Consider the following 144,179-nt stretch of genomic DNA (forward strand, 5'->3'; position numbering starts at 1 on the left):
GGGCGCGGTGACTCACGCCTGTAATCCCAGCACTTTAGGAGGCCGAGGCGGGCGGATCACAAGGCCAGGAGATAGAGACCATCCTGGCTAACATGGTGAAACCCTGTCTCTAGTAAAAACCCAAAAAATTAACCGGGCGTGGTGGCGGGCGCCTGTAGTCCCGGCTACTCGGGAGGCTGAGGCGGGAGAATGGCCTGAACCCGGGAGACGGAGCTTGCAGTGAGCCGAGATCGCGCCACTGCACTCCAGCCTGGGCTAAAGAGCGAGACTCTGTCTCAAATAAATAAATAAATAAATTATTTTACTTTCCCAAATACTGGATTTAACTACTGGTTAGAGGAGAACGGGCTGGGAAAATTGTCCTGAAACCATCTCCCTCTCCTGTTTCTTGTTGGTCTTACTGAAAAGCAGCATCAGTTTTACAGCGAGCACATGTTACTTTTATAATCCCCAAAAAGAGGGTATTTAAGAAGTGTAAGTCAATACCAGGCCAAAAGGAGCAAAATCAGCCTTACGGGCAGGTCTTACCTTTTCTCCCTGGTCTTACCTTTTCTCCCTTCCTAGCTCACAATCCTCTTCTCACAGCGTGCTAGGAAATGTGGTGTTTGAGAAGCCCCTCCCAGGTCAGTGAGAAGAATCAAAAAGCAGAGCAGCTGAGTCTCTGAGTCTTGTTCGATGAAATTCTTGGAGCAGTCAGGAGGGCTGGAGAGAGGAAAAGGGCATAGACACCTTCTATGCTTCCTCCCTTCCTCCAGGAGGACACACGGCAGAAAAGCCTGTGGAAACGTGGTCTCATGGGAGGTTGGTACTGAGAAGCATATCAGCCGGGTGAGAACTGTCCACCAGCACTGCAGAGCCAGGCAGAGGAGTCTGGGTTTTGTTTTCTTATTAGCCCCGGGCACTCCGTTTCCAGTGCTTCTCTCTTGCAGGCCTCAGTGACATTTTTTCTTTTTTTGAGACAGGGTCTCACTCTTTCACCCAGGCTGGAGTACAGTGGCATGACCATGGCTCACTGCAGCCCCCACCTTCCAGGCTCGAGCTATCTTCCTGCCTCAGCTTCCCAAGTAGCTGGGACCACAGGCGTGTGCCACTATGTCTGGCTAATTTTTTAAAAAAAATTTTGTAGAGATGGGGGTTTTACTATGTTGCCCAGGCTGGTCTTGAACTCTTGGGCTCAAGTGATCCTCCCACCTTAGTTTCCAAAGTGCTGGGATTATAGACATGAGCCACCATACCTGGCCTCCGTGATTTTTAACTGTAGCCTCATTGTTATTTCTCCCTCCCTTTCTCTCTTTCTCTCTCTCTGTCACACACACACGCCCCAATGTTTTCAAAGTGTTGGCTACACGTAAGTCTATTTAGTGACCAAAAACTTAATTAACTACAGAATAAAACCATAATTTTCAATAGGTATTGTTGAAGCATAGAAGTAACAAAAATAAAAATAAAATAAAATAGGTGAAAGTTAAAAAATAAAATGACTACTAGAGAATTTGGGAAGAGAGGTATCTTTTTTAATAGATATATAAATTATAGTTATTTAATTTAGAAAACAATAACTTTAGTGTTTCTAGAAAGTAGATGGCATTTCTAAAAAATAGTTACATACACTTGATAAAGAACAGATATTCCTTCTGCATTTAGAACTTTATGAGTTATTGTTACAATTAGTAAGGCTAAATTCTAACACAAAGGACTATAATAAAACATTCTTTTAATGTTAAAATAATTCTCCCAAAACCTATATTAAGCTTTACAAATTTCAGGCAAGTCATTCCATCTGAAACTCTGTCCAAGATACACATGGCTGTGAGTAATGTGTTTCTGTGAAAGTCTTTTGGATGAAAATAATGAACTTGGGGTTTTAGAATATTTGATTTACTGCCTTTGGGTTCCTCTCCTGCCTGTTTCTCTTGCTAAACATTCAGACTGAGACTTTACTGTGACTAATCTTACTCCATTCTTGGACATTCTGCCTCTGTAGTGGGGAGGGAGACCCTCCTGGATTATGGTGAATATTTAGCTTTGAATCAAATGAATGTTTAAATCTCAAAGACTTGCAATAATGTTGAATTTGGCTGGATACCCTATGGTTATAATATTTTAAGCCTTTAAAAATATACAGATTCTCAAATAGCGACAAGCTTTTTTCCTAATTTTTTTTTCCTGCCTAGCAACTTTGTTATTATCCTCACTGTCTACTTCAAACAAACTGTATGCAGTTTACAATTCTTGTAGCATATGGTTGCTGCCTACAAGCACTTTGTGTGCCTTGGCAAACAGCCACATGCAACATTGAAGAATGGTTTCCTGGATGAGTACTAGAGAATTTTGTTTCTATCCATTTTTCTACTTGAGTTCAACTTTTAAAATAGAGTTGGGTTAGACATTGTTTCTTTCTTCCCTTCTCCCTCCTTCCTTTCTTCCTTCCCTTTCCTCTCTCTCTTTCTTCTTTCCTGTTTCATTGTTGCAGCTATCCTTTACGCTAGGTAATTTATGTTGTCAATATCATTAGAAGTTCTTATCTAAAAATACAAAAAACTAGCCGGGCGAGGTGGCGGGCGCCTGTAGTCCCAGCTACTCCGGAGGCTGAGGCAGGAGAATGGCGGGAACCCGGGAGGCGGAGCTTGCAGTGAGCTGAGATCCGGCCACTGCACTCCAGCCCGGGCTACAGAGCAAGACTCCGTCTCAAAAAAAAAAAAAAAAAAAAAAAGAAGTTCTTATCAAGCAATGTTAATATAATACTCATGTTGACAATCCCAAGTGTTTCTAGCTTTTGCCTTCTCCTGAATCCTCACCTATATTTCAAATCATTTTGATTAAAATCCATTGGTTTTTTGTTTTGTACCTCTGGTCTAAAGAGAAATCCTCATGGCAGAAAACGTGTTGGTTTGTAAGCCTCATCACTGATATTGAGACCCAGTGTAGATTTCTGTTTTGGAAAAACAATAGGTTTATTCAGCATTAATTGAGATGAGGGCTGGGTGTAATTTTCTACTGCAAAGGAGAAATTGGGAAGGAAGGATCAGAAGCAGCTTTTAGAATATAGGCTGGGTCTGACAGCAAGAGATGAATATTCTGTCTTGAGACACTGGTAGTGCAAGAGGCAGGGGATCAAAGCACAGCCCCTTCTTAGTGTGAGGTCCCTTCACCCCTCAATCCCTAGCTCCCTTTCCCACTTCCAACCCTTTCCTTACAGGAGGCCTGGATTGGGACGCCCTGGCACATGAGGGGGCAGCAAAGCAATGAACTGAGAAGTATAGGAGAAGCAGCCGCCAAGAGGTGAGCTTGTGTTTCTCTTTTCTGTTTTGGGCCCCTAGTGGCCATCTTTGTGTCCATACTGTCTGCACAGATTGCAATCTAACTGCTTTTCTGTCATTTGATCAACTGGTTGAATTCATTTATCTACCATTGGGTTACTTATTTTTGCCCAACATAATGATAGCCTAAATACTTATGGTCCAAACTCACTTCAGATTTATAGAACATTAGTCTACCATAGTCCCAAGTGCAAGTAAGAGATCATTTTTTGATTAGCATCTAAATATTCTGCACTGAGAAAAATGCTCTAAGGGGTGAAAGAAATGTATGTGTAATAATGCATTTATATATACATATATAAAATATATACCTGTATATATGTATATAAACACACATATTCACACATCTATATATATGTGTACATATACATGCACATACATATGTATATATTATGTATATGTATAGTTTAAATGCAACCTGGACATCCATAAATTACTATGGAACTTATTAAACTATATATCCAAATAAGCAGAACATCACATTTTCAATATTTATATATTGCAGTAGAAGTCTTTAAACATAAAATCTTACTGGTGATTAACAAATTTAATTAAGTATTATCTTAACAGAAAAGTAATATAAATTTGCTGTCTGATGTTTTGTTGCCCTTTGGGAAAATTATACTGTCAACCAGTGTTAAATAGAAAACCTTCAAATCAGTTACAAACTGGTAACAAATAGCAAAGCCTGAATGAATGTGTTCTGCATAACATTAAAAAATGACTTGATCCTACTTCTCTTTCATTTGACATCTCTAGCCCTTAATGCCTTTTTCGGAAGACAATCTGTTATGCTGAAGGTGCAAGGAGTCAGGACGAAGCCTCTGAAGGCATGGCGAGGCTTAGTCGACACCTTCCAGATTGGTGTCAGCCAGGTTGGGCGGCTGAGGCCCAGCTGAGGCCCCTACTGGCAGCTCCTCTGCTGCTGCTGGTGGGGGCTGCCTACTGGGCTCACATGCAGGCACCATGGCTGCAATGTGCTCTTCAGCCGTGCATGCTGGAGTAGGCACATCTGCCTCCATCTCCTGTAGGGAGGCCTTGGTGGGAGCCTGTGGGGCCTGACTGGAAGCTTCTGCCTCTGGCTTCCAGGACTGCTGATCAGCCTGTGCTCCAACAGGGAGACCCTCGCATTGGGTTTGTGCTTCCAACCCGGCAGGCGAATTACTAGCCTTGGAAGGAGGTTCAGCCTCACTGCCTCTTTCGGCTTCAGCCCGAGGAGTTAGGGGAGGCAGGGGACTCTCTGAATCCCGTGAAGGGATCAGAGGGGGTTGCTCTGGCTCTTTGAGAGCGGCATCACTGCTCTCCTGAGAACTGCTGATTTTGGGTTGGGTTTCTTTGGACTGATGCGGGGTTGACTGTGAATGATGAATTATCATGAAGGCTGTGGCCAGATTTTTCACAGCGGTTTGGACACTATTAACCTCCTCTGCGTCAATCTCTTGATCCACAGAGACGTTTGACTCTGGCTCTTCATCAGAGGTATGCTGACTTTGGTCATCCTTTTCAGATACTTTTGTGTCTCTGATTTTTTTGTAGAGTTCATTTCTCTCTTCTTGTAAAGCACGGCAGAGGTTCTCTAGCCTCCCAATTTTCATCACGAAGCATTCATATTCTTTAGCTCTCAGTGCTTTCTGTGATGTGAAAACACACGCACATATATGCACAGATGAAATGACATGATAAGCAAAATGTCCAGGATGCTCTCTGGAAACAAGCAAAACTATTTGTCCCAGAATTTGTCTACTAGGCTCTGGGACCTGGCCACAGAGTAGGGGCTGAACAGATGCTTGGTCATGGACATCACTTCCTTTTTTTTTGGCATTGTGTACTAGACTGGTAGATTTTTAATCACCATAGCCTGTTCACTGGGAAAGAAAGATAGTCAGGCTTCCTTCTGCTTTGGTCCATAGCCTCTCAAATCTTAGAGTAGATGAATTTTCTGCTTCTGAGACTTAGAAGGTAGAAGCAAGACTTGTGGCAAGATAAATGAGATGGATTGGGACTTGGGTCTCAGCAATGCCTTCCTTATCTATTCTATGAATAAACTGCTATGTGCTAACCCCAGCAGCCATTTGATTTATGTTGATGAGTAATAAGTATATCTCTTTGGAATTGGTTACAATTTGGGAAGAATTGTTAGAACAGTAATTATAACCATAAAAATTCACCACATACTAATTCATGATGCTGGCTGCTCAAATGGTTCAATTTTTTCTTTGAGAAATGTCTGTGTATTTGTGCATGAAAATGTTCCTAATTATCTCACTCCTTTACCCCATCTCTTAGCTACTCTTTGCCTTTGAGACCCTTTTTTCCCACTTGTTATACATGGAGAGACCTTCACCTGTAAACCCTACTTCTCAGGTCAGGGGCCATGTATCTCTCTGCCTTTGGACTCTCAAAATCTACTTGGAGCCTGGCATGAGATCAGTACTTAAATTTCTATTGAAGGAATTAAAAAGAGATATCTCCATATCTGTTTATATTAGAAAATAGCACATGCACTGGACGCTTGGGCTGGTGTCTTCTTGCAGTATATTCAAATCAACTGATTAATTTATTCAGCACTTGTTATGTGTCAGACACTGGGAAAATTCAAAGTAAAGTAAGACACTCATCCTGCCTTTAAGGAATTCACAGCCCTCAAAGGGGACAGCTGCCCTGGGTACAGCTATTGAATCAACAGGTAAGGATGTGACTTAGGGTCACAAAGCTCTTTATGAGTCTGGACCTGATTCTAAATGAACTTTGCTCTTTTTATATTTATTACAATTTAAAATGTCACATCCCTCCACCGAAAATTCAGCTCCTTTTCAAACATAACCATTTGTACTATTATCAGGTTATAATTGTATAATAAGTATGAATATATTGACTAGACAGATGGGATTAAAGCTAAGGGAGAAACTTCCTCACCTCTTCAATCATGTCCAACAGAGCTTTGTTACAATTCTCAAATCGGGCTTTCCATGTGGCTGTGTCCTTTTCCAGCTTCTTCATTTTCTTAGTTGTCTACAGAAATTAGAGTGTGTGAGTGTTAATCTTGAAGAGTTAATATATCAAGGAAGCTATTAGCTCCATATGTGAGACCAGGAGAAGTCCTTTTGTTACCAGCTGCTGAAGCAAACAAATGTTCAGTGTCAAGAATGAAGATTGCAGCAGAGCCATGATTTATTTCTGAGCCAGCTAGGGCAGTGGTGAGCAAACTTATTTGCACCTGAGCCACTTCAGGAAACGGGAAATGACTTAGGGGCACATGGTTTTGTCACTGCTTTTTCTTTCACTTAAAAGAAGAATATCTTTATGGAGTCCCATGAACAAGCCTGTAATTTAGGATGTTTACGGTATTGAACAGAAGACTATCACAGTGGGAAAGCTGGCATGGCCTTTTTAGCCATTAAAATGTTGATAATATCTGGGCACATCTGAGAAGTAGCTGCACAAAAGCAGCCTCTGTATTTTCTGGGTCTTTACATTTATAGAGTGAGGTAGAGTTCACAAAAATCCTTGAAACAGTCCCACAAGGAAGGTTCTATTTTCAGCCCCGATTTTATAAATGTGGAAACCAAAGTTCAGAGAGGTAGAGAATAAATTAAAAAAAAAAAAAAATTTAGGTGAGTTAACAGAAGAGTGGGGCTGCCATTTTTTATTTCATTTAATGAAGCATACGGAATGTCTGGTGGTCACCAGGCCCTGGGCTGGGTGCGAGGAAGTGAGAAGTGAATACAATGCAGCCTGTCTTTTTTGAACCTGAGGCTACTCACGTTCTTGTTTGCAGGATCTCTTCTTTGCTTGGATGAAGTGGAGAACAAGGCATGTATTCAGGTGCAGCTTTCCTGGATGAAACACAGCTGGGCACTCGTGGCATGGTGCCAAGCTGCCTGAGGCTAGGTACCCATGGAGGCCAGAGGCTGGTCCCAAGACTGTCAGCCCCTGGCTCTGTAGAGAAGCTAGGTTTTAAATTTTGATCATATTTTAATTTAGTAGTTTGTAAACTTCTTTTTTTGTTGTTTTCTTGTTTTTTTGTTTTGTTTTGTTGTTGCTTGTTTTTCACTCTGTCGCCAGGCTGGAGTGCAGTGGCGTGATCTCGGCTCACTGCAAACTCGGCCTCCCAAGTTCAAGTGATTCTCCTGCCTCCGCCTCCTGAGTAGCTGGGATTACAGGCACCTGCCACCACACCTGGCTAATTTTTTGTATTTTCAGTAGAAACAGGGTTTCACCATGTTGGCCAGGCAGTCTCGAACTCCTGACCTCAAGTGATCCACCAGCCTTGGCCTCCCAAAATGCCGGGATTGCAGGCGTGAGCCACTGCGCCCAGCCAGTTATTTGTAAACTTTAAGGTCGTCGATCTTTTTAAGAATGTGGTGAAAGCTGTGGGACCACACTTCACAAAAATGTGCATATGTGCATCTTTTTTTGCTAATTTCTAGGGAGTTCTCAGGTCAACTACTAACCCCAGATTAAGAACTCCTGATTTAATATTTATTCCACTCTTAAAAGTACATAATTTTGAAGTAAAAACATCTTTTCCTGTTCTAATTTATACCAGTCTTAAAATGCTAGAATTAAAAAAAAAATTTAAGAAAATAGATAGTTCTATTCTGCAATGGGAGAACTGTAACATTTAACAAGTGTCAATCTTCTTCAGGTTGCTCATTGAATTGTAAAATATATCATAGTATTTTAAAAATATATTTTAAGAGGATGTTTTCTACACTTCAAAACCATTAATGCCAATCCCTGTTCAGAAACACAGTTCTGATGCTGATTTTGTATTGGGAAGACACTGAACAAGCTTTAAACATTACATTAAATAATAATACTGGCACCTTATATTTGAAAAATAATTGTAAAAAGTTTAAATCCCTTCCAAAATACATTAATTTAAGTTCACAATCTTGTGAGTTAGACAGGGGAAAGTAGTATCTGCATAGATTAAAAAAAAAAAAAAAATTAGAGGCCAGGAGTGGTGGCTCATGCCTGTAATCCCAGCACTTTGAGAGGCCGCGGTGGGTGGATCACATGAGGTGAAGTGTTCGAGACCAACCTGACCAACATGGTGAAACCCCGTCTTTACTAAAAATATAAAATTAACCAGACATGGTGGTGCATGCCTGTAATCCCAGCTACTTGGGAGGCTGAGGCAGGAGAATCGCTTGAACCCGGGAGGCAGAGGTTGCAGTGAGCCGAGATCGCGCCATTGCACTCTAGCCTGGGCAACAAAAACAAAATTCCATCTCAAAAAAAAAAAAAAAAAAAAAAAAATCAGATTCGGGAAGTTAAGTGAATTGTCCAACACCACTGGAGAATTGAATTCAGGCTTTCATCTTCTCATTCAAGGCTCTATCAGTTATATCATATTATATAAGTTTTCTTCTAAGAAGGTTCTTGTAAGATGGCATTTCCTATTCTAACATTCTTTTGTATATTTGTATAAAGGTTTTGTTTTGTTTTGTTTTGTTTTGAGACAGAGTCTTGCTCTGTTGCCTAGGCTGGAGTGCAGTGGCACGATCTCGCTCACTGCAACCTCTGCCTCCTGGGTTCAAGCGATTCTCCTGCCTCACCCTCCTGAGTAGCTGGGACTACAGGCACGTGCCACCATGCCCGGCTAATTTTTGTGTTTTTAGTAGAGACGGGGTTCACCATCTTGGCCAGGCTGGTCTCAAACTCCTGACCTTGTGATCCACCCGCCTTGGCCTCCCAAAGTGCTGGAATTACAGGCATGAGCCACTGCGCCTGGCCAAATGTTTTTTTTTTTTTTTTTCCTTAATTCTTAGAAGGTTATATTTTGACTTTAGTATATACAACAAAATGTTAAATTGCTAGCTCTGTTTTTTGTTTTTTGTTTTTTGTTTTTTTTAGTTATCCATGGGTTAGAAAAAGAACTATTCTTTCTCAGAGTGAAAATGTAACCTAGAATTTTTGTACTCCTGCTAAGATTAATACACTAGATACTTACCAATTAAAAACTACAACCCAAACCTCATTCCTACTTATAAACATTTCATTACTTTGTGAAATGCACCAAAATATCCTAGTGAGAGAAAAAGGAAACCAAAGGAAATTTGCCTGTCAAAATAGAAAATGTCAATATTTTGTTGGTGATAAGCAATACTCACTTTGTCCATTTCCTGTTTGAAAGTGGCAAACACCTCATTGCTTTTTGTTAGCGTGCTCTGGAATTCTTCAAACCTTCCTGAGTAGAGAGTGAGCTGTCAACAGAGGAAAGAGTGGATCTTTCAGAATACTTCCAGAAGAAAACAACAGGTCATTGTTCATTATTTAAAGGAATTCTCAATATAGGATTAGTAATATGTTTAGTTATTTTATTTACTACAAGGTTAACCTAGGTCAGTGAGCATGATTGAAATGCTTCTTTAAAATAAAAATGAAAACATAGCCCAGGCGCGGTGGCTCACGCCTGTGATGCCAACACTTTGGGAGGCCAAGGCAGATGGATCACCTGAGGTCAAGAGTTTGAGACCAGTCTGGCCAACACGGTGAAACCCCATCTCTACTAAAAATACAAAAATTAGCCGGGCGTGGTGGTGGGCACCTGTAATCCCAGCTACTTGGGATGCTGAGGCAGGAGAATCGCTTGAACCTGGGAGGTGGAGGTTGCAGTGAGCTGAGATCGTGCCGTTGCACTCCAGCCTGGGCAACAACTCCATCTCCAAAAAAAAAAAAAAAAAAAGAAAAATGAAAAAAGAAAAAAGAAAATATGATATCATTATATTAAAACTTTTATTAACATATGTTGAGTACTATGTGCATGGACTGTATGTACAAAAGTATTTAACACGTGCATCTGCATGAGGGACCTGCACTTCTAATGGGAAGCCCATCTCAAAGACAACTTGACTATGGGACAATGGCTGCAAAGTCAAGTCAGTTAAGGACAGTGGGTGATCGAAGAAGGTGAACATGGCAGGTGACCATGTGAGTCACATGTTTATGGAGAAGGTGAACCTGGAACTTGGTCTTGAAGGAAGGGAAAAATTAGACAAATGAAAAGATGTGATAAAGGAAATGTGGGCTGGACACGGACAAGGGCCATTACCATGATGCAGGTTGTATACCACTCTAGGCAGTTGCCATTTCTGTTTCAGACATCAGAGTTTTGTATGTTTCTGAATATGGCATTCCAGCCAATAGCAGTTAAATGTCCCTTTTTATCAAAATCAGTGTATTGTATCAGTTTTCCACAGATGGAAGTGATGAGTCTTGAAAAATAGATGCCTTTTTCTAATTTGCAGAGAAGCATTGTATGGGTTAGCATTTGCCAAGTGTGTGGCTCGCCATAGAGACATGGCGAGGAGCATTTGTATTGCCAAGTCCTTAATTCTAGTGCTTGCATTCAAGGTGGAAATGGGGCAACACAGGGAAGCAAAGTGTGTAAATACTTGATCGTTAATGACAGTGATAACATAATAAAATCTTGCCTTTGAAAATAATATTAGGGTAGCATGTTTTGAATGAGAGAGGATTTAGTATGGATGATTCAGATTGGTCAAGACTCAATTTTCAAATGAATTTTTGGTACTCTTGAGTGTCCAGAATAGTCCCAAGTCCTCAAATGGGTATAACATTTTCATACAACACATTTTTTTGTATGAAGAAGCAGACTTGCAGCATCCATCAACAAACAAGGGCCCTGGCTGCACTGGACAGACCAGGAAGGCTGGGTTATCAGCTGGAAGGAAGGCATCGACCAGTGTTATCAGTGTGAGTGTCTTTTTTAAAGCACAGAAAGCAGCCTGAATGAAAGCTGGCAGATTGGAGAGTTTCCAGTCTTGGGAGGTGTGTGTGAGAGGCAGTATGTATGAGTCAAACAATCCCTCGAGCCCAGAAAATTGCTTATCTAGAATGGGTTTTCCCCAATAATTTGGAGTAGCAGAGATTTTACTGTAGTAGACAACAATGATAACATAAATTATTTCTGTAGAATATAGATTATCCAAAGAAAAGCCAAATGACAGCTGATCATCATTTTGAAATCTCTCATTAGTACTGTGAGTATGTGACAGAACCAAAATTTGTTTCTCATGATTCCTCGACACACAGATTAAAGAAGACAGAGTAAAGGGGCATCAAGGAATCCATGGCCAAGAAGGGGCTCTAGGGTTTTACACACACAGACTCTCTCTCTCTCTCTCACACACATGCATGGTGCATAAGACAATATTTACTGCGGCTTTTTTTTTTTTCTTTCTTTCTCTTAAGAGACAGTCTGATTCTGTCACCCAGGCTGGAGTGCAATTGTGTGATCCTAGCTCACTGCAGCCTCAACCTCCTGGGCTTAAGGGACCCTCCTGCATCAGCCTCCAGAGTAGCTACAACTACAGGCACAAGCCACCATGCCTGGCTTTTTTTTTTTTCTTTTTTTTAAACCTAGGCTGGTCTCAAACTCCTGGCCTCAAGCAATCCTCCTGCCTCAACTTCCCAAAGTGTTTGGATTACAGGTATGAGCCACTGTACCCAGCCAATCATGTGCAATGCACTATGACATATTCTGTTCAATTGTGTTTTCATTTTTTTTTTTTTTTTTTTCAAAATACTGGCTGGAATCCACTGTGGGCCAGAATTAATTTCAGGGACCACATATGGGTCAAACCTCTCAGTCGGAGACACTGTGCCCTAGGGTTAGCTCTTGGGGACTGGCTACCTACCCTGCACATCATCCATTGGCCTAGGGTGGGAACAACTACCCCCAGCAGATCCTGGTCACCTTCTGTCACAACATCTTTTCATTTGTATTCTCAGTCCGGCCTCTTTTGTTAACTTTTTTCCTTAATTTCTCCCCATTCTTTTTCCAACTTATCAGTAACTCTAGCAGAATTACGTAGACGGCAGACACTGTGGTCTCCTGAGCTGATCCTCCCGATCCCTCTTGCAGCCCTGTAGTTACAGGCTGTAGACAGACGGGGCAGGAGTGAGCACATGTCTGGTCCATCTCACAGATGCAGCCTTGTTGGAATCAGCAAGAACCACCACTCCCAGGACTTCAGCCTCAACATGAGCTAACAGACATTAAAAACTCTCAGGTTTGATTGTCTTCACTTGACTGGGTAAGGCTGTCCTCGTGTCTTACTTTTCCATGTGTACCTGTTAAATTTTTCCATCATGTCTCAAAGTGAAGGCTTTATAAAAGAAAAAGGCAGAATGTTCTTCGTGGTGTATTAATTGGGCAGATTTTGTTTCCGTTTCTTATGTTTTCTTGTTGCTGGCTCATTAGCGTGGAGAAGACAGACACACCCAGAGTTCTGAGAAGTAGTGTCTTGATTCATCACCAGCTCTTCTGTGCTTTTTCTACTTATGGTTTTAGTTTTTGTTTTCTTTCTATTAAGTAAATTAATTGTAGTAAAATACACATAACACAAAAGTTACCATCCTAACCATTTTTAAGTGTATAGTTCAGAATTGCTAAGTATGTTTCCAACATGGTGTAACCAATCTCCAGAACCTTTAACATCTTGCAAAATGGAAACTTTATACACATTAAACAACAATTCCCCATTTCTTCCTTCCAGTGACCAGTCTAATATTTTGCTTTTCTTCCTATTTGACCTCTCCGTCTGGTGGCAAAAACTATGGATTTCTCAGATAACTCTAACACTCTCCTACTTACTAAACATTTGTACTTCTTGTTTACTAAATGGATATTTGTTTGGGAGCGTCTTCCCTCTCACTATCGTGCTGACATGATGCATGTTTGGTTTCATGTGTCATGTTCCCAGTATCACTTTGGTATTTCGGAGAGCCAGGGAAGGACATCCAGAGGTCATGCACAGATTTCTCCTGCCAGAGGCACAAATAGAAACAAACTCTTCTATGATTAGAACAACAACAAAAATTGCCTCAATATTTCACTTTTAAATGGGCGAACTGACAAACACAGTCTTTTTACTGGGCACTAAATTTTAATTACAGACATTCATAGAGTATGGGAAACAGCTGTGTCCAGGAATCATCTTGGTGAACCTGTGAGATTTGGTTTGGGAGTAAGTCCCATGACAAGAACAGGTGCAACAGTGCTCTCCTCTCACCCTGTAGAGGTATGGGGAGGATTTCAGACTTTAAAGACTCTGATTACATGCTTTTAACAATTTACCCACTGATCTTTCCCCTTGGGTAGTATTTTGTGTCCACGTCAGAATTGCTGACTTCCCACATCTGCTACTGTCTTCATCCTTATTGATCCAATGAACAGTCTATTTGTAGTGACAATTGTATCCCATTGATCGTCTCTGACATTTATTCTGTTGCCTTGGCTTGTATAATTGAAAGCCAGACATCGCTTCCCTAAGTGAGAAGCCTGTCCTCAATTGGCCAGCAGATGTCTTGTGACTGAAAAGTGACTTCTCTAGGAAAATAACACAATCTGTCCTTGATAATTCTCTTGCCCAGACCTTAGAAATGGGGCCTTCGCCTTGGCCTCCTGCTACTCCCACCCCTTTAAAGACAGCGTAAAACCAAAGGAAGTGTTGGAGTGTTACGCAGAAGAATCTGTGATAGAGTTTGTTTTCAAAGTTTAAAAGTTTTAAAAATATAATGTTGATACTTTTTAATGAGGAGCTTGTTTAAACATGATTACATGTAGGGATTCAGGACCTCTATTTTCTTCTTGAGGCTTAAGTAATTACTGGAATTTCAAAGGTAACTTGGAGACAAAAAGGAAAGACAAAGGAGGGTTCTTGCAATTAGTGAGGCTGCCTGCCTGCACTGTGGAACACTGCGGGCAATGGAGAAGAAGGCGGAGTCAACTTAGCTTAGGGCCACACTTCTTCAGCTCTGGAAGTTCTCTATGGTCATGAACTACAGCAGAATAGCATCTTGAGATCATCTTTTCCAGTGTTTCTTCAACTTTTTTGCAACTTAAGACTCCTGTTGGGCCGGGCGCGGTGGCTCACGAGGTCCTGTAATCCCAGCACTTTGGGAGGCCAAGGCGGGTGGATCACGAGGTCAGGAGATCAAGATCATCCTGGCTAACACGGTGAAACCCTGTCTCTACTAAAAACACAAAAAATTAGCAGGACGTGGAGGCAGGCACCTGTAGTCCCAGCTACTCAGGAGGCTGAGGTAGGAGAATGGCGTGAACCCAGCAGGCGGAGCTTGCAGTGAGCACTCCAGCCTGGGCCACAGAGAGAGACTCCATCTCAAAAAAAAGTCTCCTGTTGTCTCATATTTCCTTATACGAATCCTTACCTATGAAATAATACTACTAGTTCATACACTAATTAATAGTCAAGCAGAGATTTTTCTCTCTCTTATTGATGATTATATCGCCAAACCTAGAACCATGCCTAGCACTTAGTAGATGCTCAGTAAATATTGGTTGAATTAATTATGCTTATTTTGGGCCAGACACTGAGCAAAATGCTTTGCATGCATGACTTGAAAACCAACTACATATATTATATATGCATTAACTGATTTGCCTTTTAAAAACTTAAACATAGGCATAATTTCCATCCACAGTTGCTGAGCAAGAGGTGAAGTAATATCAGAAACAACTACATTTTAGATAGGAGCTGCTACCTTATGTGCTGATGTTCGAGAAACGCTGAAAAGTCATAGGCCTCTCAGGGGTTGCAGGACCCCAGACTGGGGTCATTGATTCATTATAGCACTTTCATTTTGCAGACAAGGAAATTCAGTTCCTTAGAGGTTTAGGTGAGTTGCACAGGGTCACACAGCTTCTCAAAGAGCTAGCGCTCGGACCTGGTGCCTGGACTCGGGGATGAATGAGGAACAACAGCAAATCTAGAACCCCTGGTTGATGGTTTTTTAAGTTTGAGGGGGTATAGGTGGGAAATTAGATCAAAACCTTTGTATTTGTATTGTACAGGTCATTAAAGGCCTTGATTCTGATGCCAGCTGAGTGAATCACTCTGTCGCCCGCAGTTTAACAATATAATCTACTCTGCTCAAGTTGATTGTCTTCATTTTGCATGGAGGAGTAGAGATTGCATGTAGCAAATGATGTGAACAGTGCACAGCTTCAAGTATTATTTATTGTTCCCCTCAAGGCTCTGTGTGGTGAATGAGGCACAGATAGAATTAGAGGCCTTGGCTTGATTCCTTGAGGTCACACCCCCTTTCCTTCTGCTAGACAGCCAGCAGTCAGCCACCCACCCTACACCATGATGCGATGAGTTCTGTGACTGCCTTAAGGATGATCTTGAGTTTGTAACTCCGGGCCCTTTGATTCAGACACATTATGTTTCTAACCTCTATGCACCTAGTGTATTAAAACAATTCTTCTTTATTATCAGAGAATAGTTCATACTGGAGAAAATAATTTAGTATTGCTTTGCTATAAACACATTGCAGATATATGCTTTAAGAAGGCCAGATATGAAAATGTTCCCTGTATTTTGTCTATGTAGTGGTATAATCTGTGATTTTAAATTTCTTATTTGCTTTTTTCTTTTACAATAAACACAATTTGTGTGTGTGTGTGTGTGTGTGTGTGTGTGTTTACAATGAACAAGTACTCAGCTGTCAGCACATAAACATTTACAAATCTTAAATTAGTGATGCCCAGCTTGGAAGGCTTCTGATTTCCTTGACTTCAGTGAATTTCTCCCTGTGACCTCACAGTTCCTTTAACACTTGGGTGTTTCCCAGGGCAGCGGAAGTCCTTCTGTGGCCCGTGGCAGGACGGTACTCCTGGAACCCACAGGGACCATTATTTAGGATGGGCAGAGCCCCAAGGTAGGGGGAAGATGGGTAGGTCTGGCTTTCTTCCAGAGTCACCTGGGGCATAAATGTCCACAATGGTCCCCCTTTCTTTTTAGAATCTGAAATAGGACCCCCCAGAGTCTAACAGAAGCACATAAAAGTTGCCACGCAGCCAACTCAAAATGGTTCCTGACTTGCCTGCCACTTCTATCCATTCACCACTGACAAGGCCAACCTCTGATGGCACAGAAACTTGAGTGGTGACTATTTTTCTCATTTCTTTTCTTTTTTTTTTTTTTAATTGAGATGGAGTCTTGCTCTGTCACCCAGGCTGGAGTGCAGTGGTGTGATCTCGGCTCACTACAGCCTGTGGCTCCTGAGTTCCAGTGATACTCCTGCCTCAGCCTACTGGGTAGCTGGGATTACAGGCACATGCTACCACACCCGACTAAGGTTTGTATCTTTTTAATAGAGACAGGGTTTCACCATGTTGGCCAGGCTGGTCTTGAACTCCTGACCTCAGGTGATCTGCCCACCTGGGCCTCCCAAAGTGCTGGGATTACACACAAGCCACCGCGCCTGGGCCTCATTTTCTTTTTATGATAAATAATATCAAAACATGAGGACATTTTAAGAATCGCCAGTCATAGATGGTGCATCTAAGTAGTTTACATTTTCTTCTTACCTTAACAGGGCAATGAGAGGGAAAACACAGCAGAAATAAGAAGCGCTAGATGGGAACCTGGACACTGGCTGACACTGTTGACCATTGTACTGTCATCCATTGTCTGTCAACAAACCTTTGACTGGATGTTGCTGGTGCAGAACATTTCTTTTTCATAGATATAATATTGTGCTTTTATTTTTACTTAAAAATACGAATAAATGTGAAGTTATTCTTCATTTCCAACTCCCATCCCCCCATCCCCTGCCACATAGGAGGACCTCTGCTGCCCACCTTTGGCCCCAGCCTTTTTATCTGGGGACCGTGAGGACAGCGCCCCCATGCCTCATCCCCTTGGCCTCACCTGAGCCTGTAGGACTGTCTCCTGCTCCTTCAGCACTTTCGCCTGAAGCTTCCACTCTGCCGCCTGGTTCAGCAACTATGAGAAGAGAAAGTGTGTGGAAAGATGGTCAGATTGACCTTTTAGATTACTATTTGGCTGTAATTTGTCTATAAAACTTAATAACCTGCTCATTAACCTCCTTAAGTAATTTTTTGGAACTCTGAAAAGAATCTAAGAAAGCTAAAAAAAAACCAGGCCCAGCATAGTGGCTCATGCCTGTTACCCCAGCACTTTGGGAGGCTGAGCTGGGAGGATTGCTGGAGGCCAGGAGTTTGAGACCAGCCTGGGCTACATAGGGAGACCTTGTCACTAAAAAAAAAAAAAAAAAAAAAAAAAAAATTTAGTCAGGGGTGATGATGCATGCCCGCAGTCCCAGCAACTCAAGAGGCTGAGGTAGGAGGATCACTTGAGCCCAGGAATCCCAGGTTGCAATGAGTTATGATGGGGCTGCTGCACTCTAGCCTGGGCAACAGAGTGAGACTCCACTTCTAAAAAAAGAAAGAAAGAAAAAGAAAAAGAAAGCTAAGAAAATAATTGGCCTAAAAAAGTTGGATTCTCAACTATAAACTAGTGGTTTTAATGAAAAAAAAAAAAAAGCCTCCAGCTTAAGTATGAATCACAAAAAATTCAACTTCCCACCACATTCTGGAACCCTCTCTAGCAATCCTGGCTGACAATCATTCAGCCTCTGCTTGAACCTCTCCAGAACTTCCTCACTGGGTGCACTTTTGTCAGCAACTGTTTCTTTTCTTTCTTTTTCTTTTTCTCTCTTTTTTTTTTTTTTTTTTTTTTTTGAGACGGAGTTTCTCTTTTGTCGCCCAGGCTGGAATGCAGTGGTGTGATCTCAGCTCCCTGCACCCTCCACCTCCTGGGTTCAAGCGATTCTCCTGCCTCAGCCTTCTCAGTAGCTGGAATTACAGACACCTGCCACCACACCCAGCTAATTTTTATAGTTTTAGTAGAGAAGGGGTTTTGCCATGTTGGCCAGGCTGGTCTCCAACTCCTGACCTCGTGATCTGCCTGCCTTGGCCTCCCAAAGTGCTGGGATCACAGGTATGAGCCACCGTGCCTGGCCAACAACTGTTTCTTGATAGTAAACCCGGAATCATTCTCCTAGACCACTGTTCTCCACCATAGCACATGTGATACAATAAAAAATATGTATGTCCTTGGTCTTTGTCCCTGATTCCTGACACAGAGCTTCTAACATGCATCAGAATCTCCTATGGAACATATTAAAATGCAGATGCCTCTCAGATAATATGATTTAGGAAGTACAGGGTGTGACTGAAATCTGTGCTTAAAGAAAATACCCAAAATGGTCTGGATATCAGTGGTCTGTGGATTACATTTTGAGAAATACGGGTTAGAAGTTTGACTTATTGGTCTGAATCCTGGCCCCTGAGAGCTGATGGGTTAAACTGAAAAGGTGATTTGGGCATACAATGACACACTCATATATAAGCTTGTAATTTTTAACTTAAGATGAATGTCCATTTCTCAATTTTGAGGAGGGGCTGTGGTCTTTGTTTTGGGTATGGATCTTCTGATTAGAGTTCAGAGGGTTTTTTGTTTTGTTTTTATTATTATTTTTAAAAATCACATACATAGCGTGCCATATAAGATTTCTAGGTTGTTAGGCTTGTGTGTGTGTTTAGCAATAGTGCTAGAACCTAAAAATACTTGTGAAGCAGCTTGACTGGATAATTCTCTAGAGTTTTCCACTTCCCCCCAGTCTTTTATAGCTACTCATAGCTAGTTTGACAGTTTTTTGCCACTTGTTTGCATTTAGTCTTTCAAAGCACTAAGCATAATTTGCACAAACAGTTTTTTGTTTTCATACTTATATTTCATCAGTTTATGTAACATCCTGTTGATTTACACAAAAGCAAGTGCAATTGGAAAGAAAAGGTTTGTGCAAAGAGCTGATTCTTGGTAAGCTCCACTTTACTAAACTGGGGCAAATATTTGTAGCCCTTCCAGAGAGTGGCTTGGTAGACCTGCGAGTCAGCATGCTGTGGGCATCAGTTAGTGTGTTTCACAAAGACAACAGTGAACATCAGAGATCAATTTGGCTAGTCTGTCTGGTGGTCATCAATTAAGAAGTTTCTCTTATATTTGAAGATAGGCTGATTTAAATTTCCTACTTTTAGTTTATCCCTATTGTAAAAAAATGTCCACGAGGTCTATGCATTGCTTATGTAATCAGAACCAAAAAAACCAACAATACAATCATGATTTTTAAAAACTGGAGAGCATCTTTTTCCTCATCTAAGTTTGTCTTTTTCCTATGGCCCAACCTCTCCATTTGTAAAATGGGTTGTAATTGTTCCTCTATGCTTCACAGTGTGCAGTGAAGATTGATTCTTAATGGAAGTGCAACTGACTGGTCCTATGAGAGGACTAGGGCAGCTGTGGAATAGAAGCCCTACAGTGTCCCCTCTGGCCATCTAAGGGGAGTGTTGGCACTGTGCCTGCTTATTGTGAGCTGGTTATGCAGCCTTGTTGTGACTGGTGACCCCTGACCTTGAGGGAGGCTGGTGGCTGCCTATTCTGCCTGGATGACTTGATACCTCATCACTTCCAAAGGGAGGTGCCCGAGCTACAACCCAGGTAGGCGGCTAGCTTTGAAGAACTGAGGGGAGCTCCCTCTCTTTGACTCAAATCTGTTTTGCTGAACCAGGGCGGGGTGCTAGTTTCTTGCTAAGGCTGGATCGTCTCAAACCTGCTCTCCAATATCTCTCATGTGCATCTTTGTCTAGTTCTTTCTCGGTCGTGTCTCGTGTGTTATATAACAAAGTACTGCTATCCTGTGGGAAGCATATTTTACCCAAGAGGGTAATTACAGCAATGGTGGAATTTCTATTCTCTTGGATTGTGAATAATAATTGAATGTTTTATTTCTTGCTTTCAGAGCTAGGTTGTAGATGGATTTCATAAATTAATCTTTTTCTTAAGAGAACATGGACTTCTGATTTGAAATTATTCAATGTCCACCAGATTATATTGCCCAAAATTTGTCTTTTTGTTGCCATGTTTGAAAAGTTATTTTAAAATTACTATTCTAACCAATTGAATTGATTCTGGTCTGATTTTGGGTAAATGAAAAGCTCAAGATCAAAATGTGAAATGGCCAAATTTGAATAATTGGTCCATGGACTATGTTTTACCTCTCTCTCACCCCAGCAACAGATACATGCCTCAACTCATACCTCTGAAACACACATCTGAGTATGATGCATTGTCACAGAGAGTGTGGGCTTTGGGAACAGACGCACAGAAGATCAAAACACATCTTGCTCAATCAGCAGCGTGTGACCTTTACAAGTTGCGTATCTTCTTGGAGCCTCAATTCTCTCATCCGTAGAATGGCCCTATAGCTTTTTAGGGGGTGCTTGGAGTTAATGAGATATCAATAAACACTGCCACTCAGTTTCCTGAGGCCAAAACTTAGGAGTCATCCTTGACTCTCTCCTTTTCTCTTTGTCACCAGCTTCAGGTCTGCAGCACTGCCTGTTGATTTCACAATGAAAACAACTTTCATCCATCTCCAACCCTCTTCTCTGCTGCCATATCCCTAAACCAGGTCATTGTCACATTTCATCTGATTGCTATAGTAGTCCCCTAATTGTCTTCTTGCTCTTTTGTCCCTCTGCAGTCTATTTTCCGTCCAGGAGCCAAATTAATCTTAGCAGATGCAGAGTAGATCATGCCATCACTTCCTTTGCAGAAGTACCCAGTACTTTCCCATTGTATTTAGAATGAAATCCAAATGACTTTTTAAGCCCTACAAAGCTACCCAGTTTGGCCCCTGCTTACCTCTCCAGCTTCATTTTGAACTTTTCCCCCATGCTCTTGCTTCCCTGACCTTTCCCTGTTTCTGGAGCACACCAAACTGGCTCCAGCATTAGGGCGTTTGTTGCTGCTGCAGATGCTGGAGACGATGCTCCAAGTGGCAGCTCCTCATCGGGCAGGGCTTAGCTCAATCAAGCATTCTTCCCTCCAGGAGGCCTTCCTGGTCACTCAATCTAAAGTACGTCCCCTTCTTGGGCCCCTTCTCAGTTTCTCTTTATTTCCTTAGTAGCAGTGATTATTGTCTGTAATGACCCTTCCTTGTTTGCTTGTCTATTGCCTGTCTTTTTCCAGTTAAACTCTGATCTCCATAGTGGGAGATGGCCCTTTTCTGTCTTGTTCACGGCTATGTCCCAGCACCTAACACAGTGCTTAGCAGATAACAGGCACTTGAAAAATATGTGTGGAATGGATGAATGACGATTTTATGTAGAAAGTAGTGTAGATACAGTGCCTCAGACTGGGCTGGCTAATTTAGTTCTCCATAGAAGTTGGGGCTCTTTCTCCATCAGTCTAGTGCTCTTTGACCATTATAAAAACAACTTGCAGCCGGGCGCGGTGGCTCACGCCTGTAATCCCAGCACTTTGGGAGGCCGATGGGGGTGGATCACCTGAGGTCAGGAGTTCGAGACCAGCCTGGCCAACAGGGTGAAACCATGTCTCTGCTAAAAATACAGAAAAAGTAGCCGGGCATGGTAGTGGGCGCCTGTAATCCCAGCTACTTGGGAGGCTGAGGCAGGAGAATCGCCGGAACCTGGGAGGCAGAGGTTGCAGTGGGCCGAGATCGCACCACTGCATTCTAGCCTGAACGACAGAGACTCTGTCTCAAATAAATAAATAAATACAAAATAACTTGCTCAGAGTGTCTCTGACACTGAGTTGGAGCAGATATGCAGAATGACTAAAATGATAAGTACATATTCCTTTTCTCGTTTGTGTCGCTCCTCTGCTTCCTTCATCATTTCTTGGGCCTGCTCAAGCTTTGCATCCACCAGCTTCTGCTGCAGTTCTCTGTGTTTAAATATTTTGTCCAGATGCTAAGAAAAATAAAGTATACATAGAAAGTTTGGTTTATTATTGGTGCTTAAAAATGCAAAATAAAATAATTCACATTAATATACATTCTCCAGGTTTTAAGATGTAAAAGAAGAGAGGGATAAATGCATTGGCATCACTTACAGCTTTATGCTAAAGCTGTAAATTGGTGAACCACGCCCACCCCCAACTTTGCACCACACACACAAAGGTAGCTACAAAAGGTAGAGGCACCAGAGTTCAGCAGTGTCAACACCAAAAGATGCATACAATATTTTTCTACATTTGGTAACTATTAGATATGATGCTATTTATTATGTTAGACAGCGCAGACAATCATCTATCAGTATACAATATACAGGGGCTGCAGTTGTACTATTTGGTATTTTGGCTCTTTCTGTGAATATAAAACCACTTTTAATCACAACATTAGTGCAATCTATCATGATGAATTCTCTGCATTCTTGCCTCTGGCGTTGTGAGAAAGTCTTGGGGTGCCAGCATGTGGTCTGAGGTCTGGGAGTGAGGCCTGAGCCCCCCTGAATTCTACTCTTTTGCTCTGGTGGGGATGACAAGGCCAAGGGTCATAGAGAAATTGATTTGCAAATGTGCAGAGCTCGCCACACCTTTTGACCTCTGGACTAGTTTGGTGAAGAGAAACTTCCAACTCTACCTCAGTATGGATAACTTCCTGGTCACTAGGAGGTCCCATCAGAAACAGGACATGGAATTCTACCCTTGGGCTTTACTTAGGACCAGTCCCAGGAATATACAACTAGTACAGCAGCCCATTCCCATCTGAGATGTCTCTGAAGAGTATGGATATTTTGCTTTCACTCCTTCCTTTCTTCTTTAGTCTGAACCTCCACTCTGGAGCAGGATTGATCCTCGTGACAAGATAAAATGGTAGCATGGCATTTTGGCTTACTGTGAGGAGTTTCTTGATTTACCTAACCACTGCGACCATATGCTGTTGGCTCAGTTTTGTGCTTGATAAAATCTTAGCATGTTGCCAACAGAGCCGCTTTGACTACGTTATGTTACATTTTAAAGCAGAGATTTAAAATTTGGGTGGGATAGGGAACAGAATATGATGTATCAAAATCCTGAGAGGGTATCTGGAATCTTAAAAACATATTAAATATTAAAATATAATTTGGTGATAACAAAAGACGTTGATCATCCCTCTAATATAACCTATTCAAAGTAAAAGGCTTTTGGCTCTTGTGACTGTGGGTAAGTGGTTTAATCTCTTAGCTTCTGCTTCCCATCTATAATATATTATTAACTAGCGCATAAGATTGTTGAGACAATTAAATGCCATATGGTATGTAAAGTTCAGCACTTAGCACATTGCCTGATACAAACTAAGCACTGAATAAATGACATCATTATTATCACAATGATTACATTATTAATACTATTATTGGCCTAGTAGGGTACAGACTCTTTTTTTTTTTTTTTTGAGATGGAATCTCACACTGTCTCCTGGGCTGAAGTGCAGTGGCGTGATCTCAGCTCACTGCAACCTCCACCTCCCAGGTTCAAGCGATTCTCCTGCCTCAGCCTCTTGAGTAGCTGGGATTACAGGCACCCACCACCATGCCCAGCTAATTTTTTTGTATTTTCAGTAGAGACAGGGTTTCACTATGTTGGCCAGGCTGGTCAACTCCTGACCTCTTGATCCGCCTGCCTCGGGCTCCCAAAGTGTTGGGATTACTAGTCATGAGCCACCATGCCCGGCCAGAATACAGACTCTTAATTTAGATGACATGGCAATTCTTAAGGAGTGCGTGAGTTATTTCTGGCTATACAGAGAGGATTTTTAAAAGGCTGAGAAATATTATTTTCAAGGAAAACTGTGCCCACAGCCTATCACTTTCTATTTATTGCCTTTACTTTGCAATGATGCCAGTTTTGAAGAAATCCCATATGACTTTCAGTCAGGTATTTTGTAAGACCATCTGTCTTCATTTTGGCTAGTCAAGGAAATCCAATCCTAAATATGAATCTGTTGAGAGGGCTGGCTGTAACTGTCTTATTAACCAAGTTCCCACCTTGACCACCCAGATCCGGATCTATGTACTGTTCTAAGTTGTTTGATGTGGTTCTCACCTCCTCTCTGAGCTCATACTGATCAATGATGCTTTTCAGCTTTTCTGCAAGCTCTGTGTTCTCCTGACAGAGCTTCATATTTCGCTCACTCTGCTGCTCAATCTGGCCCTGGATGTCCGTGAGGGTACTCTGGAAATGGCTTGTGATTTCCTTCCTTTTCTCTTCTTCCTCACGTGCCCGCTGAAGCGCCTCTTCCTGTGAATAAAAAGCAAAACATTTTGTTTAAATGCACCCCGGGTTTATAGAACTCAGGATTAGGTCACCCAAAGGAGATGAGTGTGCAGAGTAGGTGGGATGTTTTTTTTTTCAGTTCTCTAGAGCTAAAGCTGCTCAGCCCCAAAATAAATGGATGAGTAAAGGTTTCAGCTGTGAGTACACAGTTACTCAGAACAGGTGCTATGAAGGCCTTGAATTTGTAGTCAGTGATGAATAGACTTGTTTTAAAGATGACGGGTCTCTTGCTGAGTGAATGAACTGCAGCGATTTCTAACAAACACACAGTCACACAGTTTTGATCTCTTGGCTGTAGCCTGAAAAAAAGGCCCCTTGAGTTGACTGATTGATGAGACAGATCATGTGTTTCTCTGGTTTGGTAAAGGCAGAACAATAGATCTTACATTTCCCTATAAAAACCATGGCATATTAACCACATAATTGTATTACCAAGTTTTGTAAATATAAGTGATCACAATAAAAATTTTCTCTTTGTGAGAAAAAACTTTCATCAAAGAGCTTTAAAAAAGGAAACTAAGATAGCATAGCTCAATTACAGCCATTCAAGAATATAAAAGGGAATCTTTCCAAATATGCTGGATATTATTTTGTTTTTGAAAGAACAATCATTAAATGTGTCACATAGGGTAATTAAAATGTTCAATGTAAATTTTGAATCTGAAAGCAATATTAAGTTTCAAATCTTCTTTAACTCTAAAGTGAAACATCTAATTTTCCTTCTTCCGCTTTGTTAACATTGAAGAATTGCAAATTAACTTTTATATCATTTCTGTTCTCTTTTCTCCTAAATCAAAACTCTCCATTCATTGCTAGCCACTGACAATGAGCTCCAATTTCCTCCATATCTATATTGAGAAGTGCTTTGTGATTGTTATTCTTTTCGAATAAAAGGGTTTAATCTTGCTACATCCTACCAAAGATAGAGACATTTACGTGGCTGACAAATGATACAGACATTTTAGGATTCTTTTCAGTTCTGATTGTTAATGTGAAAGCTTGCTTCGTTGTTGGCAAGTAAAATTATACTGCATTTGATTGCCTACCAAGTTCAAATTATGTAACAGGATTTTTTAAAAGAAATAATAATTTTTAACAGAAGTAATTGTACAGATCTTTATCATAACAAAATAATGTGATCAAAATAAAAACTGATGCTGAAAATATATGCTCTGAAAATATTTTATCATTAGGTTTCTTCTTTCCTCTACAATAATAACACAATTCCTAACTCTAATGTGACTCCTGATATCAAAATCATAATTTATTCATGTTACAAACCTTTATTAAGCAACAACTTCTTAGGGGTATTGAAGATATCTGTACTTCCTAAACTGAAGAAATAAACTATCTGAGATATTATTTCCCTAAACTTTGTATACTAACACTTACTATATGTGTTTCGCTAAAAATAATTATAGCTACCAGTTAACAGCAATTAAATATATGTATGATTGTGATTGTTTCCACATTGGTCCTGATTAGCTTAAAAGTCAGCAAGTTTGGAATCAGAACTACACACCATGATTTGAATGCCATTTGTATTTATAAATATTCCATGAATGAATAAATGAACCACCCCATGCGAGTCTGAAGTTTTTTTTTTGTTTTGTTTTGTTTTTTTTTATTGGGAACTGGTTATAGAAAGAAGGTACAGATGTTAGGATGGCACTAAATAAATGTCAAACAAAGAATCATAACCCCCAATCCTGGCCCAAAAGATGTCAATCCTGGTCCAAAAGATGTCATCTTGCATATATATATACACACACACACACACATATATATATGTGTGTGTGTGTGTGTATGTGTGTGTGTGTGTGTAAATATTTTCTTTTTCTTTTTCTTTTTTTTTTTGAGGTGAAGTCTCACTCTGTCACCCAGGCTGGAGTACAGTGGCACGATCTTGGCTCACTGCAACCTCCACCACCCGAGTTCAAGTGATTCTCCTGCCTCAGTCTCCTGAGTAGCTGGGATTACAGGTATGCATCACCAAGCCCAGCTAGTTTTTTTATTTTTAGTAGAGATGGGGTTTCACCATGTTGGTCAGGCTGGTCTCAAACTCCTGACCTCAGATGATCTGCCCACCTTGGCTTCCCAAAGTGCTGGGATTACGGGCGTTGAGCCACTGCACCCAACCTATGTTGTTTTTCAATGAGACAAAAAGAAATCTACCAAAATCTTAAAACATTTGAGTCCATTGTTAAAGGATTTTCAATCATTTGGACAGCATCTGAGATAAAATTATCTTTTCTTTATCAAATACATTATTCAAAGTCAAAATAATGTCAATAAAATTGAGGGATGAAGTCTGAGATCACAAAGGAAAAAACCTTGCAAGCATCATTGTGCATTTTACAACTGGTGCTGTGCCTGGCACATAATCCATAGGTATTCAGTAAATGTTTATTTAATGAATCAATGAATTATTAATATATGTACAGACATATGAGTAGCTTGGACTAGATCATTTCTACAGTCCTATCCACATTAAAATTCTGTGATATTCTGATAGCAAATGCTTCTCATTTCTTTAGGAAAATTATGCTCCCTGAGACACTCACCCCTCTCTTACTAGGCAGTTCTTTTTCAGTATAGTTTGAGGCTCAGATTTATCACTTCAAATATATGTATCATTTTGTTGAAACAAACCCATGTCTCAGACTTTCATCAATCCTTTCTTAAGTTATCCTAAATTGTGAGGTTCTGTGTGTGTGTGTGTTTGACTCATTGAAGGAGCGGTTTTAATAATGAAAAGTAAAAGCTAAAATTTGTGATGGTAGAAATACCTAGTTATACATTGTCTTTCTATATCTTCTGAAGCTCCCAGCACATGGATTTTAGATTTAGGTATACTTAAGCTGTTTCACTAGTATGGCCAAGGAAGCTCATATCAAGTTGACCCTTCTGCAAATAACAACTATAAACTCTGGATGAAATGCAAGAAACAATGATGACACCAGAGAGTAAACAAAATCAGACAGACTCTGGAGGGAAGTTGGCACTTGTACATGAGTTTCCTATTTTTTTACAGCTTTTAGCTTGAGAGAAATCTGCAGTTGGCAGGAGTATGAGGTGGGCAAAATTCTCATATAAAACATACCATCTTCCATATTGGAAGAATAAGAATACAGAGTTCTGGACAACTAGAGTCCCTCAACAGTGAGGGGGAGATCACCCCAAAAAAGAGAGAGTCAGAGAAATAGAGCCCAGATCCTGTGAATAAACTTTACACAAATCTGACTGGCCTTGAGCCACATGTGTACAAAGCCGTCTAGCTAAGTAAAAAAGAACTGAACTGAGATTTCAGCTGCTGCTCAAGAGACAAAGTTTATGGTTTGAATCTAACCAAATTAATTGTCTGCTTAAAAAAATAAAAAGTATTCAGCGTATAGTAGAATCCAGATTCTCCACAACATAATAATCACAACATCCAGGATCCAATAGACAATGGCTTGACATATGAAGAATCAAGAAAATGTGATCTATTCTCAAAAGAAAAGACAAGTAGAGGAGGCCTGTTCTACAATGCTGCAAATGTGGAATTAGCAGACAAGTATTTAAAAACAGGTATTATAACTATGGTCAGTGATGTAAAGGAAAATATTATCTCAATGAATGAAAAGGTAGAAAATCTCAGGTGAGAGATTATGTATAAAAAAAGAACCAAATGGAAATTCTGAAATTAAAAATTGCAAAATCTGAAATGTAAACATCACTGGATGGATTTAGAGCAGAACAAAAATAAGAAAGAAAAGAATCACTGAATGTGAAGATAGCCCAATCAAAATAAGGTAATCTAAAAATAAAAGAGAAAAAGTATTGGTGAAGAATGTGAAGATTGACTCGAAGGCCTGTAGGACAATATCAAAAGGTCTAATACACATAGAGTTAGAATCTTAGAAGGAAAGAAGATGGAGAGAAAATGGAGCAGAAAAACTATTCGGAGAAATAATGGCTGAAAAAAATTAAAATTTGGTAAAAGACATATAATTACAGATACAAAAAAGCTTAGCAAATACCAAGTAGGGATACATACGAAAAAAACCACTCCTGGCCATAAAGCAGTAAAAGTTCTGAAAGTCAAAGATCAATACAAAGGCCTTGAAAAGGGCAGAGAAAAAGGACATAACACATGTGGAGGAACAATAATTTAAATGATTGTTGATTTTCATGAAAAATTTCAAAAGCCAGTATAGTGGAACATTTATATAAGGCTAAAAGGAAAAAAAACCCACGAATAGGTTCTCTCAATGCAGAATTCTATATCCAATGAATTTAGCCTTCAATTTAAAAAAATAAAGATGTTTTAAAGATAAAAGACAACTAAGAGAATTGATTACCAGATTTGTACTGTAAGAAATACTAAAAGAAGTACTTCAGGCTGAGGGACATGACATCAGACAGAAATGTGAAGCTACAGAATGAATAAAAAGTATCAGGAATGATAAACATCTGGGTAGATAAAAGGGATAGTTTTGTCTTTAAGAAGAAATACATATTATCGTTTAAAGTAAAAATTATAACAATGTCTCATCGGCTTTACAAAAGTATGTAAATATAATACATATAATGATGATAGCTTAAAGGCTGAGGGAGTAAATTAATCTATTTAGTTGCAGTGTTTCTATGTGTTATGTGAAGTAATACAACATTAACTCCAGGACGACTATGAACAATTAAGAATGTATATTGTAATCACAGAGTAACTACTAAAGATAATGCATAGTGTTATAATTTTAAAATACAAGAGATAAATTAAAATGTAATTTTAAAATATTCAAATAATCCAAAGGAAGGCAGGAAAAGAACAAGAGAAACAAAGTAGAGGTGACAAATAATAAACAAATAATAAAATGGCACACACATATCAAACCACATCAATACGTACATTATAGGTTAATGGACTAGTCCTGCAATTAAAAGGCAGATACTGTAGGAATGAAAAGAAGTAAGATCCAGCTATATGCTATCTTGAAAGGATGCACTTTAAATATAAAGACCCAGGCTGAAAGTGAATGGATGAAAAGAGATACACCAGGCAAACAATAAGAGTAAGAAAACTAGAGTGGCTAAATTGATATCAGATAATGTAGACACCAAGACAAAGATTATTACTGGCCTGGCGTGGTGGCTCACACCTGTAATCCCAACACTTTGGGAGGCCGAGGTCAGTGGATCATGAGGTCAGGAGTTCAAGGCCAGCCTGGCCAAGATGGTGAAACCCCATCTCTACTAAAAATACAAAAATTAGCTGGGCATGGTGGCAGGTGCCTGTAATTCCAGCTACTTGAGAGGCTAATGCAGAGAATTGCTTGAACCAGGGAGTTGGAGCTTGCAGTGAGCCGAGATTGTGCCACTGCATTCCAGCCTGGGCGACAGAGCAAGACTCCGTCTCACCAAAAAAAAAAAAAAAAAAAAAAAAAATTAGTAATGGACATTTCATAACGGTAAAATCACCAATAGGACATAATAATCATAAATGTATATACACCTAATATTAATGCTTCAAAGTACATAAAGCAGAAATTGGCCTAATTAAAATAAGCAGACAATTCCACAATTATATGAGGTTTTAAACTCTCATTTCTTAGCAACTGATAGATAAAAAAATTCAAAAAAACCAAAAATGATTTAAAGCTAATTGTTACTTATGGAACACTACACCCACCATCTGAAAAACATTCTTTCAAAGTACATATGCTATCAAGATACAGCATGTATGATAGGCTATAAAAATTAAATAACACTTCTAAATAATCCCTGGGTCAAAGAAAAAATTAGAAAATTTGAAAATATTTTGAATTTGAATTCTGATTTTGACATTTAAAATATACTTAACCTTGGACAACTGATCGGGATTGCTGAGTGTCAGTTTCTTCTTCAATAAAGTGGAGATATTAACCTTCACTGGGTTATCGTGAAGATGAAATAATGTATGTAAAGCACTTAGATAACTTCTGGCATAATAATGATACTTAATGTCGTTGTTCATAATGAGAAGCCATGACTGAGGGTATATGGGCACACTTACAGGGTCTCCTGCTACTTTGATCATTCTGTCTTTGTTTTTTTTTTTGGTGGAGAAGGGTCTCTAACCAGCTGGATGGTATTAATAAGATCTCTCTCTCTCTTTTTTTTTTTTTTTCTGAGACATCGCTCTGTCATGCAGTTTGGAGTGTAGTGGCACAATCATAGCATACTGCAGGCTCTAACTTCTGGGCTCAAATGATCCTCCTGCTTCAGCCTCCCAGGTAGCTGGCACTGCAGGAATGTGCCACATTCAGCTGATTTTCTTGATTTTTGGTAGAGACAATGTCTCACTATCATAAATGTTGCCCAGGCTGGTCTCAAATTCCCAAGCTCAAGTGATCCTCCCACCTTGGCCTTCCAAAATGCTAGGATTATGGATGTGACCCGCTGTGACCAGCTGATCATTCTGTCTTTCAATACTACCCAAGAAGACCATGCTGTATCATTCTACTCTTTATATTTCTTTGTTGATAAATGATCCCGCCCTATCTGATTTAATTTTTATGTCCTTACTGTGTAACATTACTGAGAGACAGTGGATTTACGTAGACACACAAGAGATTTATGCATCCTTTGAATCCAAATCTTGAGTTGAGGACAATGCTTCCATCCTCAGGCCCCCATTCAGCCTGGGTGTCTGTCTTCAGTACCACTGTTGACAAGACGCCAGTAGCCCATCTCCTAAAACTTGCAATTTGAGACTTCGACTTCATCACGCTGGTTCTCCATTTCCCAGATATCAAAAAGCAATTTGGAAAATGAGGAACCATGATTATCTTCTATTTTTTTCCCCTAACTCAATTGTACAAATTCAGCAATGATTTTCATGTACTCTGTTTCTTGAAGTATCTCTTTTTAAATGCTTATAATAATAACTACCTCACGGGAAACTTGGTGTCTAATTAATTATTGTTTGTCAAAAGCTTTAGGATCTTCAGCTGGAAAGGGGATTGGGGAAGCACACAGTGTCATCTTGGAGAGCTCTGCATCTTGCTATATTGAATGGCGCTAGTGTCTCTGTGTAATCAAATTGACCACACTGCTAGGGCTTACGCTGTAATTAAAGAAACCCGCGCAGACCCAATGAAGTGATCAGTCTATTATTTTTAGATTGAATAATTAAGCCTGAAGAGCTTCAGTGCTTTTTCCAATAGCTTCCTTTTTTTCAGATGACTATCGACATTTTGGTTCTCAATCTCATTTCATTGTGTCAATTCGGTGTGTGTCCATTTATCTCATGTCATGCAGAATTCATTATAATACCAAAAATGCTGAATCTTTACAAATGTATTTTTTAAAAAGAACTAAGGCCTACCTTAGAAACAAACTCAACATAATAAAAAAGTAAGGGGAATGGTATGTATTTTATTAAGGACATGCACTGTGTCAGGTACTATGTGGGTACCTTACATATTCAACTTCATCTAATCTTTTCCCAGCCACACAGTGAAGCTGGTCTAATCTCCATTTTATGGATGAAGAAAGTAGCTCAAGGAGGTAAAATTATTTAAGGATACCAGCAAGAAAGGGGCAGAGGCAGTATTTGAACCTGAGCCTCTCTGATTCTAAAATTCACACTCTTTCCACGAGTAGCAGAGGCCTGTCTCTGTGCCCATTCAAGAAAGTATGTTATTCTGAGCCATTGGGACATACCTTGAGAGTCTTGTTGTGTCTCTGCAGCTCCCGGCACAGACTCTCCAATTTGCTTCGAGCGAGGATAGCTCTGCTGTGTTCACCTTGTAACTGGTCCTTTTCTTTTTGAATTTGTACCTGTTTCTTTTGGAGGAGCTTTAACTTCTTTTGCTCAGTACGATGTTCATCCAGCTGTACACATGGAGATACAAACATGAAAGAAAATGGCAGGGATCTCCTTGGAGTCGACAGAAAAAAAGCAAACCTAAAGATTACTCTATGGTTGTTTGGAAACATTCTTTGCTATTATCTCTTCCTCTGGAAGTAAATGAAATTCATAAGTGTCACCTTTGTAGTACTTGAAGGTATAGCTTTCAGAGCACAGCATTGATAGGTTTTTCATTATTATTAGTCTCTTTTTACTTTGATCTATTTTTGGATGGTCTAGAAATATTTTTCCTGAGTCTATCTAACCAATATTGAATAGCCAGACAAAATCGAAAGGCATGCCTTGGAATCTGTAAACTGCCAGAGTTCATGACGACGCCTTGCATTGAGGCAGTGATCAACAGTCTGTCTGCCTGGGTTGCATTTAGTTCGCGTAGTTCTTCCTTGAAACAAGCTTCTAGCACTATTTTTAAAAATAGGAAAGAGAAATGCAGCCTTCTGGTAAACAGAAGATGAAGTCCTCTTCTTTATAATTTTGGGCTCTGAGTGTGGATTGTTTGTGTGTGGGAAAGGAGAAGAGAAAGTATCCTTCCACTACCTAAGTATTGACGGGTTTTCACCAAACCATCAGAAATAGCTACTGCATGATTCAACAGCATGAATAGCAAATATCTGTAACATGCCTTGCTGCTCCCCACCCACACCCGCCCTGTGCTTATAACAAATAGATCATTCTGCTGGTTTCTGCTGAGTCCAGGTGAACTCTTCTCGTGTTCCTCCAGCAGCCACGAATGCCGTGGAACATGAAATCAACTTACTACTGTCCTTTCCATCTTGGATGCTGAAGTTCTAGGATAAGATTGTCAGTAAAATGCAGGAAGCCCCGTTAAATTTAAATTTCAAATAAACAAGAAATAATTTTTAGCATAGGTTTTAATATATTCCAAATATTGCATGAGACATATTTTTGCCAAAAAGTTATTTGTTTATCTGAAATGTAAACTTAACTGAGTGTAATGTATGTTTATTTGTTACATCTGGCAACATTATTATGGAGTTCTAGACCTGGTGTGGGGAGCATAGGGATAAACCTCAGAAGCCTCCAGAGAGAGATCAGTGGACTCTAGGAGTGTCGATCTCAGACTGACCATCGCTGGGGCCACATTCAAGCAGCAGCCGTTTGTCCAGAGCCATTTCCTCCACTGGCCTTAGCTCCTGTAGTGCCCAGATGGTGATGAAGTCAGGTAAGTACTAGTCCTAATAACGACTTTGTTGATGAACAGAAAGGAAAAGCCCTGGTTCTTCTGGACCTCAGGTGTTCTGGTGCCTCACAGAGCCTAATGCAAATGGATACAGATGCCACATGAGCTCTGACACGTGCCTCAGTTTTCCCATTTTAAAAAAGCCATTGGGGCCAGGCGTGGTGGCTCATGCCTGTAATCCCAGCACTTTGGGATGCGAGGCAGGCAGATCATGAGGTCAGGAGATCAAGATCATCCTGGCCAACATGGTGAAACCCCATCTCTACTAAAAATACAAAAATTAGCCAGGCGTGGCGGCACACACCTGTAATCCCAGCCACTTGGGAGGCTGAGGCAGGAGAATTGCTTGAACCAGGGAGATGGAGGTTGTAGTAAGTCGAGATTGCGCCACTGCACTCCAGCCTGGGTGACAGAGCAAGACTCCATCTCAAAAAATAATAATAATAAATAACAAATAAAAAGCAGTTATTCTTTCTGAGCGAGATGAACACCTGTCACACTTTCTTCAGTTCACATTTTATTTCTTTCCTCTCTCCCTCCTGCCACCCTAAAATAAGCATTTTAAACCCTTGCCAGATAAAACTAAGGCTATGTATATATGATATTCTATCTTCAAACTTACGTGCAATTTCTAGCTACTAGTGGAAATTAGCATTGTAAAAACAAGACCCATATTACTAAAAATATTGATTGAAATAGATATGCTCCTTGGAAAATAAATAATCTGTTATTTCTCATGCTAAGCTTGCTCATAGATGTGATCCTTTCATTTTGCACCATAGTTATAAGATAGGCATGAAATTTCTTGCACATATATTTTGATTTTAAATGACTATTGTCCTTTCTTGAAATTTATATATTGTAGATTGGGCATGGTGGCTCATGCCTGTAATCCCAGCACTTTGGGAGGCTGAGGTGGGAGGATCACCTGAAGTCAGGAGGTCGAAACCAGCCTGGCCAACACGGTTAAACCTCGTCTCTGCTAAAAATACAAAGATTAGCCGGGCCTAGGGGCGGGCGCCTGTAATCCCAGCTAGTCGGGAGGCTGAGGCAGGAGAATCGCTTGAGCCTGGGAGGCGGAGGTTGCAGTGAGTTGAGATCGTGCCACTGCACTCCAGCCTGGGTGACAAGAGCAATACTCCATCTCAAAAAAAAAAAAAAAAACGAAATTTATATATTGTTATTATTCTTGCCATTCTGGTTTAGACTTTACTTTCTGAAGACGAAACCTATATCAGGGCTTCTGAACCCCAACACAAGTAACATATTGGGCCAGATAATTTTTTGTTGTTGGGGCTATCCTATGCCTTGTAAGTTGTTCAACACCATCCCTGGCCCCTACCTGCTATATGCCAGTAGCACTGCCCAATTGCAACACCCCAAAATATCTCCCGACAGACATACCTATTGTTGCCTGGTGGACAAAACTGTCCTTGTTTAGGGAACTCTGCACTGTGTGGCTTTATCTGAGTGTCAGGAGGAAGACGCCCTATAGGTGTTTCATAAGTTGAAAGAGAAATGATTTGTGCTTGCTCATTATCCATTTAATGTTTTATTTTTATTTTTAATTTTAATTTTTTTAGAGACAGAGTCTTGCTTAGTCACCCAGGCTGGAGTGGAGTGGCGCAATCACCGATAGTTCACTGAAGCCTCGAACACCTGGCTTCAGTCATCCTCCTGCCTCAGCCTCCTGAGTAGCTGGTACAACAGATGTGTGCCACCATGCCTAGCTAGTTTTTTTTGTAGAGACAGGTTCTCGCCATATTGTCCAGGCTGGTCTTGAGCTCCTGAGTTCAGGCAGTCTGCCTGCCTTGGCCTCCCAAAGTGCTGGGATTACAGGCACGGGCCACTGTGCTCAGTCTATTTTGTTTCTAATATTAATCAAGATAATACACCAGAACTTTCCTTTATATTTTAAAAAGTTTAAATTATTAACAAAGTAATTCAGCCAATATTCAAGTGATTTTTGGCATCAAAGACAATGAAAATACACATTCCCTGCCCTCTAGGTTCTTACTGCACAGCTTCAGTCAAATGCAGGCTTTGTGATTTTACTTAGGCATAGTTCTTCTGTACAATTGTAATAGGCATATAGAATGTCTGTCTGTAATTTCTCTTGTTTTATTTCTCTTTTATACTAAGTTAAAAAGTAAAATTATTGCTAAGTACTAAATTAAAATCCTATTACTGATGTTGTTTTAACTACATAAGAAATGAGGAAATTAAATGCAAAAAATATTTCTCCCAGGCCATTTCCCCATTTAGTCATGAAGTGTCCTTACTTATTAATGAGCTTATCTTTATTTATTAATGAATACAATGTCAGGTAATATTACAGGATTTAGACTCTGCAAGGATGAGTGAGCTAGAGTGGCAGTTTGATTCACAGCTTTGAATTTGATGATTTATTCCATGTGAACACTTATATTTCAGTCGTTTTCTATATTAATATCCAAATCAGTGAGCAAGGAAATAGGCTTTAGTCTCCACGTAAAAAATTGAAATTCCTCATAATTTTTCTTTTCTGAAAAGGAAATGTAATAGGTTTTTTGGGTCAATTTTCTCCTATTCATATTTTCTAGGATGACCTCTTGGGTTTGAAAGTTTATTACAAGAGATGATACAAATGCCAAAGTATAGCAAGTAAGGGTTGAATTGAATATGGTCTCTGGAAAAACAATCTCTTGTTTATTGGGGGTGACTGCTTTGCTAGGAGGATGAGTAGGTACAGGGAGTTCCCTGAGACCAGGATGAACAACACTGGCTCATGGAGAAAATATCGGTAAGTCTGGAAAAGTGATGCTTCCCTAATGTACTGCCGTGGGACTGCAGCACCATACATCACTTCCTGTATTAGTCTAGAATGCTGCCCAGTCCCCTCAAGTATAGAACATGGCACTGGAAATGAAACATGAATGGCCTTGGTATGCGTTGGTAAATTGAAGGGGCAAAGGAAAAACGACTCAGAAAATACTAAAAAGAGCAAGGATGGATAGGTGAGAATCACATGGAAATGTGAGAGTGGGGGCCAGATTTGGAGAGAAAATATTATTTTTGACACCTAACTTATGGTATTGAAATTCTTCATAGCCAGTGCAATACAAGTTGCAAGAAAATTGATACACTGATACTTGCTTTGTGAGTTTCTACTGCTCTTTTGGGAAGCAATATGGCCATAAAGTTTAAAAACCAGAAAGCACTCATCTTGTTTAATTTCGTAATCCTATTTCTGGAAATTTTTCTTAAAATCATAAAAAAGAAGAAAAACAAAGCTAATACATGATGATGTTCATTGCAGAAATATTTGGTAAAGCAAAATAGTGAGAGGAATTTAAATATCTTCAAATTATTGAATCAGTAGATACAGCCACTTAACGGAATATGATACAACCTTTATAAAAAATATTTATGAAGACTATATATTATATGGAAAAATGCCTGTCATGTACAAAACCAGACATCAACTTATATGTACCTTATGCCTGTAATTATAATTAAAAGCATCTCTGCATATACAGCAGAACAGGAAAAGAATACGCATAAAACAAAGTTTGTATTTTACATGAGGGATTAGAGGTATTTTTATTTTGTGTATTCACCACTATATATATTCATAATGTAGTTTGTATGTCTAAAAAAAATCTAAAAATATTGTTGGCAGAGTTAAGTAATCAGCCAGTCACTTAGAGTTTCAGAATTTTTCTGGATCTATTGCATAATAATTCAGCATAACAGGATGCATCAGGTAGAAGGACAGAAAGATTACAGGACTAGATTCAGAGTGAAAAACAAAGAAAACAAGTCACTCACTGAAGTGTACTCCATCTACAGGGATGAAAAGTTTGTGGGCCTGAAGCTTATTCAGTTTTGGAGGCCCTCTTAAAAAAAAATTAAAGAGAATTAGGCCCCAGGCCTCAAAGGGGTCCATGTAAGTGAGACGTCCTGAAGTTTAAGCTTCCTTAGCTGCAATGGTAAATCTACTATTGGGGGCAGTTCAACCTACTGTCTGGAGGAATTTTTTGCTATATGGAGTCTTAAGTTTCATTCTCCTGTCACTGTTTCTTCAAAAGAAATAACTGAAAGAACTTATATTTTGCCCCAAACTACTTTTTATTTGCAACTACATGATTTCATGCAATTCTTCTAAACAACAAGGACACAAAATAGACTTCTTTGTGTATAAATAACCTACATATGCCCCATATAGTACATGTTGAAAGTTGCTAGAACAGCTCTTCCACTCCTATAATGTTCTGGTATCCAACAGTGTTGGTGCGCAATATATAAATGCCAAGTCCAAGATTAAAAACTCAGGCAACTGACTTTTAAAAAGTTCCCCAAACTATGTCAATATATCTAAAATGCATATATATACATTTTAAGAAAGATTATTCTCAATAAGTTCTATAAAAATAAGTTCAATTGTTTGGTCCATCTAACTTCACTACTATTAGTATGAGCTTTCAGTCTACAGTAGGATTTATTTTACCTTTTTCTCAATGTGACACCAACACAATCAAAAGGAGCTAGTGAGGTGCTAACATGTGAGAATCAGCCCAGTGATTCTGGTCACAATACATTTCAGGGAGAGGAACCCATGTCGCTGGGATTGGGTGATACGGTTTATTTTCCCTCCCTGATTTGGATAACCAAATGGAACAGATAGAGATTCTGATGGGAATTCCTTCAAAAGAATTTTTGTAGAAGCAGAAATAAAGGAGAAGGTTACTGCCGAGCTTTATTAGAGAGGATGCCACATCTGAACTGTGGGTCTCATAGTCTGCAGGGTTAGCACACAGACCTCAGATGTTGGTCTTTACAATTCATTCTCAGATTGGCAGGTGTTTGTTTTTCCTTGAAACTAGAGGCACTGGGCTCACTAAGTCCTCCCCTTTTCTCCAACCAGCCAATTTTAGAGTTACTAGTGAGGAGACAGTCCACTTTGAGGATTCTCTGATGGTTGAGAGTAGCTTCCTTTGCTCCTAGGGGCCCCAATTTATTGAGAAGGCGGCTGCCTAGGAGCACTTAGAACAGGGTACAAAACAATTCACATGAAATGCTTTGCTATTGTAGGCAAGAGGGAGAAGAATGAGGATCAAAGATAATAAATACAGAAATGGACCAGACTAGAATGTGCCATGAACTGAAGGATGGCATGACTCAACCCCTTGCTGTCTTCCCTTTGTAGCTCTCAAAAATCCTAGGTAGGAGAACTGAGTGAAAGTTTGAAAATATGTTATCTATCTATCTGTCTATATTTATTTATGTATGTATTTATATTTAGAGACAGGGTCTTGCTGTCACTCAGGCTGGAGTGCAGTGGCACAATCATAGCTCATTGCAATCTCAAACTCCTGAGTTCAAGTAATCCTCCTGCCACACCCTCCTGAGAAGCTAGGACTACAGGTGCTCATCACCATGCCCAGCTAATTTAAAACACTGTAGAGATGGGGGCTCACTATGTTATCGAGGTTGGTCTTGAACTCCTGGCCTGGGGCAATCCTCCCACCTCGGCCTCCCAAAGTGTTGGATTACAGGTGTGAGCCACTGCACCTGGCCTGTTTATCTTTATATTGAGTATATTTCTATTTTATTACAAAACTGAAAAGAACTTTAAAATATCTACAAGTTTCAATCACATATACTTCAGTCTTCTAGCCCCAAAATTACACACATATTGGAGGTGGTGGTGGACACTCCAATTCTAGCCTCTTTCTTCCTCTTGCTGTTATTTCTCAAATTTTCTTTCCTTTTTTTTTTCCTTAAGAAATTCTTCTTTTATGAATTCTAGCTCAGGCTTGTTCAAAGGTACCAGCCATGGTCTTTATTTAATGAGGTGCCTGAAAAACTAAGTCTCCTTTTCTCAGCTCCAACTGGAGCCTGAATCTTTCTGAGAAAAGACGCTAATCAAAGATCTTACCAATTCAGCATACTTCTTGAATAAAAAATCGAACTTTTCTTCAGGTGTTTGCAACTTGTTCAGATTTTGCATTAGCAGGTTGGCTTCTTTGCCTTAAAAAAAAAAAAAAGACATGAAAAAAATAAGTGTTGAATTTACAGTCAGGTGATAAGGGCTGGAGTCTCACATTGACCACTTGCTAATTATTCCCCACTTTGGCCAAGCCATTCATCTTATCAGATGTAATTTTCTTTCCTATAGAAAGGATGACACCTACTTACAGAGTGAATGTTAGTTGGGAAGTTTATGAATGTGTGGCACAGTGTGAGGTTCATGGCAGACTCTCAATAAATGTTTGCTATAACAGAATCCCCCAGTTTTCATCACAAGAATCCATTCTTATTACTCCTCCCTGTATTCTTCAGAATCAAAAGATTTTATGCATCAAAAATACTGACTTTCTGAAAGACTACGTCACCCATTTTCCCATTTGAATTAACAAAAAGGAAGCAAAACAGCCAATCAAAATTTCTGACTAGTATGAAACAGCAACACGGAGTTGCTAGGATTCCAGCCAAAAGCAGAGAAGCTCGATGAAGTAGCCTGCCCATTTTTCCCCTGTGTTTTTCGTTCTTTTGGTAACTCTTTTCCCTCTTTTAGAGGGAACCAAGTTTCTCTTTTTTGTACATAAACCCATTCCTTGGGATTGGAGTGGGAATACCTCTGATCCTGTTTCCTACCAAACAGAATAAAATCATTATAGAAGGAAAACCAAGTGAAGACATGGAGGGCCTTTTCACAAGCCTTTTTGTGTCTCTGTGATAATGGACGCAGCCTTCTCTGGCCTTCCTTTCCTTTACCTAGGCCTTAATATCCGTTGGCAGTTTCATTTTGTTTCCAGTTGGAGCTTATGCTATATTAAAAAAAATTAACCCTGTTAAATAACAATGAACAGGTGGGGCATTTTTCCCATCCCTACCTATCTATGAAAACCACTCTGTTTAATCAGAGTAGAGTGGTCAAGCCACACAACAAAGTCCACACTTCCTGATATAAATCTGCTTAAGAAAATTAACAACTTGGTTGGGCGAGGTGGCTAACACCTGTAATCCCAGCACTTTGGGAGGCCGAGGCAGGCGTATCACGAGGTCAGGAGTTCGAGATCAGCCTGACCAACATGATGAAACCCCGTCTCTACTAAAAATACAAAACTTAGCCGGGCGTGGTGACGCGCACCTGTAATCCCAGCTACTCAGGAGGCTGAGGCAGGAGAATCATTTGAACCAGGGAGGCGGAAGTTGCAGTGAGCTGAGATCGTGCCACTGCACTCCAGCCTGGGTGACAGAGTGAGACTTCGTCTCAAAAAAAAAAAAAGAAAAGAAAATTAACAACTTTGACCTTTCCCCCAAGAACAGACATTTCCCCTTGGCTAGAGTACTTGCTTTCATCTTGGAGAGACATATATGTCGTGAAATTAGGGTTGCCAGATGAAATATAGGACATGGGGCACGCTTGTACTAAAAAATGAGTGGTGTTTACCTGAAATTCTAATTTTTCTGGACATCCTGTATTTTCCTTTGCTAAATCTGGCAACCTTACATGGAATCAAGGAATTTGATGTCTAGAAGGAATTTCAAAGAGCATCCAGGCTAATGGGTTAATTTCTTGGATTTTAGTATTTAAGGCCCAGAAAAGTCCAAAGTTACATGATTAGTGCTGGCAGAGCGAAGGCTTGAATCCAAGGCTTGTCTACTTGTTCTAAGTCACTCCACTCTCATGTGGAATTCTGATGCTAGAGAAACCTAGAGAAATAGGAAACCTTTTTTTTTTTTTTTTTTTTTGAAAAAATGACCTCATTTCCAACAGTTAGTTTGGTCTATCTTTGCCTAGTGAGTCAGTTCAGATTAGCCTAAGACAGGGGAAGGTGGGTGTGAGTAGGGTCCCTCCCAGCTCTCCAACTATGGCCTGTGGCATCTGCAGCTGATAATCACTGCTGCCTCGCCCCTGCCAGGCATGTGCTTTGGTTATCCCTCTACTGACAGGGATGGCTTTGTATTGGTCAGGCCATTCCTTCACCCTTGTCTTCAGTCCAGGGAAGGTGCCCACATAAAGACTACAATCCCAAGTTAGAGTGTCATCTATTAAAGTCAAGAGACTGTACCCTTGATCATTCTTGGCCCAGGATGCAACGCAGCATTTGGCCCATGGCAAGTGCTCAGTAAATGATGATAATAATAGAATAAAACAAAGCTGTCCAGGCGCGGTGGCTCACGCCTGTAATCCCAGCACTTTGGAAGGCTGACGTGGGCAGATCGTGAGGTCAGGAGATCGAGACTATCCTGGCCAACATGGTGAAACCCCATCTCTACTAAAATACAAAAAATTAGCTAGGCCCAGTGGTGGTGTGCGCCTGTAGTCCCAGCTACTAGGGAGCCTGAGGCAGGGGAATCACTTGAACCCAGGAAGCAGAAATTGCAGTGAGCCGAGATTGCACTGCACTCCATTGCAAACAAACAAACAAAACAAAACAAAAACAAAGCCAACTAGCTCAAACTCATATCATGGGAGTCAAATAAACAATGTCATGAAAACAACTTTTTGTGACCAACTAGAGGAAAAACAGGTCTTACTCTCACCTGTGATGTTTTACGTTTCCTGGGATACGGCTCAGTGTGTGTACTGAGATATAAAACCATTACATGTCTTGTTTGGGAGAGAGAGAAATGAGTGAGTCCAAAGGTTCTCGCTTTCTTCCCACATTAAGTATCTTCTCCCCTTTGGTTTTATTTTCTGTAACTGTGAGAAGAGGTTTCTTTTGTTTTTGTTTGTTTTGTTTTTTAACCTTCACACACTCACTGAGGTCTCTTTCTGCTCTAGTCTTTTTGCTAGAAGGTTAACATCCAGGTACATCAATATGCCTTCAAAAATTATTCCTCCCACCAACAAAAAATCCAGGAAACAGAATTTCTGTTTGTAAGTCTCACAGGAAAAGCACTAAAACTGGAAATTAAAAAAAAAAAAAATCCGGCCGGGCGCGGTGGCTCAAGCCTGTAATCCCAGGACTTTGGGAGGCCGAGACGGGCGGATCACGAGGCCAGGAGATCGAGACCATCCTGGCTAACACGGTGAAACCCTGTCTCTACTAAAAAATACAAAAAAAAACTAGCTGGGCGCGGTGGCGGGCACCTGTAGTCCCACCTACTCGGGAGGCTGAGGCAGGAGAATGGCGTGAACCCGGGAGGCGGAGCTTGTAGTGAACCGAGATCGTGTCACTGCGCTCCAGCCTGGGCGACAGAGCCAGACTCCGTCTCAAAAAAATTAAAAAAAAAAAAAATACATAAATCCAGGAAACTGGAGATGGGCATGTGCAGAATTCATAAATTTATGACATTACTGACCTCAGTTTTTAAACTTCCATTGGTGTTGTTGGACTAGGGTGCTATGTGGAGTAATCATGGAGGAGGGGAGTAGACAGAGACTTGCTCATCATCTACAAAAGGCTATCATTACATCTCCATGGAAATAGGGTCATTTGGTGACAGTGTCAAACACAAGAGGAAAAACTGACTTTATTCGGGGACGCTTTATCAGGAAGGAATCACCTGCCTTCTCCCTAATGTGTCCTTCCAAAGCAAGCTGCATTTCTTCCTCATGAAAGCTAGGAAGGCATGTGGGCATGCAGCCACCGCGCTGCGAAATACTCAGCGTGGTAGGAAGTCTACATGAAAGTGGAACCACCTGTGCAGTAGACACCACGCTGTCGCATATGGCTGTGGTCACTGGCACAATTTTATTGGAAGATGGAGAAATTATTTTTAATCAAAGAAACAAAAAACTGGCTGGGCGCGGTGGCTCATGCCTGTAATCCCAGCACTTTGGGAGGCTGAGGCGGGCAGATAACGAGTTAGGAGATCGAGACCATCCTCGCCAACATGGTGAAACCCCGTCTCTACTAAAAATACAAAAATTAGCTGGGTGTGGTGGCGCGTGCCTATAATCCCAGCTACTCTGGAGGCTGAGGCAGGAAAATCGCTTGAATCAGGGAGGCAGAGGTTGCAGTGAGCCGAGATTGCGCCACAGCAGACCAGCCTGGCACAGAGCGAGACTCTGTCTCAAAGAAAGAAAGAAAGAAAGAAAAGAAACAAAAGAAAGGAAGAAAAAGAAAGAAGGAAGGAAAGAAAGAAAGAGAAAGAGAGAGAGAGAAAAAAAAGAAAAAGAAAGAAAGAAAGAAAGAGAAAGAAAGAAAGAAAGACAAACCTGAAATTAAAGGCAACTAAGCCAGCTGAAGAAATGTGGACCAGGATTTTTCTGAAACTTTTAGCATAGTAATGATTGTTTATACTAAGTTTGGTGACAACTTATGCAGATTTAAAGTGTTCAAAACTATGCCTTTCCTCGCCGGGCACAGTGGCTCATACCTGTAATGCCAGCACTTTGGGAGGTCAAGGCGGGCAGATCACCAGAGATCAGGAGAACCAGCCTGGCCAATATCTAGTAAAACCCCGTCTCTACTAAAAAATACAAAAATTAGCTGGACCTGGTGGTGCACGCCTGTAGTCCCAGCTACTTGGGAAACTGAGGCAAGAGACTCGCTTGAACCCGAGAGGCAGAGGTTGCAGTGAGCTGAGATCGGCCACTCTACTTCAGGCTGGGGGACAGAGCGAGACTCTCTCTCTCAAAAACAAAAGTATGCTTTTTCTCTTCCAAAAATTTTTTTTTTAGAACTTTGGGGTTAAATTTGATTATGAATAGGTACTTGTGTACCTCTCTAACCACCTTCCTGATTTCCATGTATTGTGGCAGAAACTTAAAGCCAAAAAAGACTGTGAATGTCCCTCTTTCAAATGTTAGACCTAGATTCATATTTCACTGTTAGTTTTGTTATTCTTCTAATATGATATGATTTCTAAAAATAAGCATGAGATAAATAATTCCTGAGCATCTATAGATATCTTTTAAGGGAAGTAAAATTCATGTATGCAGAGGATAGGAAGGAAAGTATTATTAAATTCATACTGGACTAAGGATGGAAGACCTGGTTCCAGAACCGACTCTGCCATCAACTAGTTGAGTGATTTTTTTTTTTTTTTTTTTTTTTTTTTGTAGACTCTCAAACTCTCTGGCTTTAATTTCCCTGTCTATAAAATTAGTGGGTTGACTAAATGGATTCTGAGTTCAACCTTTAAGATTTGGTCATTTCACAACTAAAATAGCTTTCACCATTTTTAGCTTGATTTAGATAACAACAAAAGTAAAAGCAACATTGTTTGGATGGCATATTTGTTATCTTAGACTATTACAATCCACTTTTTAAATTTACACAGGTTCTCTTACTCCTCACTGTCACCATTCATTGTCAGGGTTTTCGTTCGCTTGTTTCATTTGGTTTTAAGGCTTCTAGCAGTTTCGAAAATACCACCTAGCCTGTGTTTTCTTATCAGATTTTGTTCCATTTGGCTGAGATTTTCTATCTCTTCTCTTTCAGTGGCCTTGTCAAATTTGTAGGGGAACTTTGGCCTCTCACTCAGTAGGAGAGCGGATCTGATCTGAAGTTCTTAATAGGTCAACTGATGATGTGCATACACTATTACCAATAACTAAAATAAAAATATTAGAAAAAAAACAGTAAAATATTCATCCATCCAATACCTACCTTGATCAGAAGAGAGTATTAATAATTTTTCTCAAGACTTTTCTCTCCCCTTCCATCTGCTTCTGTAAACTCTCCTCCCTGTCAAGGTCTGGTCTAGGTTCTAGCTTCTCTATGAATCTACTTGTCAAGTTTTGTCTCTGCTTATTCCTCTTTCCCTTGAATTTCTCTGGTCTTCTTACCATCTCCTTCAGAAAATTTAGTCTCCTTGAGAAAACACCATCTCCTTCAGAAAATATCAAAGCAGCAGGTTATTACTCTCTCAGAGAAACTAGAAATCAAGTTAAAACAGATGAAACAGACTGTCTGGGAGAGTGACCAGATAGTTCAAAGGAAGACTAGGGGCCGGGCACAGTGGCTCACGTCTGTAATCCTAGCACTTTGGGAGGGTGAGGTGGGCAGACCACTTGAGGTCAGGAGTTCGAGACCAGCCTGGCTAACATAGTGAAACCCCGTCTCTACTAAAAATATAAAAATTAGCCATGCATGGTGGCACATGGCTGTAATCCCAGCTACATGGGAGACTGAGGCAGGAGAATCGCTTGAACCTGGGAGGTGGAGGTTGCAGTGAGCTGAGATCGCACCACTGTACTCTAGCTTGGGCAACAGAGTGAGACTTTGTCTCAAAAAATAAAGGAAGACTATGTAAATGGATGTCTGAAGACATTTCAGAATACTGATGTCCAGTCAGGAGCCTCTCAGAAGGTACCACTGAAGCTCACTTGTAACTAGAAAGACAAAATTCATTAACTGAGCTGTAATACATGCTCCTTAGCCAATATGATGCTTGCTTCTGTACCACTTTGGTCCTACGATCACACAAGGTCCATCCCTTGCTTTATGACTAATCTCGCAATCACATCAACTAGATAAGTAACATTTTTTGGCGGACTCTGAAACTCCCTAGGCTTCAATTTCCCTGTCTATAAAATTAGTAGGTTGACTAGATGGATTCTGAGCTCAGAATAGCCCTATGAATGAACTTTGTTTTTCTCCTAGCCCACATAATGTTGTCAAAGAAGTGATAAATGGGAGATACCTCTGAGCCTGGAGGATACGAGTAGGAGAACGAAGCAGATACTTTAGATGTGAACACGGCATGGTGCTACATAATGGGAAATCTGTTTTCATTTCTTTCATTTCAGATGCCAAGGGGAAAGTGACTTAACCCCCAGAGAGATTTTTAAATATTCCCCAACTGCTCTGGTAAGTACTGCGTTTATTGTAGAATATGCAGCCTGAAAAGGAAAAATAAGTCCTGGGTGCTTGGGTTGTAGAGACATTTCCCAAATATTCAAGGTGTTATGGAAAAAAAAAAAAGGTTCTTGGCCAAGCGCAGTGGTTCATGCCTGTAATCCCAGCACTTTGGGAGGCTGAGGCAGGCGAATCACTTGAGGTCGGGAGTTTGAGACCAGCCTGACCAACATGGAGAAATCCCATCTCTACTAAAAATACAAAACTAGCCGGGCGTGGTGGCACATGCCTGTAATCCCAGCTACTTGGGAGGCTGAGGCAGGAGAATCGCTTGAACCTGGAGGGCAGAGGCTGCGGTGAGCCGAGATCACACCATTACACTCCAGCCTGGGCAACAAGAGTGAAACTCCATCTCAAAAAAAAAAAAAAAAAAAAAAAAAAAAAAAAAGTCTCTCACTGATCCAATAAGTCAGTAAGTTTTGGAAATGATGGAAACTATACCCATCACTAGTTTAGATTTTCATTGTGTATACAGTAAAGGTCAGAGAATTCTGGCAGTAAAGAAACTGTTTAACTTTATGAAATCTCAAGCATCTCAAAGTAGACACACTTTGGAAAATGTAGTAGAGAGTCAAAACATTTTAGCATCTCAAATGTGCCAATAAAGCAAATAGCATCTGATAAAGACGTCTTTGATCAAGTACATAAGCAAAAACTAAGAATATATCTTCAGATATGGGTTGAATGACTTATTATCTAAGAGGTCCAAATAGGTTATAAAAGGAGACCACAGCCAGACATTTATATTTGCTCCAAAAGAGTGAAGAAAACACTTTCTGAAGAATCAGAACCATTGCTTCCACAATCTGTTTGTGTCAAAATTACCCAGGGTGAACATTTCCCATGCTCTCCTAAAAATTTTCCTGTTCCTGGTCTTGCATTTATACTATATGACAATTAGCTTATGTGTCTTCTTTTTCCTCTCTACCTAGTGATCCTTGACTAAAGGCCATGACTTATTTATTTTTGTGCACCTAGCACAGTGCCTCATAAACACTAGGCATTAATAAATACTCATTGTACTCTAGAAACTAGAATGTGCACAGTCCTTGTAGGAGATGGAGTATAGCATGTTCAAAGAACTGAGAGACAAGATCAGGCTTCACTCCAGGCATACAAACTCCAAATATCTGTGTGTGGGGGCTCAGGAGCAGCATTTTTCACAAATTTTGCAATTGATTCTAATAAAGTTGGAAAACCATTAGTCTAGACAATAGCACAGTACCATTTAACTGAAAAGTAGCTAAGAAGGCTGCCAAAGCTACTTGCAAACAACTGAAAGTTTAAAATGGTGGTTGCAAGTTGAGGTTAGCCTAAAAATGTTGTTTTCATGCATGATGTAGCTAGCTGTTAAATAGTACAGTGTTTACAATAATATGCTAATGATGATGAGTGGGAAGGCACAAAAAGGTCATGAGCCCACACACACTCAATTAGAGTGGATACACCTAGATACTCTAATCCACAAGCATTGATTTTGGTCAAACACAGTCAGTTGGAATTTGGTAATTTGTAAATAGCGGCAGAATTAGAGAGTTGGATTTTTTAAAAACATCATCCTGATTATTTGGTAATTGTAAGATTAATGCAGATTATGAAATAACTCATGGAAGAGAGTAGAAATCCAAATTGGTTATTTTAGCTTTATCCCTATTTTCTTCATATCTTTCCCCTCAACAACACACACGCACACACCAATTCCTATGTAAAAGTTTTAGGGCGATTGAAAAATAACTTTTCTGGTTAGGAACACTTGGAAGTTGCTTACCTCTGGGATAAGGTTTTGTATATTGTCTTATGGAAACTTGAATAATGACTAGCTTTGCAAAGGGACGCATTTGAGATGTTTGGTCAGAGAAGAAAAAATTGCTCTGTAACACAGAGCAATTTTATTATGTTTTTCCATGTTCCAAAACACTAGAGTGATTCCAACCCTGCACTTTGGAACTTGAAGATACTTTAAAGTTATCATCTGGGTTCTTTTAATTTTATACTAGTTGGGTCAAGTATGCTATCTCAATGTGTCATTTAGCCCTTCTTGAAAGCACTGTAGCAATGGGTTTTAGCATCATAGTGATATCTGTAGGAAAACAGCCCATTGCATGGCAAGAGTGATGCCATCTTAAAGCAAACCTGCCATGATGACCTATGTTTGACTCCTCCATACCAAGGTGTTCTGCAGCAGGGATCTCCAACCCTGTCTACCAGTCCATGGCCTGTTAGGAACTGGACTGCACAGCAGGAGATGAGTGGCAGGCAACAGAGCAAAGCTTCATCTGTATTTACAGCTGCTCCCCATCACTCACATTACCACCTGAGCTCCACCTCCTGTCAGATCAGTGGTGGCATTAGATTCTCATAGGAGCATGAACCCTATTGTGAACTGCGCATGCGAGGGATGTAGGTTGCACACTCCCTGTGAGAATCTAATGCCTGATGATCTGTCACTGTCTCCCATCACCCCTAGATGGGACTGTCTAGTTGCAGGAAAACAAGCTCAGGGCTCCTACTGATTCTACATTATGGTGAGTTGTATAATGATTTCATTATATATTACAATGTAATAATAATAGAAATAAAGTGCACAATAAATGTAATGCGCTTGAATCGTCCTGAAACTGTCCCTCCCCAGTCCATGGAAAAATTGTCTTCCCTGGTGCCATAAAGGTTGACCGCTGTTCTGCAGCAAGGTCTTTAAACAATGCCTGTAACATAGATAATCCCTCAGAAAGATGCTTATCTAATGTTCCCAGTGGTCATGACTTTTGGCAAGAAAGTCTGAGATGTGACCAGCTGCACGTGACTTTACCTAAAAGCTTGCTATGTAAAGGACACTTTCTGCAGAGTGGGTGCAGGGATCCACTGTCTCACTGCTGCCCAAGATAGCACTACTGTTTGTAAGCCCCTATTAAATATTTCTTTCTGGGAAAGTAGATTTGTCAGCTTCTGCTTTTGGCCTTCAGCTCCCTTGGTCTTTGTGAGTAGGTTTGTATATACCTGCTCACTGCAGAAAAATATTCTACTCCAGTTTGGGATATTTTTGGGTTTACAGATAATCTGGTTACTGGAGGTTGAACCCAGTTCTGACACCAACACTTATGATCTTTCACTCTACCACACAGTCTTCCGGAAACAAATAAGATGTGGTCTCTGCCCTTGATAGATTCTCCAACTAGCATGGGAGATGGGTTATAAACAAATGACTTGCTGCAGAAAATTTAATGGAAAACTAAGGAAGGTGATGCTGACTCTACCTGGGCGTATCAGGGAAGGTATCACACAGGAGCGGGTATTTGTAGTGAGTGTTTCCACCAGGAAAGATAAGCAGAGGAACTTTCCTATGTACAGTAACATGCTTTCACTCATAGTTTAAAAAATTAACATTCTCACCCTTTTTTCACAGCCATCGTTGGTGTTACCAATCTCCCATGCTCTCCTAAAAAATTTTCCTGTTCCTGTTTTTGCACTTCTCCTGTATAATTAATTTATGTGTCTTCTGTTTTCTCTATACTTAGAGCTCCTTGACCAAAGGGCCATGACTTATTTACCTTTGTGCACCTAGCACAGTGCCTTACAAAGACTAGGTGTTAATAAACAGTCATTGGACACTTGAGGATAGGTAAAGATTTCTAGGTAAAGAAACTAGGATGTGCACAGGCCTTGTGGGAGATGGAGCATAGCATGTTCAAAGGCCTGAAAGACAAGATCAGAATGACTACCTATTAGGCAGTAGTGGTGGTGGTAGTAATAGAGGCAGAGTGTTCAGGAAGGTGATGTTGTAGGGTAGAGTAATCTGAGATAAAACTGGGACTGGTTGGAGTTAGATCATTAGGATCTTAGAGAACATGTTAAAGATTTTGGTCTTCATCCTAAGAGCAGTAGGAAGCCATGGAACAGAGGGTCAATAGGTAACAGACTGAAAAGTTCACCTGAGCTGTATTGAGGGGAAAGGGCTGGGGACAAATACAGCAAGGGAAAATGTAGAAGGCTATCACAGTAATTCAAATATTAGATGTGGCTTTTAGTGAAGGTTGGAGGAAGTGCCCCTTTTTCAGGAATACTATACAGAAAAGTCATATATTTGAACATAACTACTTGCCTAATCCTTTTAGGATTTTCTTTTCCAATTTTTGCTCTTTATTGCTGACAGGCTCTTTGACAGTGGGTGGCTCTCCAGAAGCAACAGGTTCTCTTCCAGCCTCTTCAGTTGTTTCCTCACAGTCCCCATCCTCGTTGTCAGGTGATTCTGCATTCTCAGGCTGCTCACTAGCCCTGGCAGAGCCCTCTTTCCCTGCTGTGCTGGCAGCAGACCCGTAAGTGTTAATGATGTCTTCCAGCTGTCGATTCAGCTCTTCAGAGATATCGGGGTGCACATCTGCCTCTTTCTCCAGTGGCTGGACTGGAGTTGAAGAATCCTGACCATCTTCCTTCTCCAGGCCATTGTGACGGGGTAATGATGAACTGTCCCCTGGAGGTGTTGACTGTTGTTCCGCTGAGAGCTGTTCAGCGTGATTAGCCTCCATCTTGGGACTGGTATCTAGTGGTAAGCACATTAGGCTTTACATAGCTAACCTAGATGCTACATATCAATGCTTCATTTCAATGGTAAGGATATCCCCCAAGTGAATGCCAACTAATTATGGTCTCTAACATACAGTGAATGTCCTTTCACAAACCATTGATGTTACAATTATTAAAGTAGGAACACTGAAAAGTTGTTTTTCCAAATCAAGTCACACTACTGCCATATTTTTGGTTTTGCTCTTCACTTTTCAACAGTATTCCTTATTACTCACATTAAGAAAGTAATTCATGCTATTGTTTCTTTGTGGCCTTATTTGTCATTTTGCTTACACTAGTCAGTCTGTGTTATCATTTTCCTGTATAGTTCTATATAGATTAACAATCACTGGAGGTACATGACTGTGTGTATTTAAAATGTTTAAATCTAAAATGGCATTAGTTTTCTTTCAAAGTTAAAATATTTAATAGAAGAGTCATCAAATTTATTTAAATGACTCATAACAATAACATCTCTAAGCTCTATTTGATCCATAAATCAGTATTTTGCTTAGTATGAATATTTTGATGTAAATGCATTATTACACTGGATACAGGAGACATTTCTCACTTTTCTGGCATTTTCTTTTTCAGATAAGCAACACGAATGCTTTTTTTGAGGCTCAAACTGGCATCATTTTTCGATTAAGACAGGGAATGAGGAAAGGTATAAATAAATAAACCAAGTAGTATAGAAACACAGGCCGGGTGCGGTGGCTCATATCTGTTATCCCAGCACTTTAGGAGGCCAAGGCGGGTGAATCACTTGAGGCCAAGAGACCAGCCTGGCCAACATGGTGAAACCCCGTCTCTACTAAAAATACAAAAATTAGCCGGATATGGTGGCGGGCACCCATAGTCCCAGCTACTTGGGAGGCTGAGGTATCAGAATTGCTTGAACCGGGAGGTGGAGGTTGTAGTGAGCCAAGATTGCGCCACTAAACTCCAGCCTGAGCGACAGAGCAAGACTTTGTCTCAAAAACAAAACAAAAGCATGATGCTGCTTATAACAACAATTCCTTAAGTTTCTATAATACTCTTTTATTCCAATATATAAACCAACACTTTAAAAGAGAAAAACAGATTACAACTTTCTCTTCTAAGTCAGGAAGCTCTAGAAGAACAATAATTTTTAAGAAGTAGCAATGTTTCATAAACAAGGAGGAGACCAACTCGAGAAATAATTCAGCAATAATAAGGGCCCTTGGGAAAGGGTGAGAGATGGAACTGAGTCAGAGATTCCAGTGTTTCTGACTATTACCACTTCTAGGGTTGCAATAGATTTGGTTTAGGCCTTTAAGTTATGGTGCATTTTATTTTAAAATAATATTTCACAGTGATGCTACTAAATAGCAGCATAAAAATAAGGCAAGATCCTCATAATTCGCAGGTTTTGCTGTTGTGGTAACATGAAAGTGAAAACAAAAGCATACTGTTCTACAACTGCACAGCTTCCTTTTCCTGTTCTTAGGGCAGTAGATGTCAATCAAGTGCTTGGACACCAACAAGAACAGAAAATTCAACACACAGACATTGCCACTGACTTGTGATGCTCACTAAACACTCATAACTTAAAGGAAGTACTTTTTTTCTTTCACTGATTTGAATTCACCAACTTAATTATCAAATAATGTAGCAAACAATTTCATTATCTTCATCACTGGGATTTCTTTATCCTGACCTCTACTTGTTGATTGCACTCATCTATATATAACTTAGGCCTCCCCTAAACACGGAGAAAGACACATGGCACCTGCTGTCCAGCCAAAAGTTATTTTAAGCTATTCTAAAATGAGTCATGCCATTTAGCACTTCATCCTTAAAAATCAAGAGAATCATTTTTCAATCAAATTGAAAACAGTAAACATTTACTGGCTTAAATCCATACGTAGGTTTTAAAGTTGGGGAGACTATCTTAGGATGAAATAAAATCTCAAGTAAAATGAACTTCAAAATAATTAATTTAAAATAAGCTGTCCATAGGAGTTTTACTTTGGTTAGTCTAAATGCAAGTGGCTGTTTGTATTCGATTTGTTCTTTATCACATGCCACAATCATTGATTTTTTAAATTATTAATTCCATGGCTATTCTTTAAACTCCTGTTCCACATTTACTTTAAAACAGAACAGTCATTATAAAGCCTAGGACAACTCAATTCCTAAAAGTAGTCTCAAGACAAGTTAACAAGAGGGAAAAAAACAAAGTCAAAGAACTTCGTTACTTTTCAATCATCCATTTTATATTATGTGGCAAAGAAATTATTTCTAACTTTTATCTTATATAAACTTTATTGCCTTATTTTCCCCTCCCCAGGGAGAGAACTTTTCACTTGTGTTGGCTATTCCAGATGACTATCACAGACACATCCCTCCCTAAGCAACATATTTATTTATAAATACAATGAAAAGTTCTCCAAGAGTTCACTGGCAATCTCAAAGTTGCAAGTTTCAAACACCACAAACCGCACCCTACATCTTCTCACGGGGCTTGGGGGAGGGTTTATCATACTTACCAGAAGGCAAGAAGCTAAGCAAGAAGAGAGAGGAGAGGAAAGAGGCAGGAAAAAGCAAGTCAGAGCTGCAGCAACAGCAGGAGAGGGCGGGCTGGCTGTGTTCTTACAAGGGAGAGAGAAACCCAATACACACACACACATATACACACACGCGCACACACACACACACGCCACAGGCACTGCTGGAGGCAGCAGTCTGGAGGAGGTGGGGGTAGGGAAAGGAACATCTTATGACACAGCGAGGGGAAAATACATCCAAGCTTCCCTAGCTGTCGCCACGGGAAATATCTTAGCAGAGAGAAGCAGCTGGAAGATCTCATCGGACTCTCCATGTTTTGTTTGTCCTTTCGGAAATTTAAACTCTGACTATATCATCCCCTTTGCAAATGCAGTCTTTCACCATTGTTATCCTTTTGGGTAGAGATCAGTTTTTCTTACTTCTTGGTTTATCTCCAGTGTGGTGGATGATTCATCTTCTTTTTCTTCTTCTTCTTCTGCTAGCTTAATTGGTGTCAGGTTTGTTATAGGAATCATGGAAAAAGAAAAACAATGGCATAAGAACAGGGAGGTGGTGGAACTATTTTAATTCTGATGTCATTGGTTTGTTTGCAGAGTTTGAAATAAACATGTAGATGGTGATTTTGGAGCTGAACTGAGTATAATCTTCATGCACATGGTAATTGGTGTGACCTTGGAGCACAGTCTTTCCCAGGTAACTGTTCCCACCTCAGACAAACCCTCAGGGAAGCAGTCTGCTTTTTCTTCCTTAGTTGGTGGCTTTCCCACACTTTGTAAATCCTCAACATGCTCCTTGATCCTCCTCAGAAAAATAAACTCCTTCTGATTCAACATAAAATGCCTCTCTATTAATTTACGTCCATTCCCTTTTTATTTTTCTTTCTGGAACTTGTGTTCCTATACTTCCAAAGCAGATTCCTCCATCAGTTTCTGCTCTGGGGACAGGCTGGGCATAGTGGCATCCCTTGTGGTAGGCAGAATGATGCCACCCAAAACATCTCCACGTCCTACTCCTTGGAACCTGTGAATATGTTACTTTACATGACAAGAGACTTTGCAGATGTGATTAAGAATCCTGAGGTAGGGAGATTATCTTGAACTATCTTGAACTATCTGGGTGGGCTAAATGTGATCATAAGGGTATTTATTTATTTATTTTTTGAGATGGAGTCTCGCTCTGCCACTCAGGCTGGAGTGCAGTGGTGCAATCTCAGCTCACTGCAACCTCCACCTCCTGGGTTCAAGTGATTCTCCTGCCTCAGCCTCCTGAGTAGCTGGGATTACAGGTGCCCGCCACCACACCCAGCTAATTTTTTGTATTTTTAGTAGAGATGGGGGTTTCGCTGTGTTGGCTAGGCTGGTCTCGAACTCCTGACCTCATGATCCGCCCGCCTCGGCCTCCCAAACTGCTGGGATTACGAGCGTGAGCCATTGCACTCAGTCTCATAAGGGTCTTTATAAATGAGGGAGGAAGGCAGTAGGATTGGAGGCAGTAAAGGAGAGTTGATGACCTCAGCATAGGTCAGGAAGCTTCTAGAAGCTGGGAAAGGCAAGGAAACAGATTCTACTCTAGAGCCTCCAGAGGGATGCAATCCTGTGACATTGATTTTAGCCCAAAGAAATTCATTCTGGATTTCTGACTTCCAGAAATACAAAATAGCAAACTTATGTTGTTTTTAAGCTGCTAAATTTGTGATAAGATGTTATGGCAACAAAAGGAAATGAAAATATCCCAACCCCAATTTTGTCCTACTTATTCTCTGAGTTTAGGGGAGGCATAAGTTATATATAGATGAGTGCACCCAACAAGTAGAAGTCAGGATAAAGAAATTCCAGTGTTGAAGACAATTAAGCTGTTCACTATATTATTTGATAATTAAGTTGGTGAATTAAAATTGATGAAAGAGTAAAGTACTTTCTTCTAAATTAATGAATACTTGGTGAGTGTAACAAACTGGGTGGCACTCCATCCTGGATTGCAGCAAACTGACCTTATCAGATCTCTTAGTAAATATAAACAAGTCAGTGTTTTTCAAATTTAAATAATGTATAGATTCACTTAACAGAATAACTTAAATAATGTGGAAATTATTTGAAGGATTATATTATTTGAACCTACATGTACTAAAATGAAAATGGGATAAACTCCTTATGCTTACAGTAGTTATATGAATTTTAAAATGTATATCTTTTCAAGCCTACAAAATCAATAAATGTGACTCAAATTAATAACTACTTTTATGTGACAGATATTGTTTTGCTGAACTTAAATTGCTACTTGCAACATGAATATTATATTGACTGCTGGGTTTTTTGAGTTTCTGGTACTCTTTTACCATGTGGTTTGGGAATTTCCTCAACACTTGATTCATTCAAATTATTACATAGTTTTTATTCATATGGCCTGCTATGATTTCACGGGGCTCATTTGATACTGCTGCATCATTTATTGCTTGCTATGGTCTGAATGTTTGTGTCCCTCCAAAATTCACATGTTGAAATCATAAACCCCAAGTGATGGTATGAGGAGGTAGGGCCTTTGGGAAGTGATTAGATTATGAGGGTAGAGCTTTTATGAATGTGATTAGTGTTCTTATAAAAGAGGTCTGAGAAACCCCTTACCCCTCTGCCATGTGAGGCTTCAGTGAGAAGATGACCTTGTACGAGGAAGTCACCAGACACTGAATTCACCTGCACCTTGATCTTAGACTTTCCAGCCTACAGAACTATGAGAAATAAATTTCCATTGTTGGCCTGGCACGGTGGCTCACGGCTGTAATCCCAGCAGGTTGGGAGGCCAAGGCAGGTGGATCACTTGAGGTCAGGAGTTCAAGACCAGCCTGGCCATCATGGTGAAACCCCACCTCTACTAAAAACACAAAAATTAGCTGGGTGTGGTGGCGCATGCTTGTAATCCCAGCTACTCAGGAGGCCGGGGCAGGAGAATCATTTGAACCCAGGAGACAGAGGTTGCAATGAGCCGAGATTGTGCCACTACACTCCAGCCTGGGCTTTTGAGACAAGTCAAGAGCAAGACTTGTCTCAAAAAAAAAAAAAAAAAAAAAAAAAAAATTCCATTGTTTATTAGTCACTCAGTTTATGGTATTTTGTTTTAGCAGCCTGAATGGATGAAAGCCCTATTCTTTCTCATTCTCCTGCAATTATTAAAGTAGTGCTAATTGGCCTTAACTTGAATAGATACACACATGATAGTGGAGGTATCAAAATGACACTTACACAGTAGCTACCCAGATCCAAAACAGGCATATGCATTTTCAATTATAACTGAAATGAATACAAGCACGCAAAACTGTGACACCCAAGAATTTATCTGTGGCCTGATAGGGGCCCAAAAAACTGGGATAGGTTAATAAAGACAGCAAATTAATAGAGCTCAATGTTTTATCATAAAATCAACTTTAAGAGAACACAAAGTACACATCTAAGGCTTTGAATTTTTGTAAAGAATACATTTATTTTTTGAAAATACATTTAAATGTTCATGCAAATATCACAGGAAAATAATTTGAAAATTCAAATGATGCTTAAAAGCTCATCCTAAGAAACAAAAACTCCTTGTTCCTCCACCTTCCTCCAACCTTGTGATGCTTTCTAGAGGTAATAACATAAAACTGTTGTAGTTTTTTTTTTCAGGATTTACTTTATCATTTGTAAATAAAATGCCTTGATTGCTATCTGTCAACTCACCAATTTTTGACATTATTTTTGTCTTCTCATAATGGTAGATGAAGATTTTCATTATTTACACTCCCTTTTTTCTCCTCTCTTCATTTTCCCCATAAAATTACATTTCAATGTTTAATTCATATCCTATATTGTCTTTATTGAAATAATGTTTACTGTTAAACTAGGTAAAGCATTGTGATTATAGTTCTATTCATATGCAACTTTCTGTTTTTCCTGGAGTTGATAATTTCCTTTTCTTTTCATTTGCCTAGAATTGAGAATACTCTGTCTTCCCAAACAACATAAGAGACCTATAAATCTCTCTATACAATATTTCCAAAGGTCAAATGTGTCAAATAATTTATATATTCTAGTATTTTTTGGAGATATTATCCCCACATACAAACACCCTTAGAACCTTGACCCCCTTCCTCCAGCCTGGGCTGGTAGTTTCTAGGCCTGCTACACAGCTGTGGTCCTGGCACTTCCCCTGCTGTCATTCTGGGAATTCCCTTTACCTCTCTCCTGTTTCCTGGCTCCCATTCTTCCTCTTTCTTAGTTTAATTCCTCATTTAGGAAAACATATCCTCTAGTGGCTTCCTGAGAAAGCATTTATGGGAGACTGTGTGTGTGCCTGAAAAATATTTTTGATACCCTTATACTTACTTGATTGATAGTTTGGCTAGATGTAACCTTTTAGGTTGAAAATAATTTTTATTAAAAATCTTAAGACATTATTTTCCCATCTTTTAGTTTTTAATATTTTTCTTAAAAATGCAAGGTCATTCTTATTCCTAATCCTTTTGATATGATCCATTTTTTTCCTCTCTGGAACCCTTTGGCATCTTTATCATGATGTTCTGAAGTTTCACAATGATTAAATTTGATGTAGATCTTTTTTTCATTTATTATTTTGGATGCTCACTGGGTTTTAAAGTCCGGAGACTCAAATGTTTAACCTCTTTTCTTTTTTGTCATTGTTGCTCACCCTTGTCCTCTGAGCCTCATATCTCTCAGTTCAGAGTCTGGTTAAGCTTCTTCAGAGAACAATCCTCAGGTATCCTGAAAGGGACTTGATTTTGAAGGGTGGCATTTAGGACCCTTTGTTCTAACTGTTCCTTCTCCAAACTGAAAACAAACAAGCCAGGTGGGATAGTGTACAGCTGGTAGTCCCAGCTACTCGGTCTTTGGAAGACCGGGGTGGGCGAGAGGATCATTTGAATGCAGGAATTCAAATCCAGCCTGAGCAACATAGTGAGACCCCATCTCTGAAAACAAACAAACCCAACAGCCATCCAGCCATCCTACTATTTACAGTCTCCTGCTTTACTGCCAATTTCAGTAGTATCTCCACTTGCAGAGCATTAACCTCAAATTCCTTAGTCTTTTCAGTCTACCAGGCAAATTAGCTTGCCTCTCACTGCTAGCCTGTCCCACTTACATCCAACCCCATCCCTGTGAAGCACATTCCCTGTTGAATCATTTATCACTAGGTATTGTGTTCTAGTCCTCATCCGTTGCGGTTTGGGGTTTATGGATTCAATTCTTCTGGCTTCCCTAACATTAGAGCTTCCCTTTTTCTGCTTTTTGTTCCTCTTCTTCTTTACTGGTGAATTTTATGGAAGAAAGAAGTCAGAATTGTCATTACCACAAAGATGTGTTTAAGCATTGTAGCAGTTCAGCAATGAAATGACCTATCCCTCAAAATAAAAAGCATCAGCATTGGAAATATCCAGTAGAGACTTGGTTGTTCTTTCTTTCAGGAATACTAAAGAAGAGATGTCTGGAAAGGGGGCAGGGGTAAACTAAATGACTCACTTAAGATCTTTTTCAAGTATACAAGTTTATAAAATCTGTACTATTCTACCATGGGCTGAAAGGAAGCAGAAATCATTAAATAATTAAGATTATGAGCCTTAAAATCAAGTAGCTTCCATGTGAATTCCAGTTGTATTTTAATTTCTTTAGTTTCAATTTCCTATTCCGTAGAATGGGGACTACCTATTGTATATGATTGTTATGAAATTAACACAGTAAATGTGGTTTAATATAAACACATAATCTTTGTTAATTAATTCCAATAATTATGTGTTTAAATAAAGCCTGTGAATGGGAATTAATATTTTCCACACTAATAACATTTTCGAATTGTTGCCGCCTAGGACCAAGTTGAAGGAATCTATTGTATCATCTCTTGGTTGTGGTATTTATATTCTTGACCTACACTAGATCTGGCTTGGGGTGGTAGGGGCACATCATTCTATACTGCTTCTACTCAGCAGACATCACCTTTCGAAAATGGAGGAAAATGTGGGCTTGTAATCAAACAGAGATTATTTTGTATTAATCCAAACACAAAACCACACAAGAAGTTACAATATTCAATTCCCATGGTGACAACTCTTTATACTAAAAGTGAAATATGATTCCCACCCTGTGAAAAGAATTTAGTTTTATCACTTTTCAGCAAAATTAGGCAAGCAAATATTATTTCTAGTAAAGAGTAGATGGACTTGCATAAATAAAATAGTGTGAAATTTGTATAAATATTGAGTGCTACACTTGTACTTGCAAAGAGCCCCACTTCTTAAGTAGCTTTATTACGCTTACATTTTTATATTAACAATTTCATCATGAAAGTCTTCTTATAAATAATGCAGACAGATTCTAGGATAGGCTCCTTTATACCAATTCTCTGTTGAATTCAAATTAATAAGACATTGCTGCATGCATTCCACAGGGGATATTTGGCTCATGTAAGTATTTTCTTCAAGGAAGATCAGAATAAGGTGTGTTATGCTGCGGGAATATTGGACCTCCTGATCTTTGAAGAGCTCCTCCTTATCCCATTGCTGGATGTAGTAGAGATTCAGAAGCATAGAACCACACGTTGACTTGTTCATCCAGAGTGTCCACTGAGGGTAAAGTTGGATTTTAGTGGCTACTATGGGCTGCAGCAATGACATTCCCCTAAAGCAGACTCCACTATTCCAACCCCTGCATGCCAGCTACAGGACGTGAAGGTCAAGTGATTGGTCCTGATTAAAATATGTGACATAGTTTGGATATTTGTCCCCTCAAAGTCTCCTGTAGAAATTTGATCCCCAGTGTTGGAGGCGGGGCCTAGTTGGAGGCATTTGGGTCATGGAGGCGGATCTCTCATGAATGGCTGGGTGCCATTCTCTTGGAATCGAGTTCTTGCTCAATCAGTTTCCACAAGAACTGATTGCTAAAAAGCACCTGGTAGCTTCCTCCACTTTCTCTCCTTCTTCCTCCCTCTTGCCATGTGATGCCTGCTCCCCTTCACCTTCCATCATGAGTGGAAACGTCCTGCAACCCTCCCCAGAAGGAGATGCTGGCACCATGCTTCTTGTACAGCCTGCAATACTGTGAACCAAATAAATATCTTGTTTTTAAATAAATAACCCAGCCTTAGGTGTCCCTTTATTGCAACACAAACAGACTATCTGTGTTGCCATTGGCTTGTTCCCATTGACTTGCCCCAGGCTGCTCCTGGGGAGGGATTTCCTTGTTGCTGCACATGGGCAGGAAAGCCCAGCTGGCATGTGAACAGTCAACCACCCTGGGAGCAAAAGTTGCTGAACTCAGAGGGCTCATGTCACCTTTTTTGTGGCATCCTGCTTCCTTTGACACGTGTTCCCTATAAGAAACTTGGGAAACATATCCCACCTGAAAGAACTCTGGCCACAAGATACCCAAATGTACCTCACTAATGACGAGAAGGCGGCAATGATGCAGATTAACTGAAATGTCAAATGGTGATAGTCTCAACTTTGAAGTCCTCAGGCCACCCATGGTTTTGAACTGCGACCCCCTAGATAGGGATGTTTCTTTCCTCCCTTCCTTCTTCTCATTCCTCCTTGTCCTGGGGTTTGCCAGCTATCATGGGGTCTGCAGAATCTTGGTGACTGAAGGGACCTCACAGATCATTTCCCCACCTCCCTCAGACTCGGAGGTCCTGTCTAGAGCCACCCTGATCTGTCCTTAGGTAGATGACATTTGATGAAAAAAAAAAAAATTGGCTCTTTTAAATAAGAGTACCACTTGCCAACAGTTAAGTCTCCAAAGATGATAGATCCATGATGTTTTACCATACAAGCACTGTGACTCCTTTCAGAGGTTTGATAAAAGCATCCCTTTCAAATAGCCTTTTTGAGGTTTTCTAACTAACTAACTATAAGGTCCATTTTTCTCTTCTCTGTCTAGTATGATAAGTTCTTTTGATTCCCCTCCCTAAGGGTCAGAAGTTCTTCTCTCCCTTATGTGAGTGTCACGAAGCCCCTCCTCCCCTGCTGATCACAAAGCAATTCTCAGGGTGTGTCTAAGGTTGAATTTGTGTTGAAAGGAAAGCCTGTCATTTTGATGTGTTAGAAAACAGGTGTGTGGTGGTCACCTAGTTCTAAGCTGGTGGACACTCCTCTCTTTCCTTCTTGCAATGCGGTTCTTATCAAAGAGCATGGACTAATTTTTAAATTCTATGTGTGGTCTTTTTCTCTGTAATAATTTGGTGTGGCTTTGATAGGATCTAGAACACCACAAACCCTGGGAACGGCAGAGATAGTCAGCAGGATTGGGACTGAGTGAGCAAATGCTTAGACTCCTGCTACCTTGCCTCTTTATCTTCCCAATTATGTCTCTTTTTTTACCTCCCTTTCATGGTGAGGGGATGCCTAGGCTAACTGTCCATTGACAGGCTTCATTGTCTTAGAGAGAGCCCATTACCTGAACCTATCTGCCTTTCTAAAGGCTTTCAGAGCCTTTCTGCTCCTAATATATCTTATATGACTGGTTTGTCCTTAGAAGAGAATAACTTCAGCCGGGCGTGGTGGCTCACGCCTGTAATCCCGGCACTTTGGGAGGCTGAGGCGGGTGGATCACAAGGCCAGGGGTTTGAGACCAGCCTGACCAACCGGGTGAAACCCCATCTCTACTAAAAATACAAAAATTAGCCGGTGTGGTGGCACACAGCTGTAATCCCAGCTACTCAGGAGGTTGAGGCAGAAGAATCACTTGAACCCAGGAGGTGGAGGTTGCAGTGAGCCAAGACTGCACCACTGCACTCCAGCCTAGGCGACAGAGTGAGACTCCATCTCAAAAAAAAGGAGAATAACTTCCCTCATGTGTTGTTTAATTCAAGCTCAAGGACTACAAAGGAAGCACCACGTCTCTTCTATTCTTTGAACTGTTTCAGGGCCCCCGTGCTGTATAAATTTGGAATTGTGCCAGTTAGGAGCCCAAATTGTAGTTGGATCCTGGCTGAGATGCCTTGTTGCCTAACTCCAAGGGTCACTGTTCAAACAAAATAGATGTGGGACCCGCTGGGTTTGTGGAACATAGTGGTCCTAGACTCAACTTGGGACCCTGATGCCAGAAACTATGGCTAGGTGAAATCATTATCTCTGTGAGAAGGACAAACTCCTACATACCCAAGAGAGGTTGCAAAATCATTTAAAAATATGAAGGAAAAATTGCAGGGGAATTTTCTTGGGTATCTGTATAGTGCTACCAAATACAAAAGATGACATCTTAGATGACCTTATTGAGGTGAAAATTTACTATTATTAAAAGTAATGATACCTGCTACTGGGGACATGAGTGTCTGAGTAAGCCTCTGCAACTTCCATTGTCCCCTGAGTTCCAAAGCTACCTTTCTATGAGGCCCCATAAACCTCCATCTATCTTTCCTCTAGGACTGCTAGGAAACCTTCTATAGATGGTCTGGAAAAAAAGAGTAAGCTCTTGAGACGTTATCATTAAGCCTTCCATGGGTTAGAAGAGCACACCTGAGATATAATGCGTTTGGAATCATCAGAGTCCTCACCGAAGAAAGTGCTGTACTCTAGTGGCCCACACTGAATGGGGCACCGAGTCCCCACCAAGTCCGTGCACAGAAATCAATGCTTCCACTCCCTGACCTTTACTTTCACAGTAAATTGATATAGATAATAATGAACTAATCCCCATCCCCCTGACCATGGTACATGTTTTGATATTTATTCGGTACTTAGTAAGCAACTCTGTGTGTATTAATAAAAAAAGACTTGTCCCTTCCCCTAAAACAAAACAAAACAAAAAACAAAAACAAAGCAAAGCAAGGAACCCTTGACAGGCTGATAATATATTACAAGTTCTTAGAATTCAAAATTTTAAATTCAGAGATCTTAGGATCTAAAGAATGAATTTTTTTTGGGGGGGAAGCAAACAAACAAATAAACAAACAAACTATATATATATGTATATGCTTAATTGAAACTATGATAGGGTAAAAGCATATGATAAAAAATGTATTTGAATATTTTGCTTAGATGCATTTTTGCATATTTAGCTAAAAAGATGCCAGTATGCATGTAGGTATATAAAGTTGAATATCATATGAATTAAGCTGTTTTAACAAATGCGTTTTAAGTCAGATTTTTAAGCATAAGAAGAGAAATGTAGTTTTGTGTTAGTATGAGGAAAATAAGGCCAACAAACGGATTATAAACTCAGGTCAGGGTAAAGGTCTGAGAGAGAGGAGAAAAAAAGCAGCAGCTGTTTTAAATCAGTCCTAACAGCAAAAACCCCATCTAGAAAGACAGAGTTTGAAAAACAGCAACCACAAAAATGAATCTAGTGGGTTTTCTATAATATTTATTCCAAAATTGGGTGATTTTGTATTAAAAACCTGTTAAGCTAGCTGGGCACGGTGGCTCATGCCTGTAATCCCAGCACTTTGGGAGGCTGAGGCAGGTGGATTGCCTGAGGTTAGGAGTTTGAGATCAGCCTGGCCAACACAGTGAAACCCCACCTCTACTAAAAATACAAAAAAAAAAAAAAAAAAAAAAAAGCCAGGCATGGTGGTGGGCGCCTGAAATCCCAGCTACAAGGGAGGCTGAGGCAGGAGAATCATGAACCCAGGAGGAGGAGGTCGCAGTGAGCTGAGATCGCGCCATTGCACTCCAGCTGGGCAACAAGAGTGACACTACGTCTTGAAAAAAAAAAAAAAAGAAGAAAAAAGAAAAAAAATACCTGTTAAACTTTGAAAGGTAACTACATTTATGTTGTGTAATAAAACTGGAAACAATGTGATTTTTTGGTTTTTCTGTATAAGGATAAGTGATACAAATTCAGATTTCTGCATAAAAATTGACAGAGAAATATGCAATTACCTTATGTAAATGTACGTAATATTTCTATTAAACTGTCTTATTTTGACACATTCTGCTTATTTTCTCATATTCTAAAGTGGTTTTTGAAAGTTTGAATTCATAAAATATTGAAATAATGGATATTTTGATTTATCCAAAGACCTCTAAAAAATTAGAGTTCTATAGTAATGTCATTGGTAATTAACTAATGTGCTTTTGATAACTGATAATTCATCAGATAACATATTTAAAATACATGAATTTTGGATTCTGGGTCAAAGAAGAGACTTTCAGTTTAAACCTCAAAAGCCTGAGTTTGCGTGTAATGTTATTTGCTTACAAAGTCTCTCCTTGATCTTCTTGCAAGAAAATGACACACTTTGAACTGGTCTGGCACTGGATGGAAGTACACATATATATAGTACTAACTGGGCAAATGACTTGGGTTCATGAAATGCAAATAAAGCATTCCATGACATATTAGGTTCCTGAGGGAATAAGGAAATGTTGCATGCTATATACAAGGAAGTGTTTATGACTCAGGAAAGGGTGGAATGCATTTTCTTTCTGGAGAACCTTCTAAAAACAAAAGTATGTAGAAAAGGTTAAGCTTAACTCAGTACTTTATTGTTCATACTGATGTTGGTGTTAGCATCTTGGCACTCTTAGGCAAATGAAGAATATAAGTAATTATAAATTACTTAACTTTATATAATGATTCTTATATAAGAAAGAATGTGCTACAATTATAGAATTCCTCAAATTAATGAGGAATGTACTTTTAGAACAGAATTAGAAATATTAACATAAACATAAAATTTAAAGGAAAACATTTGTAGTTTTGACACGGAAATAATCTAGGAACAATGTCAATCCATGTTGCACCCAATCACCCAGTTCCTGGTCTTATTTTGTTTTGTTTTGTTTTTTAACTAAAAGAAACTAAGGATTCTTAAGAGAAACATCTGTCTTTGGCCCAGAAATGCGCAAGATAGCTTGAATCACCTTGTGCTAGAAAACAAGAAAGCTTTCAAAACTTTCTAAAGTAATATCAAAAAGACGTAAGAAGCTACCTAAAAGAAACTACCACTAGCCAAAGTTGTATCATTAAAAATTATAATAAATCTTCCAGTCAACTGAAATCTATTAAACAGCCATGATTCCATAGCAATGAATAAAAAGAAAATAAATAACATGAAGTATTTGAAAAGAAGGTGAAGAAGTTATTACTGCTGAGCTTTGTTATTTATTCAGCATTATTGGCTCATCCATTGTATAATATATTATATAAACATATCAGTTAAAGGCTTTTTCTGACTACAAGTCAAAAGTTATGGAAAGTATTCAAAATTTGATTATATCAGTTTTTAAATGATGCAAAGAATAGGAAGAAATGTGTCCTGTACAGATGTTTTTAGAGATAAATGGAAAGGCAATCACCACCATGATGCACAAAAGGGGGTCACTTCCACTAAAAGAGCAGTGTAAGAAGAGCTCAAGAGGTGACAATCAAGGTTATCAGCCAAACCTGCTCATGTGAGCTGAAACAAGTGGCAACAGGCAACAGGCAACAGGATAGAACCAATCTTCAGGCAAAAAATGAATGCAAACAAAACAGAATAGGCAAACAAAAGTAAAACAGGTAGAGACGGTTACCCAAGAACCTAAGAAGACTCCTGCAGAAACCAGAGAAACTAACAATGAAGATAGTCCAGCCTCTAATGAAGCCAAATGAAAAAGAAGTGAAGTTCAACGAGTGTCATAAACCAACTCTCACCGCTGGTCTCCGTATACCTCTTTGTATCAATCCAGAGGTATTTGTGTCCACTCTTCTCTAAATGCAAATTTTTGGTAGCTCTAGGAAAACAATTTAAAGGAGAAGATACCACCTCATTCCATTTTTTAATAAAACATATTTAGGTGGGTGCTTTCTTTGGGTGTAAATCCTGTTTTTTAAAGAGGTAAATAACTGTCTTGTCAACTTAACTTTCCACAGGCTGCAGAGGGGCAATTTTAATAGCCTGCAATATGAAATGTACCTAAACAGAAATTTGAAATCACAATCATGAATTCAGCATAACTTAAATATTTTAAATTACCTTTTCCACTCACTTTTAAGTAGAATTGTTCCCCCAAAAGCCTTCTCCTTATTCATAACTCTCCCATTGAAACTTTGACATCTTAGGTAGTGGTAGTCAAGCTTTTCTTACAACTTGATTGATGTGTTGTGAAAGACTGGAAATTTTTGAGCATGTGGTATGTATGTATTAAGACAAAAATTGGAGGGAAATGAGATCTAACAACTTACCAGTATTTTAAAATACTGATATTTACAATCCTCTATTTAAGGACAATTTGCCTACAAGTTTTAAGATAGAAAGGCACCAGAAAAATTGCTATGGATTATAACCACATGCATTTAAATTTTTTTGGTATTTGTATTAAGAATTGCTTCCACATAGTTATATAACATCTGTGGATTGACCATGGAACAAAGTCTCATTTATAAAAAACAGTTCAATGAAAAGGTATCTAAATCTTTCACGGTGTTATCAGTTTGTAAATTGTTAGAATCAGAAAGATATTCACATATTTTAAAAATCCCAAACACATTGAATGGATCGTCCTGGACAGTAGCTGTAGATTTCTATGAGAAGATAGAAGAATTAGGTACTAGGTATAATGTAAATCCAAGGAAGTGGACTGAGTGATAACTTCTATCACAGTTGTGGAATTATTAACATAATAACTATAAGTAGACTTTTGCATGTATCATTAGGTCTTGGGAAAGGATCCAGATCCTCCATCTGTCTCTGACAGTAAATAATCTCAATTAATTAGGAAGATATTCATCTTCCTTAATGAGTTTGCATTTTTTTAATCCACAGAAGATTTGGAATTAAGTATAGCACAATTTAAAGGAATCAAAATGATTTATTAATATTTGTGTCAAGTAGGGAACTAGAAGATCTTCCTAGGAAAACAGCCCTGATTGTAGCATTTCATCAATTTTCATTGCAATGATTTATTTGTCTACGTCCCCAGGAAACTGTGAGTTCCTTGGGAACAAGAATGGTGTATTTTATCTCAGTATACTCAATACAGTGCCTGGCCCAGAGTCAGTGCCCAGTAACTATGAATGAATAAATGAGGTCCTTAAGGTTGTAATGAGATTTGGTTTCCATCAGCGTCTCCTTCCACAAAGATCAGAGAAAAGTCTGTCTCCTTCCAGTCCTACTGAGCTGCTCCTATTTTTGAACACTCCCTCCTGCAGCCATCTCAGAATGTACTAGAGACAGAGGAAAAGTTTTCTCTGATGTTTTTGATGTTTATTCCAGGGCATGCTCACAGATGGAAAGGGTCAAACTTCTGGGACGCTCCAGAGACACAGCCCTTGACATTCTCTGTGAAAGGATGTGCTATACAAAATGTGCCTGCCAGCAACTGGGCTTGAATGGCACATGGTTGAGGCATGAAGACAGTTTTTCTTTCAGACCCTGCCTAAGCATTTGTTATCAGGAGTCACAGATAAGATATTTCAAACCACTTCCTCATGACTGCCCTTCGAATGTCTGAAAACCATATGGGCCTTTGATCTAAATATTCCCGCTTTCTTCAATTGTTCCTCATATGATATAGTCTCCAAACCTTTCCTCAGCCTGATTTTCCTGCTCCAGTTCATCCCTGTATTGTTGCAAAAATGCAGAAGCTAGCACAGCATGTGGGATGTAGCCTGACCAAGGTAGGCAGCAGGGGACCCTACTCTGCTTCTGGGCACTGCATTTCCACGGCAGCCAAGAGCCATCATCTGCTTGGTGGTCTTATCATGTTCTTGACTCTCACCATACTTACAGCCAAGTCAATTCCCTGTGTTTTGCTTTATTTTGTTGTTTCTTTCTATGATGTTTTAAAACATGATTCTGTAATTCTGTGCTTACGTAGTTGCTATTTTGAACCTAAGATTTAACTGGTCTATTTGGATCATTATTCCAGCTTAATGTGACATTTTGGAATCATGATTCTACTGTTAAATGTTTTAAATCTCACACTATACTTTTGATAAGCCTATTGCTACATCTTCACTGATTAAAGTATTGACCAAGACAGGTTGAGCAGAGAGCCCAGAGAACACTACTCGCTTTCAGCAAATGATTGGGATTTTTTGTTTTAGCTTTGTTTTTTAGAGATAAGAGTCTCGCTTTGCTGCCCAGGCTGGCACAATCATAGTTCACTGCAGCTTTGAACCTGGGCTCAAGCAATCCTCCTGCCTCAGCCTCTTGAGTAGCTGGAACTACAAGTGTATGACACCACACCTGGCTGATTTTTTATTTTTTGTAGGAACAAGGTCTTGCTATGTTGCTCACTCTGGTCTCCAACTCCTGGCCTCAAGTGATCCTCCTTCCTCAGCTTCCCAAAGTGCTGGGATTATAGGCATGAGCCACTGTGCATGGCCTCAACAAATATTTATGAATTAAATCATAAATCTGGCTGGGGAAAAGTAGATCATAGTTTTTGCCTATAGTAGCATATTCAGGTGAGCTTGTGCCCTTTCAATTATTTTCATAAAAGAATGTAACATACTTTTCCAAATCATAGTTTTCTTGCCTATATAGAGATTTCCAGGACAACCTTATTATTCCCATTCATTTTTTTCCTCTTCTATTCATTCTTGTTCAACATAGTATTGGGTATTCTTTGGATATGTAAACAAATGGCTTTTTAAAGGCAATATTAAATTTATTGTTAAATGTTGGCTTCATTATGAAAGACTAAGAAATAATTATATCATTTTATCTGTATAAATATCTTTTTTTTTTTTTTTTTTTTTTGAGACGGAGTCTCGCTCTGTCGCCCAGGCTGGAGTGCAGTGGCCGGATCTCAGCTCACTGCAAGCTCCGCCTCCCGGGTTCATGCCATTCTCCTGCCTCAGCCTCCCGAGTAGCTGGGACTACAGGCTGTATAAATATCTTAAAAACAATTTTGCTAAATTGATTTTTATCCAGACATGTTTTAACACAAATTTGCTCCTGATTAATTAAAACGCATGCGCCTAGGGACCCAGAGTGGAAGTGGGGGATGATATTGACACATGAGTTCTTCTGCATTCGAGATTTCAGAACCCAAGTGATCAGTGCTTCCACATGACCACAATGGCTCTTTTAAAATGAAAGCTAAATGGACACGTACCTACTTAGAGCTCCGGATGCTATTAAACGAAGAGGCAGATAAGCAGAGAGGGAGGGCTAATGGTTGTTAAGAAACTGTTTGGAGTCACTGACTCTGACTACCATGGGCGTATATGGTTATTGCTATATAAGAAGGACAGAGAAAAGTATGGATGGATCCTAAGCAATACAACTACCTGCCTGGCTGCAAAAATTAATGAAGACCACTGCACCACTATATCAGAAGGACCTCCAAAGACAAACCCTGACCAGCTCAGACGCTGTCTGAAAACAAAGGCAAGATGCAGTAGGCAGTGGAAGAGGTAGGCTGTAAATACTGTACACATCATAAATATCTTGTGAAGAGTTACAGATATGACTACTGTAGCCTTTATTTGTGTTCACTTCCTTGTTTCACTATATATTCCAACTAATACTTCTTTTAAAAGTTTTTTGTTGTTTTCCAACCACACTATTGTGTATGGACTATGTTGTTAGTGGTTTACTTTCCAATTTTGTCCATACTTACATTACATGAAGCTAGATTTAAATGGTCACTGGAGGAAAAATGAATATCACCCAGAGATCTTAGGTTTGGAGCTGAATGTAGAAACTATTGAGATGTTAGGTCATTTCCCTTTGAGGGGGTGGGTAAATTTCCCACTAGATAATGAGTCATGTTAAACAGGAACATTTATTTTAACATGCAAATTTTTACCATAAAGGACAAATGACAAATATAGAAATCACGAAACCAAAGTAGTAAAACAACAACGAATGCTTGCCATTGTGTTGACTGCTCAGCATCCAAGTCTTTCTATTTCAAACCTTGAATAAGGATAAGTCTTGGTGATGGGCAGGGTTCTGTCTACCCCTGTGAAAGGTAAAGAGGGGCATACATTCCATTCCCTATTTGACAGCTAGGAGTAGCACATGGCCTAGCCTTGTCCAATCACACTCCCAGCTGGTACTTTGAATCTGGGCAGTTATGCAATGATGCAGGCAGCACAGGTTATTTCCTGGGGCAGTGGTGAGTGTCCAGCGGGGTGGAGAGTTTCCAGCAGCCCCAGTACTATGGGAAGAGGTTTCAGTAGCAAATGTTAATCAGAGTTATTTCTGGGTCAGGACTCTTCTGCTTAGATTTATATGATTCCTTACCATTTCCCAAACCTCATTTTCCATATTTCTTTTTTTTTTTTTTTTTTTTGTATTTTTAGTAGAGACAGGGTTTCACCATATTAGCCAGGATGGGCTCGATCTCCTGACTTCATGATCCGCCCATCTTGGCCTCCCAAAGTGCTGGGATTACAGGTGTGAGCCACCGCACCCAGCCTGATTTTCCATATTTCTTAGATTCAGTAGGCTAACTATGAATTCTCGTTCTGTTTAAATATGCCCAAATCAGTTTCTCTTCTTTGCAACAAGATTTCTAAACAGTAGATCTTGTGTACACACACAAAGTACACATGACAGGACTTTGTAGATGCATATTAAATGTTAACTTCTTTCCTTTCCCAGTTGCATTATAGGCCCTTTAGGGGCCTATATGTTCTCACTAACATAAGCATAAAGGTGCTTGCACAAAGAGAGTAGTCAATATTGCCTCTTGTCCAAACTACACACTTAGTAAAGTAGAATTCATCATTAATTCCTCAAAGATTCTCGACAATAAAATACTAAAAGGGCCAGGCGCAGTGGCTCATACCTGTAATCCCAAAACTTTTGGAGGCCAAGGAGGGAGGATTGCTTGAGCCCAAGAGTTGGAAACCAGCTTGGGCAACATAATGAGACTCTGTCTCTATTTAGATAAATAAATTAATTAAAGAAACATAAAAGGGCCCTGGCAACCCACAAATAAAATCAAACATACATGGACAACAAATTTTTGAAAAGGGCATCAAGAAGACACAATGGGGAAAGAATAGTCTCTTCAATAAATGGTGCTGGAAAAACTAGATTACCATAGGCAAAAGAATGAAATTGAACTCTTGTCTTACACCACACACAACAATCAACTCAAAATAGATAAAGACCTAAATGTAAGACCTGAAACCATGAAGTTTCTAGATGAGAACATAGGGGAAAAGCCTCTTGACATTGGCTTTGGCAGTGATGTTTTGGGTATCCCACTAAAAGTTCAGATTACAAAAACAAAAATAAATAAATGGGGCTCCATCAAATGAAAACCTCCGTGCAGCAAAGGAAACAATCAACAGGATGAAAGAGCAACCTACAGACTGGGAAAAAAATAATTGCAAATCCCGTATCTGATGAGGGGTGAATATCCAAAATTTATAAAGACTTCTTACAACTCAGCAGCAGAAAAATGAAGAATCTGATTTATGAAAAATAGGCAATGGACTGAGGAGATATTTCTCCAAAGAAGAGATAAAATAGCCAACAGGTGTATGAAAAGGTGTGCAACATCACTAATCATAAGGAATGACTTTATACACTCACTAAAGTGATACCTTCCAAAACAGAAGCTATCTAGCCTACATACAAATGTCTTCTTCCACAATTCACACAATACAACCTATTAGAAGCAAATTTCTGGCAGTTTAAGGATAGCCACTCTATCTATCTAATTCCGAAGCCTTCAGATTAAGCTCAAAGCTCCCAGCTACCTAATGAAGAAGAGTTGTAATTATTAAAAAGGACAAGTATATGTCTTTTGATTAAATTTTAATATTGTTGCACTGTAGACTAACATGTCATTCTGTTTTGTTTTGGTTTTTTTGGAGACAGAGTCTCGTTCTGTTGCCCAGGCTGGAGTGCAGTGGCGCGATCCCAGCACACTGCAAACTCCGCCTCCCGGGTTCAAGTGATTCTCCTGCCTCAGCCTTCCGAGTAGCTGGGATTACAGGTGTCGGCCACCACGTCCTGCTAATTTTTGTATTTTTAGTAGAGACAGGGTTTCACCATATTGGCCAGTCTGATCTCGAACTCCTGACCTCAGGTGATCCACCCGCCTCGGTCTCCCAAAGTGCTGGGATTACAGGCGTGAGCCACTGCGCCCGGCCCATTGTTTCAATACCACACAACTGTTAAATCTTATTGTGTTTAAGTACTAAGATATAAAAATTGATGAAATGATAACTTAAATGTCAGTCATTTCATCTGGAGCTGAGGCAAACACACAAGCTTTCCAGCCTGCAGTTTGGAGCTGTTTGGCCAGCCTAGACCCTCTCTGCCTATCCTGCACTTTGTGTCACTGCAAACGGTGGTTGAAAACGTGGCCCTAATGCTTTTTGACATCTTGATCAGTGGAAGCTGGAGAAACTTTTCAAAAAGTGGCAAGCAAGTCTGCTTGCTAAAAGAGAAATTTCAGCTTATCTCTGAGCCATATCTTTCTTTTCTTTTGCATAAAACCTCTTGAATGGATAATTTAGTTATACAAATGTAAACCAAGAATCTGTGGGCATATCTGAACACAGGACATGAGCTGCAGACTGTTCTGTTTGGTGATGAAACTATAACTTGTCCATAAGCCTAAGCCATGATTCTGAGACTTTACTTTGTGATTTTTTTGGGGTGTGTGTGTGTGTGATTATGAATTTAGAGTCTACTGTTGAAAAAGCCTCTAGCTGACCTTGTGATGCTGCATATGTTCTGCCTTAAGCAAGTTATTGTCGCTAGTTTCGTTTTTACATGAGATGTACTAAACTGGAGAAACTGGAAGGAAGGACATCCAGAAGGAATCTTTACCTCTTATAGAGGAAAAACAGTCAAGAGAACAGGACCACGTCAACTGCAGCTCCAACTGAACTGGACTGTTTGTGGCCTGTCTTAGTTCTGGCAACAATAGCAAAGTACCGTAGGCTGGGTGGCTTAAACAACAAACATTTATTTCTCTCAGTTCTGGAAATCCGAGAGCAGGGGGATAGGATGGCCAGGTTCTTGTTGAAAGCCCTCTTCCTGGTTTGTAGATGGTGTATTACATGATAGAGAGACTGAACACTAGTCTCTCTCCTTCTTATAAAGGCACTAATCTCATACCCTCATGACCTAATCACCTCCCAAAGGCCCCACCTCCTAATACCATGTCACTGGGGCTTAGGATTTCAACATATGAATATTGGAGGTACACAAATGTGTAGTCCATAATATGTCCTATATCCTATATAAGAGTGAATAATCCAAGACGATTAACACTACACTATTACGTTTTGGTGTCATAGTTTTGATGCCGTCACGATGCAAGACGACACTCCATTGGGTAGTGGTAGGCTTTCCTGTGAAGGAGACATCTCTTCTCCTTGAATAAGAAAAGCCGATCTCAGGACACTAGACTTGAGGAAAGGTAAAAATCAAGCTATTATTTTTCTCTTAAGCTGTCTTAGGTGATCTGGACTGTTAGGCACAGTTGTAGTCAAAAAAATAATTCCTGTTAGTTGGAATAACGTGACCCTTACTCTGTTGAAGCTGGCTGGGCGCAACGCTATGAGGATTCTGAAGTTAAGTTGAGATTAAACTGTGAGGGTTGCCACCTACCGTAGTTTTTGCAAGATACCTTTCCATTTGGGTACCCGGCCTCAAAAACCACAGTGTTTTATTAAGTGCTACAGTTTGAACTTAGCTGCGTGATGTAGACTGAGGGGAGGAGGCTGACCCTTAGGCCCGAGTGGAGTTAGCAATGACCATCATCCTTGGAGTTATAGGAGACTTGAATATGAACCCCAAAACATCCCTCTGGATAAGGATTATTTTAAGCTGATTATACAGCACACGCAGGAGAAGCTCTGAAAACAGTATGCTACCCTTTTGTAAGGATAATTTGTATTTTATAAAGGAAATATCCATGTGAGTGTTTCTCTCTCTGTACTGAGGAGAGGATGACTGTAAGTCCTGAGAGACTCATATCCGTGAAGAAGGCACTGACTGAAATCTGCATAACAAATCTTACCCTTGTTTACTATACTTTTCCTGCTCACCTTCCAATAACTTGCCTCTCGCACATTATTTGTTTTAACTAAAGATGGTATTTAAGCCCAAATTATAGGCACCTCTTTGAGTTACTCATCCCTGAGTTTCTCTAATATATATTTATGTGATGTACATGTTAATAAACTTCTATTTGTCTTTCTCTTTTTTTTTTTTGTTTGAGATGGAGTCTCGCTCTGTCACCCAGGATGGAGTGCAGTGGCACCATCTCAGCTCACTGCAAGCTCCGCCTCCCAGGTTCACACCATTCTCCTGCCTCAGCCTCCCGAGTAGCTGGGACTACAGGTGCCCGCCACCACGCCCAGCTAATTTTTTGTATTTTTAGTAGAGACTGGGTTTCACCGTGTTAGCCAGGATGGTCGCAATCTCCTGACCTCGTGATCTACCCGCCTCGGCCTCCCAAAGTGCTGGGATTACAGGCGTGAGCCACCGCGCCCGGCCTGTCTTTCTCTTTTTAATCTGTCTTTTGTTACACGACTTTAGCCAAGAACCTAGGAAGGCAGGAAGAAAAAAAAAGTTTCCTCCCCTACAGAGTTTAGCTGTTCTTGCATCACAGCAATTGCAGAATGTGTATCAGGTGAGGAAACAAGAAAAGAGTACCTTGACCAGGAGTTTGGGGCAGAAGAACCAGGTGCAGGAGGCATTGTTGAACATCTGTGAGAAAGAGCTCTGTGTGCGTTCAGAAACAACTGAGGGCAGTTTGTTATTGGAAAGTTTATGCTGGGAAGGTAAATTTTAATTATCAATTGAGCTGCTATATTATATTTTTTAAGTCACCTTGTGGCAGGCAGCCCCAGTATTCATTTATGAGATTTTATTTTTTTCACAAAATAGGATTTCAAACTTTGTGATGTAAACCAAAAACAAAATTCTAAGCCCCCGCAACCGACTGAATGAACCCTCCTCTCGGCCAAGGGCATTCCAAAGAAAACCTGAAAAACTAAAACTAGCTCAGGCCGTGATGGAAAGAGGGAGTCCAGGCAGGCCTCTTTCTGCTCTCCTCCCTTTGGAATTCAGGCACAGTCCACCAGCATTAACATTAAAACAGAGATCTTAAGACTGACACAGAAGACTCCTTGTAGCAATAAGATACCAAATTCCAACCTGACCCGAGTATAGCATCACATGACAGATAGCACGCCCTGAAAGAAATCAAAGCATTTTACCCCAAAATACATTGCTTAGACATGTTTTGAAATGGCCCTGCAAAGCTATCTCTTGCAGGGGAAATCTACATTCTGTAGAGAATCCCCCTGCTTTTCCAGGTCTTTTTCTAATACAGAAGAGATTTCAGTAAGAGTCTGGGACCTTTTAGGGTCTGATAAGAGACATTTACCATATATTCCTCTGAAGCCTATGACCTGGAAGTTTCATCTATGTAACAAGAACCTTGGCTTCCACAACGCCCCCTTGTCTTAACTACAGACATTTCTTTCTGCTGACTTACACTCTTCAGGCAAAGCTTAACCCTTTTAACCAACTGCCAATCAAGAAATCCTTGAATGTACCTATGACCTGTAAGCTCCTGCTTCGAGTTATCCTGCCTTTCCAGATGAAGCCAGTATCTACCTCACATGCACTGATGGCTATCTTATATCTCCCTACGCTGTATAAAACCAAGCTGGAACCCAACCACCTTGGCCACATGTTCTCAGGATCTCTTGAGACTGTGCCTTGGGCCTTGGTCACTTATATTTGGCTTGGAATAAATCCCTTCAAATATTTCATGGAGTTGACTCTTTTCCCTTGACAGTGATTACTTGTATCTGGAACAATACTAAGTAGTTTTGAAACCGTCTTTGCAAAATTATAACTGAGGAAATTATGACAGTGAAAGAAATCAGACCTAACCAATTCCATCTTGCTTCTAACCCTCAAGTTGTCCTTGTTCATTCCTGGGCGTAGAGGGAACTAACTTTGGGAAGGAATTCAGTTCATGGTTTGACTCTGAAACAAAATTGACAACAGCCCTTTTCGGAAAAGACCCCCTTCTTGCCTGGGGTCCAGTCCGCTTTTGCAGGACAAACAAATTCGCTACAAGATTAGAAATTACAACGGAGGGATCATGCAACCTTTGGTTCCAAAAGTCTGAACCTCCTGAAATTGTTCCTGGGGACCTAAGATCAGTGCTTGATATTTGGCAGACCCTGAACTCAATGGATCAGCTGGCACCACCTGGACCTGTAATCTGGCTTAACAGTTCTGCCATGCCCCCCGAGGAACAGAAGACAGCAAGAAAACCACATTTTGACCCCCTATGATTCCATCTCCAACCTGACCAAGTCATACTCCCCACTTCCTAAGCCCCTACCCACGAAATTATCTTTAAAAACTCTGATCCCCAATTGCTCAGGGAGACTGATTTGAGTAATAAAAACTCCGGTCTCCCGCACAGCTGGTTCTGTGTAAATTACTCTTTGGCCTTTGCAATTGCCCTGTCTTGATAAATCAGCTGTCTAGGCAGCAGGCAAGGTGAACCCATTGGGTAGTTACATTTTTTTTTCCTCCACTTGTTACTGACATAAAAAAGAGTAAGTTATGAGTAAAATTCACGGATCTCTGCATTCTTTGAATGAAATCTGCAAACATGTAATTATTTGTTAGACTTCTGGCTGAGAATAGTACTCACATGAATGTTGTAATGAAGAAACAACTGTATGAATACTAAGTTCATACAAATAGAATATTTATAATATCCCAGGCAAGTTTGAGTTTCAGATTCCCTTTAAGTAGAATATATTATAAAAATTGTGAGAGGCAAGGAAGAATATTCAGACAAGGGAGTTTAAAATTCTTCATGAGAATAAAGCAAATGATAGAAGAAAAAGAATTTATACTGAGATGAATAAAATGTACGTGGGCCAGCTTTTTAAAAAATCGCAATTACTTTCTTATAAGTTTAGAAATAAAGCCATTTAATCAAGAGACTTAAAATGGATGTTATTTTAGACACAGATGACTTATAAAGAGAATCTGGACTATGAAGTTATAAACCAAAAAGATACAGAATTTAAAATGATACAGATTTCAATAAATAAGAAATGTGAAAACTAAATTATATAATATAGTAATAATAGTAAAACTTCATTAAGTTTAAATAAGTAAAAAACGACAGGGAGAAAAAATATTTGGTAAGAATATACAGAGAAGAATGCAAAAATCTTGTTAGAAAATTTCCACTTATATTTGTGACGCAGGAGGTTATATTGGACTAACCCCTCTCCTCTGACAAGGGTCAAAGATTCTTTGCTTGGCTAAGCTTTAGTCAGGGTCCTCAACCTTCTCTTAGGCCCACCTGTGCACTTAAAAATTCAGTTTTAGGAAAGAATGCTATTAAGTCATTTTACCAAGAACGTCCATCTTTAATATCTGATCACCCTTGATATATGATCAGGTTTCTTATCCCTCCCCTCACACCACAGGTGATGTTTGATCACCCTGGCCTGTCTTCAGCAAGAATCCTGTTAGGTTGGTTTAGTCAGAATTCCCTTACCCCTGATGTTTCCTGCTAGTAATTTTTTTTCTTATCACAGACCCTCTACCCTGTTTCTTAGCTATAAATTCCCACTTGCCCAGGCTGTATTTGGAATTGAGCCCAATCTTTCATACCACAAGACCCTGTTGCGGTGGTCCCTAAACATATGCTGCTATCTTAAATAAAGTTTTCCTTACTGTGCTTTAACAAGTATCATTGAACAATCTTTTCTTTAACACAAGAATAACAAAAAAGCCTGTAAAAAGTATTTTTTAAAAAACAGCTTTTGGGGACATCTGAGAACAACTAAGACTGTTGCAATTAATGGTACAAATTCTGGAGTCAAGGGAAATGCATTGAGGTAAATCTCACATTCTTTGTGGGTTGTCCTTTCAAGCCATTTTTCAATATGTAAGTGGCCCAGGTGAGACGAAAAGCAGAAGTAAAGGCCTAGAACAGTTAAGGCTCACAAGGCTGGGGAGGCAAAGGTTGGAGTTCAATGCTAGTTAGGTACTTGAGGAGCCAAGACTGGAGAAAAGGGAATTGCAGAAAAGTGGGTTTGATATTCTGCAACTTCTTTTCCTCGGGGAATTTAATTATTCCTGAACTCCCAGTGTGAGAATATAAACAATAAAGCAGAAAGTGGAAGCTAAGACGCTAAGAAAGCAAGTAGAACTTGAGATAGTTTCACAGTGTTTGAGAGAGACAAATATTGAGTTCAGACATTTCCAAAGACCTCTCATATTTTAGTTGAGTCATTGATTGGATCAAGATGATGTGTAGCTTCTCTGTCTTTCAGAAAAAAAAAATCTTCACTAAAAGATATTATCCAGTGATCTTGTAACTCATCATACACAATGATTGGCATAAAGTAAAAAATTATCAGACATCCCGAGAGACAGGAAAAAAAATGGGGAAATACTAAAGCAGAAACAATGTATGACCTATATATTAGACCTATAAAAACAGAGGCTTTTAAATAGTAACAATAGATTTAAGAAGATAGATTTATAAATATAAAAGTTTACCAGAGAACTGGAATCTATAAAAACTATCCAATGAAAGTTATAGTTGAGAAATACAAATAATCAAAATTAAGATCTCATCAGATGACTGAGGCAACAGGATCACTTGAAGCCAGGAGTTCGAGACCAGCCTGGGCAATATTGTGAGAATTTTTTTTTTAATTTAAAAAAAGAAAAAAGATCTCATCAGATGATTTAAACAGCACATTAGACAGTAAAAAGGATTATGGAACTGCTAAATAGGAAATATGAAATAAAAAACATGAAAAATAGAAGAAGAGATATATGAAAAATGGTAATAATTCTTACATATGTGTAATTAGATCCCCAAAAGGAAAAGAGAGAGATAAATAATAATTGAAGGGATACTGGCTGAGAAGCTTCCAAAACTGACACAAGACATCAAGTCAAACATTCAAGAATCTCTATAAAACCCAAGCACATCCAGACACACCTTGGTAAAACTGCTTAAAACCAAAGACAAAGAGAAAATGTTAAAAGCATCCAGAGGACAAAACACATTATTTCCAAGCAGAAACACACTGATGAAAGCTAGATGGCAATGGACTGATATTTTTAGCATACCAATCAACTTAGAATTCTATAAGCAGTGCAAACATCTGAAGGTAAAGACATTTTTTTCCAGACAAACAAAATATGAGTGTTGCCAATACATCCACATTAAAATTGATTGATGTAGCAATCCCTACAAATATTAGGTGATATAAATGAATAAACTAAAATTATGAATTCACAAATGGTAGTTAGCCTTTTTTCAAGTTTAAGAAAGTAAAGCTTTGTTAAGGATATTAGATCGTCTTCCTTCCTTTTATTTTTATGAGATGGAGTCTTGCTCTGTTGCCTAGGCTGGAGTGCAGTGGCGCGATCTCGGCTCACTGCAACCTCTGCCTCTCAGGTTCAAGGGATTATCCTGCCTCAGTCCCCCGAGTAGCTGAGACTACAGGCACGTGCCATCATGCCCAGCTAATTTTTTTGTATTTTTAGTAGAGACGGGGTTTCACGGTGTTGACCAGGCTGGTCTTGAACTCCTGACCTCGTGATCCACTCGTCTCGGCCTTCCAACGTGCTGGGATTACAGGTGTGGGCCATCACATCTGGCCAATGTCTTCCTCCCTTTAAATTTTTTTTTTTTTTTTTTTTTTTTTTTTTTTTTTTTGGTAGAGATGTGGTTTTACCATGTTGCTCAGGCTGGTCTCAAACTCCTGAGCTCAAGCAGTCTGCCTGCTTTGGCCTCCTCAAGTTCTGGGATTATAGGTGTGAGCCCCTGCACCCATCCTTTCTTTCTTTCTTTTTTTTTTTTTTTTTGAGACAGGGTCTTATTCTGTCACTCAGGTTGGAGTACAGTGGCATTACCACAGCTCCTTTGTTAAAGGAGCAACATGAAGCTAAGTGTGGTGGTTTACACCACACTCCAGCACTTTGGGAAGCTGAGCTGGGAGGATCACTGGAGCTCAGGAGTCTGAGACCAGCCCGGGCAACACAGGGAGACCCCATCTCTACAAAAAAATTAAAAATTAGCTGGACCTGGTGGCATGTACCTGTGTGCCAGCTATTTGGGAGGCTGAGGCAGGATCATCACTTGAGCCTGGGAGGTCAAAGCTACAGTGAGCCATGATGGTGCCATTGCACTCCAGCCTGGGTGACAGAGTGAGACCCTGTCTCCAAAAAAATAAAGTAAAAGGCTCAACATGAAAACAAATCCTTTTAAATGAGTATTTCACATGAATTAAATAACTATTTATAGTATTTAACAATTACAACAGGAAATGAGACATTTAGAAAAGCTTAACAATACACAGTATAGTGAAGTGGGTAAAAACTTAAAAAAGTTATTAAAAAATACATTTCTACTACTTTATAAAGATTTAAATTATGGCCATATATATATAAATAACTGAAATATCTCAATTTGTAGTGGTTATTGAATATGTATCTTTTTTACATTATAATTTGTTAAAATTATTAAAATCTAATGTGGTATTAAATTATTAACTCTTTAAAATAAACATTAGTGCCTGGTTTCTAACTTCTCTTTCCCTTAAATAAAAGTTACTTAAGTAACTTTTAAGTGGTGACTAAGCCTATATGTTTTCTAAAATTTTGTATAACACGTAAGTTCTAATTCATCAATTTGGGAGTAAACAATTACATCATATTCCTATTCATATTATCAATTTTGAGCACTAATCTTTTCTTCCTTTAGGCTTCTGTTTCCAAATAATTTCTGGAAACCAAAAAGAATATTTACACAATTAGTGAGACAATTGCCTTCCTCGCTAGCTGGTTATGAGTTGACAGTTTCAGTCCTAGAGGAACACAACTGTTGCCAGTAAACTCAAGTTTCCTTTGCTAAACTACTACCATCACCAAAAATCCAAATTCACAGGACTGGGTAGGAGATGAGACACTGGAAATCAAATAGATTCCTTTTTATTTCGATTATTGTTTGCTTAACTCTTAAAACTCCACTTTTGGGGCATTTTCCGTGGCCAGAAAATTTTCTAAGCATATAATCATATTATTATTATTTTTTTACCAACCTAGAGATGAGCATCCAAATTCATGGGACTGGATAGGAGATGAGACACTGGAAATCAAATGGGTTTCTTTTTATTTTGATTATCGTTTGCTGAACTCTGTAAAACTCCACTTTTCGGGCATTTTCTGTGGGCAGAAAATTTTCTAAGCATATAATCTTATTTATTTTTTTAACCACTCTAGAGGTGAGCAGTGTGATTTGTCTTTTGAAAATGGGAACAATCTGTGGCGGAGACAAGTTATCAACTTGCTCAAGACTTTCTAGCTCTGCACTGGTACAGACATGATTCTCACTCGACAAGGTGACTTCAGAGTCTGTATCTCTCCCATGCTACGTAGGCACAAGTCATTGGGTAACACTTCTAAGAAAGCTCTTCTGCCCTTTCCCACTTTATCTTTCTTCCTACCTGAAGCAGATGTATTTGCTAGAGCTACAGTGGCCATATTTCACCTCTAAGGCAACTGTGAAGATGAAAGCCATGGTCTTGGGACAACAGAGCCGAGAGGCAAAAGGAACTGAGATCCCTGTTAATGTCATGTACCTGATTGTTAGGTCTGAAATACCTCCAGACATCCCTGTTCTTTCAGACACTATTATTTGGGTTTTCTACCTTATCCAATGGATTGAATCCTATCTGTTACCAGTGCAGGAGTGTCCCAAGGTTCTGTCACTGGACCTTGCTATTGTCTGAACGTTGGTGTCCCCACAAGATTCAGGTGCTGTAGTTCTAACCCCCAACATGATGGCATTAGGAAATGGGGCTTTTTGGAGGTGAATGGGTCATGAGAGTGGAGCCTTCATGAATGGCATTCGTGCCTTTACAAAATGGGCCCCAGAGAGTTACTTTGTGCCTTCTACCATATGAAGATAAAGTGAGAAGTCACCATCTGTGAATCAGAAAATGGGCTGTCACCAGATACCAAATCTGCTGATGTCTTGATCTTGGGTCTCCTAGCCTCCAGAACTATTGTGTCCAGAACTGGTGGGTTCTTGGTCTCACTGACTTCAAGAATGAAGCTGCAGACCCTCGCGGTGAGTGTTACAGTTCTTAAAGATGGTGTGTCTGGAGTTTGTTCCTTCAGACGTTCAGATGTGTCTGGAGCTTCTTCCTTCTGGTGAGTTAGTTGTCTCCCTGTCAGCAGTGAAGCTGCAGGCCTTCTCAGTGACTGTTACAGCTCATAGAGTCAGCGTGGACCCAAAAAGTAAGCAACAGCAAGATTTATTGCAAAGAGCAAAACAACGTCTCTTCCACAGTCTGTAAAAGGACCCCAGAAAGCAGCCACTGTTGGCATCGGCAGCCTGCTTTTATTCCCTTATCTGGCCCCACCCACATCCAACTGATTGGTCCATTTTACAGAGAACTGATTGGTCCGTTTTGACAGAGTGCTGATTGGTGTATTTACAAACCCTGAACTAGACACAGACTCACAGAGTGCTAGTTAGTTAGATACAGAGTTAGCTAGATACAGAGTACCAATTGGTGTATTTACAAACCTTGAGCTAGACACAGAGTACTGATTGGTGTATTTACAACCCATGAGCTAGACACAGAGTGCTGATTGGTGAATCTGCAATCCTTGAGCTAGACACAGGGTCACAGAGTGCTAGTCCTCCAAATCTCCACTAGGTTAGCAAGATACAGAGTACCAATTGGTGTATTCACAAACCCTGAGCTAGACACAGAGTGCTGATTGGTGAACATAGGATCCTCAGGCTAGCTATAAAAGTTCTCCAAGTCCCCATCCAGTTCAGGAACCCCGCTGGCTTCACCCAGTAGATCCTACAGTAGGGCTGCAGGCGGAGCTGCCTGCCAGTCCCCAGCCGCGCCTGCACTCCTCAGCCTTTTGGCTGTCCACTGGACCCGGCGCCACGGAGCAGGGGGCGGCGCCCCTGGGGGAGGCTCAGGTCGCTGGAGCCCACCGCAGGGGAAGGAGCTCAGACATGCCAGGCTGCAGGTCCCGAGCCCTGCCCCGCGGGAAGGCAGCTAAGGCCTGGCGAGAAGTTGAGTGCGGCGCCGGCGAGCCAGCACTGCTGGGGCACCCGGCGCAACCTCCGCAGCTGCAGACCCGGGTGCTAAGTCCCTCACTGCCCTGGGCCTGCGGCGCCAGCCCGCAGCTCGGTGTGCGGGGCCCGCCCACGCGGCGCCCGCACCCGCGCCCGCGCCCGCAGGAACTCGCACTGGTCCCCGAGCGCAGCCCTGGTTCCCGCCCGCGCCTCTCCCGCCACACCTCCCCACAAGCAGGAGGAGGCAGCTTCGGCTTCAGCCAGGCCAGAGAGGGGCTCCCACGGTGCGGTGGCAGGCTGAAGGGCTCCTCAAGTGCCGCCAGAGTGGACGCGGAGGCCTAGGAGGCGCCGAGAGCGAGGGCTGCTAGCACGTTGTCACCTCTCACTATGAGAAGTACATTTCTGTTGTTTATAAAATACCCAGTCTATGGTACTTTGTTATAGCAGCCCAAATGGGCTATGACAGATCTCTCCTTTTTTTTTTTTTTTAATTATGGAGAAGTTATATACAGAGACTTCTGAAAACTTTTACATTTATGTCTTTAGTCCAGGCTACTCTCTTTTTTTCTTTTTTTTTCTTTCTTTTTTGAGATGGAGCCTGTCACCCAGGCTGGAGTGCAGTGGCGCAATCTCGGCCTACTGCAAGCCCCACCTCCAGGGTTCACGCCATTCTCCTGCCTCAGCCTCCCAAATGTCTGGGACTACAGGCGCCTGCCACCACGCCCGGCTAATTTTTTTTGTATTTTTAGTAGAGACGGGGTCTCACCGTGTTAGCCAGGATGGTCTTCGATCTCCTGACCTCGTGATCTGCCCGCCTGGGTCTCCCAAAGTGCGGGGATTACTGGCGTGAGCCACTGCACCCCGCCTCTCAGACTACTCTCTTGAACTACAGATTCTTTCTCTCTCTCTCTCTCTCTTTTTTTTTTTTTTTTTTTTTTTTTTTTTTTTTTTTAAGAGAAGCAGAATTTTACTATGTTGCCCAGGCTGGAGTGCAGTAGCTATTCACAGGCACCATCATAGCACATTAAAGCCTTGCACTGCTGGCCTCCAGCAATCCTCCCACTTCAGCCTTCTGAGTTGTGACCGCAGGTGCTCTACCACGCCTGACTTCACAGCCTATTGACATCTCTGCATAGGCATTATCACTGCTGTGTTGCACTGCTGTAACAGAATACCACAGACTGAGTAATTTATAAAGAATAGGAATTTATTTCACACCGTTCTCGAGGCTGAGACGATCAAGATCAATGCCCTGGCATCTGAGGAGGGATTTTTTTGTTGGGGGGACAAGTGCTATGTCCTCACATTGGCAGAAGAGCAGAAGAGAGTGAATCCACTCCTGTCAGCCCTTTTCATGGTGACATTAATCCATTATTAATCCATTCATAAAAGGAGAGCCTTCATGAACTACACACCTCCCATTAGGCACACCTCCCTTCCAAAGAAATTCCTCTTCCAGTCTTCCCCATTATAGAAAATGACAACTCCATCTTTTAGTTACTCCGATAAAAAATTTGGACTCATGCCCGACTCCTCTCTTCTTTTTCCATCCCACATCTGATCCAACACAAAAATCCCCTTAGGTCTATCCTCAATACAGTGCAGAGTTCAACCACCTCTCATCCAAGTTATCTTAGTAACAATTGCTTTCCTGGCCACTTCCCTAAAATATCAACACCTCCCTAGCCCAGCTTTATATCCCTATTGTTCGTTCTTTCTCTTTAGAAAAAACACAGTGCACATTTTCTGTACATTTTACTTACTTGCTTTGTTTATTCTATGTCTGCTCCTCTCGCTGTATGCTGCTGGGGGCAGGCATTTTTGCTGGGTTTTCCCTGCTGCTGAATCCCCCATGAACAGTTGCTAATTGAATAGTGGCTTCTCCAGACGGAGGCCCATGGGGCTATCACTTTTTTAAATGTCCATTTCCCTAAATCCCTTTATCTCTTCTGGATCTGTCCTCATGTTAAAATGAGAAACTAGCATTTCTGTGAACGACTGGAAATAATTTCAATTGTCATTTCAGTAAGAAGCTTCATTTTGGACCAGTGACTATGATTATCCTTCCTTAAAGACATAGGAAATCATTTTCTTGGTGTTGACATTTCTGTTCAGCACAAGATGAAGAAGGGATGGGGGTCAGCGTGTGGTTTGGGCTCTTTTGTTTGCAAGAAACCTCTAGAGATGTATTATAGTGACCCCAAGAAAAATAATTCGTTTAGGTTTTTTTGTTGTTGTTGAAACGGAGTCTCGCTCTGTCGCCTAGGCTGGAGTGCAATGGCACGATCAAGGCTCACTGCAACCTCTGCCTCCCGGGTTCAAACAATTCTCCTGCCTCAGCCTCCCAAATAGCTGGGACTACAGGCGCGTGCTACCACGCCCGGCTAATTGTATTTTTAGTAGAAACGGGGTTTCACCGCATTAGCCAGGATGGTCTCCATCTCCTGACCTCGTGATTCGCCCGCCTCGGCCCGCCAAAGTGCTGGGATTACAGGCGTGAACCACCGCGCCCAGGCTCGTTTAGTTCTTTAATTTACTTGTATAATAATAAAGAAACATGTAGACCTGGACTGGGGACAAGCAGGAAAGTCACCAAGAATCACGAAGCACGTGGTTTGTCTCTGCACATCTGCTGCATTGTCTTCTCTAGGCTTACTTACCAACTTCCGCTGCTTACTCATAATTTCTGTTTCCTCTTCGTTTTTCCTGGGCCCTAGTCTACCTCCAGGCTTCCGTTGGCATCAGCTTCCATTCCCCTACATCTGATGGCTCAGCCTCTGTTTCTCAAAATTAGGCAGCTCTGGTTTCCAACACGGGACAGTCCACAGAATGCTCCAGTCAGTGCTCACCCCTGTCCTGTCTGCTGTGGTCGGGATTTGGAAAGGGTCCCATAAAGCAAAACACGCCCCCCAGAAGCTTTGTGTAGGGAAGGTAGATGGGAGTCACGCCCCTCCCCCGTTGTCACCGCCATAGAAACGGGTTCCTGTTTATTCAGATGACTGCCTGTTTAACCTGTTTCAACTCCACTTTGACTTGGAAAAGTATTCTGGGATACTGACATTGTTTTACGATTCCCATCATTGACCACCTTATTCTAGCCCCATGTGTTAAACATGCAGCCCATTAATGCTTGAGCTTAGCTTTGTTTTCAGAATCCTCTGCCCGAAACTTCTAGCTTCCTTCCAAGCTCTGGGGACAAAGAGGAGCCTCCTCTTTTGTGAAGTGTATTCAATGTGTATGTATATTTTTTTAATTTAATTTTTTGTTGTTGTTGTTCTGTGACTAGTTCAGGATGACATTTTACAAAATCCCTTTTTTTGGTCTGTTATTGTTTCTGGAAAGGAAAGTTTTATTTCCTTGTTTATTCTGTGTCTTCTCCTCTCTCCTGTATGGTGCATGGGGGCAGGAATTTTTGTTAGTTTTTTTCTCCCTGTTGAATCTCCCATAAACAGTTGCTGATTGAATAGTGGCTTTTCCAGGACAAGGGCCTATGGAACTACATTCAATGGTTTTAACTTGAATGCAGAATAATTTTCTAAAGAAAATTAAATCTACAATTTTTTAAATCTCTTAAAAGAGATTAGATTTTATTTCCTTTTATTTTTATTTTTATTTATTTATTTATTTATTTTTGAGACGGAGTCTCGCTCTGTCGCACAGGCTGGAGTGCAGTGGCGGGATCTCAGCTCACTGCAAGCTCCGCCTCCTGGATTGATGCCATTCTCCTGCTTCAGCCTCCCGAATAGCTGGGACTACAGGCGCCCACCACCGCGCCCGGCTAATTTTTTGTATTTTTAGTAAAGACGGGGTTTCACCGTGTTAGCTAGGATGGTCTCCATCTCCTGACCTCATGATCCGCTGTTCTCGGCCTCCCAAAGTGCTGGGATTACAGGCGTGAGCCACCGTGCCCAGATAGGTTTTATTTTTTTTTTAAAAATCTTAAGTTTAGTTCAAATGTATGCCAATACTTTTCAAGGTGAGGTGTAATATTAAGAGACTGTTGTTCTCAATCACCTGGCATAGAGAAAGTTCTGGAATATTCCTATTCCCCTTATACAGCTGAACCACTGCTGGAGTCTTGTCTTCTGCTGCCGTAAAGAAACAGATACGGAGTCATATGTGGTTAAGAGCAGAGCCCCACTAATTTGATATCTGAATATTAGTCACATGTCATTTTGATTCTGAACATCCTCTGTGACTGGAAGATAAAATTAGTTCCTTTTTTTCCTATGCTTTTATGATACTGTGTTTGGTTCCTAATGTTCTGAAAAATGCTAATGTGTGTTTTTCATAGAGCAAACTAAAATATATTTCCTTTAAGAAAACAACAGGCTCAGCCCAACTGTAGAAATTATATTTACTCTGTAAATCGAATTTGTTGCCAGCCTCTGCTTTTGTGGTCAGAGAGGGAAACAATTTACTAACTGCAATCGTTACTTCCTCATTTTTCAAGGGGTGTTAATTTTATGCATGCTGATGGCTACAATTTTTCTCAAATGCAAACACACAGAGTCAAATAATTTGACATTTGTCAAATATTTTACGTTGTAGTTAGAAAACATAAATCGTTTGTTTTCTTTTAAAAACCCAACCTCTAAAGCTACATGTTTCTCCACGTCAGTAGTGCCTTCATTTTATGAGGGAAATAAAATCAATCATCCCTGGATAATCAAGAATTAGGATAGAATTGCTCCTGACAACCCTGACAGGGTGATACCAAAACAGCTCCTCCCTGACACCTGGCTAAATAAAGTGATGGGGATCAGCCTGGGTCCGTGTCTCTTGGCTGGGGAATATTTCCTCTGCTACCGGGCCTTGGGTTCCTGCTCATTCTTCACAACTGCATTACCCACACTGCTGTGGCCACTGTCTGCCGTTGGTTACTCTGCTCCTTCTGTGGAATGGCTGCCTCCCTTACTGCTGATCTGTGAATAAGTCCCAGGTGTTTGCCTGCTTGTTTGTCTTTATCTACCCTGGACTCCAGGTTACATGAAGGCAAAAGAGCTATCTCTCCTATTCATCTTTGTATATCCGGTGCCAGTACCAAGCAGGTGCTCAATAAATGATTGTTGACTAATGAGGGAATACTCACCATAAGTTAGCAGCAAGCACTCATGTATTTTTTCTCATATTAAAATGCAGTTTTTAAAAAATCAGCACCATATGCACATATATTAATTTCTCATGCAATAGTCTAACAGTGAGAGTCTAAGGGTAGTTGCCTCACCATATCTGTTGCTCTTGTTGGGACTCAGAAAATGATACCCCAGAATGAAGGCCTCAGAAGCAAAGTTTCTCTCTGACCTTCTCCTGCCCTCCTGTCTCTCATCCTTCGTAGTCCCCTGAGGCAAGTCATAGCAACTGGAAGAAACCAGAATTTTTCTCCCCCGTGGTGGGTCACAGAAACCAGAACTCCCTTTCCCCAAAGCAAGTATAAAGACTAAAAATGTTACTCTAACCTTCTTTCCCTTTTCTGTGTAACAGCTGGTCATAAAGAAATTAAGACCCTCATTCCAGAGGGGTCCTGCCCCCATAGCTGGAGGAAGGAATTGCCACACAGAGAAGGCAAGAATCCGAGCCCACACTTCCAGGATTTCCTCCTCAGTTTATCACGTTAGTCTTTGGGGGAAAACCTTTGGCTCAATCACGTTTCTACATAGCTGTCCATTCTTTGTCAAACCTAAGCATAAAAATTGATAATTTCCCCTGTATTTTTGGGTCTTCATTCCAAAGGCTCTCATGTTACCTAAAACTATGATCAAACACATTTGTTGGCCACGCATGGTGGCTCATGCCTGTAATCCCAGCACTTTGAGAGGCTGAGGTGGGTGGATCGATCACGAGGTCAAGAGATCGAGACCATCCTGGCCAGCATGGTGTCTCTACTAAAATACAAAAATTAGCTGGGCATGGTGGCGTGTGCCTGTAGTCCTAGCCACTTCGGAGGCTGAGACAGGAGAATTGCTTGAACACCGGAGGTGGAGATTGTTGTGAGCCAAGACTACGCCACTGCACTCTGGCCTAGGCGACAGAGCGAGACTCTGTCTCAAAAAACAAAAAAACACATTTGTTATGTTTTTCTCTTATTAATCCTTTCAGCCCTTATACTGTCTGCCCCGCTGTTAGCTTTATTTGACTGATCGGGCGGTTAAAACAGGTGTTCATTTCTGGACCATGTTTCTGCCACCTCCCCCTCACTCCTCAAGCTGCAGCCATACTGGCCTTTCAGTTCCTCAAATGTGCCAGCCTCTTTCTTGCCTCTGGCTCTTCCGGCTTTTTCCTCAGCTTGGAATTTTCTCTCTCTTGACCTCCTTGTCTTGGCTAACTCTCGCCATTCTTTCAGAATTCAGCCTAAATGTCAAATTCCTGAGTTGCGTTCTCTGATGCTCTGATATCAATGATCTCCCGTGTTTCCCTCCTAACACTCTGTTTTTGAATTCTGCATAGCACTTATTATTTTATCACTATATAGTTAGCTGACTTTTTCATTTGTTTATTTGATGCCTGTCTCCTTCATTTGGCTGTTAGTTTCATAAGAATGGGGTTGAAAATTCAGTGCCTAACACCTAGTGGGTGCTCAATAAATATCTGTTGAAAGAATGAATTAGTGACTGAAGAAATAGAATGCATAAATGACCTAACAGCTCCATGTATGTTAAAAGTGTTTTTTTTTTCTTTTTTTTTTTTTTTTGGTTTGGATGGCAGTGTAGACACAATATAAATTAAGCAATGAATACATTGGAGCAAAATTTAGGGTACCAACATCAAGAGACAGTGTGGTATTTCACTTCAGGTTATATCTCTTATTATTAATCACTACTTAATTGGGAGTCTTGTTTCCTCATCAGTTTTTAGAAAAAAGTTTAAACCTACACTTTATGATTTGTGAACCTTCACAGTACTCTCCATTTCCACAACGCTTTTCGCTTTCGCATCAAAAAATTTGTGTACATAACTTTTCTTCAACTTTATGTGTAAATTCAGAAGTTAATGTATATTTAAAATTTATTATTAAAGCTTTACTTCCAAGTAAAATTTGAGGCCACTATCATACTACTAAGACATTTTTCAAACGTCAGACAAATAAGTTCATATAAAGATTAAAGCAATAGTTAGACTTTTAAGAGAAGAAAATCGGTTACTACAAAAATCTAATGTTGAGGCCAGGCATGGTGGCTCATGCCTGTAATCTCAGCACTTTGGCAGGCCAAGGAGGGTGGATCACCTGAGGTCTGTAGTTCAAGACCAGTCTGGTCAACATGGTGAAACCCCGTATACTAAAAATACAAAAATGGGCTGGGTGCGGTGGCTCACGCCTGTAATCCCAGCACTTTGGGAGGCCGAGGTGGGCAGATCATGAGGTCATGAGATGGAGACCATCCTGGCCAACGTGGTGAAATACAAAAATAAAAAAATTTTTGTCTCTCCTAAAAATACAAAAGTTAGCTGGGCATGGTGGTGCATGCCTGTAATCCCAGCTACTCAGGAGGCTGAGGCAGAAGAATTGCTTGAACCAGGGAGTCAGAGGTTGTGGTGAGCCGAGATCACACTACTGCACTCCAGTCTGGTGACAGAGCAAGACTCTATCTCAAAAAAAAAAAAAAAAAAAAAAGAAAAGAAAAATACAAAACATTAGCCAGGCATGGTGGTGAGCGCCTGTTTTCCCAGCTGCTTGGGAGGCTGAGGCAGAACTGCTTGAACTGGGGAGGCAGAGGTTGCAGTGAGCCGAGATCTTGCACTACACTCTAGTCTGGGCAACAGAGTGAGACTCTGTCTCAAGAAAAAAAAAAATCTGATGTGGAATCATTAATGTAATTTTATATATAAATATTATTTAGATTTAACATAAATTTAGCAATATAGATATATATTTTAGTTTCCTTGTAGACAAGAACAAAAAGGAAACAAAATGGGTTCTAGAAGTCCCTTTAAATATTATAAAAGAAACATACAAACAGCAAACAAAACCCCTCAGTATTCCCAACATTGTATGCCAGGCAGGAATTCTGTTCCAGGAGGAATTCATTGTAAGGATTCATACAAAGCAGAGAAGCAATTGATAACACAGTAAACAGTACCTTTAAATTTTGTTTTATGGAAGATATTAGGTTGGTGCAAAAAGGTCTGTGAGGATAAGGAAAATGTGGCATATATACACCATGGAATACTATGCCGCCATAAAAAAGAATGAGATCATGTCCTTTGCATGGATGAAGGACATGGATGAAGCTGGGAGCCATCATTCTCAGCAAACTAACACAGGAACAGAAAACCAAACACCGCATGTTCTCACTCATAAATGGGAGTTGAAAAATGAGAACACATGGACACAGGAAGGGGAAGAACACACACCAGGGTTGTTGTGGGGTTGGGGGTGAGGGGAGGGAGAGCATTAGGACAAATACCTAATGCATGCAGGACTTAAAACCTAGATGACAGGTTGATAGGTGCAGCAAATCACCGTGGCACGTGTATACCTATGTAACAAACCTGCGCATTCTGCACATGCTTAAAGTAAGGTAAAATTTTTAAAAAGGTCTATGAATGGCCATTTCCTGCATTAACCTTTGATGGGTTCTGAGAGGATAATATTAAACTTTCACGAAGGCATTTCAGGGAAGAGTTAAGATAATATATGCTTGTTGCTTTCTGGTGAACTAAGCTAAAAGAAAGGCAAAGTTTATTAAGAAAAGAGACAAGTAGAGGTAACGTCCTTATCAAATATCATGTATAGTAATAGAACTAAAGTAAAGCAGAAAAAGATATTTCCCCTTTGCCTCCTACTCAAGTTTCCAAACTGAGTTTCTGGGTTAAGTAGGGCATTACTGAAATCTAATTTTGGTTATAATTACATTCTGAGGAATATTTGCAAAATATACCAATACTACACTATAAACTGCCCTGTTAAGTGGAGTTTTTAATTTATTGTCTCTGTAGATTTGAAATATGTCTCAAAGTATTTTAGTTTAGCTTATCCTAAGCTGAATCTTCAGACCAGAAGTAGATAGTGAGTGCAGCTGCTTTCCTACTGCCCTCATAGATTTTAATACAAGTATTTCAAAAAATGAAAGATAACTCTTATGTCCTGTAATGGACTTTTCATAGAAGAAGGTAGTTTTTCTGGCTTCCTATCATCCATGCATCATTATGGTAACAGGAATTTGTGGAACCAGTCTCTACATTGCATTCTCTGATTGGTTCAGACATTGTCCAGCCACCCAATCTGAGTCAAGCAGGTATGTGACATTTGCTGATTTCTGGGAAAAGGTCTGCTTCCCAGCTGAACAAGAAGCCTCATGGAATGGAAAGCCTAGTGCTGCTACCCTGTTTTGCTTGCATGAAGAGCCAAAGACAGACAGCGGCACAGGGGAAATCTGAGTAAAAAGACAGCTTGATGACAGCTTTTGAGCCCTGGATCCAGCCATGTTTGGAGAAATATCATTTTTGTTTAGGCCAATTTAGGTTCATTTTTCTGTTACATGCAACCAATATATATCTAACTAAACATCTAACTAAAACATCTTCCTACTCAGAAGGTAGGAATTATGCTTAACTGAGATCTGAATATCTTTTACACATGCACATATACACACATAAGTTGAAAAGACTAAAATATACTCAAGTTCTAAAACATTTAAAATTAAAACTCTTGTCTGTCACAATGTCACTCTTATGCATTCTCATTCTGCCAGAATGTTAGATACTGGCTGGAAAAAAAAAAAAAAAAAATTCAAAAGCTGATTCCTATACCAAGATCCCACACATGGGAAAAAACACAGTAAAAATGTGTGAATACCAACATGATTATGACATTAATGTGACTACTTCGTGAGACTGAAAGGAAAAATAAAACAGTGTCCGGTGGTGAGATGGTTGTGTTTTGCGTTTTTTTCCCCCTTGTAAAGGATTGAGGAATCCAGACCTGAAGTCTGAAATCTGACATACACTTTCAAAGGAGGAGAGAGCAGATGTATGCATTTGTAACTTAGAGGAACAACAGAGTTCTTTTTCATGGAGAAGATTGATTCTACACAGAGTTGAATTTGAAGAAACTATGCCTAAGACATTAAAGAGAGTAAACAATTGATCAGGATTGAGATTTGCCACTCAGGATAGTTTCTAAAGAATGGCAGGCAGAAGACTGTCTCTTGAGTCTCCTTTTCTTTTCAGGTGACTGAGTAGATACCATCAACCAGCTATAAATGTTTGTCCCAATAAATTATTGCGTGGGAAGCGTCCTTGGAGCTACGCAAAGAGGAGACATTGTCGTAAGCCTGCAAAGTTGAGTAAAATAGCTCAGCTGGTCAGAATTGGAATTTGTACTTTCATGGTGCTCTTGTAAAAGCCATAGCATAGGCAACCATGTCCCCAAATCTATATTCATTATTGATCCAATTCTCTATATCCAAGACCTTTCATTCTAGCTCTTTTTAAGGAAAATGTAGATTAAATATTTGAATTTAATACATTTCAATTTAACTATAAATTTGATAGTTGTATATATAACTTATAAATTGCACATGTAGGTACCTATCTATAACTTTAAGCCATTTTGTTTTCTCTCAGATTAATGAAAGTTCCTTTTGAAAACTTGTCTTTAGGCCTGGCTGGGTAGCTCATGCCTGTAATCCCAGCACTTTGGTAGGCCGAGGAGGGTGGATTACCTGAGGTCAGGAGTTCAAGACCAGCCTAACCAAAATGATGAAACCCCGTCTCTATTAAAAATACAAAATTAGCTGGACCTGATGGGGCATGCCTGTAATGTCAGCTACTTGGGAGGCTGAGACAGGAGAATCGCTTGAACCCTGGAGACAGAGGTTGCAGTGTGCGGAGATTGTGCCACTGCACTCCAGCCTGGGCGAGAGAGCAAAACTCTGTCTCAAAAAAAAAAAAAAAAAAAGTGGAAAATAGGATTTTTTTTTTTTTTTTTTTGAGACAGAGTCTCGCTTTCTCACCCAGACAGGAGTGCAGTGGCACGATCTTGGCTCACTGCAACCTCCGTCTCCTGGGTTCAAGCAATTCCCCAGCCTCAGCCTCCTGAGTAGCTGGGACCACAGGTGTGTGCCAACACTCCTGGCTAATTTTTTGTATTTTTAGTAGAGACGAGATTTCGCCGTGTTAGCCAGGGTGGTCTCCATCTCCTGGCATTGTGATCCACCAGCCTCGGCCTCCCAAAGTGCTGGGATTACAGGCGTGAGCCACTGCGCCCAGCCAAAAACTTGTCTTTAATAACAATTTAATTAAGATATTAAATGTTACTTCTCAAATAGTGGAGAAGCTTAAATGCCAATTAGGATTTTTTAAATATTGCAGCCATTTAAAAATTGAACTCTGACTTAATACTTGATGGTCTTTTGGAATAAATGAAATCATCCAGGAAGAGAGCTAGTTTTAGATTCTACTTGATTCTGTGCTTAGAGAATACCACTAGGGTCTGTTTCTAGGTGCTGCACTGTGGTCCATAGCATATTCAACTTTACGTAGTTATTCTACTTTCAAGTTCTGCAGAGGGAGAATTGCCTCCTGCAGCTTCTTTATAATTCTAGGGATTCCCACACGCTCTGTCTCTGACTCAGATTGGGTCAATGTGCTCATCCTATCCTTTAAACACTCATAGTGACTGGGGTCTGGGTGGGTGGACGATGGTGGTGAGATGAGCTCTTTCGCTTAGGCTCCACTTCACAGTAAAGAGGAGTCACCTTTTCCTAAGCACATGAATTGGGGATGCGGTTGTTCATCCAAAGCAAAATTGGGGTATTGTTACCATCATGAGGAAGAGTGAATACCCTGGGGAAAAAGAACAAATATCCACCCTAAGGTAGAACTCAGATGTTCCAGCAGCAGAGCTGGTCAGCATTTGAGGTCAACAATCTCTAGACTGCTTCATGAAATTCTTTTTTCTGATATAGAACTTTAGAAAAGAAGGGTATAAATATCAGTTGAGATATTAAATACTGTCATATCATTGCTATGGACTAAGTTGCATTATCTCTCCTGTCACTCCCAATTCATATGTTGAAGCTCTAACTCCCAATATGATGGAATGTATTGTTGAGGATTTGGAGGTGATTAGGATTAGATGAGGTCATGAGAGTGGGATTAGTGGCTTTTTTGTTTTTGAGATGGAGTCTCGTTCTGTCACCCAGACTGGAGTGCAGTGGCGCAATCTTGGCTCACTGCAACCTCCACCTCCCAGGTTCAAGTGATTCTCCTGCCTCAGCCTCCTGAGTAACTGGGACTACAGGTGTGTGCCACCATGCCCTGCTAATTTTTTGTGTTTTTACTAGAGATGGGGTTTCACCATGTTAGCCAGGATGGTCTCGATCTCCTGACCTCATGATCCACCAGCCTTGGCCTCACAAAGTGCTGGGATTACAGGCGTGAGCCACTGCACCTCACCCTAGTGGCTTTTTAAGAAGTGGAAGAGTAAGAACTTTGACTCTCTGTCATGTGAGGACCCAGGGAGAAGGCAGTTGACTACAAGCCAGGCAGTAGATCCTCACCAGACACTGAATCTGTTGGCACCTTGATCTTGAACTTCCCAACCTCCAAAACTGTGAAAAGTAATGTCTCTGATTTAGTCACCCAATCTCTAATTTATTATAGTACCCCAAGCAGACTAATACAATTGTGTTCAGGAAATGAATAGTTCAAAGAACTTGTCTTCATAGCCCAGACATGCTTTTGATATATAAAGAGTTATTCTAGTAAAGGTCATCAAGTGTTTCTATTGGAAGAACATTCAAATGTAAAATGTTTGGCCAGGTGTGGTGGTGCACACCTGTAATCCCAGCACTTTGGGAGGCCGAAGCTGATGGATCACCTGAGTTCAGGAGTTTAAGACCAGCCTGGCAAACATGGTGAAACCCCGTCTCTACTAAAAATAAAAAATTAGCCGGGCGTGGTGGCACACACCTATAGTTCCAGCTACTCGGGAGGCTGAGGCAGGAGAATCGCTTGATCCCAGGGGGCTGAGGTTGCAGTGAGCCGAGATGGCACCACTATACTCCAGCCTGGGTGACAGAGACTTCGTCTCAAAAAAAAAAAAAAAGATTGTTTTTCAGTGTTCAGTATGTTTTCTCACATGCGTTTCTAGCAGTGATATCATATAACTCAATCTGTATCTTATGGACTACCACAAAGCATCTTGATTTGGAAATATATATACCTCATATTCGTATTGACAACATTATGCAATCATTTGGAAACATAATTTATGAGGAAACTAAAGGTACTGCATTTCAGCCATTTTGTCAACGAAGTCTCTACCTCAAGTAGTTCACTAATGAGGAGAGAGATTTATTTCTCAGTATCAAGTTTATGACATGAACATCTGTTTTACAGCCAATATTTACCTGGTTTTTTTTTTTCATCTTTAATTCTTGGACTTTAGATAAAAAGGACAAAGTAAATCACATAGTCAAATTGGCTCATTCCGCATAAGCTCAGAGAGGAGAGTTCTCTTTCAGAAAAATGATTTAATCTTAAATCTGTGTCTGAAAAAATATCATCTGTAAACTTTAGCTGGAAAATGTTCTAAGAATGTAGAGGTATTCCCCATGGTTTTGATTGTGTTCATCCTGAAAGATTCAATTTAATAAGAGAAAGGTTTGGGTCTTTTGAAAACAGTAAGAAAATCAATTATCAGAGTTTCCATTTTCTCTGGGCAATTTTCACCATTTCAGCATGCCCAAGAGAGAAATGACGTGTGATTTTGTTATGCTGAAGAATTTGGCAAGCCGGCTAATGGTCTTACTAAAAGTGAAGAAATCCCTTTGGTGGCAGATGCAGGAAGTTATGTCTGAATCATTTGGAACCATTGTAGAGAAGCCTTTGTTCCAAAAGAGATGTGTGGGGATTTTCTTGGGAAGAAAAGGTGTCTGAATATTCTTAAACCTCAAACAGATTTATCAAACTTGCTGCTTCATTTAATCCTTTGCCAAATGGGTTCATCTTTCATCCAACAGACTTCTCCCTAGCCATCTTCATCGTAAAAAAAGTCACCCTCAAAACTCATCTTGTGTTTCTTTCACTGCTGTGATGATGAAATCTGTCTCAAAAGAAGCACAGTGTTGACTTCATCATCTTAGAGGCTGTAACATACAGGTAAGGCTGTTACTTAGAAACATACTCTCAGAAAGGTTTTTTGGAAGTTTTTAGGGAGGGGGTGAAGAAGAACTAGGGAAAGGTAGATGGTGAATAGAATAACCTGAAGTCATGAGTCAAGGTCAACAGCAACAGTAAGTCAAAGCAAGATCTCTGAACATTAGTGAGAAAAAATAGAAATGGAATGAGACTACAGAGGAAAATGAGTAAATTTAGTATCCAGAAATACTCTTAATGGGAAGTTCTATTAGCTTGTCTCTCATCAGAGTTAGGTGAAGTAATAATCTCCAAAAGGTGGGGCTGTTACCTCTGCAGGCATTTAGAACTGGTCTGAACAAATCGGCTGCAAGATTTTTGTAGTGGAAGAATGCTGTAGAACGGAGCTGCGAAATCAAGTATAATTTCTCTGACTCCCTCTGACTTTCACTTAATTATGTACAGGAAGTTCAAAAATCCTGCTGCGTCTTTCTTGCCAATTTCAATACAAATTCTCCCTGGCCAGAAAACTGATCATTTGGTATATGACCTTTTTTTTTTTTTGGTTGATTCCTTAGGTTCTCCACAACATCATCTGACATTCTGCTACATAAATAGCTATAATTTTAAATAAAATGAGTCAAACACTAGTGTCAGGCATTTAAAGAGGCTCTCTCACCCTTTAAGATCACTATAATCCCTCTTTTACATAAGAGGCAATAATGCTCAGACTCTAAGCTAGTGAGTTGAAATGCAAACTCTGAACCATCTCATCAGACTAAAAAAGAGCATAGGTTTAGATTCAAATGAACTCTTGTGTGAATTCTGGCTTAGCATGCCTATTTCTTTCCCAATCTATTCTATAATCTCCTTTATCCTTGTAGTGGAATTATTTTAAATTCCATCTTGAGACCCTTGTCTGGGAGCTTATATGATTCACTCCATCACTGCCCAAACGAGATAGACCAGGCGACTGGATCCTCCTCTTAGTAGAGGTGGATGCTTTTTTAATGGATGTAAATGGATCAATCCATGACTTAATTGTGCATGAAATAGAGATTTTTAAAATTTTTCTATAACCAAATTCAATTTCTGTCATAAATGCTAAATTTCTACCTGGTAATGACAAATTTAATTCTTCTAATTCAGGATAAACCTAGCCAAATTAGGATTTTAAAGACAGTATTTCACGGTAAAATCATTCAATTTAGGCTTCTTCCCCCAAATTTCAATTATCCCAAGTGGCATCTAACTTTAGGGAGGTGTTATATGAATTAGGTAACCCCAAGTTATTTGCATTTCTTCTTTTCCTAAGAATGGAAGTAGCAAGGTATAAAGTGTTATAATAATAGTTAGTAATTTGCGAAGAGGTAAGACGATCTTACAGGAGTAAACCAGTTTGCTGGAAATCGGTATTTTCAGTTAAGGGCCAAAATTGTGTAGCATTAGCTCCCAGAAAGCCCCTGGAATTGTGCCAGCAGACGCAGCCATGAATTTGGCAGTGGCTGCTGTAGCCTTAAGGCAAGGTAGGTCTTTGCTACAGGATCAAAGGACAGACTGTAATAAGCTATGGAGTTTTGGTGCTTTCCTTGTAATTAAAGCTATTATGGAATCGGAATTTTATTTAGAAGCTTCTTTACTCCAATCAAAAAAGACAGTACATTCAATATTAGGACTTTACTGTCCTAATGAAGAGCAACTTCATTTGCTTTAAGAGCACTGCAAGATGGACAATTTTGTAAACACATGGAATTCTCCCAAAGTGGCCACTATAATTCCAAATCATCATTGGTGAAATAGTGCCAGTTTGTGAGATGTGTGCAGGCATTTGGGTAATAAAGAAGCAGGTGTCTGTACTGGCAGAAGTGCACACTTGAACTGAGATTACCCTTGGGCAAATGATCATGGTCAGTTGAATGTGTTGGTTCTGCGTTTTTTGTCTTGAGCCCCTAACCAGTGGTTGGCCACCCTTGACCAGAGACTTGATAATTTGTGGCCCTCAGCAGATAGAATTTTTGAATATTCTGTCTCTCATATTAAGTGTCAGTTGTAAACACAGAACAGAGGAAAAATGGACCTTGTACAGTTTTTGGTTGGTGACGTGAAGTAAATTTCATTTACTGGGGAACATCAGTTTGACAAACTTTTTATTAACAGCTTTGTTGAGGCCAAATTGACATACAATAAAATGCACGTAATTAAACAATAAACATTGAAAAGCTTTGACATTTTTTTGCATCCAGCATGACAATCAAGATAATGAAAATATGCATCATAAGTTTCCTCATGCCCCTTGGTAATACCGCCTTCTTCTCCCTGCTCCCCATACCTCTGAGTCCTCAAGCAACCACTGATCTGCTTTCTAACATGGTAGATTAGTTGGTGTTCTAGAATTTTACATACATGGAATATAGTATGCATTTTGAGAAAAAAATACATGTTTTTTCACTCAGCATAATCATTTTGAGATTCTTCCATGTTTTGTGTGAGTCAATAGTTCACTTTTTGCATTGATTTATATTCTGTTATATGGGCATACCAAAAATTGTTTATCCACTCACCTGAACATAAACATTGAAGCCTTTTTTTCCCCGGGTTTCTGCTGCTATAAATAAAGCTGCTATAAATGTTCAGCTACAAGTTTTGTGTATAGATATATGCTTTGTTTTCCTTTAAGTAAATATCTAGGAGTGGAATTGCTGCATCATATGGCAGGGATATAAGTAGCTTTTTAAGAAACTGTCAGTTGCTCCATTGTGCAATGTGGTAATGGCGGCAACAAAGCCAGGGCTGCTCCATGAAGAGGAAGCAAAGAGGGCTTGCCAGGACAGTGATGGAGAAGAACAAAAAGGGAGGATTGCCTCAATGAAAGGAGGGCAGCTCTGCCAGTTTGTAATTTAAAATACTGAAGCAGAGTCTTTGAAGCAACAAGGAAATGTACACTATGCCAAGGAAGATTACAACGAAGCTTGTAACTATTAGACAAAAGCCACAGATATGTGCCCTAAAAATGCTAGCTGTTATAGTAATAGAGCAGCCATATTGATGATGCTTGGAAGGTTTTGGGAAATGCTTGGAGATGCTTTCACAGTCAGTGAAATTGGCTTCCGGGGACATCTACGAGAGGGCAAGTGCCACCTCTCTCCAGGGAATGCCATGGCAGCACATTGCAGTTTTCAGAAAGCCCTAGAACCGGATCATAACAATGCTCACTCACAACAGGAGTTCACAAATGCTAATGCAGTTGTGGAATAGGAGAAAGTCACAGAAACAGGTTTTGAGAAGTGCGCTTTTCAGAAGGTTGTTTTCTGCGTGGACTATGCCCTAGAATTTGCTCCTGTCTGCCATCACTTCCATATCCCTCAAAGCAGAATGTTTAGCAATACCGGGTCATTATCCAGAAGCACAGTCTGCGGCCAGTGACATTTTATGAATGGATTCCACCAATGTGGATGCTCTGTATGTACGCGGTCTTTGCCTTTATTATGAAGATTGTATTGAGCAGGCAGTTGTTCAGTTTTTTGTACAGGCTCTCAGAATGACTCCTGACCATGAGAAAACCTGTGTTGGGTGCAGAAATGCCAGAGCATTTAACAGAAAGAAAGAAGACTGGAATAAAGCATTTAGGGAAGGAAATTACAAACTAGCTGATGAAATGGACACGGAAGCCCCTGGATAGACCTCAACAATATAAAAGTAATTGCTAAACTCTACTGAAACCGGGATACAGTTAATTCTGAGCTTGGGAAACTAGATGATGCAATAGACAGCTGCACAAATGCAGTGAAGCTCCTGACACTTACATAAAAGCCTGCTTGAGAAGAGCTCAGTGTTTGATGGACACAGAACAGTATGAAGAAACAGTGCGAGGCTATGAAAAAAGTATATCAGATGGAGAAAACAAAAGAGTACAAACAGCTCCTAAAAAATGCACAGCTGGAACCAAAGAAGAGTAAGAGGGATAATTACTACAAAGTTCTGGGAATGGACAAGAATGCCTCTGAGGACAAGATCAAGAAAGCTTATTGGAAACAGACCTTTATGTACCATCCACATCGGCATGATGGAGCCAGTGCTGGGGTTCAAAAGGAGGAGGAGAAGATCAAGGAAGTGGCAAGGTCTTTACCATCCTCTTTGATTCCAAGAAAACGATTCATTATCACAGTGGACAGGACCTGGATAAGGAGGACATGAATTTGGGTGATTTTGATGCAGACAATATCTTCAAGGTATTCTTCTATGGTCCTGCGGGCTTCAGCTTTGAAGCATCTGGTCCAAGGAGTTTCTTTCTTCAATTTGGCTAATGAAGGGCAACCATCCAGAATCCAGCAAATGCAGTCACTCAGTTTAAATATAATTAGTAGATCATTTCTATTGAGTGGAATATTTAAATCTCCAACCATAATTTGTCTGCCTCTCCTGTAGTTCTATCAGTTTTTGCTCGATGTATTTTATTATTAGGTGCATAAATGTTTAGATTTGTTTATGACCTCCCTTTGTCATTATGAAATAAACTTGAGAAATTTCATGTAATATTGTTTGCTGTGAAATCTATCATGTCTGATAGTAATATAGTCACTTCAACTTTCTTTTAGTTAAGGTTAGCAAGATTATCTTTTTCTGTCTTTTAACATCTAACGTGTGTGTTTGTGTGTGTGTGTGTGTGTGTGTGAAAATGAATAACACCAAAAGCACTGTCTTTGAGAAAATCAATAAAATTGGTCGATCTCTAGCTAGACTGATATATATATATATATTAAAAAAAAAAAAAAAAAAGGCCGGGTGCGTAGGCTCACGTCTGTAATCCCAGCACTTTGGGAGGCTGAGGCGGGTAGTTCACGAGGTCAGGAGATCGCGACCATCCTGGCTAACACGGTGAAACCCCGTCTCTACTAAAAATATAAAAAATTAGCTGGGCGTGGTGGTGGACGCCTGTAGTCCTAGCTACTCAGGAGACTGAGGCAGGAGAATGGCGTGAACTCGGGAGATGGAGCTTGCAGTGAGCCTAGATTGCACCACTGTACTCCAGCCTGGGCGACAGAGCAACTCCATCTCAAAAACAAAAAAACCAAAAACCTCTCTCTATATATATGTGTGTGGAGAGAGTACATTTCTTATATGTGGCATATAGTTTGGTCTTCTTTTTCTTTTTCTTTTTGAGACGGAGTTTCACCTCTTGTCCAGGCTGGAGTGCAATGGAGCAATCTCAGCTCACCACAACCTCCGCCTCCTGGGTTCAAGCAATTCTCCTGCCTCAGCCTCCCAAGTAGCTGGGATTACAGGCATGTACCACCATGCCCAGCTAATTTTGTATTTTTAGTAGAGACAGGGTTTGGTCAGGCTGGCCTTGAACTCCCGACCTCAGGTGATCTGCCAGCCTCGACCTCCCAAAGTGCTGGGATTATGGGTGTGAGCTGCTGCACCCAGCCTGTGTTTCTTATCTATTTGACAGTCTCTGCCTTTTAACTGAGATGTTTTGACAAAGTTATATTTAATGTGATAATCGATAGATTTAAGTCTGTCATCTTGCCATTTGTCTTCTGTTTGACACATCTCTTCCTTTTCTTCCCTTTTCCTCATGTCTTTGGTTGAAGGACTTCCTTTCACATTTCTTTCTTTTTTTTTTTTTTTTTTTTTTTTTTTTGAGATGGAGTCTTGCTCTGTTGCCAGGCTAGAGTGCGGTGGTGCGATCTCAGCTCACTGCAATCTCTGACTCCCAGGTTCAAGTGATTCTCCTGCCTAAGCCTCCTGAGTAGCTGGGATTACAGGTGCGCACCACCAAGTCCAGCTAATTTTTGTGTTTTTAGTAGAAATGGGGTTTCACCATGTTGGCCAGGATAGTCTTGATTGCCTGACCTTGTGATCCACCCACCTTGGCCTCCCAAAGTGCTAGGATTACGGGCATGAGCCACCACGACCAGCCTGACATTTCTTATAGAGCAAGTCTGTTGGTGATAAATATTTTCAGCTTCTGTATATGTGAAAGAGTCTTTATTTCACCTTAGTTCTTGAACATAATTTTGCTTGGTATAAAATTCTAGTTTGACGGTTTAATAATTTGTTCGTCAGTACATTAAAGACGTTGTGTCACTGTCTTCTCACTTGCATTTTTTCTTATAAGAGATTTGCTATCATTATTATCTTTGTTTCCCTGTATGTATTGTGATGTTTTTCTCTGGTTTACAATGTTCTATCACTGGTTTAATTTAATTAAGATGTGCCTTAGTGTAATTTTCTTCACATTTCTTGTGCTTTGGGTTCATTGGGCTTCTTGAATATGTAGATTTATACTTTTCATTAAATTTGGAAAATTATTGACCATTATTTCTTCCCATTTTTTTCTGTTACCCTCTCTCTTCTTTTTCAGTGACTTCTATTACTTGTATATTAGGCATCTTGAAGTTTTCCACAGCTCAGTAATACATGGTTTTTAAATATTTATTCTTTCTCTGTTTAATTTTAGATAATTTCTATTGCTATGTCTTCATATACACTAATCTTTTCTTCTGCAATTTTTAATCTACTTCTTAAACTCCTTAATTTTTTTTTTTTTTTTTTGAGACAGAATCTTGCTCTGTCACCCAGGCTGGAGTGCAGTGGCATGATCTCAGCTCACTGCAAGCTCCGCCGCCTGGGTTCATGCCATTCTCCCACCTGAGCCTCCCAAGTAGCTGGGACTACAGGTGCCCATGACCATGCCCGGCTAATTTTCTTTCTTTTTTTTTTTTTTGAGACAGAGTTTCACTCTTGTTGCCCAGGCTGGAGTGCAACGGTGTGATCTTGGCTCACCGCAACCTCCGCCTCCTAGGTTCAAGCAATTCTCCTGCCTCAGCCTCCCTAATAGCTGGGATTACAGACATGTGCCACCACGCCTGGCTAATTTTTTGTATTTTTAGTAGAGATGGGGTTTCACCCTGTTAGCCAGGATGGTCTCCATCTCCTGACCTTGTGATCCGCCTTCCTCGGCCTACCAAAGTGCTGAGATTACAGGCTTGAGCCACTGCGCCTGGCCCCTTAAATATTTTTTAGGCTGAGCATGGTTGCTTACACCTGTAATCTCACCACTTTGACAGGTTGAGGCAGGAGGATTGCCCAGGAGTTTGAGACCAGCCTGGGCAACAAGGTGAGACCCATCTCTACAACTTTTTTTTTTTTTGAGACAGAGTCTGACTCTGTTGCCCAGGCTGGAATGCAATGGTATAATCTCAGCTCACTGTAACCTCTGCCTCCCGGGTTCAAGTGATTTTCCTGCCTCAGCCTCCTGAGTAGCTGGTATTACAGGCGCTTGCCACCATTCCTGGCTGATTTTTGTATTTTTAGTAGAGATGGGATTTCACCGTATTCGCCAACTTCGTCTTGAACTCCTGACCTCAGGTGATCCACACACCTCAGCCTCCCAAAGTACTGGGATAACAGGCATGAGCCACTGTGCCTGGCCTACAATTTTTTAAAAATTAGCTGGGCATGGTGACACGTGCCTGTGGTACCAGCTACATGCGAGGTTGAGGTGGGATGATTATTTGAGCTTGGGAGGTTGAGGTTGCTGTGAGCCATGATTGTGCCACTATACTCCAGCCTGGATGACAGAGTGAGATCTTGTCTCAAAAATAATAATAATAATAAATACATATAAAATATATATAATATATAATATATATAATATATAAATCTATATATAATATATATAGTGGTAAAAGACACTACATAAAATTTGCCATTTTATCCATTTTTACATGTACAGTTCAATGGTGTTAAGTGTAATCACATTATTGTGAAACATCTAATTTGCTCCTAATTTCATCCAATGAACTTTTCATCTCATTTCTAAAATTTTCATCACTAGAATTTGATTTAGGTCTCTTCTACATCTTCCATGTCTTTACTTAACTTTTGATCACATGAAAAACAGTTACAATAAGTGTTTTAGTGTCCTTGTCTGCTAATTCTAACATCTAGGTTGTTTTCAATTGACTGACTTTTCTCTTCATTAAGGGTGGTGTTTTGCTTCCTTCATGACTGGTAATCTTTTATTTTCTTTCTTTAAATTGTGTTGTATTAGATTTGAGATCCTGATGTATGGTAATCCTTGACTGAATGCTGGGCATTATAGATTTTTTCCTTTTTTGGTGCTGGATAGTTTTATATTCCTAAAAAGACTCTTGGTCTCTTCTTGGATGGTAGATTGGGGACATTGTTAACATGCTTCTCCCCCTTGGAAAGACATAATAGTGTGTAGTGTTTCACGCTGTGAACATTTCTCCAAGAAGCAACACAGGAACTAAACAGGAAAACTGAAAGAAACCACAGGCCCTTTGAAAAAGGTGGTGGGTTGTGGCTGGGTGTGGTGGCTCACGCCTGTAATCCTAGTACTTTGGGAGGCTGAGGCAGGCAGATCACAAGGTCAGGAGATCGAGACTTTCCTGGCTAACATGGTGAAACCCCATCTCTACTAAACAGAACACAAAAATTAGCCAGGTGTGATGGCGGGTGCCTGTAGTCCCAGCTACTTGGGAGGCTGAGGCAGGAGAATGGCATGAACCCAGGTGGAGGAGCTTACAGTGAGCCGATATCGCGCCACTGAACTCCAGCCTGGGAGTCAGAGCGAGACTCTGTCTCAAAAAAGAAAAAGAAAAAGAAAAAAGAAAGAAAGAAATGGTGGGCTGCAGCCTACACCATGAGTCAGGTGGAAAATTAGGTCTGCAGAATCTGAAGGGGGATACACCGCCTCTAGGATATACACTCCCACTGGGGAACCAGTTAATCCCATTCATGGGGGAAGGCCTTAACCCTTGGCCTTAACTGAGTGCTGGCAGTGATTTAGGGAACGATGGGGAATACAAAAGCAGGAGCAGCAGTGGGAAGAGCCTTGTGTGCATTCCCAGTCTTCAGCACAGACTGAGGGAAGTTATTTTTGGTCTACCTCACAAGGGACCTCCCAGAAGTCTGCCAACTAACTCAAATGGTGGTTGCAAATTGAGAGAAGCTCCCAGCTGAAATTCATGATATAATTTCAAATGGGGACAGACTCCCTTGGCCAGAACTGGGGGCAAGTGGGAAGTGTGCTACAGCCATAAGTACAGGAGCTGGGACTGGGAGGAGCAGGGCCTGAAAGCTGCTATTGCTGTCTCCACAGGGAAGGCTTATGGGCTGGGGTAGTTTTGAATTTTAAGTGCAGATTGCCTGCAACTTAGCTAGCTGATGCTAGTGTAACACTGCAGGTATGAGAGACCTGCCTTTTACTTTTCTTTCTTTCTTTTTTTTTTTTTTGAGATGGAGTCTCACTCTGTTTCCCAGGATGGAGTGCTGTGGAGTGATCTTGGCTCACTGCAACCTCCGCCTCCTGGGATCAAGCAATTCTCTTGCTTCAGCCTCCCAAGTAGCTGGGATTACAGGTATGGGCCACCACGCCTGGCTAAGTTTTGTATTTTTAGTAGAGACGGGGTTTCACCATGTTGGCCAGGATGGTCTTGATCTCCTGACCTTGTGATCCGCCTGTCTTGGCCTCCCAAAGTGTTGGGATTACAGGCATGAACCACCACGCCCAGCCTGTGACCTGCCTTTCTAAGTGTGTGGGAGCTGGGTAGGTTTACTGTTGCCTGCTCTTCCGCACTCCCTGTCAAACTCTTCTGTGCAACACAGGCAGCTGCACTTCTTCCTGGAACATTACCGGAGCAGCCAGAGGACCAGACCCCAGACCCTACTGGGGTTACTTGCCCTGCATGTGAAGAGCCAGAGCATGAACCTGCCTGACCCAGCCCCCACCTGGCTTTGCTCCACCACCTGCCCTGGTGGCTTAACACAAGGGACAGAAACTTTTGGGAGTTCTACGGACCTACCCATTGCCTGAGATTCTAGAATACCTCCCCTGAGTTACATAAGGCAAGCACAAATCCCACCACTAGTACCACAGCTGACACTCTTTTGCAAGCACCACCTCCCGGCTGAAGGCCAACTGACACAGTCCATTACAGCATTCTCAGGTAGAATAACACAGAGCCCAGGAAGGAGAAAACTTGTGTGTGACCTCAGCTATCACCATTGCCTGCAGCACCCTGGCTAACCAGGAGGTTCTGAGTCCATCCACACGACCAGTCTATAGCTGTATCCCAACAGTCAGGCAGCCCTGGCACTTGTGAAGGATCTTGGAGAAGGGGACTTCTTTTCCCCCTAGTCCATCACTGCAGGCACATCTAGGACTTCTCCTATGGGAGCTTAACATGGGTGCACCTATAGACAGCCTTTCCGGAAAACTTCAGGGTAACTGCGTCACTACAGGAAGAATACCCTTCAGGTTCAGGCTTGCATGAGGGGTAGAGTTACAATCCCTCTCTACCTGGAACATCAACATTTCTGCAGATGAAAAGAGGTGCCTGCCTCATTTGAAAACTGAAACACTGGATCAGGAGTGTGACTGGGGGGTGAATGGCTTTACTGCTAGCCTTGCAGTGGAGCTGAGGCAACTCCCCTTGATAAGACCTCAGTGCATTTCACCAAGAGCTACCCCAGCCACCTCTGCCAAGGCTGAGACCTCTGCCCACCATTAGGTATTGCATTTACCTACCTGCTTTAGTCATGACCAGTTTCTACCTAGAGACACCTCCTCTACAGGCCTGAAGCCTGAACTATTGAACCCAGTAAATAAAATACTGGAGGAAAAATTAAATGAATAAAAAAGTGCACACCGTGGAGGAATGAAAAAGCCTCGAGAGACCTCTGCCGTTCCAACCTCATAGGAGACACTGAACTTACTCACACAACAAGCACATTGCTACCATAACCAGCATCTGAGAAAGCCATCATACAGAGACTCTCTACAACCAAGGAACAGAGTCTTCATCCCTAAAGCACCAAGAGCCATATTAGGCTACAGTAAATTATAAACATTAAAGTCACATTGCTAATGGGGGGAAAAGAAATTTTTAAAAAGAGTAATATCAAAAATAAATTCAACAATAATTACAAGAAATAGTCTATACTACAAGGCTACAGTAACCAAAACAGCATGGTACTGGTACCAAAACAGAGATATAGACCAATGGAACAGAACAGAGTCCTCAGAAATAATACCACACATCTACAGCCATCTGATCTTTGACAAACCTGAGAGAAACAAGAAATGGGGAAAGGATTCCCTATTTAATAAATGGTGCTGGGAAAATTGGCTAGCCATAAGTAGAAAGCTGAAACTGGATCCTTTCCTTACTCCTTATACGAAAATTAATTCAAGATGGATTAGAGACTTAAATATTAGACCTAATACCATAAAAACCCTAGAGGAAAACCTAGGTAGTACCATTCAGGACCTAGGCATGGGCAAAGACTTCATGTCTAAAACACCAAAAGCAATGGCAGCAAAAGCCAAAATTGACAAATGGGATCTCATTAAACTAAAGAGCTTCTGCACAGCAAAAGAAACTACCATCAGAGTGAACAGACAACCTACAGAATGGGAGAAAATTTTTGCAATCTACTCATCTGACAAAGGGCTAATATCCAGAACCTACAAAGAACTCAAACAAATTTACAAGAAAAAAAACAAACAACCCCATCAAAAAGTGGGCAAAGGATATGAACAGATATTTCTCAAAAGAAGACATTCATACAGCCAACAGACACATGAAAAAATGCTCATCATCACTGGCCATCAGAGAAATGCAAATCAAAACCACAATGAGATACCATCTCACACCAGTGAGAATGGCAATCATTAAAAAGTCAGGAAACAACAGGTGCTGGAGAGGATGTGGAGAAATAGGAACACTTTTACACTGTTGGTGGGATTGTAAACTAGTTCAACCATTATGGAAAACAGTATGGCGATTCCTCAAAGATCTAGAACTAGAAGTACCATATGACCCAGCCATCCCACTACTGGGTATATACCCAAAGGATTATAAATCATGCTGCTATAAAGACACATGCACACGTATGTTTATTGCGGCACTATTCACAATAGCAAAGACTTGGAATCAACCCAAATGTCCATCAGTGACAGACTGGATTAAGAAAATGTGGCACATATACACCATGGAATACTATGCAGCCATAAAAAAGGATGAGTTTGTGTCCTTTGTAGGGACATGGATGCAGCTGGAAACCATCATTCTTAGCAAACTATCACAAGAACAGAAAACCAAACAGCGCATGTTCTCACTCATAGGTGGGAACTGAACAGTGAGATCACTTGGACTCGGGAAGGGGAACATCACACACCGGGGCCTATCATGGGGAAGGGGGAGTGGGGAGGGATTGCATTGGGAGTTATACCTGATGTAAATGACGAGTTGATGGGTGCTGACGAGTTGATGGGTGCAGCACAGCAACATGGCACAACTATACATATGTAACAAACCTGCACGTTATGCACATGTACCCTAGAACTTAAAGTATAATAATAATAAAAAATAAAAAAAATAAAAATAAAAAGAACTCAGTAACACGTAAACCACAGCAGAACTCAAAAATATTTATTGATTGAACAACACAGGAACTGATAGATACTTTCTATAGCTCTTCCTGGCTTAGACCTGTTTCAAACATCTATTTTTCCACTAATCTTTTAAAAAACTTTAAAATGATATATAACTTACATATAGTACACTGTATAGCTTGATGAGCTTTTTACACATACAAACATCCGTATTACACCATCAGATCAAGATGTCAAACATTTCATGCACCTTGGAAGGGTCTCTCATGCCCTCTTCCAGTTAACAACCCTCACAAAAGGTAACCCCTATTCTTACCTCTATCATTATTGGTTAGTGTCCCTGTCTTTGATCTTTGAATAAAAGAAATTATACAGAAAAAAAAAAAGAAAGAAAGAAATAGTCTACCCAAATGAGAAGAAACCAGAAAAATAATTCTGGCAATATAACAAAACAGCGTTCTATATAACACCATCCCCTACCAAAAGATCACACGAACTCTCCAGCAATGGATCTATACAAAGATAAGCTCTTTAAATATCAGATAAAGAATTCAAAAAGTTGACTATTTAGCTAATCAAGGAGATACAAGAGAAAGGTGAAAACCAATGTAAAGAAATTTTTAATAATTCAGGATATGAATTTAAAATTTTCTAAATAGATATTTTAAAGAAAAACCAGTTAGAACCCTGGAAATGAAAGATACATTTGGGGAATTATAGAATGTAGTGGAAAGCTTTAACAACAGACTAGACCAAGTAGAAGAAAGAATTTCAGGCCAGGCATGGTGGCTCACGTCTGTAATCCCAGCACTTTGGGAGGCTGAGGCAGGTGGATCACGAGGTCAGGAGATTGAGACCATCCTGGCTAACACGGTGAAATCCTGTCTCTACTAAAAATACAAAAAATTAGCCGGGCATGGTGTCACATGCCTGTAGTCCCAGCTACTTGGGAGGCTGAGGCAGGATAATCGCTTGAACCCAGGAGGTGGAGGTTGCAGTGAGCTAAGACTGAGCCACTATACTCCAGCCTGGGTGACAGAGTGAAATTCTGTCTCGAAAGAAAGAAAGAAAGAAAGAAAGAAAGAAAGAAAGAAAGAAAGAAAGAAAGAAAGAAAGAAAGAAAGAAAGAAAGAAAGAAAGAAAGAAAGAGAGAGAGAGAGAGAGAGAGAGAAAGAAAGAAAGAAAAGGAAGGAAGGAAGGAAGGAAGGAAGGAGGAAAGAAAGAGAGAGGAAGGAAGGAAGGAAGGAAGGAAGGAAGGGAAGAAAGAATTTCAGAACTTCAAGATAAGGTTTTCGAATTAACCCAATCAGACAAAAGTAAAGGAAAAAGAATCAAAAGAAATTAACAAAGTGTCTAAGAAATATGGCATTATGTAAAATGGTCAAACCTAGAAATAAGTGGTGTTCCTGAGGGAGAAGAGAAGGCAAAAAGTTTGAAAAACTTATTTGAGGGAATAATTGAGAAAAACTTCCTTGACCTTGCTAGAAATTTAGATATCTAAATACAAGAAGCTCAGAGAACTCCTGGGAGATTAATTGGAAAAAGGATATCACCAAGGCCTATAGTCATTAGGCTATCCAAAGTCAATGTGAAGGAAAGAATTCTAAGAGCAGTGAGAAAAAAGTCTCAGGTAACTTATAAAGGAAAAGCTATCAGACTAACAGCAGACTTCACAGTGGAAACCTTACAAGCCAGAAGGGATCAGGGTCCTGTCTTTAGCCTCCTTAAACAGAAAAAACTGTCATGCAAGCATTTTGTATCCAGCAAAACTAAGTTTCATAAATGAAGGAGAAATAAAGTATTTTCAGACAAGCAAATGCTGAGAGAAGTTGTCACTTCTCTCAGTGACAACTGTAGAGTTTTACCAGCTCTACAAGAAAAGGTAAAATGAGTTCTAACTCTTGAAACAAAAGATTGCTGTACACCAGACTGGTACCTCCTACAGGCGTAACAGTCACAGGGTCTATAAAACAGTAACACAACAAAGGAAACAAAATATCTAGATAGCAATCAACTTGATAAGTGGAAGCATACCTCATATCTCAATATTAATGTTGAACACGAATGGCCTAAATGCTCCACTTAAAAGACAGAGATTGGGCCGGGCATGGTGGCTCATGCCTATAATCCCAGTACTTTGGGAGGCAGAGGTGGACGGATCACTTAAGGCCAGGAGTTCGAGACCAGCCTGGCCAACATGGCAAAACTCTCTCTCTATTAAAAATACAAAAAATTAGCCAGGCACAGTGGTGCAAGCCTGCGGGCCCAGCTACTCAGGAGGCTGAGGCATGAGAATTGCTTGAATACAGGAGGCAGAGGTTGCAGTGAGCTGAGATTGCAACACTGCACTCCAGCCTAAGCAACAGAGCAAGACTCTGCCAAATAAAAACAAAACAAAACAATCACGGATTGGCAGAGTCGATAAAAAAATCACAAACCAAATATCTCTTGTCTTCAAGCGACTCACCTAACACTTAAGAATTCAGAGAAACTCAGAGTAAAGGGATGGAAAAAGATATTCCATGCAAATGGAAACCAAAAGTAAGCAGGAGTAGCTATTCTGGTTTTTGTTGTTGTTGTTGTTGTTGTTTTGTTTTGTTTTTTGTAGACAGAGTCTTACTCTGTTGTTGCACAGGCTGGGGTGCAGTGGCATGATCTCTGTTCACTGCAACCCTCTGCCTCCTGGGTTCAAGCAATCCTCCTGCCTCAGCCTCCTGAGTAGCTGGGACTTCAGGTGCCGGCCAACACGCCCTGCTAAATTGTTTTTGTAGTTTTAGTAGAGAAGGGGTTTCGCCATGTTGGTCAGCCTGGTCTCAAACTCCTGATCTCGTGATCTGCCCACCTCAGCCTCCCAAAGTGCTGGGATTACAGACATGAGCCAGGGCACCTGGTCAGATTTCTTAAATAACTCAAAGTTGATCTACCATTCGATCCAGCAATCCCACTACTGAGTATCTACCCAAAGGAAAAGAAGTCATTATATCAGAAAAGTACCTTGAGTGGTAATATAAAAAGGTATGTTTATTGCAGCACGGTTCACAATTGCAAAGAAATGGAACCAACCAAAGTACCCACTGACCAGTGAGTAGATAAAGAAAATGTGTTATATATACACCATGGAATACTACCCAGCCATAAAATAGAACGAGATAGTGTCTTTGCAGCAACTTGGATAGAGCTGGAGGCCATTATTCTAAGTGAAGTAACTTAGGAATGGAAAACAAAATACCATATGTTCTGACTTATAAGTGGGAGCTAAGTTATGGATACACAAAGGCAGACAGATTGGACAGATTGGTCTAACAGGACTCTGGAGAGTCAGAGGGGGAAGACAGGGGTGGGATGAGGGATAAAAAATTACATATTGGGTACAATGTGTAATACTTGGGTGATAGGTACACAATAATCTCAGACTCCACCACTGTACAATTCATCCATATAACAAAAAACCATTTGTACCCCAAAAGCTATTGAAATAAAAAATATTAAATAATAATAATAAAAGAGTCTCGAGCATTTTTCTGGGATGTAAACTACTTGAAAATAGTTTGTTCCTTTTGTGGCTTACTTTTAAGATTTGTTCATCAGTTTTAGGGCAGGGTTAATTATTCTTCACAATTAAGGCAAGACGCTTTACCAAATGCTTTGTGAATTACAAGGTTTTTCAGTTTGGCTGGTGGGAGTGGGCACTATTCCCCATCCTGTGTGAGTACCCACTATTATTAGCTCTAATTATTTTGGATGATTCCTTCCTTGCGACAATCTTCAGTACTCTGTCCTATAAACTCTAGCTACTTCGTTTTCTCCAGATTCTCAGCTGCATCTCCTCAACTCAGGGATACTTTGAAGCTCCTCTTTGGTTCTGTTTTTCTGTTCTGTGGCCTGAAGGCAAGCCAATCATCAGTCATCTTATTTGTTTCCCATCTCCCAGCAATCAATGTTTATTGCTGCCTGATACCTAATAACCTGAAATATGTTCTTTCATATATTTTGTCCTTTTGTGTTGGTTGTTTCAGGCAAGAAGGTCAATCTCTCCTTATTACTCTATCTTGGCCATAAGCACACATTTTGGCGGCTACTTTTGGTCATGGAAATAGATTTATTGGGACTCCATCTGCTGATCATTCTCTATTGTTTTTCCTCTTATTGACAAATAATGTTTATGAGAGGACAGAACAAGATAAAGCTGAGCCTGGATGAAAACTGCTATATCACCAAGAACTTTTAGTAACAGAAGTCTAATCAGAAAGTCCAAAGATATCAATCAGTAAAATATAATTTTCTCAGGAAAAAAAAAATCACATTCAGTGCTTGGAAGCTTCAATGAAATCATATCTTAGACCCAGAATATGATTCATCTCTCCACCATAAGCCAGGAATCTCAAACAGAAGAGGCTTTCAGCGCCCTCAGATAAGCATGCCAAAGTCATTTGGCTCAAGGGTCCTCGTCGGTGGCAGCTGAGCCTTGGCGGGTTCTCTAAACTGTGGAAAAGCCTGTTTCTCATTAAAAAAACAAAACAAAAAAAAAAAACAAAAAAAAAACTATTATGATATAAACAAATGAGCTTCATAAACTTACAGACCCAAGATAATGCATTTCAATTCTGAAATAGCAGGGGAAATGACTGCATAATTTTTGTTGTTCAGTGGTTGATCTTGGAATATCAAAAGTGGGGAAAGTCTTTGAATTGGTTGGTTTCTTAAAGTGGGATTTGACTCCGGTTCTGAAAGAAGAAGGAAGTGTTTGTGTGAGTCTTGAGACATTCTCAGTTGGAACTGGAAGTAGTTCTTCCAGTTCTGAGTTTGGCATGATTGATGGAGGTGGTTGGTCTGGTTCTAACCTGTTAACACAAAGTAAGCCCTATGTAATGTTAGCTGTTACTACAGATGAGGACAGGTAGAACTAGCAGGGGTCACTAACCTGTGTGCTCATAGCAAGGCATATGTGGGTAGCATGCCCCAAATGCTCACCACTGTACTCTTCTGAGTTTAACTGACTGTGTGTTGCAAGCATGGAAGTTTTTTCCCCCCCTGTGGCTTCTTTTTATGTTGTTTATTTTGTGTTTGGCACACATATTTGATGACAGGGTTTAAGAAAAGTGAAGCAGAGAAAACTCATGCTGGATATTAACATGCAATTTTTACATTAACTAGAGGAGGCTTCAAAGAAAGAGTTGTGGAAATAGGCAGCTAGGGATTGGTGGCAGTCTCTGAGAAGTATACTCTACTTAAAACTACAACCCGGGAGGGAAAACTGACCAGAAATTGAATAAATCGGGCTTAGAAAACCATGTTTCCTGGGATGTGCAATGGGAAGATTTGAGATCAGGCAAGTGAATATCAACTTAAAATGCTGTGGAATGCATCTCCGTAGGGACCATGTCGTAATGTTGTCAGTCATAGCTGATGCAATGAATATTGTCATTTCTAGATGCACATTTCTTCTGTGAAACAAGACATATACAAAAAGGTGTCTCTTGTCAATGCAGTCAGATGCAGGTCCAGGCAACTCTCCAGGGTGACTGCTATCTATATGGTGACTCTGTGATCTAGACATGATCCTGTAACCTGTACCCTCTACAAGACATGGACCTCTCTGCTAAAGGTCAGGAGAGGAAAGAGACTGCCTTAGTCTTGGAATTGCTGTATATTGACTCCTATTCACATTTTAGTGGACAGAAGCAGACACATTACTTGCCCAAGTACAAAGGAGCTGAGAAGTAGAGCCCTCTGTAAGCAAGCCAAGGAAGGAGAGCTGACTGTTGGAGAGCACTAGGTACTAAACTTCTTGCCTCCAGAGTTGGGGCATATATTGCCTCCTGCCTTATCTACCACTCAGCTTGGCTTGATGAACATTCACTAATCTTTCTGGCTTTGAGTTACATGATTATTTGCTTCATATTTACCTCTCCCATTAGACTTTAAACTCTGAACTACTTATTCTGTCTTGCTTCCCAACTCATAACACATTACAGTACCAAGTGTTTAGTTAGACAAGCATTTGTAAATGAACCATTACCTGAAGTAGGGTAATGACAGAAGGCATCTGGAAATTTTTTTTCTGGATCTTGTCAATACTTTGTTTCACTCACTATAGAAATGTTTAAAAGTTATAGGCTGGGTGCAGTGGCTCACGCTTGTAATCCCAGCACTTTGGGAGGCTGAGGAGGGCAGATCACTTGAGGTCAGGAATTCAAGACTGGCCTGGCTAACATGGTGAAACGCCGTATCTACTAAAAATACAAAAATTATTCGGGCTTGATGGTGGGTGCCTATAACCTCTGCCCCTACTAGAAAGGCTAAGACAGGAGAATTGCTTGAACCTGGGAGGTGGAGGTTGTAGTGAGCTGAGATCGCACCATGGCACCCTAGCCTGGGCAACAAGAGTGAGACTTCATCTAAAAAAAAAAATGTTCCAGAACCTACAAAGAACTCAAACAAATTTACAAGAAAAAAACAAACAACCCCATCAAAAAGTGGGCAAAGGATATGAACAGATATTTCTCAAAAGAAGACATTCATACAGCCAACAGACACATGAAAAAATGCTCATCATCACTGGCCATCAGAGAAATGCAAATCAAAACCACAATGAGATACCATCTCACACCAGTTAGAATGGCGATCATTAAAAAGTCAGGAAACAACAGGTGCTGGAGAGGATGTGGAGAAACACTGTTGGTGGGATTGTAAACTAGTTCAACCATTATGAAAAACAGTATGGCGATTCCTCAAAGATCTAGAACTAGATGTACCATATAACCCAGCCATCCCACTACTGGGTATATACCCAAAGATTATAAATCATGCTGCTATAAAGACACATGCACACATATGTTTATTGCGGCACTATTCACAATAGCAAAGACTTGGAATCAACCCAAATGTCCATCAGTGACAGACTGGATTAAGAAAATGTGGCACATATACACCATGGAATACTACGCAGCCATAAAAAAGGATGAGTTTGTGTCCTTTGTAGGGACATGGATGCAGCTGGAAACCATCATTCTTAGCAAACTATCACAAGAACAGAAAACCAAACACCGCATGTTCTCACTCATGGGTGGGAACTGAACAATGAGATCACTTGGACTCGGGAAGGGGAACATCACACACCGGGGCCTATCATGGGGAGGGGGGAGGGGCGAGGGATTGCATTGGGAGTTATACCTGATGTAAATGACGAGTTGATGGGTGCTGACGAGTTGATGGGCACAGCACACCAACATGGCACAGGTATACATATGCAACAAACCTGCACGTTATGCACATGTACCCTAGAACTTAAAGTATAATAATAATAATAATAATAATAATAATAAAGAAAAAAAAAAGTTACAGCCAGCCTGATTTCGCAGGTGCTAGACAAGAAGTTGCATGACATTTACATGCCTGTATGGTACAGGTGCTACAGATTATCAATACTTACTCTAGTTTCTGATATTGAGTTATGGCTTGTTCGTGGCACAAAATTCCACCAGATAATGTTAATTGTTAGGAAGATAGATTACTAAAAATAGGCTGGGTGTGGTGACTCAAGCCTGTCATCCCAGTACTTTGGGAGGCTGAGGCAGACAGATCACGAGGTCAGGAGATGGAGACCATCCTGGCTAACACGGTGAAACATCGTCTCCACTAAAAATACAAAAATTAGCTGGGCGTGGTGGCACGCACCTGTAGTCCCAGCTACTTGGGAGGCTGATGCCGGAGAATCCCTTGAACCCGGGAGGCGGAGGTTGCAGTGAGCCAAGAGCACGCCACTGAGCTCCAGCCTGGGTGACAGAGCGAGACTCCATCAAAACAAAAACAAACAAACAAACAAAAAACACTCCATTTCTTTAAAATTTTCTTCAATCTTTTTCTGACTCCAAATATAATATGTATGGATTATAGAAAAATTAGAAAGTAAATCAAATATAAATAAATCTTAATTTCAGTGTTCAAAAACCATCGTATTATCATCATGGCATACTTATTTTCGGACCTTTATCAACATGCATATCATCACATAGTTGATCTCCAACAGTAAAATAGATTTTTATCTAGAATTTTTTTAAACATTTTGTCATGCCATTTTCATTTTTAACTGAAGTTTTTTAAAACATTATTTAAAACAGCAACACAACTTATCTATGTTTAAATAATAATTTACTAAACCATCTTTTAATAGTGGACATTTAGATTGTTTCCAAAAGCTTTTGACTATATATAAAGCTGCAATATAAACAACATGTAAAGCTGCAATAGATATTGTAATGCACAAACATTTTCAAACATTTTTCTATATTTTGGACTATTGTCTTAGGATAGATTCACAGAAGGAAAACATAAATGAAAGGTTATGAGCATTTACACAGGCACCTTTAAGTGAGTTGAGAGTTTTGGGGGTTTTTTGAGATGGAGTCTCTCTCTGTTGCCCAGATTGGAGTGCAGTGGAGTGATCTTGGCTCACTGCAGCTTTTACCTCCCGGGTTCAAGAGATTTTCATGTCTCAGCCTCCCCAGTAGCTGGGATTACAGACATATGCCCCCATGTCTGGCTAACTGTTTTTTGTTTATTTGTTTGTTTGTTTTGAGACAGAGTTTCACTCTTGTTGCCCAGGCTAAAGTGCAATGGCTCCATCTCAGCACACTGCAACATCTGCCCCCTGGGTTCAAGCTATTCTCCTGCCTCAGCCAACCAAGTAGATGGGATTACAGGCGCCCGCCACCATACCTGGCTAATTTTTTGTATTTTTAGTAGAGATGAGTTTTCACTATGCTGGGCAAGCTGGTCTCGAACTCCACACTTCAGGTGATCCACCCGCCTCGGCCTCCCAGAGTGCTGGGATTGCAGCCATGAGCCACCACACCAAGCTTTTTTTTTTTTTTTAAATAAAGATGGGGTTTCACCATGTTGGCCAGTCTGGTCTCCAACTCCTGACCTCAAGTGAACCACCTACCTCGGTCTCCCAAGGTGCTGGGATTACAGGTGTGAGCCACCATGCCCAGTTCCTAAGTGAGTTGATAGTTTTAAACAAATTATCCAACCTGTTTACTATTTTCACAGCCATAACTATGGAGTATGAGCTCCAGGGAGTGTAAAATACTTGGTCTTTTTTTTTTTTTTAAGATAGAGTCTTACTCTGTGGTCCAAGCTGGAGTACAGTGGCCTGATTTCAGCTCACTGCAGCCTTGACCTGCCAGGACTCAGATGATCCTTCTACCTTAGCCTGCTGAGTAGCTGGGACTACAGGTACCTGCCACAACGCCTGACTAATTTTTGTATTTTTTGTGGGGACAGGGTTTTGCCATGTTGTCCACGCTGGTCTCGAACTCCTGGGCTCAAGCAATCCCCTCACCTCAACCTCTCAAAGTGCTAGGACTACAGGCATGAGCCACCACACTGGCCTAAAATACATAGTTGTTTTATGTAGGAGTCAAAATAATATTATAAAGTATTAATAACTCATACAAGCAGCAATACCTCATCCAATGAGACGATAATAGCATGCCCAGTAATTCCAAACTGCCTTATGCAGCAGGTTCTTAACATTCAAGAAAGAAACATCTAAACCCATCTAGAATCCTCCAAGTTACGAAGTTACTTCAACATATAGTTTTCCCCCACAAATGTCCATGTTTTCATTGGCTAAAGCACTGCAGAAATAATTTCTTCAATCATCCTTTCTTCCTTTCAAATTGAATAAACATGGCAGAATCATTCACATACAGAGTCATTGCCCAATTCAATATTCTTTTATTCTTTCACTTATTCAAAACCAAATTTTTCTGGCTAATAATGGTTACTTTATTTGCTTTTTACTTTTTCAACGCTAGCTTGCTTTTGGGGTCCATGTTAAATAAACGTGGTTTTTATTGTTCCGTGTTTTCACTGATGAGAAGGGAATGACAAGATACAATTATTGGATAGTCCCATAACTCTGGCATCAGCTGAATGACTATCTCAGGTACCATCTTTAAACATCCACTAATCCAAAATGACAATCTACTCTACATGTCAAGGGCTTCCAGGAATTATGTGTGCATGCACAACCATGCACAATAAATCTACACATTTCAAGGATCTATTGTGATTTTTTTCAAAGCACATTAAGAGGCGGTTATAATTATCCCCTTTGTGCAGAGAAGGAAGATAAGGCCAGTAAGTAGGTAATTGTCTTGGCCAAGGTCATATTGTCCATAAGTGGGACTGCTGTGATGAGTTTCGGACTCAGGAATAGAACGCATTAGAAACAGAGTCTTCATTATATACATGAGCAGATGGAATGAAGCAGAGTAAGACATTATTCCTGAGAATCAATGAGATGTAAATATAGGTGGAAATAAGAGTGGACAAGAGAATAGGAAATCAAATCATCCTACAGAACAATCCTTACAGAATAATAACTGCACAAGAGATGACCTCAATTCACTCATGAAGGGAAGGGGAAACGAACTGATATTTTTGCCATATGCTGGCTGAAGACATGTGGAGGAAATTGCAAGCCAATTTGAGTTGAAGGCGCATCGCAGGAGCTGACAGCACAATTTCTTTTCCCATCAATTTTCACCCCCGCCCCCACCTCCACCTCACAAGGGACCTGCCAATGTAGACATCCAAAAAAAAGTATATCTCAGTTAAGAATAGAATGTTATGTTGTGCAGCAGCATAGAAATAAAAAAGAGGTTTCCAATACAATCTAGTTTTTATCTCTTGAGAAATTATACAATTTTAGAATGCAATGCACATATTTGTTCAAATATGGGTATAATTAACTGGACAAACTTCTCTCTGCTTTTTAATTCAAGGTTTATATTCAAATGCATTATTATTTTTTTTAATTTAACTTTTAAGTTCAGGGATACGTGTGCTGGTTTGTTAAATAGGTAAAGATGTACTATGGGAGTTTGTTGTACGGATTATTTCATCACCCATGTATTAAGCCTAGTACCCATTGGTTGTTTTTACTGATCCTCTTCCTCCTCCCACCCCCACGCTTTGATAGGCCCCAGTGTGTATTGCTTCCCTCTGTGTGTCCATGTGTTCTCATCATTTAGCTCCCACTTATAAGTGAGAACGTGAGGTATTTGGTTTTCTATTCCCATGTTAGTTTACTAAGGGTTATGGCCTCCAGCTCCCCATCCATGTTCCTGCAAAGAATATGATCTCATTCTTTTTTATGACTGCATAGCATTCCATGGTGTATTTGTACCACATTTTCTTGATCAAGTCTACCATTGATGGACCTTTAGGTTGATTCCATGTCTTTGCTATTGAGAATAGTGTTTGAAATGCATCACTTCTTAGTAATGTATAAGATAACACAAATTCAGTTTTGTTAAACTTGATTAATGTTTATTGACTCCAAAATTTATTGTGCTACTAGAACTAAAGATGTAAATTCCCCTATTGCTGACATAAGCCATAACCCTCAGTTGAGGATGAGCCATAAGAAACAGAACCCCAAGAATATAGTATATGTAGAAACCAAGAGTTGTTAGGGTTGCAATAGGAGTAAGGTTGCAGTGGGAGTAAGAAGAACTCAATAGAGCCCAGCTCTAACATGTAGGATCTCTGAACCTCAGTTTCTCTATCTGTAAAAGGGGGATACAATGATATCTACTCCTTTTACCTCTCGGGATGATGTGAGGATCAAATAAGGCACAGTTCAGAGACAATAAAATACTATATTGATGTAAGATATTATTACCAATATTGCAATCATTACTGGCTGTAGAATAGCTCTCTTTCTTCACAGGTTATTTTTGGAGTGACAAGAGCTTTGATCCACCTTGGCCATTCAGAGAGTGAATGAGAGGTGAGATTCTGGAATATGGGAAAAGGGCAGGCTCTTTTTCTTGGGACCTGTCCCAAACCAAGACAGAGCTTCTAGTAGGAGCTTGTGTTTGCTTCTGTTAGTTATTTTATATTTTGTTCTGAAAAGTAATCAATGGGTGCAAAGCAGGCTCACTGTGTGCTGGTTTCCACTTCCACCCACTGCATCTTGGACTGTGCTTTTACTACTTGCCTGAGTCCAGCAAGACAGAACACTCACATGCACAAGTTTTATGAAGAGGGTTTATTACTCACAGATAGGCAGCAAGGGACAACAGATGCCTAGGATTCAGGGCAAGCTAGTCCCTCAGGACTCAGGAAAGCTACCTAGGGCAGATGGACTCTCATCTGCAGGCATCCAACCTGCATCACAACTGAGGAAGTCTGAATAGCAACTGCCTTGGGTTTTGTAGTTCAGGGTAATGTGACTTGCTGGGTTAAAGCATTTAAAAACGTCCTTTGTCAAAGAGGGAGGGGGAAGGAACAGAGACAGAGCTGTTCTGACCAGTTCTTCCTTCCCTCAGGATGTGCATTCCCAATGCATTCTACAGATATTCTTTTTCTTCTTCTTTTTTTTTTTAATGGGGTCTCTGTCACCCAGGCTCACTGCAGCCTGGAATTCCTAGGCTCAAGCAATCCTCCCATCTCAGCCTCCCTAGTAGCTGGGATTATAGGTGCGAGCCACTGCACCTAGCTTCTATAATTATTCTTTTTTAATTTTCAAATGGGGTCTCACTCTGTCACCAGGCTGGAGTGCAGTGGTGCGATCCTGGCCCACTGCAACATCTTCCTCCCAGGTTCAAGCGATTCTCCCACCTGAGCCTCCCGAGTAGCTGGGACTACAGGTGTGCGTGCCACCATGCCCAACTAATTTTTGTATTTTTAGTAGAGACGAGGTTTCACCATGTTAGCCAGGATGGTCTTGATCTGTTGACCTCGTGATCCACCCACCTTGGCCTCCCAAAGTGCTGGTACTACAGGTGTGAGCCACTGCGCCCGGCCTACAGTTATTCTTAAGAACTAGAAGTGAGAAAGTGGGGAGAACTGGGTTGGTTCAAGGCCACTGGGAGAACCATACTGCACTAGGTTAATGAATAAAGGAAAAATGGCAGTGGTAAATGCAGCTTGGCCTCAAATAAATGTTATCATCTATCTGAGCTCACAAAGATCTCTTCTTATTAAGTAATTAACACATTCATTCATGCAATATTTATGTATGACCTACTCTGCACTAATTTTGGCTTCCTTTTAGCCTTCGTCATCTGAGCACACTGCTGAGCTGTATGAAGATGCCTGCTTAAGCTGTATGTCTCCAATGAGACTGTGAGCTCCTTAAGGGCAGGGCACATACCTCATACCTCTATTCTGTCCTCTGGAATGCTTAGCAGAGTGCTCAGAAAATTTAAGGAGCCATTCTTAGGGGACCCTGTAATATTTTCACAGTTTGATTTTTTTGTTTGTTTGTTTGTTTTTTTGAGATGGAGTCTCTCTCTGTCACCTAGACTGGAGTGCAGTGGTGTGATTTCGGCTCACTGCAACCTCTACCTCCCGGGTTCAAGTGATTCTCCTGGCTCAGTCTCCCAAGCATTTGGGACTACAGGCACGCGCCACCTCGCCCAGCTAATTTTTGTATTTTTAGTAGAGACGGTGTTTCACCATGTTGGCCAGGATGGTCTTGATCTCTTGACCACGTGATCTACCTGCCTCGCCCTCCTAAAGTGTTGGAATTATAGGCATGAGCCACCACGCCTAGCCCAGTTTGATGATTTTTAAAGTGTTGTGCTGCCAGTTGAGTTATTTAGGAACGGCTGCCCCTGAGATGGAGATTAGAATGCTGGGAGTGGTTTGGGAGTGGTCTTGGAAGCAATGCCTGTGGAAGGAAGGAGAAGGACAGATTGGGCAGAAGAAGATGAACTTCAATGCAGCCTCAAGAAAGTCCTCAGTTCATCCATGGGAAGCTCCGAAGCTAGGATGGCCTCCTAGAGTTGTCCCAACTTGACATGAGAGCCAGGCCTTTATTCCAGACACTGGAGGCAGCCTACCTCCAGAAGGGGTGTGACCTTGAGCAAGGTGGTGAGGAAATTCCAAAAGAAGGTGTCAGTTGAGGGCCATTTGCTGACAGTATTCCAAGTACTGGAGGGAAGAAGTTCTTCAGTCCTGAAGGGGGATTTTGAGCAGCACTTCACAATGTCTATTACTTACTGTAATACTGGTGCAAGATGATGCTAGAAGCCTTATCCAAGGAGGAAAAAAAGTGAATTTGAATATTGACATGTTGTATCTCTCATATTGTTTCCCGAAAAGATCATTTTTAAGTCACTTCTGAAAGTATACATAAAATAGAAGTTCCTCCCAAACATATACTTCAGGAAAATATTTAAAAGCAAGCAAGCAAACAAACAAAATACAGTGGAGATGAAAATTGTGTCAGTATTAGTATGATTAGTCAAGATAATTTTGTTTCATGTATTTGATCACAATTCAAATTAGTTCTGGAAGGGGAAATTTAATTGTCTCTTGTAACCAAACTTCAGGAAGGGCACAGTTGCACCTAGACCTCAGGGATTCAGATACTAACAGATCACCTTTTTGTCTGCTTCTCTCTTCATATTGTCTGTTGATATGGTTTGGCTGTGTCCCCACCCAATTCTCATCTAGAATTGTAGTTCCCATAATCCCCATGTGTTGTGGGAGGGACCTGGTAGGAGGTCATTGAATCACGGGGGCAATTACCTCCATGCTATTCTTGTGATAGTTGAGTGAGTTCTCATGAGATCTGATGGTTCTCTCTGCCGCCATGTGAAGAAGGACGTGTTTGCTTCCCCTTCTGTCATGATTGTAAGTTTCCTGAGGCCTCACCAGCCATGCTGAACTGTGAGTCAATTAAACCTCTTTCCTGTATTAATTACCCAGTCTTGGGTATGTCTTCACAGCAGTATGAATACAGATAGAGTGTGTATTCTCCCACACTCACTTCTTCCACACTACTGTAAGTATGGCTAACAGCAGTTTCCAGGCTCATAGTTTCATCAGTAGAGAGGACTTAAAACTTGATCTCTCTGTTGTCAAGTTAAAAGTTCCTGGGGGAGGGGGAGGAATGCAAATTAAAACCACAGTGCAATACCACCTTACTCCTTCAAGAATGGCCATTATTAAAAAGTCAAAAGCAACAGATATTGATACGGATATGGGGAAAAAGGAACTTTTATACAGTGCTGGTAGGAATGTAAATTAGTACAACCTCTATAGAAAACAGTATGGAGATTCCTTAAAGAACTAAAAGTAGATCTACCATTTGATCCGGCAACCCCACTACTGAGTATCTACCCAGAGGAAAAGAAGTCATTAAATGAAAAGAATCTTTGCACATGTATGTTTATAACAGCTCAATTCACAATTGCAAAGATGTGGAACTAACCTAAGTGCCCACTGACTAATGAGTGGATAAAGAAAATGTGGCACATGTACACCATGGAATACTACTCAGCCATTAAAAGGAATGAAATAATGTCTTTGCATCAACTTGGATGAAGCTGGAGGCCATTATTCTAAGTGAAGTAACCCAGGAGTAGAAAACCAAAAACCATATGTTCTCACTTAGAAGTGGGAACCGCTCTATGAATATGCAAAGGCATGTAGAGTGATATATTGGACCATAGATACTCAGAACAGGAAGGGTGGAAGGGGGGTTAGGGATCAAAATCTACACATTAGGTACAACGTACACTACTTGGGTGATGGGAGCACTAAAATCTTAATTCACTGCTACGTAATGCATCTGCGCAACAAAAAACTATTTGTGCCCCAAAAGTTATTGAAATGAAGAAAATAAAAAAGCTAACCCCTGTGGGAAGGTTTCTGTTGGGTCAGTGTTATCCACAGACCAATTAGCTGCAGCCAGAGGGTAAGATGAAGGTATGATGAACCAATCAACTGGGCCCAACTGGGCACCCCTAGCCATTCACTGTACGCAGGGCACATAGGATTATGGGAATTATCACATGGACGTATGCAACTAAAGTATAAAAGTGGCATTTTGTGGAAGGATAGGACAAGCAATGAGTAGACAGAACAAAAGATGTTCACTGCCATATATTAGAGTTTTCTTATCTTCCGTGTTTGAATCTTGCCAGGCTAATTTTGTATTCTTTTTGGCTTTGTCATATGGACCAGTGAATTTATTATGGAAATAGATTATATAGCTATTGGTAATTTGTTCATAAATATTAGATTCTGTTCATTTTGCACAGAGATTAATTGCCTGCCAAAATGTACATGATTTTTTTGGTGCAGAGAAATCACTTATTAGTCATATTAACAAGGGAATATCAAATATATTTTGAAGGGCTAGAAATGAAGACATAATGACCATATACTTCTTTTTAAAAGGATATTTATTTATATTAACAAATGTCACTTTATAGAAGACATTTCAACCTTATTCAAGTAAACCCTCTTTGAATGATTTATGGTGTAATTTTGTTAGCTATATATATCTTTATTATATGAAGAAGATTTGGAAAAAAAAAAAACTTTAAAAAGAGTCCCTGTCAATTTCATCTTAAAATCTATGCTTTGAAACAGACATTTTAGAAAAGGTCTGCTTAGTGGTTAACTCTTCTGGTGATGGAGTTGCCAATTTAATATCCATTTCACCCCAGGATGATTAATTTAAGTCAATTGTGATAATTGCACCCCATGGTAAAACCAATCTCAGTGGTTGGTTGGTTCAGAAATTGATCCCTGACATGACCATGAAGAAAAGGATGGTTCTGCAGAAAGTTTTCTTTTTCCTTCATGTCACATGAGCTCTGCTCATGCCACCTGTCACCGGTCCAAGGTGCAGCCAACACTGACAACAGCCCAGGAGAGAGAAGAGAAGCCTGAGTCTCTATGGACATTATTGATCAGTGAATTAATCAACCCTGAAGCCTGCCCTTGCCTTCTTGACTTTTGACAGATAATAAAAGTATTTCTCATGGTTTAAGCCAGAATCAGGATTTCTACTACTTGCAGCTAAAAATTTCTTAATAGATATAATTGCAAAGTATAACAGAGAAGCTTATTACCAAATAATTGTAATACTTGTACGTAATCCACACAAACAGAGGTATTTATAAGGCTTAGGGATGCTGCAAAGTAGGGAAGTATATGAGGAAGTTTCTGAGAGAAGAAGATGCTTAAGATGGATATTGAAGGACATTTCAGCAAAGGAATGAAATTGAGGAAGTGCCTTTTGGGCAGAGGGGACAGCATGTGCAAGAGCACAGAATAATAAAATAGATATTCTCAAAATCCCTCAAGTTAGACAAATTACAAAAGGCATAGAGACATCTTACAGGAACTATGGGTATGGAGGCTACTAATCAGGAAACCAGGAAGTTGCCCGGGACAGATGTGTCTTCTGTCTCCGTCTATCTTGATTTAGCGCCAGATGATCTCTTAGTATTGCTTTGTTCAGACAATGTGTTCCACTCTCCCGCTGACTTCTGCAAACCAGTGTCTCTGCTCTTCAGTATGAGTGCATGGCTCCCAAAGGACATCACAAGGATGAGTATTAGATAATTTCACTAAAAACACCTCCATGCTTTCTTTGACTAGTTTCTCTGTCTCTTTGTTGGAGTTTTCCAGGCCAGCCAATGTGCTAGCATTTCCTGACAGCTACTTGCCTACAGTCCAATCTGCTGTATCACTGGGAGACAGGGTCATTATGGTATAAACATGGCTGCCCAGATTCACCATTTCAGTTGGCCTGAGTAATAGTATCAGATGAATGCTTCGGAACAACTCTTTCTGAAGTTTGAAGCATGCATAGTAGGGGGTAAATTGGGAGGAAGTGAGGCCAGATAGGAAGTTATTACAGTCTAGATAAGAAATAAAGAATCTCTGAGCTAAGACGACATGAGAGGGATGAAGAGAAGAATGATACAAGAAAGGTGAAATTCATTCATTCACTCATTCAACAATATTTATTGACAATATATTGTGTATCGGTACTCTAGGTACAGTGAACAAAGTAGACAAAAATTCATGTCCTAGTGGAGTATATATATTTGAGAGGGAGTCTCGCTCTGTTGCCAGGCTGGAGTGCAGTGGTGCGATCTCAGCTCATTGCAAACTTCCACTCCCTGGTTCAAGCGATTTTCCTGCCTCAGCCTCCCAAGCAGCTGGGATTACAGGCACGTGTGACCACACCCGGCTAATTTTTGTATTATTGGTAGAGACGGGGTTTCACCATGTTAGCCAGGATGGTCTCGATCTCCTGACCTTGTGATTTGCTCGCCTTGGTCTCCCAAAGTGCTGGGATTACAGGCATGAGCCACCGCGCCCGGCCATGGAGCTTATATTTTAAAGAAGGGATGCAAATCAAGAAATAATTTGAGTAAGTAAAACATGTATTACAGGAAATGGTGATAAGTGCTGTTCAAGTGCTCTTACTATTTATCCAAATATCCCCCAAATTTGCCATTTTATTATGCTCATGGATTCCGTGGATCAGGAATTCAGAGCTGGTGCAAGGGCTCTGCTCCATAGCGTCTGATACCTGGGGGTTCCACAGGGAAGATGCTACAGATGCTGGCACTCGACAGCTGGAACCTGGAAGCACCTGGAGGCAGTCAACAGTGGCTGTCACCTGGGAGCTTTGGCTGCTGCTGCTGGTGGACGCACCTACACAAGGCCTTTCCCTGTGGCCTGGCTTCCTTACAGCATGGTCGTGTCAGGGTAGCTGGACTTCTTACATTGTTGCCCAGGGCTCCAGAGGCATGTGTCCCAAGAGAACCAAGGGGAAGCTGTGCGGTGTTTTCTGACTCAGTCTTGAAAGTTACACAGCAAGAGTCCATGAGTGAACCTCAGATTCAGGGAAGAGGCCTAATGCTGTTTTGGTGAGATGAGTGTCAAAAAAATTTACGGGAAGTTTTTGTTTGTTTGTTTGTTTGTTTGAGATGGAGTCTCACTCTGTCACCCAGGCTGGAGTGCAGTGGCACCATCTTGGCTCACTGCAAGCTCTGCCTCCTGGGTTCACGCCATTCTCCTGCCTCAGCCTCCCGAGTAGCTGGGAATACAGGTGCTTATCACCATGCCCGGCTAATTTTTTTTTTTTTTAGTAGAGACGGGGTTTCACCATGTTAGCCAGGATGGTCTCGATCTCCTGACCCTGTGATCTGCCTGCCTAGGCCTCCCAAAGTGCTGGGATTACAGGGGTAAACCACTGCACCGGGCCTTTATAGACAGTTTTAAACACCCTTATAGCAGTGCTCTGGCGAAAAGTTGATCAGGATTAAAGGGATAGGGTATGCCATGGGGAAACGCTGGAGATGGCTTTCCATTTTAATTAGTGTGGCCATCTGAAAAGAAAATTCTCACAAAGACCTAAGGGAGGTTTAGGAAGGAAGGCACATTGTAGGCAGGTGGACAGCAGACATAGCAAGCTTGTTGAATGTAGTAACTAAGTAGCTTGGCTGGTGGTGAAGAAGAGGGAAGGAATGGAAGAAAGTTCTAGATTTCTGGTTTCAGTGTCTGGATGAATAGCAGTTCCACTGACCAGGAATCAGAACATAGGAAGTGAATGAGAGAGGACTGAATGCAGTCTTGAACATATTCTACTCCAATGTGTATCAGACGTCTGTGTGTGTGTGTGTGTGTGTGTGTGTGCGCGCGCGCACGCGCGCACGTGCCTGTGTTCATTCAGTAGTAAGCAGAGATTGGGGAGGTCTGGGCTGGACATCTGGGTTTTAAAATGCTCAATATCTAGATGGTATCAGAGCCCTTTAGAAATAGATGAAATTGACTAGTGAGGTGAGGTAAGAATTCTAGCAAACACCAATATTTAAGGTAGGAGCAAAAGGCCTAATATAAGATTTTGAACTGGCTTGAGAAGTAGGAGAGACAGGAAAGATGAATGATTTTAGGGTCAGAAAAAGGTAGAGAAAGGCTTAGGGACCTTCAAATGTCTTTCTGACTGATGCACAAAATCCTACCATTCAAAATTTCTTCCTTTAAATGTTCTCTCTCTAAAATTTCTCTATTAAGATATAAACGTCCCAGCAGGGCAGAAAATTGAGCTACTGATACCTGAGCAAATGGAAGGCAGGAGAGCACTTCAAAAAGGGAAGGGGTTAAAAAGGGGAAGAAAGTGGAGCTGCTCCCTACAGAACGGGAGAAAATTTTTGCAATCTACTCATCTGACAAAGGGCTAATATCCAGAATCTACAAAGAACTTAAATAAATTTACAAGGAAAAAAAAAACCCCATCAATAAGTGGGCAAAGGATATAAACAGACACTCCTCAAAAGAAGACATTTATGTAACAGCCAACAGACACATGAAAAAATGCTCATCATCACCGGTCATCGGAGAAATGCAAATCAAAACCACAATGAGATACCATCTCACACCAGTGAGAATGGCGATCATTAAAAAGTCAGGAAACAACAGATGCTGGAGAGGATGTGGAGAAACAGAAATGCTTTTACACTGTTGGTGGGAGTGTAAACTAGTTCAACCATTGTGGAAGACAGATTCCTCAAGGATCTAGAACTAGAAATACCATTTGACCCAGCGATCCCATTACTGGGTATATACCCAAAGGATTATAAATCATGCTGCTATAAAGACACATGAACATGTATGTTTATTGCGGATCTATTCACAATAGCAAAGACTTGGAACCAACCCAAATGTCCATCAATGATAAACTGGATTAAGAAAATGTGGCACATATACACCATGGAATGCTATGTAGCCATAAAAAATGATGAGTTCATGTCGTTTGCAGGGACATGGACGCAGCTGGAAACCATCATTCTGAGCAAACTATCACAAGGACAGAAAACCAAATACCGAATGTTCTCACTCATAGGTGGGAATTGAACAATGAGATCACTTGGACACAGGGCGGGGAATAGCACACACTGGGGGCCTGTCGTGGGGTGGGGGTCAGGGGGAGGGATAGCGTTAGGAGAAATACCTAAAGTAAATGACAAGTTAATGGGTGCAGCAAACCAGCGTGGCACATGTATAACTATGTAACAAACCTGCACGTTGTGCACATGTATCCTAGAACTTAAAGTATAATAGAAGAAAAAAAAAGAAAAGGAAAAGAAAAAGAGTGGAGTTGCTCAAAGACATCTTTTGTCAATTTCCTATTTTTATTAGACTGTAGCAAGCAATGGTGCCTGGGTAGAGTGTATTTGGGTGACCTTGACATATCTTTAATTTTGAGGGTTAAAATAGGTCACATAGGATATTTTATGTTTCAGTAATACAAATAGGAAATAGTAAGTGGGGCTGGGGGCATGTTCTCTTTTTTAAATTTTTTTTATTTTTCTTTTTTGTTTTTTATTATTATACTTTAAGTTCTAGGGTACATGTGCATAATGTGCAGGTTTGTTACATATGTATACTTGTGCCATGTTGGTGTGCTGCACCCATCAACTCATCAGCACCCATCAACTCGTCATTTACATCAGGTATAACTCCCAATGCAATCCCTCCCCCCTCCCCCCTCCCCATGATAGGCCCCGGTGTGTGATGTTCCCCTTCCCGAGTCCAGGTGATCTCATTGTTCAGTTCCCACCTATGAGTGACAACATGCGGTGTTTGGTTTTCTGTTCTTGCCATAGTTTGCTGAGAATGATGGTTTCCAGCTGCATCCATGTCCCTACAAAGGACACAAACTCATCCTTTTTAATGGCTGCATAGTATTCCATGATGTATATGTGCCACATTTTCTTAATCCAGTCTGTCACTGATGAACATTTGGGTTGATTCCAAGTCTTTGCTATTGTGAATAGTGCCACAATGAACATACGTGTGCATGTGTCTTTATAGCAGCATGATTTATAATCCTTTGGGTATATACCCAGTAATGGGATGGCAGGGTTATATGGTACTTCTAGTTCTAGATCCTTGAGGAATCGCCATACTGTTTTCCATAATGGTTGAACTAGTTTGCAGTCCCACCAACAGTGTAAAAGTGTTCCTATTTCTCCACATCCTCTCCAGCACCTGTTGTTTCCTGACTTTTGAATGATCGCCATTCTCACTGGTGTGAGATGGTATCTCATTGTGGTTTTGATTTGCATTTCTCTGATGGCCAGTGATGATGAGCATTTTTTCATGTGTCTGTAGGCTGTATGCATGTCTTCTTTTGAGAAATGTCTGTTCATATCCATAGCCCACTTTTTGATGGGGTTGTTTGTTTTTTTTCTTGTAAATTTGTTTGAGTTCTTTGTAGGTTCTCGATATTAGCCCTTTGTCAGATGAGGAGATTGCAAAAATGTTCTCCCATTCTGTAGGTTGCCTGTTCACTCTGATGGTAGTTTATTTTGCTGTGAAGAAGCTCTTTAGTTTAATTAGATCCCATTTGTCAATTTTGGCTTTTGTTGCCATTGCTTTTGGTGTTTTAGACATGAAGTCCTTGCCCATGCCTATGTCCTGAATGGTATTACCTAGGTTTTCTTCTAGGGTTTTTATGGTATTAGGTCTAACATTTAAGTCTCTAATCCATCTTGAATTAATTTTCATATAAGGAGTAAGGAAAGGATCCAGTTTCAGCTTTCTACTTATGGCTAACCAATTTTCCCAGCACCATTTATTAAATAGGGAATCCTTTCCCCATTTCTTGTTTTTGTCAGGTTTGTCAAAGATCAGATGGCTGTAGATGTGTGGTATTATTTCTGAGGACTCTGTTCTGTTCCACTGGTCTGTGTCTGTTTTGGGGGCAAGTTCTTTAAGGAAATGACAGTCTAACAGTGCAGGAGAAAGTGCAAATATGAATTTACAGACCTTTAGCTCCATCTAGTGGCTCGGTGATGAAAGGAACAAATATTTCATAACATCATGGTTCTTTAGCTACATTACTTTTACATGTCAGTCTATAATTGCTTCCTGGATAGTTATGTATTATGATATACAGTCCCTTTTGTTTAACAATTTTAAACGAATCTATTGATTTGTCATCTAGCTAAATAATTTATTTCCCAAACTGTTGGAATGTGCTCTTGGAAAGTTGGGGAAGGAGAAATAGATAAATTGATGTAGACAAATGCCTCTTAACTACTTGAAAACTCTTACGTCTCTGCTTATTATAGTGTTCAACACATGCTAGCTTCCTCTGAGTTAGCATTGTATATAGAATTACCTCTCTCAGAAAGTTAATAATACTAACAATCATGCTAATGATAATGATAATGATTGTGACCCAGAAAGAGATGTTTGAAGGGAAGAGAGTTCAAATAGTTATAGTTTGTTATTTATGAGGTTGGAAAAGTGAAATTAATCTGTAGGAAAATAAAACAGAACCTGAAATAAAGAATTGATTGAATTATTTCCAGTAAATTACACCACACACACACACACATAATTTAAACAACTGCATCAACAAATTTGCAATGTCATGTTCTAGAAATATTTCCTAGGGTGGCAAGTTTTTTCAGTATTTGCTTGCAGGCTGATAAATCTCAGTAGCCAAAATTTGTGCTCATTATGGCAATGAAAGGGAATATTTACAAAGACTATTCCAACCTTTGGAAAGTTGACACAACTGGGTCAGGTCTATGGCACATCCACAGACTCATGGTGAGCTTGGAAAAATAATGAGAATGACGGAACAGGTTTTGAGGTGGTCTTATAATATTGTACTCCATCTTTTCAGAGAAGGAGAAATGATAGGAACGGGCTTATGTTTTCTTCATGAGAATTTGAATACAAGATGTATTAATTAAACATCTTCATTTTACTGATGGAGAAACTTGAGTCAACAGTGATTAAATTACACAGCTATTTGGTTGCAGAGTTAAGACTAGACCTATGTTTTTTATTCCTGATCTACTATTCTTTTCAGTACAAGTATTAATAGAAGAGTTCTCCATTTCCGTAGAAGACCAAAGTAAGAGAACGTGAGCTTACATTTGCATCAAGGAAGTTTGGATAAATTGAGGAAGATTAGTTAAGTGTAAAGTAACTAAATCCTGAATTTCCTTTATTCTAACATGTACTTAAAAAAAATTAACATTATGAAATCAACCTGAATCTTATAATCAATATTAAAACATAATTGCTGGCAGGCAGTGGGGAAGTTGTAAAGCGGTCATATTTATGTGCCAGAATTTACTAACTAACATTCTCATTTAATAGAGTATGGAATTGGCAGAGTAAGGCATTGGCTTAATTTCTGAAAGAAACTGTTTATTTCCAGCAAGATGGAATTCAATTATGGAAAAAAAACTAAAATTGCAATTTAAATCACTGATATTCATTCATTTGACTTGAAGTCCTAACGAGGTCAAAACGTTAAGAAGAGGTAAGCAGCTCACCAGGATGCTACTCATGCACTTTCAGGGGTCACACTGAATTTGGAGGAATTTTTATACCAATTTGAAAAAGCATAGACCTGAATCTTGTGAATTCCAAAAGGAAACGGTGTGGGATTGTACGGATAAATACATGGTATAGTTGTGTTCATATATTTTAGAACTTGTGTTCATGTAATGTAATGGGTTTTTTTCTTAATCGCTTATTAAATTGATCATTTTACAATCAGTGGCATTTAAGAATAGGAGTCATTTGGTTTATCACAGCAGCATTGCATCCTAGAAAGAGCACTGACTCAGAAGCTAGGTCTGGAAACTACTCTGCTCCTCTGTCTGCTACTGTGTTGTCCTTGAGCAGCTGACTTCCTCTCTAAATGTCAATTTCCTTATGTAAATTTGGGAGAATATCATGAATCTTGCAAGCATATTGTGAGCATTAAATGAGATTATGTATGTAAAGTGCCTACCACAATATCTGTCACATAGTAAGTGCTCAACCAAGGCAGCCACAGGAAACTTACGGTCAACAAAGAGATATGTTAAGAGATGTTGACGGAAGGGTAAATTTCTTTGATTTGATCCCATGCAGTCTAAACAGTGTTTCTTACTATTTAAAAATCTATGCCCTATCAGTCAAGAAGATTTTGAGGTGGGCGCGGTGGCTCACGCTGTAATCCCATCACTTTGGGAGGCCGAAGTGGGTGGATCACATGGTCAAGAGATTCCGATCATCCCAGCCAATATGGTGAAACCCCGTCTCTAAGAAAAATACAGAAAAAATAGCTGGGCGTGGTGGTGCGGGCCTGTAGTCCCAGTTACCCAGGATGCTGAGGCAGGAAAATCACTTAAACCCAGTAGGTGAGGTTGCAGTGAGCTGAGATCGTGCCACTGCAGTCCAGCCTGGCAACAAAGCAAGACTCTGTCTCAAAAAAAAAAAAAAGAGAGATTTTGAAATGTCTTTCTACATTTTGTTTTACTAAAAGAATGTGTATTAAAACATCTGTCCAAATATAGTATGGAATATGTTTTTATAAATTACTGTTTTCTCTCCCTTCTCCCTATCCTGAGAGGTACCTCTACCCAGCTGAGAACCATTGATTCAAAACATGGTGTCAGAAGGGGATCTTAGAAACATTTATATATTTAAGTTTGTATTAGAAACATAACAGTCAGTTCAATCATTTTTCACCTACTGGCCTCATCATCCTTATGTTTGGTAAACACACTGGGTAAAGAGAGATATATGAAACTGGTCATCATCTTGCTTATCCTCAAGAGTTATCCAAAATACATGCAACGGAGCCATATTTAGAAGGTGATCTAAGAATGTGTATGCACAATTGAAGTATACTATGTGTTTGTCATGAAGGAGATACCAACTGTTATGAAGCAAAAAACCCAACGGAACCCAAAGCAAACCCCAAAACCAGTAGATTACGAGAATAAACCACCACCATTAACAACAACAAAATTCTGTGGCCTAGTGACTAAGGAAATCACAAGGCCAAATTTCATTCCAGTCCATAGGGAAACCCAAAGAGAAAAGACTTCAATAGCCTCCAAGCCCGTTTCCTTCACTGTAGCGAGTGTTCATAAAGACAGTATTGACAATCTGGAGTTGGCTGACTTTTCCTGATTTTATGCTAGTTTGACTTGCACTCAAGCTTTAATTTTGCTCCCCACTCAGCTTTCAGGAATGGACAGGCAGAATTCTTTGGGCATATTAACTTTTCAAAAGCCACTCTACTATTTGCATATCTCCTGCAATGCGCACCACGCTAACCTTGCCTTGCTACAGGCTCCTCAGGAGACAGATTCCCCTGTCGGCTTTGTTCAGCAACCCAAAATGTAATCAAGTAACCACTCTACTGTAGAGGAAAGAAAGGGAAGGATTTCAGGGCTGAGCACAATGGTGATACCATGGGAAAATTCCAAGAATTCCGTGAACTGCGGTCCTCACCCCTGGTTGTGCCCCTGCCTCACTAATCTTTCAGATTAGTTCAGCCTAATGAAAACTAATAACATATAAAGCAAGTAATAATATTCATCGTCCATCTTTCTTTCATGTGCTTTTTGCTCACTCTGCAAGTTCTGATTTAGCCAAGCTGAATTCTCAGAAAGCACCACTAACTGCCTCCTGGGGCTGCTTCGTTTAGTGCTCATCTAGGGAAGGAAGTAACTGATAAGAATCCAGCTGCTAAAAAGTCATTATTTGTTCGTAGACAGTGTGGAAGAGGTCGGTCTGATAGTTTCTGTTTCCCAAGGATTCAGTTTCTCAACACAACAGACTCTTATTAATCATAGCTTTTCTTTCATTGTGTATAAATGTCAAAATATGATAGAAATTCTCGCCAGCCGCTCTCAGAATATTTTCTCACTATTTAGCATTACTTATGAGTTTAATTTCTTCCTGGGAAGGGAAGAAGTTCTTTATTTCAGATGTTTTAATATTTTTCAAAAATATAGGTGGGGCTTACTACAAGGCGAACTAAAATTATCAGCAGTATGTTATTTGATAGAAAATATTCTTGTATTTCCTTTTCCAGTTTAAATTAGAAGTATGGCTACCAGGAAAAAAAAAAAGGAATCATTTTTCTCCTTGCTGCATAAAAATAGGTCAAGTAATTTAAGCCAGTCCATTGCAATTAAAATTCTGACATTGCCATTGTTCCTTCTATTCTAGGGGGAGAAGACAAACAGAGCCCCTGATAATAGGGGTTCACTGGCTAAGTCATTTGATGTGCTACCTATTGTTCTCTTCTGGAGGCTCAGCCTCAACCTGCCTGGGAGCGCTGATTTGGATGATAGTGGTACAGTCCCAAAATGATAAATACCACCTCTGAAGCATGCATTTCTGAAGAGGTGTAATGCTGCTTTCATGCTAGCAAAACAATTCCATTGCAGAGGAAAAAAATTGCCAATGGCATGGGTCCTAAATTCTTTGAATTCTAAATTTATTTATTTTTTGGAGACAATGTTATCTCCCCGGTTTATTTTAAAGTAAATTTTACTGACTCAATTAGACAGCAACACTCATCCTCATTAAAGATCCTGCAGTCCTTTCACAAGATTAGGGCTGGTGGCTTGGTCACATTCCAATGTGGATAATTGCATTCTGCATTCCTGGATATTTCCCTCCACCTTTCCAACCTCATACCATCAAATGCATTGTTATTTTCCCTTACTGCAAATCAACAGTGCTGTTGTGGAGGCGCCGAGGGTTTCCCATCCCCTCAGTTTACAGGCTAAAGCATCGGCCCAAACCACTGCTCCTTAGGTTTTTAAGAGAAAACCCCTTAGGTAATGCATATTTTCAAATATGAGGCAAATCTCAATTATGCACACTTAATCATAGGTTAAGGTCTTTGGTAAGTAAAATATTCTTATTTTATAAAGGATGTTTATTTTGGAATCTTCTTTGATTTAAAAAATGTGTTGCTTGAATATGTGCTGTTTGCTCAAAGAAGAAAACAAAGTCTTCAGAAATGGTAACAAAACAAACAATAAAGAGAAAAACCTCTTGAGGAAACAGCTTTTCATTGACCTTCTAAATAAATTCCACAAGGGGGCGAAAACACCTAATGGTCCGGGGCTGCAAAGTTTTTATTGCAAAACTGGCCACCCATAATAGATGAGTGGATTAATATTTTTCTCTAAAGGATCTGGCCTTTAATGTTGACATCAATTTATAGCCATCCCAGGCGTTTACAGTAGTAAAAGTCATGGAGACCATAAACTTCACAATAGATGTCAGCCTTCTGCTACCAGTGCTCTAGCCCAGCACCCCATAAACAGTGGTGATTAGGTAACAGTTCTTCAAAGACCCATCCATAGCGCTAACGTCTTTATCAGCTCCGGCAAAGATACTGTCACAAGGATTTTATCAGGCACAAGACAGAAGTACACGTTTTTATTAATGTGGACTTATTTTTCTGACATGTAGCTATGAGGTTGCACTGCGGCTTATCATTGATCTCTTTTTGAAAATCAAGAATGGAGTGTCTATTTTTGGGCAAAGCTTAAAGAACAGAAGCTCTCTTGTATCATATTAAAACTTTTTGACAAACAGCCAAGGTACAGAGGTCAAATTTCCCCATATGCTATAAGCAACTTAGTAGGAAGCAAGACCACAAAAGGTTTTGCAAATGTCTGCCAGTAGCCGGGTGATCTAGGTCACTGTACAGGTTTCATTAATCAGGTTGTTGAAACAAGGAGTTATTTTTCTCTGCTTAAGAGACCTGCAGATATCACGTAGAATCTGCTCAATTGTTGATCAAGAAAGAGTTTTTAATGAAACAGATCATTCAAGTGAACGGGGGTGGGGGAGCATTGTATTTGTACTGAAGACAAATTGTGCTTTTTAGCCCAGCTCCTCTGTTTGAGTCCTCTGTTCTGGTAGGGATGGGCTCAAGAGCTAATAATAGTTCCTTGGGCTCTGCATCTCCACATACGTGTTCCGGCGTTTGAGCAGCAGGAGGAATTTAGTGACAGAGCAGGTGTTGTGGCTTATTCCCTGGCAGAATAAATGGTGAAGGGTGGTGCAAGACAATTCTTTTGCTTCTTTATGCAAAAAAACAATGCCTTTAATCGCTTTCCTTTTTTCCTGGCACTAGTGAAAAAGGATAGGAGTTGCTGTATTAATATGTATGCAAACATATTTTTTCACTTGAGCCTCTGGAAAAAAAAAGAGAAAGAAAAACTTACTGTGAAAAAGCTTAGCCAGATTTATAGCTGATTGCAGATTTAGTATTGACATGTCTTAGCTGAAGAAAACTTCAGCTTTAACTATTAATGTGGAAATCTGGATCAGTTTTTAAAGTGGGGTAAAAAGAGTTTTGGATGATTCAGTATATTTTCAGAAATTATTTGAACATAGTTTTAAATAAGAAAGTGTCAATTATAGAGGTATATAAAAAACCCAGTGGAGTGTGTGCATTTTAATTTTACATGGCCTGCCTTGGAAATAGAATTATAAAATGTAGATGATCTGAATTATACTTAAAGCAGCCTTTATGGCCAACTTACTCTCTCGTAACACTTCTAAATATCCGCTCTTCCTGATTTCTTATAAACTATGGAATTTAAGATGAGAATCGAAGTCTAAATGAAATCATTTTTTTAAAGCATTATTTGTAAGATTTTCTTCAACCTACATTTTTTACTTCTCCTAGTAAGTTACGTATAAAAGTCTGTATTTTTTCTTGAAGGTAGGTGTGTTGCTCTTATAAACGTAAGATAAGCCATGGAAACATGAAGGAGAAAAACAAAATTCCTTCTCCTTCCACCTGGGATAATTTGAGATTTTCACACTATTACTTTTTCCTTTGCTTGATTATATAAGGCAAAACTTGACACCCACTTAGTTGTAGCTATGGTCTTCTTGGTAAGTCGTCTACCTAGGTAAAATTAAAATATTATTTTTAGGTGCTTTGCATCCCATGCATGCAACAGGAAAAGCTCAGAATTCAGGAGAACAGGGCATGCTTAAGAGGGAACATCTTGTAAAGACTGTAATTTGGCCTTTGAGTCAACCTGAGTACATTTTAAATATTATAGGACAAAATGGAAAGCCTCAAGGCGGAATTCTGCCCCCTCTTCCTCTCAGAACTATAAACCAGTCAGACACTGTTTCAGAGATTACCCTAGAAAATATGTACCTATCCTTGGCACTTTCGCCGAAAAATAAAACTATCATCACTGGAGATAAAGGTAGATTTATATTTAATGCCACCCCCATCAATCAATCAGTATATTATTCCAATCTACCTCCATTTAAGTAGTTGAATCAGATATAAACAGAAACACTTGATTGTTTTGCCTCCTGTCCATTGAAAAACAATGTTGAATATTGCAAACCTTTCTAACTCTGGAGTACACTTGATATGATGGCAATTAAGGAAAAAAAAAAAGCCTGTGACAACTTTGCAGCATTTGATTAAAGCACACCAAGAGGCATGTTACAATGATAACAATGAAGCATTATGCCAATTATGTTAAATCCTGCTCTCCGCTTAAGCTCATCATGACCTGTTTTAGTGTCCTGTAATTTATCCTTTGGAATGCTTACTCTCATCAATAAGGTGTTCAACTCAAAGACGGGGAAAAAAGCCACCAAAGGTCACAATCACTCCCAAATGACTTCTAGAAAACAAGTTATTTCTTAACTTTTTATTGACATTGGCAAATTAAAATAGAATAAATTAACAAGTATTTTTTCAAAAAAATGTTTTGTACAAAAATACTGTCAAAATTTCCTAAAAAGCTTTCAACACAGTAGTATCTTTTCATGTACTGAATATAACTATTAGCACAGTGTCAAAATGTTGAAGACAGAAACAAAATAAAAATCTGTGAAATGTTTGCCACTGACGACATTCCACACCCTATTATCATCTGTACATATGGGGGCGGGGGGTGGGCAGGGGGGACAGCCAACTTGAAAGTGAACAGTATGACTTTTCCTGATCCAGAACAGTTTGGCCCACATCTGTTTAATCTTCCAGTTTAGCATATTTTAAAAATTAGTCTGTACTCAAATGCATAGTTAAAAAAATGAAGCGAGATGGCAGAGTTTGTGCAGTAATATCTGCCCTTCAAAGTTCATGCAACCAACTAATGCAATTTTTCCTTTCACTCGTAAATCTGAATGCAGTTCAGTCATTTGAAACCATCTACAAAATCCACAAGATTAAGCAGTTTGCCAAGATTAATATCTAACAGTTGAGCACTGGAGAAAGTGAGGGAAAGGAATAAAAACAAACAACGAAAAAGACCAAGTTAGCTAGATATTTAAACTACATAAGGGAGGTGAATGTCAAGGCTACAAAAACGAAACAAAAACAGGAAAAAAAAAAAGTGGCAGCAATTTTTTTTAAACCAATTTGTACAAGTTTATAGTTTACTTTGTTTCCAAGTTCTCAAACCTTTCAAGATCTGAAAAGTGAGATACTGTGTCTAAGGGAATGTTTCTTTTAATTCACACCGAAGAAGTTGGGGGTTTGATTTCTTTCGCCGGGGTTTCGATCGAGTCAACAGCTCACTCTGCTAGGCTGCTGTTTGCACACGAAGTCCGTCATAAAATCAAACTCGTTTTGCCCCAGCCAGAGTTCGGGCAGCTCTTTGATGCGGTCCAAACCCATTTCTATCACCAAGGACATAAGAACTTCCTCGTCGATGAAATCAGTGTCTATGACATTGGGCGGCAGCATTGCAGCAGGGACGTGGGCCACGGAGGCGGGCATGTTGCTGCTGCCGCTGCCGCCGCTGCCGCCGCCGCTGTTGCTGCTGCCCGCGCCGCCGCCCGAGCTGCCGCCAGAGCCGCCGGGGGTGCTGCTGCCGCCCGAGCCGCCGGGGGTGCTGCTGCCGCCGCTGTGCTTGGGGTTGCAATCTCGGAAGTGCTGGTTTGTCCCGTTCATCTGGTGGCCTGCAGCAGGGTGCAAATCCGGCATGTAGTGGTTGTGGGGGTAGGGGTGATGGTTGAAATACTGGTTGTTGAGCTTCTGCAGCTGCATGCTGGCCGGCAGGGAGCCTCCCTGACTGGCCACCGGGGGGCCCATGAACTGGGAGTTGTTAAACCTGGCCGCGGGGGCCAGTGCGCTCGGGGGGTGCCCTCCGTTCACAGTCCCCGGCCCCATCGCATGCCTGATGCCGCTCGTGGCATTCATGTTGCCCGCGCCGTAGTGTATGTGCTCGCCCATCAGGGCGTTGAAAGCGTGCTGGGGCTGCTGCTGCTGGTGGTGATGGGGGCTCGGGAACTGCCCCATGCCCATGCGGTGGGCAGGGTGGTGGTGCAGCCCATTGGTGCCGTCGGGGAAGCGCCCGTGGTTCATGGCCATCATATGGTCTGCCATTTCCAGTCCTGGAAGTGAAAAGGGCAGACGATGAGACCCGCGCCACACGTGTCGCCCACCACAGCGCACCCCACTTTTGCCCGCCTCTGCCCCCCAGGATTCCCGGGCGCACGTCGGCTGCAAACCACCCCCCCCAAGATCCCACTAGCAGCCTGTGCACCCGGGCTCGCCACCACGGAGGAGCTGCCACTCATAACACAGCCGAGCGCTGCATAAACAGCCCCTTCCCCTGCGATCGGGCGGGGGGACCCGAGCCCACACCCCCTCTGCTCCCCGAAGTGGCCTAATAAAGGAAGTGCCCCGTAGCCCTGCCGCGAACTTCAGGCATTAAATCAGCCCTCCTCATCCTGTTGTTGCACATCCTGTTGTTATTCCCCAGCTTCGCCTCACGCTCTTCCTCCGGGCAAACCCTGCCCTCGGAGGACTGGGCTGGCAGGATCCCCAGCCAGCTTTGCCCGTCGCGCTTACCTTCCGTTTTTGCGATTTCTGCTCCGAAGACCGAGGGCGGGCTCGTCGGTTCCAGGACCGGCTCAGCAGCACATAGAGGGGGCCTTCTTGGCGTGCAAAACGCTTCGCTGTCGCGATGTCGGCGCCGAGGTCTCGCAGCGGCCGCTGGGGCAGATTCGGAGCCGTTCCCTTTTATTTCCCCTCCGCTGCCCTCACAGCTCGGCAGGACCGCCCGGCAGCTGCCAACAATGAGCTGTGTTTCTTAGGGCTTTGGCCACAGTTAATATAGGCATTTCAGGAAGGGCGGAGCGAGAGCCTCCAGGGCGGGCGGCGCCAAGACGCGGATTCCGGAATGCCGCGGACACTCTGGACCGGGTCTGGGAGCCGCGTACCCGCCACCCGCGGCACGTGCGCAGAGGCTGCGGGACCCAGGGGCCGCCCAGTCGCCCCGTCGCCCCCCGACTCTGGTTTCTTCCCGGCCCAGAAACGCGAGGTTAGCTCAGCCACCCCCAAGGCATGGGGGAAATCCTCCCCGGCCGCCCCGCCCGAAGGTAGCGCCTGCCCGGATAGGAACGAGGAGAGCTCACCGCCCCACTCTGGTTGGATCTCCCCACCCCCAGCTCTCTCACTCGGCTCACAGCGATCCGGCCGGCCCTCTACGGGAAAAGGGGACTCGCCCAGCGCCCCCGCCCGCCAGAGTGCCCTTCTGCCTCCCCGGTTTTGCAAAAGCTTCCCCAGACTGCGAAGAATGGCTGTGCTTCCTCGAGTTGGGTTTTAAAGACCTGGACAAATAATGCGCCCTTTCCTGAGTGACCTTTCCTAGGCTGTGCCTTTGTGTTTTCATACGGGCAGTGGGTAGACCTACTCTAGATCACCGCGTGTAGATGCATTTTTTTCCTCCACTCCTTTCAAGGACAGGAGCTGGGGGCGGGGAGCGGCAGCGGCTGCAGGTGGACGGAGCGCGCTTGCGGGCCCGGCCAACCCCGCTCCCGCGCCCTGGAATTCCAGTCCGCGCTTTCGGGCCCACCCGCCGCTCTCGGGGTACGTGTGCTTCTGCTAAGTTTGCGTTTGCAGCTCTTGGTAGCTTTGGCATCCGAGCTGAGGCGTCTCTGCTCTGTAAACAAACTCAGCGATCCTCGTCCCCAGATCCACCTTTTTGCACATACACAGTTACTTGCTTCTGCTGTTGCCCTGGATCCGGGAGGTGGGGGTGTGTGCAAACTTGCACAGCCTCCCTCCGGGCTCTGCCTGACGGTTTGGGGTTGATTTAGAAGCAAACGGGTTTGTAATTAAGAAATTCGAGGGCTGAGTAAGGCTGCTGCTGCTGGAAAAGGAAAACAAATAGATAACATGGTAATCGCTTTGTAAATAAAGTCGTTCTGGAGGTGGGCACGTAGCTGCACGTCCCGGGTGGCACCACGCGCACACACACGACTGGGACTCTTCCTTTTCAGTGAAATTGTTCAGTGGGGCAATAGGCGATAATAATAACCTTGCTTTCAGAACGCGGTACAACGAGCCGGGTCGCCCGTTTGGTTCATTGACTTGCAAATAAAACCCTTAACACAGGTCTGAGCTACTACCCAGTCGGAGCTCTCTGGTTTTCTCACATGGGGAAGCCGAGTTGTTTCCCCAACACCATGATGGGGCTGCTCTGAGCTTTTATATTGCTCTTTATGTGGTAAAATCGAGTTTAGCGCTCCGAATAAGGACTTCTGGGCAGTTGTTCTTCATAACTCGATAGCCATTGAAGACTTCCTGCGGCGAAGAGCAAGTCCGCCTCCCCGCCCCCCTCGTCTTTTTCCCCCTTCTTGCACACGAGACTTTTAAAGGCCCTATTTCTTGAGGTCTGGAAATTCTGATACATCTCCCCGTTCAGGAATTTGCAAAAGAGACCTAATCCTGATTACTTTCGTCTATGACCCCTCTGTCTTT

The 144,179-nt window shown here is 40.6% G+C and overlaps 2 protein-coding genes and 1 pseudogene across 2 annotated transcripts; 1 reads left to right on the forward strand and 2 right to left on the reverse strand.

Moving 5' to 3' along the window:
* Positions 1 to 4,162: 4,162 nt before the first annotated feature.
* TXLNB (taxilin beta) lies at positions 4,163 to 53,371 on the reverse strand. Its single transcript, XM_008006846.3, has 10 exons — positions 53,276 to 53,371; positions 50,302 to 50,739; positions 39,320 to 39,411; positions 31,991 to 32,161; positions 24,074 to 24,268; positions 21,841 to 21,960; positions 17,033 to 17,107; positions 9,440 to 9,532; positions 6,237 to 6,332; positions 4,163 to 4,951 (listed from the first exon to the last, which is right to left on the reverse strand). The coding sequence occupies exons 2-10, from the start codon at positions 50,723 to 50,725 to the stop codon at positions 4,163 to 4,165; spliced, it is 2,055 nt and encodes a 684-aa protein (XP_008005037.2). The 5' UTR covers positions 50,726 to 50,739; positions 53,276 to 53,371.
* Positions 53,372 to 100,010: 46,639 nt separating this feature from the next.
* LOC103240280 (dnaJ homolog subfamily C member 7 pseudogene) lies at positions 100,011 to 101,687 on the forward strand (annotated as a pseudogene).
* A 38,413-nt stretch (positions 101,688 to 140,100) lies between these two features.
* On the reverse strand, positions 140,101 to 142,501 carry CITED2 (Cbp/p300 interacting transactivator with Glu/Asp rich carboxy-terminal domain 2). The gene is made up of 2 exons (XM_008006844.3): positions 142,266 to 142,501; positions 140,101 to 141,805 (listed from the first exon to the last, which is right to left on the reverse strand). Exon 2 carries the CDS (start codon positions 141,795 to 141,797, stop codon positions 140,976 to 140,978), a length of 822 nt encoding a protein of 273 aa, XP_008005035.1. The 5' UTR covers positions 141,798 to 141,805; positions 142,266 to 142,501; the 3' UTR covers positions 140,101 to 140,975.
* Positions 142,502 to 144,179: the final 1,678 nt, after the last annotated feature.

This window comes from Chlorocebus sabaeus, chromosome 13 (genome assembly GCF_047675955.1).
Source record: "Chlorocebus sabaeus isolate Y175 chromosome 13, mChlSab1.0.hap1, whole genome shotgun sequence".
NCBI classification, from domain to species: Eukaryota; Metazoa; Chordata; class Mammalia; order Primates; family Cercopithecidae; genus Chlorocebus; species Chlorocebus sabaeus.

Excerpts from the sequence above, each read along its gene's own strand:
- CITED2 (XM_008006844.3), bottom strand. The coding sequence starts at position 141,797 with ATGGCAGACCATATGATGGCCATGAACCACGGGCGCTTCCCCGACGGC.
- TXLNB (XM_008006846.3), bottom strand. The coding sequence starts at position 50,725 with ATGGAGGCTAATCACGCTGAACAGCTCTCAGCGGAACAACAGTCAACA. Across the intron at positions 32,162-39,319 it reads TCAAGAAGTATGCTGAATTG|CTGGATGAACATCGTACTGA; the intron begins GTAAGATCTTTG and ends CCATGTGTACAG. Across the intron at positions 21,961-24,073 it reads AGTATGAGCTCAGAGAGGAG|CATCTGGACAAAATATTTAA; the intron begins GTGAGAACCACA and ends TATTTTTCTTAG.